Source organism: Notechis scutatus, chromosome 4, assembly GCF_049901735.1.
Source record: "Notechis scutatus isolate UNSWTSFEM ecotype Mainland chromosome 4, rNotScu1.2, whole genome shotgun sequence".
Classification (NCBI taxonomy): Eukaryota; Metazoa; Chordata; class Lepidosauria; order Squamata; family Elapidae; genus Notechis; species Notechis scutatus.
In genome coordinates this window covers 31692812-31816776 of record NC_142012.1, presented here as the reverse complement: position 1 = coordinate 31816776, position 123965 = coordinate 31692812, and the positions used below count along the sequence as shown (strand labels likewise).

Genomic DNA, 123965 nt, shown 5'->3' with positions numbered 1-123965 from the left:
TAAAGATGTTGGCTTTAATGGTGTCGTCGTTGCAGTCTTTACCATCAGGTCCTATCAAGGGAGGGATGGACCTTGAGTCTTTTAGTTTGTTGTTTACAAAATTGTAAAAAGCACGGGTGGAATTGGTGCTTAGAAGGTTTTCCTCTTGTTTAATGTGATAATTGGTGCATTCAGTCTTTATCTGGTGGCATAAATTTTTGTATCGGTTTTTGAAATTGGCAACGTGACCAGATTTGTTTTTCCGCCAGAGTGATCTCTTTTTGGATTGAAGTTTCCTTATTGATATGGGTAATCTGCTTTTTTTGTTTTGTTTTGGGAGTTGTTGTTGGAACATATAGTTTGATGACTCTTTTGACTTCAAGTAAAAATATGTTGTAATGGTCTTCAACAGTATTGCATCCAGTGAATAGAGATTGCCAATCAAGGGATGAGAGATCGTTGTCTATAAGATCATAGTTGCCTTTTTGAAGTTACACTTGGGGATTACATCATTGTGGTGATTTTTGTGTGGACGTATGTTGAGACAAAAGTCAATCATATTGTGGTCACTACTGGAAAAGGGTTCTTTAGTTTGTATTCCGTAAATTAAATTCAAACTGTTGCAGAAGATGAGATCGAGGCAGTTGTTTAGTCTAGTGTTGTTGGTAACTAGTTGTTCCAGTCCCAGATTTGTAGTAGCATTATAGAAGGTTGTGTGTATGATTTCAGTTGTACAGTCATTTAGGGTCCAGTCAATATGAGGTAGATTGAAATCACCAAGAAGGATAAAAGGGTATGGGCAGGATGCAGCCCATGTTAGTAATGTATTTAGCTTGTTTACATGTTCGATGTCATAATCAGGTGCTCTGTAACATAGTAAGAATCGAATTGTGATATTTAAGGATAGTTCACAGATGATGGTTTCAGGAAGGGCAAGCTCCTGGGTAACTTGGATATTTTTTAGATGTAAGGATTTTTTATAGAATATAGCAACACCACCTCCTCGACGATTTTCACGATCTGATTGGTAAACATGATAGTCTCTTGCTGTGGTAATGGAGTCAGGGAGAGATGCATTGAGCCATGTTTCACAGACAAATATAATGTCGAAGTTAGCCATATTTAGGAGGATGAGAAATTCAGGTATTTTATTCACGAGGCTTCTTGCATTGAGTAGTTTGCATTTAAGGCCGGCAGTAGTTGGAATTGAGGTAGTTGGGGGCGTGCGTGCCTAGTCTTGTGTGATGGTGGATCGGTTGAGGTAGGGTTGTGGTTGAGGGTAAAAGCTGAGTATTGGGTTGCGTGGCTTACTTTTGATACAGTCAGCATGGTAGTCAATGTACAGGTCCTTCTCTCCATTGTCTAGACGGTTTTTGAGTTCGATGCGGAGTACACGGGAGCGGGCACGTTGCTGTATGGTTAGGTCAGGGCGGCAACGGAGGTTCTTATGGTTGGTGTTGGTTTTGGCGAGTGAGTTTATAGTATAAATGAATTTACGTTTGCTTGATTCATTTTTGCAAATGACCCTGCACAAGCGTGGGGCCACAGAGCCGTCTCTATTTTTGAGCTCTCGGTCGATGCGGGTATAGTCCTTGATATCAAGCTCAACATGTGTCAGTGGTATCAGACAGATGCAAGAAAGACTAATGCACTTCTGGGCAGCTTCAGAAGAAGCATTGTGTCAAAGACATATGAAGTCATTATTCCTCTCACATGATAGGACTACACCTGAAGTACTGCATACAATTCAGGGTATCACACTTCCTGAAAGATGTTGTCATATTAAAGAGAATTCAAAGGGAGACAAGAAACATTATTGAGGATTTATTGAGGATTTTCCCTATGAACTTAGACTGAAGCACCTTGGGATGTTCAGTGTGGAAACAGAATGGATGGTTTAATTGGTTTTCTTGCACAATGTTGAAAATTACACAAGATATCCTCCTACATTCTTTTCAGCTGTACAGTTCTTCAATTATGAAGTATATTATGTGTCGATGATAGGTACTGATTTCCATTATTAAGAAATAATTATTGAATTCTTTTGTATATGTTCCATTCCTTTATATTTGAAAGGCGATTTAAAAAATCCAGCAATTCCATGCCATTAATCCTTTCCAACCTAGAATGTTAACAATTCTTACTGATGCAAATAACTATTTCCTAGTCTGATCTCACTGAGATTCTTTGCTTCTTTTTTCTTTTTATCGCCATTTAGCAGCATCTCCACACTATTCAGAGGTGCTACTTCAGTCTAACTTCTGCCCCTTCCCTCCTATCATTTATCCATTCTCATCGTGAATCTAAAAGACAATGAGATAGCATTACCTTAAATCAAGAACCATACAAAACTGGAACATGAACCATCATAACAGAACGCAAAGACAGATTAAACAGGAAAAAAAAGAGATTTCTGCACAATATATTTTCATTGGTGGCAAGAACTCTATCAAAACCCTTAAGAACCTTATTCAGGCATTCAGCAGCCAACTGAATTTAAACCATCCAAATTACTTTATTGGAGATATTTATTTTATTTATTTATTTATTTGATTTGCCAATTGTTTACAAGATAATAAGTATAAGTGTATACATAGTTGTGAATACATGAAATGGGTACATATAAGAAAAATAAAAGAATAAGAGAAACAATAGGACAGGGACGGTAGGCACGTTGGTGCGCTTATGCACGCCCCTTACAGACCTCTTAGGAAAGGGGTGAGGTCAATAGTAGACAGTCTAAGGTTAAAGTTTTTGGGGTTTGGGGAAGAGACTACAGAGTCGGGTAGAGTATTCCAGACATTGACCACTCTATTACTGAAGTCGTATTTCCTGCAATCAAGTTTGGTGCGGTTTACTTTGAGTTTGTATCTATTGTGTGCTCTTGTGTTGTTATGGTTGAAGTTGAAGTATTCATTGACAGGTAGGACATTGCAATGTATGATTTTATATACCATGCTTAAGTCAGACCGAAGACAGCGTAATTCAAGGTTTTCTAGTTCTAGAATTTCAAGTCTGGTGGCATAAGGTATTCTACAACTAGTAGAAGAGTGGAGAACTCTTCTTGTGAAATATTTCTGGACTTTCTCAATTGTGCTAATATCAGATACGTAATGAGGGTTCCAGACTGATGAACTGTATTCGAGTATTGGTCTAGCAAATGTTTTGTATGCTCTGGTTAGTAGTGTGATATTACCAGAGAAAAAGCTACGTAGGATTAGGTTAACAACTCTTAATGCCTTTTTGGCTATGTAGTTGCAGTGGGCTCTAGCACTTAGATCATTAGAGGTGAGTATTCCAAGGTCCTTTACAGAGCTTGGGTCATCAACAAGATCTTGACTATTCAGCTTGTATTTTATTTTCTGATTTTTTGTGCCAATATGTAAGACAGAGCATTTATTTGTTGAGATTTGAAGTTGCCATTTGTTTGACCATTCAGATACATAGTCAAGATCTTTTTGTAGGGTAGCAGTATTGTCTGTGGTATTGAACAGCTTTACATCATCAGCGAAGAGAACGCAATTGCTCTTAATATGATCACAGAGGTCGTTTATGTAGAGTATGAAGAGAGTTGGTCCTAGAACACTGCCCTGGGGGGACACCACTATTGACAGGTACTGGATTTGATAGGACGCTCCCGATTTTGACCATTTGTTGTCTGTGTGACAGGAATGCTTCTATCCAGTTATTCAGTTGTCCAGAGATACCATAGGATTTTATTTTTAGGAGTAGTTTGTCGTGTACCACTGAATCAAAGGCTTTACAGAAGTCTATGTAGATTGCGTCTATTGCTTTGCCCTGGTCGAGTTGTGTCGTCCATATGTTTTTGCAGTGTAAGAGTTGCAGATTACAGGATAGTTTTTTTCTGAAACCAAATTGTTTATTGGAGAGTAGGTTGTTTGTCTCTAAGTGGAGGATGATGGATTGGTTAATAATTGATTCCATGACTTTACAGGTGACGCAGCATAAGGAGATTGGCCTGTAATTTTCAACTAGGCTTGGGTCTCCCTTTTTGAAGATGGGGATGACTGTGGCTTGTCACCATAGGTTAGGCAAGGAGCTGGTCCTGAAAGATTTTTCAAAGATTATGCTTAGAGGTTTGGCTAGGGCAGTGGATAGCTTTTTTAAGAAGTAGGCACATATTTTAAGAAGTAGGCACATATTAAGATTGTGACCTTAACTCTTTCTCTCAATACCTAAACAAATCTGCTTAGAGGTTTGGCTATGGCAGTGGATAGCTTTCTTAAGAAGTAGGCACATATTCCATCCGGTCCAATAGATAGAGATGGTTTTAGATTGCGTAGTGATTTTTCAACATTGTCTTCTGTGAAATCGATATGTATTAGATCATTGTTGTTATCTGTGGTACGGCTAGGAAATACTGGGCATGATCCATTGCTGTTTACAAATACTGAGCCGAAGAATGTGTTAAAGATGTTGGCTTTAATGGTGTCGTCGTTGCAGTCTTTACCATCAGGTCCTATCAAGGGAGGGATGGACCTTGAGTCTTTTAGTTTGTTGTTTACAAAATTGTAAAAAGCACGGGTGGAATTGGTGCTTAGAAGGTTTTCCTCTTGTTTAATGTGAGAATTGGTGCATTCAGTCTTTATCTGGTGGCATAAATTTTTGTATCGGTTTTTGAAATTGGCAACGTGACCAGATTTGTTTTTCCGCCAGAGTGATCTCTTTTTGGATTGAAGTTTCCTTATTGATATGGGTAATCTGCTTTTTTGTTTTGTTTTGGGAGTTGTTGTTGGAACATATAGTTTGATGACTCTTTTGACTTCAAGTAAAAATATGTTGTAATGGTCTTCAACGGTATTGCATCCAGTGAATAGAGATTGCCAATCAAGGGATGAGAGATCGTTGTCTATAAGATCATATCAGTAGAACAGATGGAAAAATGCTGATTAGAAACAAGAGTCTTCTCAATTGTTCAATACATTTTTTTAAAATTATGTTTTATTTATAGAACATGTAAAAAATCAATTTCAAAATTGTTCAATACATATTTTAATTACTTTAAATGTTTCATTTTCATTTACATACAACATAAAAGAAAAATAACCTTATCATCATCACAGCTATATGTTATGGAAAAATAAATGACAGTTATTAACTTCCTGCTTTGGCAAAAAGATTTCATTTACAAAACATATTTGACAGCTCAAGTTTGTTTGCCATGCAGAACTATCCCCCCAAATCCCATATGTCCCTGTGAACCTCAATTACTTCTTTGATTTTGGTTCTTCCACAGAGGCCCTTTAAAAGGGAAGTGATGGATGAGTTCCTGTCAGGCTTCTGTCCCTCAGTGGCCTTGAATCCATCCCATTATCTGTTACACTGCCAACTGCGACAATGATGAACACAAGGCAGGCAGCTGACGACATTCCTATCCATTACTCAAAAAGTACAGAGAAAGGATTAAGCCTGCTAGCCTTCACCCAGATCTATAGAATTTTCAAGGTTTGCTGGAGGAAATGCCTGGTTGTATATATTTGAGGAAGAAACAGAAGAAATTCCTTAGACAATTTCAAAGGAGAAAAACTAACATTATGCAAATTTCTCAATTATGAGAATCAGAAGAAATAAATATAAAAATGACTGTTTTTATGTCTATGGAGATTGTCAGTCATCCAGATCATGGTTGCCCCAAAGGTGTTTTTTCAAGAGGCAACTGGACTCTCTTGATTTTCTTTGAAGACATTTTTCTTCTTATCGAAGAAGCTTCTACAGGTCTGAGAGAAAGAAAAACAAGAAAGTCCAGTTGCTTCTTGAAAAAGTACCTTTGGGATGACTAGTTTTATGTGGAACAGAATATCCTAAGTTTCCTCCTCCTCCTCCTCCTCCTCCTCTTGGAGGGTATTCATTCATCTATTCTCCATGATTAAACCCTCTAGCTTGTTTTCTGTGAAAAACAAAATCAAATTTTCCAGATTACCCCACTAGTGTGTGTCTCAAAACAGGGAAATTATTAATAAGAATATATTGTTTCTAGGAAAGTCAATAAGAGAGAACAATTCATCTATGGCAGGGGTTGGCAACCTTAAACACTCAAAGAGCCATTTGGACCAGTTTCCCACAGAAAAGAAAATACCGGGAGCCACAAAACCTGGGTGGGCATGGCCAACTCAATGTCACTCCCACACAGTCACATGACACACATCCTGCCAAGCCTACCCAGGTTTTGTGGCTCCTGGTGTTTTCTGTAGGAAATGGGTTTCCCTCTCTCTCCCTCTCTCCCACTCTTCCTCCCTCTCTCCCTCCCTCTCATTTCTGTTTTTTGTGTTTTTCGTTCTCAGGCCATGACTGGGAGGGGAGGGCAATGGGCGGGGCCAGCCAATGGTATGATCACCCAACAGGGAGCCACAGCAGAGGGCCCAAAGAGCTGCATGCAGCTCCAGAGCCGCAGGTTGCTGACACCTGATCTATGGAAACAGGATAACCCTGGCATAGGAAGGCTGGTTGATTTCTCCTGATCTCTTACTTTAAGTTTGCATAAAATATTTTAGCTCTGAGATCCTGAAAGGACAATATATCTATATACTTCATTGACAGATCCAGTAAGTTGTTTCCTTCCATTTCTTATTTGTTATTCATTGGATTCCATATAATACATGTGAGTTTCTATGTGTATGCATCATGAAATAAGTGTTACATAAATCTTGATATGTTTTGATTTATAAAGTTTTATGAATGATTCATCAGCGATCGCAGATTCATTTGATATTTTTTCTCTCTCCTCATTAAATGCCTATATTTCAAAAAGTTTTTTTATAGCTACAAATACCCCTTTTTTCAAGCAACTAATTGTTTGGATTCATTATATGCTAATAATATTTTGGTAGACGGTTTGAGCTAAAATATTCGATTCTGCAGCATAAACATAACACTGACCAAATTCTCAAACTACTTTTGTAGTTCTATAGTTTTCTCAGTAATATTTACATTTGTGAGGAGTAATCCATGAAAAAGATTACATTTTCAAATATAATGTAGAATTCAACTTCATTGTTTCAATGGCTTCTCCTCAGAATACTTTTAAGAGCAGATTACCCAAAGTAATTAGATGAAGTCACGTGTTCTACCCATTCATACTTCAATATACATATATAGGACTATAAGTCCCATCATCTTCAAGCATGCATAGGTAACTCTATTGTAATCCAATATAATTGAACAACACCAGGTTTAGATAGGCAGATGCAGTGCATATAGAAGAAATGTGATAATAAAAGACTGAAATAAGAATCATATCAACAGTTTATTAAAAGCAAGAGGAAACAACAAAAACTGTACAAATCTATTGGGAGTGTTCTGGACATCTTTTTGATTAAACTTTGAGAGTGATTTGTTATGGTGGAGGCAGCCTTTCCTGAAATGAAAAAAGAAAAAAAAAATAGGATTGCTTTGGAACAAGAACACACAAAGTCATTTTCTTTTTCCTTTTTCCCTTTCCTTTTTATTTATTGTTTTACATTTTTGTACATGCCGTCTATATCTATGGCTTTTAAATATTCATTTGACAAGAAATGTCATTTTCAATAAGTCCACATCTACCAACTTTGCCCACAGAGAGGCAGACAAGGAAGTTTTCAGTCCATCAAGATTATTTTTAATAAAAAGTGAAAGATCATACGGGCTCCTCTGGGTACATGATGGATACATGAGTTTACATAGATTAAGAACCTTATTATATTCATTTGTTAAATTAAACTTTCACTCTTCCTCTAAGGACTTGAAAATGGAATTCATAGTTCTCTGACACTCTAGGTAAAGCTGAGCAAGAATTTGAATGTAGGTTTGTCCCAAATGACACCTCTAGTTATTCAGCCTTTCCATACCTGATATTTCCAAAACCATATTAAAGTTTAACTAAAATTCAACCAAGTTATTCTGATTATTTGCAGAATGTTTTCACTAAAACACTACAAGGTTGGGCACATTTATAGTACTATATAGGGTAGTTAGTAAATGTAGAAACATGCAGAGAACAGTAAACCAATAAGCATTTGCCTTTTGTGACTAATAGCTGAACACAGAAACTCAGCTAATTAATGCTTAAGCAAACTATTACTTCCAAACTATTGATTCTGAATAGTTGTGCTTCTATGATAGCACACAAGGTTTGTTGAAAGTGAAGCTAAATGTAGTATTAGTTTCCAATTTATGGCTGGTATACAGTAACTTGAAATAACTTTTTGCCCTTCATTAAAAACTATTTATTAGAATTTATAGAATAGCAAGCTGAATCCAGATTTCCAGAGATCTTATCAACCAATCATCAGGAAGGTCATCTTGCAAAGGATTCAGAATGGCAGCTTCATCTAGAATTCTAGCTCTCAAGTTAGACATGACAAAATAGCCCTGTATGATAACATAAAAATGCTTGTTGTATATGAAAAGGAATATTTAGGGAAAGTAATACAAATATTTGCCGCCATGTGTCACTGCTGTAGCTTAATTTAAGCATTGTTCCAGATCAGATATATTGCAGGATCTGGCAAGGAGAGATTTGGAATGAACTAGAATTGGATCCTGCTCTTTCAAGTCTCCACCATATGCAGGTTTTCCAAACTTCAAACAGTAACATCATCAAGGCAGAAGCAGAAATACCAGCCTCCGTTAAGTTTTATGGGGGATTGTGGTGAGAGTTAAAACACAATGAATGAAGGCAAATATATGTGTCCCAGGATAATGTTGCAGGAGCTAATCTGGGTCGGTCACCGGGATCAGAGGTTTTGTCTTCTGAGCTTTTGGACTCGTGCTGGAGCCCATCCACAGGGAACTTCTCTCTCACTGAAGATGGGCTCCAGCATGAGCTCAAAAGACAAAATATTTGATCCCAGTGACTGGCCCAGATTGTATCCTTAAAACACCACGCTTACATGAATCACTGCAGAAAGGTAATGTTTCTATTACATCTTTTCTTTTATTTAAAAATAGGCTGAAAAAAGTCATGTTGCCAATGTATCTTGATGGTATAAACTTGAGTTTCTTGGAATGCAAGTTTGCCTTTTCTGCTTCAGATCAACATTGTTGGGCTTAGAAATCCAGAAAACTAAGCCATGTTTCTGCTTCATTTTCTCTTTCTCTCTGTTTTAAAGAACTGCCTAGTTTTTATTTAAAATAAAATATGAAGTGTATTTGTGTGTGTGTGTTACTGTATATCTGTGTGCTTTACAAAGGAGTTTTGTCTGTTTTGTTGTTCTTGTGTTGTTCTCTGCTAAGAAAAGGCCATGATCTGCTTATACATTGTATTCCAAACTGAAGGGTCATTTCCATTAACTCATGTGTGTCTAGTTTACATTTAGGGAGAGGATAGAAAGGCATCATGCTCTGATTAGTGATTTCAGGAGAAATTCTTTTTTTTTTTTCATTATAAGGATTCATCTGATATTTTATGATATCCCATTAATCCATCACAGAACACCTTTCTGAGAAAAGCCTGCAACCCAAATTCCTTTTTGTTCTTTCTGCATTCAAGTCATCAATGTATTCTAACAGAATATAAAAGAACCATTTGTTCAGTTTAAAATGAGAGCTTTCTTTTGCATATGTGATCATTTCAAAACACTGCAGATGAATAACCTTTCATACACAAACAACACATTTCCCATTGCATTTTGACAGTGCATTTGACAAAGAATAAAAACAAATGCTGTTTGGTTATGTATCTTAGCCGTCCAGAAAAAAAATTAGACCAATCCACTTGAAGTGTTTGTTTTCTCTTTTGTTTTGTAATGTTTGGGGAGCTCTGCATTTGCATCTATAAGGGACTGTACATATTTTTTTCCTTTTCAGGACCATAAAATCCCTTGCTTTGGAGTGGAGTTGGAGTGACTGAATGGAGCTGAGCGTTTACTCACCAGATGCCATTCCGGATGTCTATGCAGAGTTCACAGTAGATATTTTGTCTTTCCATCCTGATAGAGAAACAATTGTTGCTGCCTAAGATTGACATTCCACGTGGGAGGCGAGCATCTTCACTGCTGTGCTGGTCGACTATACATATTAGCATTATATAAAATATTTGAAATTTAAATTTTAAAAAAACCACTTGTGTTGTGATTTAAAAACAACAACATATTGTGGGTTTTCATATTTCTAAACTCATAGAGGTGAGAAACTATGAGCAGATTCTCAAGGTAATTATGCCCTGGGTAGATCAAAGTTGATGGAGAAGATAATCCAAGAGTTATCTCAAACCCAAGACTTGTAAAGTTGTAAAGATCAAAATCAGAACTTTGAACTAGACATGGAAACTAATAGAAAGTCAGCGCAGAATCTGAAGCACAGATGTACATTGGTGACCACTTTCCAAAATCTGGACCAATGCATTCTGATTATAGTTTCCGTGCATTTTTTTAGAACTTTCCCAATAACTTTATGTAGATGTTGAAAAGGACAGAAGACAGCACTGAAACCTGTGCCATGCCAGTGGAACTTCAGTTTGGCTGATCTCTCCTATTCTACAATCATAGTAGAAACTGCCCACTGAGAACAGAAACCACTGCAACACAAGTACCTTCAGTTTGCAGCATCTACATTTCATGTGAAGCTTTCAGAGTTCTACAAAAAATTATAACTTAGCCATTCTGATTAGCAATAAGATGAAGGCTGTTCATTAATACAATAATTCAATCAAGATTTATATAAACATTGCCAAGTTTGTCAATTCTCACCTTCCTTGCCCCCATCCCACCATTATTACAGATATTCCATATGCCTTTGAACAAATTATTCCCTCTTGCCATACAACTGTTTCCTAAAATTCTAAACCATTTTTAATATTTGAAATAAAAAACTATGTTGCACTGTTTTCAGTAAAATAAAAACCTTGTGTAGAAGCCAACAATATCTCTGACAAAGAATTAGAAACAGTGAAATACCTATAAAATAAAACTTGGATTACAAAGGACTAAAGCTATTGGCCAGCAATTTTGGAACAATACCATAATTAAAGCAGCTTTTTTTTAGGAAAACAGAGGAGTTTATAACTGTCAGATAATAATATGATGTAAGTCTGCATGTGTGTTTACTGGGGAAAGTAATCTTCATTCCACACAAATATAAGGATTTAGATTAACTGTCTTTAAAAGATTTGCTAAAATTGGAAGGAAATGAAGACAGGCAAAAAGATCATTGGACACCATGTATTCCGAACAAGAAAATTACAAGCATTTGGAGATATATACAAAATGAGAAAACTAGAAAGGAGATGCTTAAGGGAGAATATGATAGAACCCAATATATAAAATTGCTTTTGTCAGAAATCTGGCTAAGAGGCTTTGACCCAAATGGCCAGGAGACTGAGGTTGGCAGTTATATTAGAACAATGGGGTTCTGGCTGAGATAATCATATAGCCCTGAGCTGGGTTTCATTTCTGGTGATGTAGCAAAGGTGAAATGAAAAAAAGCAATGAACCAGAGTAAACAACAAACACAGCAACAAGCAAAACTAATCATGATCAGAAGTATTTAGAAATTTGTTGGGATGTCGTCAGCCTATAATTATCTTTCCTTCTAGTGACTATGCATGAATAAATCTATTCCATTTTCAGTAATGATAGCCTTCTTTTTTAGCTACATGTTTATTCTGCCTTGTCAGTACAGTTATTTTTAGTCCACAAAAGATTGTATTATATTTATTTAATACTCAAAAGCTATTTCATCTAATACACCTATATTTTCAAGCAAATCTCTTCAATGCACAATTTGTGAATACAGCTTTCAGTAATATCTTCATTTTATAGACACGTTTTGATTGAACAATTGCATCATAACATGCATATGATAATTGCATCCTAATAAACTAAAGTCACACATGGTTTATCCCTGGTTCATTAAGCCACAAATGACTAGGTTCATATATCAAAGCCAACAATAATAAAAATACGATTTCTTCATATAAACAATAACCATATTGCTCTAAATTCTGATATCCATAAAGATTCTTGTGGCTTATAAATGGTTCAATGCAAATAATACAACCTAAGAAATAAATAAATGGTGGCAGGTGAAAATTGTGGGCAGGGAGACTTTGCCCCTTTGCGAAGTTGCAGCATTACTTGGGATAGAAGGATGTGGCTACAATGGTTCATGTCCGCATTACCACCCAAATAGGCTACTGAAACACTCTCTACATGGGACTGCCAGTGAAGACCATTTGAAAGCTTTAGCTAAAATCAACTGCCATAGCCCACACTCTCATGGGGGTGGACCATTGAGCATGAATTCCGCCTGGTTTACAAGACCTGCATTGCCATTTTGTTCATTTCCAGGAGCAATGTAAAGGGCTAAGTTTGAGGGGTCCTTGGTGCTCTCTGACATTGGTTGTTTCCTTGCAAACATTTTATTACCTGAACTAGGTAAAATCTCACTCCCTATCAACACTGAGGATGTTACCTAAATTAGGCAATGAAACATTGCAAGAAAACAACCAAGGTCAGAGAGAACCAAGGACCCCTCATTTCAACTCTGAGTTACAAATATTCTCCTCAAAGAGCCAAATTTAACCTATAGTACAATTTAGGGATTGGGACTAGGTTATCTGCAAAACTACATCTTCTTACTGTAGTCAGTCCACAACTCAGTTCATTCCAGTAAAAGCATAAGGTTGTCTCCCAATCTGGGAAGTAAGAGGAGGGTGACTCCTGGAAGCATTGTTTTTCAAAGATAGGATCTGGAATGATCTGACCTTGAGAATTCATCTGTCTCTGCCTGTCTTCCAGGAAAATGCTGAAACAAAGCCTGCTTTGAGAGTTTTATTTGTTCCATATTTATGTTTCATACTTTACTGTATATTCTTACTTTGTGAGCCATTGAGTGCTATGATTTAATAATAATAATAATAATAATAATAATAATAATAGAACAAGCACTACATGCCATGAAAGCAAAGATACAAAAAAACCACCGACAATCCAAACTGCTAACTTTGCAATGAAACTGTTTCACATTTAATATGTGAGTGCAGCAAAATCGCTAGACACGATCGAGTTGCTAAATTAATCCACTGAGCATTATGTAAAAAATATGACTTACCTGTATCAGAAAAATCATGGGAACACAAAGTGGAAAAAGGTATTGAAAGTGATAAGGTGAAGATCTTGTGGGACTTTCGAATACAGAGAGATTATCATTTAGAACACAACAATGGTGGTATTCTACGAGCTCAGCCTGGTTCTGGCAAACCGGTAGTAAAAAAATGTTACCATTCAGCGGAACCGGTATTTCTTTTTTTCCTCTCCTGACGATCAGCTGTTCCAATGATCAGCTGTGCCAGGATCTTCCTGTTTCACCCAGGAGGCTTCCCTGAGGCCCAGGAGTCAAAAAAAAAAAAAAAACCACCAGAGTGCGGGGGGGAGGGTGCTGCAAAAAAAAAGAAGAAGAAAAAGAAGAAGAAGTCATGCCCACTCAGTCACATGGCCATGCCCACCTAGCTAGGCCCACAGAACTGGTAGTAAAAATATTTGCATCCCATCCCTGGAACACAACACACCAGATATCACAGTCATCAAAAACTGAAGTGTACAATTTATTGATATTGCTGTACCAGGAAATGCCAGAGTCAAAGAAAAAGAACTAGAAAAAATCATGACATTATCGTGACCTGGCTATCGAAATTACACGATTATGGATGAAACATGTAACAGTGATACCCATTATCATCGGGGGGCCCTGGTACCATGTCCAAGAATTTTACAGTACATCAAGAAATTGCAACTTCCTGCAATAATACCAGTGGAACTGCAAAAAACTGTGTTACTCGGAACAACATGCATTTTAAGAAGATACTTGGTTGATACCTAGGATGCTGGCAGCAATCAGTATCATTTATCAGAGCCAGTCACATATTTGTGATACATTTTTAAATGTTCAGTTGACTGAGTTTCATGTTTAATGAATAAAAGTTAACAACAACAACAACAATAATGTGTTCATTAAATGAGACTGATATGGTAGTCCTCAACTTACAACCACAATTGACCCCAAAATTTATGTTACCAAGTGAGAAATTTGTTAAGTGAGTTTTGCTGCATTTTATGACTTTTCTTGCCACATTTGTTAAGTGAATCATTGCAGTTGTTAAGTGAATCTGGCTTCTCCATTGACTTCGCTTGTCAGACAGCAAAAGCTGATCATATCACCCCAGGACACTTCAACTGTCATAAATATGAACCAGTTGCCAAGCATCCGAATGTAAATCACATTACCATGGGGATGCTGCAATGGCCATAAGTGTGAACAATTGTCATAAGTCACTTTTTTCAGTGCTGCTGTTATTTAAAATAGTCATTAAGTGAACTGTTGTAAGTGGAGGAACTACCTGTACCTGTGATGACCCAGGGTGGGATGCAAAATAAACACAGTCACAAAAAACAGGTGAAGCCCCTTTTATTCCTTCACTTCCAAGCTCCAAATATCCTTGAATGGAGACAAAAAAATTCCCACACAAGCTGTTACAAGAAGGAGGAAATGCCATTTAAATTATAAGAGTAAAAAACAACACAAACCAGGCAAGATAAGGGCTTGAAGATGTCCACAGATATCAGAACACACACTGCCAAACTCAAAGAGGAACAATAAACTAGAGATATTTCCATGCTTTGTTTGTCCTCCTGAGTAGACCACGTCTCTCCCTTATCCTCTCCTCCCTGCCCTAGGATGGATAGGGGATGGGCCTGGGTCCTCCTCTGACTGCCCAACTGGCCTCTGCCCTTCCCCAGCCTCCTCCACAACCTCCGGAGCCACACTGCCACTCTCTGTCAGCTGTTCCTCTCTCCCTCAGAGTCAGTCTCCACCAGGGGCATAACAGTACCTTTTCTGCAACATGGATTGCCAGATTGTCAAAGCAGTGCAACAATATGTAGGCACAGAGAACTAAATTCCAGATTCTAAGTGGTCAGAGTAAATTGCCTGAAACATGTGATTAAAACAGGGCAGAGAGGTCTGAAACTGCCAAACTAGGATCCATACAGTTCTAAGGATTCAACAAGAACTAAGAGGAATTGCTCCTAAAACTTTGTGACTGTGCCAGATGAAGGTTGTGCAGAATAGTGAAGAGTTGGCTGTATTTCATGTAATTGGTTTTATTAATTTATTATTTTTTTTACTTTTTATATACTTTTGGGATATTGCATATCTCAAAAGAAAAGTACAGTAAGCTCATTATGAGTACAGTAAGCTCATTAAATAATGAAACTGGATTTTTCCCATAATAATTTTCTGTTTTTATGAATTAAATTTATTTGCCAGAAATTTTTAAATCCTCAAAAACTCATTAAGATGTTCCAATATACTGTACATCCCAGACACTGTAGGTCTCTCAAAGTTAAATGTTTATTTTGACTAATTTTACAATGAAGAACTGCTAGTAAATAAGAAATGGTGTTTGCTGATCTTTTAACAAATACATGTATGGCATTTCACTTAAACAGTAATGTAATTACTTTATTTACACTGCACACAGTGGATTTTCTTGGGGTGATCTTTACTAGTAGAAAAGCTTTCATGGGAAAAGTTAAACTCAAGACTTGCCATTTGTTCCAAAATTCCAAAACCCTTGGGGATCACACACAGAGAGACAGCAATCCAAAATTCCACTATTACTAACAAACACTTTTTCTTCTTCTAAGCCCCAAGGAACGCAGTAGCTAGGGAAATGTTAAACCTTCCACCCTGTTCTCACACTGTTCCAAGCTGCAACCTCATTTGATTCTTCATATATATTAGAACCTCTGGTCATGATTATAATTCATTCGATAACTTTGGCTATTTCTTCATCTTCTAATGTTTCATCTTCAGGAATTTCTGGGTCAGGGATCATGTTTGATTGCCATCCGAGTATGTGTTTGTGACCAGATTCAAAAAAATTGTGAATTTTTGGGTCAGAACCCAATTTGGTTGTGGTCAGAAGCATTCATGACCAGAGGTTCTACTGTAATTCCCTTTGTACCTAAATATGTAACTCAGTTCCACATTTTTCCTTTTTTTAGTTTACAAATAAACATTTAAGTATTTCCATTATAGATGTATCACAACTGCTACAGGGCATATAAAATGACCCATATATTTCTGTAATATGATTTTAAACTCTGTTGCAAATCATCCATTTCTGCACAGTAAATTTGATTGGGTAAAATTGTTGTTGTCCTAGAATGGTGTTATGATCACTTCTGCATATACCTACTTGGATTAAGCGAATAATGCCTTATTTTAAATTCAGTTGTTCTGCTCTGTTTCCTTTCCCAGGAAAGCAAGCAAAGATCTCCATACCAACTTACTGGCAACCCATTTGTATCAATCATCACAACACTGAGATTAATGTGGTAAGAAGAACCGCTTCTTGAAATGTGTGAACAAACTAAATGTGAATTCCCACTACACAAGAAGTAGAATGGCCCAAGAATTAATTGGCTTGCTGGTAAGAAGGGGCCAAAAATGATCAAACCATTTTATATTTTGCCCCTGGCCAAAGCTAGGAGTCCATGATACACCTCATAGATGGCTGCTCTAAAGTCACTAGTATCTTCTGTAAACTCTTCTTACCTGAACTTCATATATCTAAAAAATACATATGGCAAAATCCATAGGCAAAATATGTTAACCAAAGGATTTTTCTCTTAAAGGTACAAATCTGTCATTTGCCATGAGGCAGATTCAAACAAAAAAACAAAGTTATTAAAACAGACAGGAGCCTTATTTCCTGCTTCTCATATCATTTAGGTGAAAGATGAAAACTGTTTTCAGCACATACAGGTTCACTCAACTTACAACCACAATTGTATTCAAAATTTATGTTGCTAGGCGAAACATTTGTTAAATGAGTTTTGCCCCATTTTACAGTTTCTACCACAGTGTTAAATGAATCATTGCAGTTGTTGAATTAGTAGCACAGTTGTTAAGTTAGCAACACTTAAGTGAATCTGGCTTCCCCATTGACTTTGCTTGTCATAAATTTGCAAAAGCTGATCATATGACTCCAGGACACTGCCACTCTCAGAAATATAAACCAATTGCCAAGCATTCAAATTTTGATCATGTGACCATGGGGATGCTACAACAGTTATAAGTGTGAAAAACGTTCATAAGTCAATTTTTCAGTTGTAACTTTGAACAGTCACTAACTGAACTGTTGTAAGTTGAGGAGTACATGTAATTGAATCCCTGTGTAGTCTATCGCATTTTTTGATACTCTAGCAGCAATATGGATCTTCACAAAAACCTGAGACTAAAACAGATTTTTTCAGTATCAAGCAGTAGAGCAAATTGTAATTAAAAAGTCATGCTGTATATTCTAGAATAAGACTAGAAAAAAATAAACATTTTCATTTGTAGTGGTTTTGATTTGTATTGATTAAACAAAGATATTTTGATCCAGTATATGTAAAAACAAAATTTTGTATTTTGCAAAAAAATTAAGATGATTGGAACTCTTCTTTCTGTCTTTTCTCTCTCACATACACACAGAGAGGGGGAGGGAGGAAGGGAGGGAGGGAGGAAGAGAGAACTTTTACCATATTAATGTAAATATGCTGTACTGTACTATGTTTTTCTTTGTAGCCTTAGCAAGACATCTATACAATATATTATTATTTTACTTGAGATGTGATCTGTGGCAAAGGCCTGCAACAAAAATACCACATGGTATGAAATTGATTCATTTTGGTACTGCAAATTGTGATGAGGTGGAGGCAGGAAATTCATCTTCTCTCATCATGACAATCTTGAGATTGAATCTTGGAGGGTTTTTTTTTCCCTTAGATGTGGAAATAGCGACATCCGTCATTCTTAGTCTAGCAGTGCCTCTCAGGCAACAGACAAAGCCAAAATGTGAGTTGGACTGCAAAGGAAGCATAAAAAGAAAAGGAGAATATTGATTGATAAGCTCAAAATATTGCTCACTTTCTCTAAGAAAACACTTCCAGATATTAATTTTAAAAACTATGCAAGATTAAGAAAGATCCAGTGCTAGTAGTGAGAAATCATTTTCTTACTGATTTATTCTATAATTATCACTATTTTTAATCTCCTCCAAGTGAGGGGAGTAGAGACTCATATAGGTTGATTTAGAAAGTTGTGTGTCCTTTGAACCAGGGTGTTGAATGGTTGTGTAACATTAATTGATCATAATGTATGTGACATGGTTATTTGGTCAAATATCTGTCAATTATTGCCCATAATGTTTGTTGTAATGGGCTGAGTGCCAACTCTAAAGCTGACCTGACAGAGGCCATTTTGAGACTTCAGTGTTGCCACACTGGAACTAGAGGATAGAGAGGGGGGAATAGAGATAGTTGGGATTTGTAGCCAAAACAAAATACTTTTTCCTGGGAACCAAGGACATTCCCACAGGGGACCGGAGAGAGGGGAAGCGATGTTACCAGGCAACCGGGCGGGACCTTGATTGGACCATGTGACTGATTGTTTGGGAAGGGGGAGAAACGTTTACTTTTAATTAGGTAAAAACTGAGGGAATATTCAGAGTTGGTTTTAACCAGCCTATGCCAATAACACTATTGTCCAATAAAACTATTCTTTGAGGAACTTACTTGCCTAGGAGTTCTGTTTGCTATGGGCGTATTACTTGGAACCCTGACACTGAGATGCCCCAGGCTATCCCTACACAAGGTTCCAAAAATTAGATTTCCAAAATTTAGCTACACTAATCTGTACGAAATTGTAGTGGCAAACAAAACAAACATTATCCCATTTAATAACGTTCTTATATGTTCAAAGCAAGATGTGAAGGAAATTGAATATTTGAAATGTGTTTATAATTCATATCACAGGACTGTGCAGTGTCTATCCAGTAATATTCCATAATAATTTAGGCATAATTCCTGGATTTAGGCCAGAGAAAGCACTTCACCATAAAGAATATATTGTGCACTTCAGTGTTATGAAAATATTTTTTTCTCTGCTCAGCATAAGTTCTGCCTCGTAGAGTGGCAGGGGAGCATGGAAATATTTGAATGCTCTTAGTTAAGTTCTGTACTTTCTGATTATACAGTGAGCACACTTTTATCATTGTGATTTCAATTGCCTAGAGCTAGGACAAAATCAAGAAAAAAACAGACGTTCTTTGCGTTGTTAATGTGAAGAAGAAGAAAAACAATCAACACTGTTAACATTAGTGATGACAGCATGCAATGTTGTTTTGTAGGACTCAAAAGGGCAGCCATTCATCTGAATTGAATTTCAGCTGGAGACTAAGAAGCCAAATTTAATCATCACCACCAAGCCCAAATTATCACACAAATCAATATACTCCAATTTCATTTGCGGCCAGAAGGAAATTCTCTGTGTTTTAGTCAAGCAGGTGGCCCTAAGGCTATTAACCAGCTGGCTGAAATCTAAATAACTTTGGCAAGACAAAAGCAAGTCCAATGATTGATTATCATCTTATTGTGCTTGAAGAGGCACTTCTTGGCCAATCAGCATTCATTGACCACATACAATTATTGCATAGTGAAATGATTTCTTTGGCTCAGACATTGTATTTGAGAGTTCTTTATGCTACAAGTTTAAAGAATCTTTCTGGCATGTTTTTTCAAGTTCTGTTATAGCATAATCATCTGCAATTATTCAAGTTTGGGTTGCAGTGCAACTTTTTTTTTTCTCCTTATCCACTATATATCACACAAATGAAAATTAACAGATTGAATTATTCTTGTAGGTAGGAGTGTGACTGAAAAGTAATTATCCCTCCTTAGTGATTGCAAAAACCATGCCTTCTTGTGAGATTTGATTCCACCCTCTGTGAAGCAGCCTTTTATTTGTTTTATTTGTGAAGATTTTGCAAAATGAATTCCTGAGCAATATATGGTGAACTGTAACAAATTTCTTTTTCTCTGTACTGTAACAATTCTTCTTGATTTCTTCTTCTTAAAAAGTATATCACTTGAAAGTAATGAACTTTGGGCTTCAAATTTATTTCTTTGGTATTTAAAGGAAAATAAAATGCAATAAAGAATAGCCCTGAATAACTCTTCCTTATAAAGGGACACTCTCAGTATCAGGTAAGATAAATCCCCATCAATCAGATGAAGACATAACCAGAAGCTTGCAATTGTGAGCAATTCTGATATATCCCTATGCCAGCAGTGTAATATCTGCGGAAGGGAAGGTGTTGTTTCAGAGCAATAAATTCTGCTTCGAAATCAGCAATCTCATTGTTTGTGCTTGGAGGGACAGTCTGTGTTGTCACTGAAAAGGATTTCGGGCTCACCTCTACCTTTCAGGTCCTATTATAGCAACATGCTGCAATAAGGTAAGAATCAAAATACAGAACTCTGCAATCTTGCATTAGGGATTTAGGAAAGCACAAACACGGTACATACCTGTACCAAGTTAAACACAGAAATCCAGGGAAATGCTACCAATTTTTTCTCCCAGCACCACCCTTCTTTCTTGAATGGGAAAGGATATTATTTTGTCACAGATTTGAGAGGGTGAAACAAACAAGCACTGATGGACTGGTGATTCTCTGTGTTGGCCAAAAAGACAAATGTTGACTAGCTATAGTTTTCAGGAAGCCCACTTAATTTCTGCCCCAAATAATTATTAGCATGTTCATGTCTAAATAGAGCTGACAGAAAGAAAAACAGCTTGGATCAGTCTCTGAATGTAGGAAACTTGAGAGATGGAAAGACAGTCCAGTGAAATCCATTCTATTTCATGTAAATGCAAAGCTTCAGGCTGTGAATATTGGTAAATGATGTGTACTATTCATTAGTGGAGGCAGTTTAGTTGCAGTAAAATGCAGCACGTCATGCAGCATTCCTGAACAAAAACAAAGGAAGGGCAAAGCAATGTTTTGTTTTTAGGTTTTGTGAATTCAAGATAGCAGATTCTGTGGGGTCCTTGGTGCTCTCGGAGCTTGGTTTTTTTTGGGGGGGGGGAAGGGCAGAGATTTCATTACCAAACTACATAACATTATTAGGATTAGAAAAGACCACAGAGTTCAACCCTGAGCTACAAATATTCTCTTCATCAATAGCAGATTGTATTTGCTAAAGGTACTCCCCAGGTTACGAGCATTCTCTTAGCGAATGTTTGAAGTTATGCGATAAACGCCCCTAGCATTTATAAACAAGTCCCAAAACTACTAATCTTGCAGCACCACCGGAGTTGTTCGCCCTTACGAACAACCACAGAGGTTCTGCAACATCTGCCAGCTGAAATGGAGCTCCTGAGGAGCAGATCTGCCCCTCAGAAGCTCTGTTTGGGCATCCAGAGGCCTCACCTGGCACATTGCCGGCTGAAATGGAGCTTCAGAACGGTGTATCCACCTGCAATGTTCCTGGCGAGGCCTCTGGATGCCCAAACAGAGCTTCTGAAAGGAGGATTTGTGACCGTCCCTCAGAAGCTCTACTTCATCTGGGTGAGACTTGCAGAACCCCAAATGGAGCATCAGAATGCATCTGAGAGACTGGAGAGGAGGCTGCTTGATAGATTTTCTCAAGGTAAGTGACCTGGCACAGCAGGTTGGGTGGAGGTGAAAGCAATTGTGGGCATTATGAGGTGTTTCAATGGGTCAGGGAGGTCTTGGGTGGTCTTAGGCAGGTTGTGGCTTCCATCACTAGGGCCGCCCCACATGGCCTTCCCTACCCTGAAATACATCATGTGCACTTAACGAGCCTCACATTTGTTAGCCAATGCATGGGTGAAAGGAGGGAGTTATCCCGTTCAAGGTACAAGATTCACTCCAGTGAATCCTCAGGTTACACATGCAATGAGCAGGCTCCATTCCATTCATAACTCGAAGACTATCTCTACAATGTAAAAAAATATCCAATATATATGCTATTACACTCCCTATTTTCAGATAAATGTTAGAAAAATAAAGTAATATTGTCATTATTTAACCAGTATTTATAAGAAAAATCTGATCACAGGAATAGATGTAGGTCAAAATATTCTAGAAAGAGATTAAAATCCAGAATACATTTTGGCTAATTTATACTTAAAATTCTATCACTGTTGGAGTCAAATGAATCTAGATAATAATGATAAAAGTTTAAATGCCTTATATTCTCCAAACTTAATAATGGTGTGAGTTGTAAGTGATATGTCAAATCACACATCATCAACCTAATAAAGTCTATAAATATATAATTCAATCACTCTAAGAATGAATAAGAAAATTGAAAATCTGCATAATGAGCTAAATCAACTTACCTAAAATATATAAAAGTGCCTTTTATATTTATTATGTAAATATTTCACTAGACTACAAAACTAACAGGGTTGTTATCATAGGTAATTCACAATACCTGATTGCCACTTATACTTAGCTTAAACTAATAGTTATGGCAGCATTTCTCAATCTTAACTTTAAGAAATGTGAACTTCAACTCCCAGAATTCTCCAGTCAGCATTGGAATTATGAGTTGAAGTCCACATTTCTTAAAGTTGTCAAGATTGAGAAACATTGGGTTAAAATACTGAACTTGGGGGAAAGTCAACTGGATTACTTTGGGCTTGTTAGTCTCTCAGTCATAAGAAGATAGAACTGGCAAGCCAGTTATGGAAAAGTTATCTAGAAAACAGCAAGTACTTGTCCAAGTAGTATATAGTCTGCTGTACTGTAATCCAAAGGATATTTGCTCTATTACTCAAGTTGTGTAGCATATTTGGAAGTTCAGCTATATCAATCAAGCTCTTATCAGTACTTTCAGGCAAGTTCTATAGTGCTAATTATCACATAATGAATAACTGTATAACAATAGATTAATTTAAAGAGGTTAAAAGAAGCTAATCTCACTATTGTTTATTTTTAAAAAGTTAAAAAATAATATTACTGTGATTCTGAAATCATTGGCAGAACTTAATTCAGTTCTGTGACATTTGTTAATCCAAACTTTGAAAAACAAGCAATTGCCTTCAGAGCACTCAAAAAGATATGCGTTCTACTGTTAAGACTCTATGATATCTATACTTTCTTCTGTGGATGCTTACAAGCAAATTATTATACAGTGGGAAAGTTGAGTAACCAGTCATGCAGAAAACTGAATTATTTAGTGGTTGAGCAACTAGTCATGCAGGAAACTGAGTTACTCAGTTTGTTCACGTATTTGCATTATTATTCTATGCATAAAATTCCCCATCTCGTGACGTACTTCCTGATTTCCCTTGGTTTTATTAAAAATAGGAAATAAACTGTAACACAGTAGTGCAAAATAGATTGAGACTTATGCAACTCCTGACTTTGAGAATGATAGTGTAAACAGAATGAAATAAATTCCATTAAGTTGCAGAGTTACCATCTGTATAAAATCATAACAAAAATGTATTTATTTATTAGCTGGTATTTCCTTTCTTTAGTTCCTAATGCTAGAGTAAAATAAGATCAGAATCTGCCATAAAAGTCAGCAGAAATTTAGATTCTTGCACTTCAAAACAAAATACCTATCATGCCCCTGTCGGAGTCTGAATCAGCGGAGGAAGATGAACAGCCACCAGGGAGCAGGAGAGTGGCTCCACTGGCAATGGAAGAAACTGGGGGAGGGCAAAGTCAGGCTGGGCAGAGCATGGAAGAGGTAGAACAAGGGAGACGGGGTTCAGAGGAAGACCAAGGCCCACCCCCTCTTCATCTTAGGGCACGCAGGGATCTAGGTCTACATGGAGGGAAGTAAGCAGTGGGGTGCCACAAGGTTCTGTCTTAGGCCCAGTACTCTTCAATATCTTCATTAATGACTTAGCTGAGGGAATAGAAGGGGAACTTACCAAATTTGCAGATGATACTAAGCTGGCAGGAATAGCTAACACCCAAGAAGATAGGGTCAAGATCCAGATGGATCTTGACAGACTAGAACACTGGGCCATATCTAACAAAATGAAATTCAATGTAGAGAAAAGTAAAGTCCTACACTCAGGCAAGAAAAACCAAAAGTACACATATAGACTGGGTGAAACCAGGCTCAATAGCAGTAACTGTGAGAGGGATCTTGGAGTCTTAGTGGACAACCAGCTAAATATGAGCCAGCAGTGTGCAACAGCAGCCAACAAAGCTAATGCAATCCTAAATTGTATTAACAGAGAGGTACTAATACCACTCTATAAAGCCTTAGTAAGACCACACCTAGAGTACTGCATCCACTTTTGGCCACCACATTATAAAAAAGATGTTGAGACTCTAGAAAAGAGCATCCAGGATGATTAGGGGACTAGAGAATAAAACATACGAAGAACCGCTACAGGAACTGGGCATGGCTAGTCTAGTAAAGAGAAGGACCAGGGGAGACATGATAGCAATCTTCCAATATTTGAGGGGCTGCCACAGAGAGGAAGGGGTCAAGCTATTTTTTAAACTGCCTGTAGGCCACACAAGGAATAATGGATGGAAACTGAACAAGGAGAACCAACTGGAAATTGGAATTAATCTGGAAATAAGGAGAAACTTTCTGACAGTGAGAACAATCAACCAATGGAACACCTTGCCCCCAGAAGTTGTGGGAGCACTATCACTTGAGACCTTCAAGAAGAGATTGGACTGCCATCTGTCAGAATTGGTGTACAGTCTCCCACTTGGGTGGGGGGTTGGACTAGATGACCTACAAGGTCCCTTCCAACTCTGATTATCTGTTATCTGTTAAGAACGGAGAAGAGAGCAACGTGGGTTGTGTGGCTTTTGAGGGAGGAAAGGGCCCTGATTCCCTTCACAAGGCACACCTAGGGAGGGAGTTTAAAGGAGAACCAGCTGGGAAGGGCATTTGTCAGGAAGAAATGTCGAGTTTATCTAATGTTGGCTGCTGTTATCTGAGTTCCTGGCATCCTCCCAAATGGTTTGATTTACTTCCGTATTAGTTCACTTCTGGAACTCCTTATCCTACCCTGCCAAACTTATTACCTTATCTTGCTTTGTTGGATTTATAGTTTAAAGTTTTCTGTTTACACAGTTTTGGATTGGAATATCTACAGCCAAAGGCTGTTGCAAGTTCCTGGAGAGTTTTTCTCCAGACCAGAAAATAACTGGAACACTGGGGACAAAGTGGGAGCTAATAAAGGGACCTCTACTTATTAACTGGCTGGGTTGCCTTTGTGCCATGCCCTGGGTCATCACAATACCTTGATTAATAAAAGTGAACATTTTAATTTTAAAAAATCTGCTTATGTTAAAAATTCAGTTCTAATGAGTTCAGTGGGATGTATGTCAAGACAAGTCAGGCAAACATTGAATCATTGACTACAAAAACATTATGAGGACTTATATAAATTATATATGATATGTTGGTCTGTTATTCTTTTGGAAGAACCCTGGCTTATCATGAATTGCAAACTGCCTGTTTATTTCCAATACATCCTCCTCTTTTCACAAGTAGCTAATTACCACTATAAAGAAAATGAAAGCTTACCATGATTCCAAATGCATAATACTTTTTGTGGTATCATGTCAAGATTAATAAGATAAAAATGAAGTATAAATGTAAAGACAAAAGAACTTGGATCCTGAGTTTTAACATCTTTTTTCTTGGTGACCTTAGAGTCAGTGAGCCAATTTGATGTAGCACCAGGCTAGAAATCAGGAAACCCTGAGTTTTTTTTTCTCACCTGGGGCATGAAGTCAGCCTTATGCCACTCAATTGCTCTCGGCCTTAGGAAGAAGACCAGGGCAAAGTACTTCTGGAAAGCCTTGTCAAGACAAGGACTAGTCCACGCAGTGGGCCAGGAGTGAAAAACTGACTTAAGGGCTCATACCGACTAAAGTTAGTACAAGTGAATTAAATATTCGTGTTAGCATTTCTGCTAATGGTAAATTAGATTCATCAGGCATAATATTTTCTGTAAATTCTGCCACAAAGTACATAAAGAAATATTTTGAACAAGCAGTTATTTACAGCATGAATTACCATGCCAAAAGTGGGGCTCCACAATTGTCATGGATTGTTGATTTTCGTGAATGTCAGCAAGTTGACAAATAAATTGCTCATTGTTCTGGGTCTTTTTGTTCTTTCCAGATTTTTTATAGTTTGTTGCCAATTGATCATTAGCTTGCAACCCCCTACTCTCTTTGCAGGTAACTTGGAATTATGGAATGATATGTCTATTGTGTGTCTTCCACAATTCAAAAGATACCGTCTCCTTTATATGTGATGAAGAATCAGTCTCAGGTAGCAGTGGTTACTACTTTGTGGAGATTTACAACTCAGAACATTGGCTTCCAAAATTCCATAGAACTCTGCTGTTTTCCAATCTTGGAATATCCACATAAAACTGTTTTTTTGCAAATGTTTGTAAAGTTCTATTAACTCTGTTAAAGTGGCTCTTGCCGAATTCATGTTCAGTTGCAAAGCAGCATTATATCAAAAGAATGCCTAATTTTATTATAGAAGATTCTACACTGTTGAATTTAAAACCCAAGTATTGATACAACAGCTTCAGAAAGTCTGATATATCTGCCTGTCAAGTACTGTATGGTTCTCTGTTCAATGCAAAAATTGCCTGATTACTCCACTTGATGATATACTTGATGACATTTTTGATGTATTTGATGAGCATATTTCCATATGGGGGTGACAATAGAAAACTTTCAATAGTTGTGCATTATAGAGTATCACCCATTATGGATTTATCACACTGTGCAAAAGACATAAAAAAATTTAGACTGATGTATTGATATGCTTCTAATTAGAAGAGATTGTGGGTTGCCATGGCGAATTGGCTATAGTGAATTGATTGTGGCAAATTGGCTGTGAGGAATTCTCCCATTCCAGAACCACAGCCAGGGCAAAGTTTGTACAACAGGCAGGTTAGTCCATAAGAAGGAATGCGGGCATAGCAAATATATTTCTGACAGTGAGAACAATCAACCAATGGAACACTTTGCCCTCGGAAGTTGTGGGAGCGCCATCACTTGAGACTTTCAAGAAGACATTGGACTGCCATCTGTCAGAAATGGTGTAGGGTCTCCCGCTTGAATGGGGGGTTGGACTAGATGACCTACAAGGTCCCTTCCAACTCTGATTATCTGTTATCTCAGAAAGGACCTTCCCTAAGTTTCTTGAGATGTAAAACAAAGGGAAGGGATAAATGTACTTTCAGACTTTCAAGAATCTGTTAATGTAATCTTACAATAAAGTGGAATTAGTCAATCTGGGTGTGCTTCCTGTCTGGATTACATTGCTGGGCTGACAGTTCTGGAAGCAAAATCAAATCTAGAATGGAGTTAGAAGTGATCAACTTAAATACTCAGTAATACCTGTCATTTGTTTAACACCAGAGGAGGGATTATGAAAATATAATTAAAATAAATTGACATATCAAACATGACCATATCTAGAAGACATTGAAAATTGCATTACTATCAATGAAATACAGACCTTATGAAAAAGACTGCAAGTACTGGGGCTATATTTCATTTTAAAATGTCCTACCTGTAAAGGAGTCTCATTCCAGAAAATGTGGTTGGATGGGGTAACTTTTTTGCTGTAGCAAATACTCAGCTGCAGAATTACCCAAAGGTGGTATTCAACAGATTCTGATTAGTTCTGGAGAACCAGTAGCGGAAATTTTGAGTAGTTTGGTGAACCAGCAAATACCACCTCTGACTGGCCCTGCCCCCATCTATTTTCTGCCTCCCAAGTCCTAGCTGATCAGCTGGGTCTTCTTTTGTTGCCCTGCACAGGAGAACAGAGCTGGAAAGCACATTAGTAGGATGGGAGGGAATGGGGATTTTACAGTGTCCTTCTCCTGCCATGCCCACCAAGCCAGCCCCACAGAACCAGTAGTAAAAAAAATTTGAATCCCACCACTAGAATTACCCCTTTTGAACTATTCCTCACATAACATGGAACATTTTGGAGAACATCACACTAATCTTGAATTTCAGTGATGCTCCTGTATAGATGATTGGGTGTGGGGAAGAGAGTCTATACTGTCGTCACTAAGATCAAGAGACAGGTCAAAGACAAAGGAACAGAAAGAAGCAGATTCATCGTTGTTGTGCTGTAGAAGAATCATTCTTTTATGAGCCCTTCCTGTTATGATGTAGACTTGAAATGCCAGAGATGAAAGTATCCCCACTCTAATAGTTTAGCTGTAAGATTGTTTTATACACTGCAGTTATTAGAAGGAAAATGGTGTTTATGTCCTCATTAAAGAACTCACAAAAGGAGACCAGTCTTTGACAAACATTTTCTCTGACCTTAATGTGAAATCACAATAGTTCCACATTTCTCTGTTGGGAAGAAAGCAGTGCCCTGTAAACATAACTCCAAGACTTCTGTTTGTGTATTTTTAATCCCTTGCAATTCAACTGTTTAACTTTATATAGATTTTTTTATATAGGCAGTATATTCAATACAAGTTAATTATCAAATGTCAGCTTTTCTTCTTGAAGGAGGTGAATGGGAGAACTGCAACATCCTTGTCTACAGGATGCATTATGAAATCATTTGGGCATGTGGGATTGATAATCAAGGTCTTTCTCTTCCTCGAAGGTCTTCAAGAAAGTAACATCTCCAGATTTAAGATCAGTTTGGAAGGATTTTTGCAAAAACCTTTTGTGCCATCTAGTGACAATTCTTCGCAACACTTCGAAAATAAGTTTATAAAGAATTACAGGTATTGTCTTTGATGTGACAGGATCATTGCTAGTCACACTCACTGCAAATATACCAGAGGGGAAATTTTACTAGTGTCTGCATGGTAATGATGGTTTGGGAATTGGGCAGTTTGCTTTTCTATGGAGGTTCAGAGGAGTTTCTGTTTACTGTTTTAAGGAAGAAAAATCCCAGCAGGTTCCTCTCTTTTTAGCCTTCAAGTGTGCAAAATCATAATTACACTGCCAGCAGGTAGAGTCGTGTGGCTGTTTACTACTTTTTAATATGCGTCTCCACATTTCAATGCATATTCCCACATAGATTTGATTCCAGTACAGCATAATGCACAGCCTGAGACTCACAGACAAAGCTTCGAATCCTGGTTTTTTTTCAAAGTTGTTGCTAAATTATATGTTTTCATGCCATGGGTCTTAAATACACAAGAAGTTTGTATTATCTGTGCTTAATAAATGTTAATTGAAATTACAGAAAATTGTTGTGACTATATCCTCCAAACTGCCAGCTCAGATATGTAGCACACATTTTCACAGGCTAAGACACATAGTAAACATTTCCACAAGCAGTGTAGCTCTTTATCACTAGACATTAAGGGATACTCCAGTTTGAGTCCTTGAAAAGATAAAAGCAAAACTCCCAGAGGGATCCAAGGAAGAATCTGAGAATTAAGGATGAAAGGCACAGGAACTGCATATCCCAGTAGTCTAAAATGAAAGTTTAGAAGAATCCAGAAAATGAAAAAGAAAATTAATTTGGTTCAGAACGCTTGATATTTTAGGGGGAAAGAAGTGGCAGTCATTCTAGCCATAAGTTATATAGGTCCTTAATTTATGTTTTAATTGTACTTGGGCTAAATCCGGTTTTATGATCTTATTTTGATGTAGAAAATTAGGTTTTACATCAACCTTGAATCACACTTATAAACACTGACTCCTGTTCCTATTTCTTTATAGAAAATGTTTTAATGTTGGCAAACCAACATTGTGGTCTGCTGGAAGCAATTTTTCCATGATCTATGACTCTTGATCAGGGCAATTCTGTATCTCCTTTTCTTCAGCACTCAATGTGTGTTAAAGTTAATTGGGATTTATCTCTCTTTTTAAAATATAGTTTTTATTGTATGTGGTGACATTGGTCATCCAAACAACAGAGGAAGGGATGAAATCTCTCTATGCTTGTTCCTAAATTATCACTGAGTGGTTTGCCTGATTGTAGAATAAATTTCTCTTCTTCTAAAATGGATAATAGCCTTCCATAATTCCTTCATGTATTATCATGTAATTAGAGTTCCATACATTAAAGCAACAGTGTAGCCACATTGTTAATCTCAGGCCCAAACCATGAATAATTTTTGAGCCTGACCCAATATCCAGACCCTAGGTGATGGGAAAGTAGATGATAGATAGATAGATAGATAGATAGATAGATAGATAGATAGATAGATTATATAGAATTTTTTATTGGCCAAGTGTGATTGGAAACACAAGGTGCAAATGCTCTCAGTGTACATAAAAGAAAAGATACATTCGTCAAGAGTCAAGAATCATAAGGTACAACACTTAATAATAGTCATAGGGTACCAATATGCTTGTAGATTAAACATGGTACCAAAGTATAAGGTAACATATGTAAATAGAAGCCTGTAATAGCCTATAACAGTTTTTTCTCATTTCAAATGACAAATTAGCTATATTAACCCCAAGGTCAGAGCTAAGGTCAGCACTGGGAGCAGTGGTGGGATTCAAAAATTTTTACTACCAGTTCTGTCTGCATGGCTTGGTGGGCATGATAGGGGAAGGATACTGAAAAATTCCCATTTCCTCCCCACCCCACTAACCTGCTTTCTATCTCCATTCTCCTGTGCAGGGCAACAAAAGACCCAGCCGATCAGCTGGGATTCGGGAGGCAGAGAATAGATGGGAGCGGGGCTGGTCAAAGGTGGTATTTGCCGGTTCTCTGAACTACTCAAAATTTCTGCTACTGGTTCTCCTGAACCTGTCAGAACCTGCTGAATACCACCTCTGTCTGGAAGGGATAATGACACATCCTCATAGTCCTTCTAGTATATCAGGGGTGTCAAACTGGCGGCCCATGGGCCAGATGCATCATGCATTGGCCATGCCCATCCCAGCTCCACAAAGCGGGGAAACATCGCAATACATCATGTGATGGCAACATGATGTCGCGAGTTTGACACCCGTGTAGTACATGAAGCCTCCCACATATGAGTCTATGGTATTTCCATATCTATATCCAGTTTCTCTTCAGAGGTCATCTAAATCTTTCCAATATGCCTTGTGCTGTGTATACATAGGGTAGATTGATAGTTTGTCATAAACATATGTCCATTGTTTATTTTTCCAAACTTGCCATTTGCCATTTTCCCAGAATTCTGCCTTGGGTTTTTCAATAATCAGAAACTTAAAGGATGGGGAGAGAAGGTAGGTAATACTATACCTGCTATTACTGAGGACTAAACAAATCAGACTGCAAATTCTGAACATAGAACTCCAGAATAAGACAAATTGTTTTTTATTTTTATTGTTTTTTGCTTCAGGCCCAGCTTGTTCCAGATTGCTTTTCCCCATATATTCCCCATATGGGTTTCAACACACATGATGGCAGTGACAGCACTTACTATTGCACTTGCTGTGCCTATGAGAAGAGAAAGGCAGGGTTTTCTGAATCACACTTTGAGTTCCAGCATCAACTTATCTACTCTTTTCTAGCTGTGCCTGTGCTGTACAGCATTCACAAACCCTATTTCAAGTTTTATAGTTAGATAAATTCACCAAATCAAATGTAGCTGTCCTTTTCCCATAAACTTGTTTTCACACGGAAGCTTTCAAAGTGGTACTGTGCAAAGAAAAAGAAATAAATAGAAAAGCATCTTCAAGCTGTAACATGAAATCTGATACCATTTTCTTTAATTTTGCAGTGCACATAAGAACATGAGTCCTTTCCTGATCACCTAGAATAGGAGTATCAAACTCAATTTCATTGAGGGCCGCATCAGGGTTGTGTTTGACCTTGGGGAGGCATGGCCAAGTTGGGCATGGCCAGCATGATGTCACTCATGTTGGGGGTTGCCTATGGCAGCCCGAGCACTCTGCCAGAGAAAATGGGCTCCTGAGCTCCATTTTCGGCTGCAATGGCCTCCTGCAACCCTCTGCCAGCAAAAATGGCACTTGGGGAGGGCATGCATGCCCCTTCCCTGAGCTCTGTTTTTGCTGAAAAAGGCGCCATGGACCAATCCTTTGCTGTTTCCAGGATGGTCCTGCGGGCCAAATCTAAGCATTCTGTGGGCCAGATCAGGCCCCCGGGCCTTGAGTTTCACACCCCTGAGCTAGAACAACCCTTATTCTACTTACTTTCTCATAGTTGTATAAATAAGGTAAGACCCATTCTGGGTTTTTTCCCCAGTACTATCTTAATCTATATATAAATCCCACTATGTTCAATCAGAACTACTCTATCCTTGACAAAGGTCCATAGCTTAGCTAAGTGCCAGCATCTATTTTAACTTTATGTTATAAAACTCAATAAAATATCTAATAAAATAAAATAAAAAATAGTTAATTTGCAGATGAGGCTGTTTGGAAATCCCAGGAAATCACAGGAGGTAATTTATAATTGTCAAGAAAACTATCTGGGTATCTCCACACAGTCAGCAGGTTGTACAGGATCACAGTTCTTAAGCCTTTTGAATCCAGTTCAACATAAGAATAAACGTTGGTGTTTGCATTTGCTTTTTCTGTTCTCCTAGTTTGCATTTTTCTTCGTGCTAAACATTACTTGCTTCTTAAAACCATATTTCCACAATGGATTTCAAATGCTGCACAGTCTTTCTCCTGCCCTCATTCATGTGTGTATCCCCAATGAAACTACAGATTGAATTGCTTCTCTTTCAACATACACCACCTTTCATATAGAACATTGCTGCTTAGTTAGTCTTTCCTTCAAGATGTGCCAGCTTCTTTTGTCTTGGAATTGTGATTCTTTTCCATGAGGGATACAGAGAATTAATTAGAAATTATCTACTGAAGACTCTTTCTACTTTCATTATTTAATTACATAGTCAATTCTAAACATTAGCTTCTATCTTTTTGGAAAACAACATCTTTCTTTCTGTCTCTCCCACTCATTCTCACTCTGACTGTCTCTCTCACACACTCTCTTTCTCTCCTCCAATGTAGCATTTGCATCCAAAGACTATTATTATATTGGATTTGGTTCTTTTTTTAAATTTTAAAATATGTGCATACAGCTCAAACGTAAAGCAAAGAGAAATTTCGCTCTTGAAAAGTGCAGAAAGCAGCATTTAGAAAAAACAAAATCCTGTCAGCTGGCAATGTGTATACAGGATATTGTGAGAAGTAAATTGAACCCTCATGCAATTCAGGTCTTCCCCTTATTGTTTTTCTTCATTTTTTAAAATTCTTTGTTGGCAATGGGCTATTACTACACGGTAAACAGCGGCTTGCAGATCCTGACAAATCAAGCTGCTGAAATGATTATTTATCCCTCTTTAAGACTGCTTTGTGAGTGGCTGGATTAGATGGCCTGCAATTTGTGATATGGTCCATGACGTTTTCTTCAAGTACTTCACAATGGACCTTGACACTCGGGGGTGGGGGAATAGTGGCAAACCTGAGTGACATTTTAATAGTAGACTATTTGCATTTTTCCTTCTTTCTTTTTCCTTGTTAGCAGTCTGTCTTCTTTACTCATGTCCCCTCCATACATTTCCAGGTTTTGCCTTTGTCAATCTAGAGAGGTAGAAATCCTTGCTATTGTTATTATATGGTGTCCATTTCATGATGTTCCCTGATCATCTACAAATATGAAGGTCATACTGATAACTTTTAATTTATTACTTTTTGAGGGATGCTAACCCCACACTCACATATCAGGTAGCCAAATATCTTCACCGAGTCATACAACTGTGCAAAACTTTTAATTAGAAATGTTGTTTATTTTCCTAATTTTTCACCTTCCCAATAATGAGTTATATCAAATTGTTTGTCTTTTTTATCATAAAGGCTGATCAAATAAAGCTATGTATTTATAATTTCCATGAAGCCTGCCAACATGCTCCAGGTGATATAGTCTGACTAAGCTGGGTGAAGGAATTTATGGCCTCCAGATGTTCCTGGACTCCTAGCACCTTGTATGGGACAGGGCTTCAGCAACATCTGGTGATCCAAACTTTTCCCATTTCTAAATTAGTTTTCCAAAATGTAACCGTCCTTTTGAATACAGAATGAGAAAAGGAAAAGCCCTACTTATAAAGCTAAATAGTGGTAGAATGACAAACCTTATATGTTGATTTCATATCAAACCACTCATGGTATAACTGAAAAGCTATGATGACTCAGTGTCTTCTTTTCTGTGTTTTGTCATTGTTATTGTTTCTTCTTCCTTTTAGGAGAATAGAAAAAATAGAAAAAGAACAACAAAGTAATTATGATAAATTATGATAGAAATATATTCAACACAAAAACAACAGGCATTTAAAGTCTGAAGGATTCTATTTATACCAGCAATATGCTGTTCTGAAAGTTATTTAAAGCTGACAAATCACTCCTACTCCAAGGATGTACATCCCAGAGTTATTTCCCTTTGGAAAAGCTGTTTTCAGAAGCCCCAATTAACCTTGATTGAATTCTGCCTTAGTAATATCAGGAATTTTAATTGACTGGGAAGGTGATAATAAATCTCTGCTCAAAATACAGCTTGGCCATTAACAAATCCTCTCTTGGCAAAGCGAAGTGTCACAAAGAAGAACTTAGCTATTTTTCTTTTAATTTTCATAGAAACAGCCATTTTTATACAAATAATTAGATATTTGTACCAAGTTGTTTTTACTTACAGCAGGTTTGATATAGCATTAGATTAGAAATTAGAAAGCTCTAGCCCACCTTAAAAATGAAATCAACTGGATGACCTTGGGCCAGTCATTCACTTTCGGCCCCAGGAAGCACCCAATGGCAAATCACTTTGGAAATCTTGCCAAGGAAACTATAGGAACCTGTCCAGGTAGTCAGTAGAAGTCAAGACTGACTTGAAGCTCCCCTCCCCCAAAAAGTGTTAGTTAACCATTCAGCTAGTGGCCATGACTAGTGGTCATTTCAAAAATAAACTCCACTACTGCAGTATGAATACATGTTTGTGTGCTGGGTGTTTATCACTTTCAAAATACAGAATAGATATATCCCTTCCCAGTCAACATTTGTGTGCGTTTTCAAAAATCCATTTAGTTCCAGGACTTAGCAAACATCCTTAAGTCTTCAGAGAACTCGTCTTAGAATTAGCTTCAGGTTACAGTTTTCATGCAGTTCCTAATTAAATAGCATCCATAAAACTTACTTTGCTTTTCTACTAGGCTGAGCTTATATTATTATAGTTAATTTACTTAATTATATCATTCACAACATCCAGAAGTTAAAACAGTTCAATAATTATGCAGTTCCAGCCTGATTTGTATAGGATTTGTTTCATAATTCCTTGGGAACTGAAATTCCAAGCTTTAATAGTTTCTTGTAATACTGTTGCTTTAAATTCTACAGAGGTTATAGTCTACAAATCAACAAAGTTTCTCTTTTGACTACATAAATGTATTTCTGCATCACAATCATTTTGAAAGCATCGTTTTCCATTATTGCTTTTGCATTCAGAAAAATTTATGCTTTTGAAACTAGATTTAGTCCTAGATTTTGTTGAATTTAGAACAATCAAGTTTCAAACTTCCAATCTATTAAAAGTTGAGCTCCTTAGAAAGAACTAGTCCTTTGTTTTGGTAGGTACCTTGAAGATTATATTCACATGTCATATCTGTGCCTACCCTACATCCTGGAAGAAGAAATTTCTCACTGTGAATTTTGCTTGAGTGCAGCTCCTATTAAACAGCCAATGGTAAGCAATGCTGGAAATGATATTTGGAGAGTTAAAGGAACATAGAATCAAGCTCCAAATGAGAACATTCTAACTATCACTGACCTTGTCATTCTCTCATCATTTCTTGGTGGCTTGTTTCATCTTATTCCCTTTTCTATTCTTCTCAGAGAAGAGTGGATACACTGGGAAGAAAGGAAAGACCATGTCAAAAATTTCTGAACAAATTTCAAGAAAGGTTAGAGCCAATATTTCCTCTTATAATTCTTATTTGGAATGATATTAAAGCTAACGAATTATATCTTTTCTAGCTGCAAAGATCCATAGCAAAGGGAATGTTTCTGCCTCAAATTTTAAACATCTTCCTATGGAGAAGCATTTTTAGAATACATCTCTTGCTCATTTTGATACGCAGCAATGGAAGTGAATGTTGTACTATAAGCTATTTGTCTGCTGTTATCTGTCTTATAATTTATATTTTATAATTGTTCATTTGAGTCTTTCCTGAAGGTCAGATACAATTTTTTAAGAGAGATTATACATCCCAATTTGCAAGAATCATAGCTAATTAATCTACATGGAACAATCTCACAGATAAAACTTAGGCTAAACCTGTTAATGTTTTATCTTAGTTTTAAAGCATCTGGCTTATTCACATGAATGTGAAACATTCCCCAGATTGCACTATATATACAAACTTTTAAACATTTGTTATGATGTCTGCAGACTTTGCAATGATTATATTTCTATAGCTTTTGTAAGCAATTGTTTTTTTTAACTATGGTTGATAGAATAAGCAACTGTTTATCATATTTATATGGCTTCCCTTCTGAAAGATCATGACTCTGCATGATGTACAATTTAAAAAATCATTAAAAACTAACAGTTAAAAATTCAGCAATTAAATCACCAAGGGCAATAAGGTTCACACATAATGTTAGATAAACCACAGTTGACCATGTTTAATAGTTAAATTCACAAATGATGAAATAAATATGGAAACCACCATTCTGTTCTGTTTGCATAATGCATTGCATTATTCTCAACTTTGACTTATGTATACGTGCTAGGCAGTAGTGGGATTCAATTTTTTTTACTACTGCTTCTGTGGGCATGGCTTGGTGGGCGTGGCAGGGGAAGGATACTGTAAAATCTCCAGCCAGAGGTGGTATTTGCCGGTTCTCCAAACTACTCAAAATTTTGGCTACGGGTTCTCCAGAACTGGTCAGAACCTGCTGAATACCACTTCTAGTGCTAGTGCTTCAGATGTGTTGATTGAGGTAGAATTACCATTTACGGAAGCCATTTTAAATGAAGAATAAGATCTATTATGAAAACTCCACCAGTGTATGTTTATCTAAAAGAGGTAAGAATAATAAAACCATTGCCAAACGTAGCTTTCTCCTAAACAACGATTTCAAAATTTGCACTAGAATAAAAGCAAGAGAAATTATATGCTCACTAAGATTTATTTTCTCGTGTACCAAGATGAGTTGTAACCTTTGTTTGGTACCAGAATTGTGCCTTTCAAAAATGCAAAGATAATATACAGATAGTCTTCCATTTACAACCACAACTGAGACTCAAATTTCTGTTGCTAAGCAAGACAGTTGTTAACTGAGTTTTGGCTCATTTTACTACCTTTCTCACCAAGGCTGTTAAGTGAATCTGACTTCCTTATTGACTTTGCTTGTCACAAAAGGTGATCACTTGACCCCAAGACATTGCAACTGTGTTAAATATATGCTAGTTGCCAAGCATCTAAATGTTGATCATGTGATTATCATGATCATGCAATGGTCATGTGAAATATGGTCATACAGTAAGTCAGTAAGGTCATACAGTAAGGTCATACATATATGGTCATACAGTAAGACAGTAAGTTGCTTTTCTCAATATCACTGTAACTTTGAATGGTCACTAAGCAAATGATTATAAGTCGAGGATTAACTGTATATTATGGCCCTAAAAATGTAGGTAATATATAAAACAGCATCTTGTGCATAGCAGTGATATGAAAGAGATTTGTGCAATGCCTTGGATTTCATTTCCAGAAAGTGCTTTGGAGGGAATGGGAATAAAACATAGCATCTTTCTACAAACCCTCCAAGCAGCTGTGTTTTTCCCTGAGAAACAGTCCAAGTGTTTTAAGGCATTGCAGAGAGGTATTGTGTTGGTGGTTTTACTAGATGGCTGGTGAAGAAGATTTGGATAACGTTGTGCACCTTTTTCCCCTTAGGTGCACGGTACATATGCCTGTATATTCTAACATAATGTTTGAATATGTAACACAAAATTAAGCAAGCTTTCATTTTAGTTATAAAACTGAATGTTCAATAGGGTATACTTTGGCTTGCCCTTTGTGGATATATGGGTAGAGCAGGTTGTTCTTTCATATTGTCAATCCAAAAACCTTTGGAGACAGCCGAGTGAGCACTGATGAAATGCACTCCTGTGAATCTCCACATTGTGCATATGTACAGCAAAGTTAGAAAAGAGTGGTGCAAATAAAGCACTATTTGTGGCTTATGCTCACATTATAAACAGATGACACAGCAAACATAACCTTTCAAAGTTAGCTACTTTGCCAAACATTTCATCTCAAGTCTTCTAAACATGACATTTCATTGTGTTACAAACATAACAGGCTACTCAGCTATATTAAATACCATATGCACTTTGAGTAACAGTGTTAGGAAAGAAATATTGACACTGAAGTCCCTCAATAATAAAACAGGTTCCAGTGTAGGTCCTGCTTTGCCTGTAAACGTATAAGACTTTACAAAACGAATCCTTGCAAGTGGATCAGCTGCATGAATCTTGCCATCTGAAATTCCCAGATAATATGATTTTTGTTTTTTTGTTTTTGTTTGACATGTTATATTAACTCAACCATGGTTTACAGCTTGACTATCAACTTCAAACCAAACCTGGAAGCAGCCATTTTTCTGTTCCTCAGTTGCCACATTTTAGAGTGGGAAGGGAGGAAGGAGGTTGGAATGCCTTACTAGACCCAACAGAGAGTTTTCTCGTGAGAACCAAGATCATCTCTACTGACAATGGATAAGGTCAGAGAAGGATGGCCTGCAGAGCCCACCAATTAACCCAATTGGCCAACATGACCTGTGACACTTGGGGATGGGGTTATTTCCTATTTTAATTATATTGAAACCGCAGGAAAGATTTAGAGTTGGTTTTCCTTTAGACCTGTGCCAATTTGATGTACTCAGTAAAGAAGATCTTTGAGGAGGATTCTAGTCTCAGAGTTCTGATTTGCTTGAGTTCATTAGTCAGAACCTTGACATAGACATTATGTGTGCAGCAAGCTGCAATGCTTGTTCAACAAACTATGTGTAAAACAAGATATGGCTTAATGCATTGTATGAAGGCACCAATTACCATCATTGACCTAAAATAGCCCTCCTGGATTTTAAGTGGATTTCTTTTCCAGCCCTTTCAGGAAATGCTAGAAATTGAATGTAAAATGTTTGCATGCAAGCATATTATTCTATAGCTACTTTAAATTATTCCAGTTTTATTTCACTTGGTTAGATTTATTACTACAATCATGTTTTTATCTTGAAACTGATAACCCTTTCTTTAAAAAAAAAACTGATCAGGTGTCTCCAAGGCAGCAATTGAGAAGCAAGCATTTTACACAGAATACTGAGGTTTTTTATATCCAAGCTGTATTTCATGTGGCTTAATATACTATAGTTGGAAGTGAAGGTTTAACAGCTTACATCAGAAGAGGCTATATAAAACAGGTCATTAGAGTGAAAAGTTTCATGTGTTTTGGAAAATGATCAGATGAATTACATTCCCTGCCATGCACTCATTCCACACTGACAATTTGAAAAGTGCCTTTAGGTAGAACAGAAAGTGATGTTCATGATGGGCAGTTTGCTTTGCTACTGAGAACAAGGGCCCCAGGCCCTTGCAATTTTGTTTTATATTGATTTTTATTCTTTCTCCATCCTGCCTGACTATTCCCCATCCATATATTGCAAGGAAATCTGATTTGCAAGAGTATTCCAATTAAATCAGTAGGTCATCCAATTCGTAGCTTAGAGAAATTTAGCTCCAATATAAATATTCCATTTTAACAGGCCGTAGACATGATTTGTCAATATATTCATTATCCTGAAACTTCATTAATGATACACAAAGAAATGCATTAAATATAATAGTTTTAGCATATGGAGGGGGGACTTAATCAAAACTATCACAAACGGTAGAATGGCATTAATTTGAACTGTCTCTGCCAATTGTTTCACAAAGTGTCTTTTTCCCTTTATGGGTTTTTGAAAAAGAGATGGGTGGGAAATCCAACATGAAATCGTCAGATTAGAAACCAGGAGACTATAAATTCTAGTTCTGCTTTAGGGATCTAAGTCAGCTGGGCAACTTTGAGCCAGTCATTCTCTCTCAGCTCAATTCACCTCACAGGGTTGTTGGTATGAAAATAAGATGAGGCAGCAGCATGTTCCCTTCTTTGAATTATTTATAAAAATAATTAAGGCAGGAATTTGAAAAAGGGGAAAAAAACCAACTGCATGTTACGTACTTAATATATAATTTAGCCCTTCAATATAAAAAAAATCAAATAATCTCATTTTCATTTGTTTCAGTGATTCGTGTAACCAGCATCTATCTCTATGTATATATGTGTAATATTTTCCCCCATAGTATGTACAATTGATTTTAAGAAACACTGATGCCCTGTTTTTTTCATTAGCCCCAGAAACACCTCCATAATACATTTTATTATTGAGTTATCTTACAAACTCGGAAAATCCATTCACAGAATTATATTAATAGTGTATTTGTTGTTGTTTCATTATATCTCTGGGGTGAAGCACAGAAAATTATCTACCCATATCATAGTTTCTCTACAAATAAAATTATTTAGAAGAAATAGGAATGCCAAGTAGTCCACATTTAATATTAAGTGCAGAGAAATGAATACTTCGCAGAAAGTAAAAAAATAAAACTTGAGCATTTGTTGTTTATAGCTGTCAACTTATAACACAATTGGATAAATTTAGTTGGGTAGGTGGGAATATATTTTACAGTAACAGTTCCTAAATAACTAAAATGATGGACCATAGTTTACTATACCATTACTCTTACATCAGTTGTCTTACAAGACTTGCCAGCAGTTGGAACAAACAAGTCTCTCATTTTAAATCTTGGCAGAATAGGGAGGGGAGAATGGGCACAGGAATAAGAGAAGAAGGAATCTTCAAGAGGAAGTAAACAATTTCTCTGCTAGTTTATCCCACAGTTCACATTATCTTTTATTTCAGATTCTTTTATTAAAAGAAAAAGAACAATTAATGGAGAAACTGTCAGGTTGCAAAACAAAGCACCATCTTGCCAGCATCATCTTTATGTACAAGAATGACTGTAGGCACTACAAATGCCCCTTAGGCAATCTTGGCAAATAAAAACAGTAGGTGGCTGCAGCACAATTTGGAATTGTGCCCATCTGTAAAAAAAAAAAAAACCAAAAGGGCAAAGTTAAGCTTATAAAATAAATAACACTAAGTGGACCAAGAAGTTCAACACTTCAGTTTGTCTATTGGTAAACAGGATTTTTTTTTTTTTTTTTTGGAGTGGTCATATACCACACAACAGTTACTTTGTTAATAAGCAATATGACCATGATGCCAATACCTTACCTATCCAAGCATTATAGTTAAATCATCCTTTTCCAAACCTGGTCTTTTCCAAATGTGTGGGGATTATAGTTTCTACAGTTCTTATTTGACATACCAGATAAGATGGTCTAGGAGTTATTTTCCCTATGTATTTAGATGGCACAAGAATTACATCCTTTTGCCGCTAGAGAACTTTGTAAGAGACATACATCTTTAAGCTGAAATTTAATTCTCCCAGAAAGCCTGTTTTGTATCTTCCTTCCTCATTTTCAATATAATGTGTAAGCAAATACAGGTAGTCCTCAACTTATGACCATTGGTTTAACAACAGTCCAAAGTTACGATGATACTGGGAAAAGTGACTTACAACCCATCCTTGAAGTTATGACCATTGCACCACCTGTGCAGTCAGCCTCATGATCATGATTTGGGCACTTGCCAGTAAGTTCATATTTACTATGGCTGTTGCATCTTGTGCTGCATCCTGCAAATCCAGCTTCCAAAAATAAAGATCACTGGTTGAAGTCAGATTTACTTAAAAAGTCACATGATTCATTTTATAACTACATGCTTTAATGACCACAGGGATTCACTTACTGACTGCAGTAAAATTGATTGTAAAATCAGATCTGATCGTGTGACTCATTTAAAGATTTCATCACTTAGCACCTGACATTCTGGTCCCAATGGTTGTCATAAGTCGAGGATGTGTACTACCTCATGTTTCCCCAAAAATAAGACCGTCTTATTTTTTTTGCCACCAAAAAAGTCACCAGGTCTTATTTTCAGAGGGGTGTGTGGTAAACTGACTCACCTCACTTGCGTGCGTTGCCCCTGGTCTTCTTTTCACTGTCAGAGGCCTTCAGGAACTTCTTTTGTGGCCAGCAAGGCCAGCAAGGCTTTCCTGAAGGCCTCTGTAGCCAATAACAGAGCTCCAGATCTGGACCTCTGTTATCAGCTACAGAGGCCTTCAGGAAAGCCTTGCCGGCTGCAGAAGAAATGGGCTGGCAAGGCAGGTGTCAGAGTGTGCGAGGCCTGGCTGAAACTGTTTGAAGGTAAGTAGTAGGGCAGCTCCACCCCACCATCCCCAGCCTAGCTTAATTTTTACCCATGCACCTTGTAGTGGCGGGGTAAAACCTTTTTAATGTGGCGCTGTGAATTCTGTGCATTCACAACCAAGAGTCATTTAAAACTAATTGTACCAGATAAGAACAAGCCATTTCAAGGTTGCAAAAGGCTGCCAAGAACAAAAGACTAATTGCAGATAAATATCCAAAGCCAGAAGTTTCCAAAAACAAACCAGAGTAAGCAGGGCTTCGTCGAGGACTCTGAGTAGAAAGAACTTCTTTGCTTCCTGCAAAGAAGCCAACCCTGAAGGCTGGCTTTTATCCCTTATGGAAGGGGCCTTCACCTTCCAGCCTTACTCCTGAGTCTTTCCTTTGAGCAGCCCTGCACGCGCACACACTGAGCACAGGCTTTCCAGGGTCCTCTTTGTCACTGCTGCCAGACTCCACAACCTCAGAAGGCAGCACCCCACTCTCTGATAGTCCTGGCCCCATCCCTGTATCATATGCAGGCCCCTCATCCAAGTGCTCGCTCTCAGAGACCGCTGCCGTCCGCACCAGCTGCCGGCAAACCACAACACTGGGTCTTAATTAGGGTTTATTTGGGGGGTAGGGCTTATATTGGGTGCATGTGTAAAAATCAAGCTAGACTTACTTTCGGAGTAGGTCATATTTTTGGGAAAACATGGTATATATAAAGGAGCTTCAATGATGATATGCCAGTGGCCAGGTAAAGAAAGCAAAATAAAAGTATTCAGGTATTTGTATTATAGGTCCCACTATTGTTATTCGTAGAAGGGAATTTAAAATGCTCTGAAGCTATGGAACAAATGTTTATTGCTTACCCTGCAGCAAGAAGAAGAAGAAGAAAAAAAACCCAGCTGAGTTTCCATTAAAAATATTCTATTTATAGGATTCATGCTTCACTACTAAGAAGGCTAGGCAGCTTTTGTATTTGCATTGTATAGCTATATTCTAAATTAAATAATCCCTACAAAATCATTTCGATGAGAGTGTGAGAAGATCAAAATCAGAAAATAAACATTGTATCACTCCTTTTTCATACAAGTACGCAGCTTTGTTTTGGTCTCTGCCCTTAGAGAAAAAAGATTAAAATACAATCAGTCCCACCACCTGCACACTGCAGACAGAAAAAAAGAATAACCAGCAATGATGTTTTGAAATCCAGCAGAATACACCTGTTTAATTCAAAATTGCCAAGAGGCTGGGACAAAAGGAAGCTTGCAGTCTTTGTTATCCCTCTCCCCAATGGTCTTCAAAATATTTCAATTTACCAAAGCAAAAACTAGCATCCCTCCCAAATGAGGGGGTGAGAGAAGAGAGAGAGGCTTCTTCTATGGAAAATGAAGAAAAAGGACCTGGGGGGAGGAACATGCAACCATTTCCAGGCGTTCATCAGCATGTTTTCCACGCTCAGGCAGTGACATCTAGTGATGAAAACCAAAATGTTCAGATACAAAAAAGAATTCAGAAAATAAAACAGAGTAGATTGATCTAAATTAGTGAAATAGGATGCGATTAGTTTTTAATCAATATTCTATATTCAGGGAATGCGGGGAATCCCACGAAACACACCAATAACATTGGTAAGTTCAATGGAATTGTTTTACTTTTGTATTCCTTAAGCAGTAAGTCCTCATTCAGTATCATCTATAAATTTGCATAAAGCTACTGAGGTTCATTTTTTTGCTTTTAAAACAGTCAATTTTTAAAGATCGGGTTTTATTGGTACTGTTCAAGGTTTTTCTCCTTTATCTTTTACTTATCTATGAGGTAGAATTTGCTATACAGTTACCTCTACCTGCAATTTCCCTGTTTTCCCTCATATCATTAAATATTATGAAAATACTTATCATGAAGCTTTTCTCTCCCACAAAAAGGACTCAAATTAGTGGAACTCTCAAAATAAAAAAAATTAAAATGTGTCATTTTACCAAATCCCATGACATCATATCTGCCTCAGAAATCATACTGAAGATAACAGATAACAGATAATCAAAGTTGGAAGGGACCTTGTAGGTCATCTAGTCCAACCCCCCGCCCAAGCGGGAGACCCTACACCATTTCTGACAAATGGCAGTCCAATCTCTTCTTGAAAGTCTCAAGTGTTGGTGCTCCCACAACTTCCAAGGGCAAGCTGTTCCATTGGTTGATTGTTCTCACTGTCAGAAAGTTTCTCCTTATTTCCAGGTTAAAGAGGAGAATGCTTCTGATAGAACAGGTGAAGGCATACTTACCCTTTGCAGGGGACAGGGCAGCCAAAAAGCAACTGGATGCCAGATGAAGCCTCCAGATTAAAAAGAGCTCTTGAGATAACCCTCATGTATTCCAGACAGCTGGAACAGACAGCAGAAACAGATGTTTTTGCAGCCATTTGTGATCAGATGGGAATCATGGATTTATCATCCTCTGAGCTGTTAATATAGATTTTTTAAAGACTCAAAGTTTGACTTAGCCTCATCTTCTTAATCACTTTGGAATTTAGTTTTCTTATTACTTCTTCAAGATTAAAAAGGCTTCAAAACTGTAAGGTAACTAAAAATATCTTCTTCTGCAGGAAAGAATTTCTGAATTTATATTTTTATATATACTTATCTTTACTGATAAGAATGCTTTGAAGGTTAACCACTAGAAAGCACCAGATAGCTACCTAAAAGAAAATGCATGATTTATGGATTAAGAACTGTGTGTAGTATTTAACCCTATATTGCAACAGTAAGCGTTGAAGAAAATAAAATTCCTTTTAATAACATTGAAAGAACAATATAGAGGACCATAAAACTATAACCTACAAGAAAGGGATGGAAATATTAGATTTACAAATGGAGCTGGAGGACTATTTTAAAAACTCAGAGATACACAAAAAGACACAAAAAGCAAGATGTTTATTTATTTGAACTGAAATATAAAAGATTTACTGAATAGGCTACATTGGAATTACAAATGAATTTTGATAAAGATGATAGAGACTTTGAGAGAAGAAACAAATATATAAAAAGAAAGCAGATGAACATGTATGGAATTGAATAATTGCTAGAAGAAAAAAGAAAAATACAAAATTGGTTTGATTATAGTTAGATAATGGGGTGCTGCTTTTAGTATTGTTGAATAGTTCATTTGATTGGGTGGGGTCAATGTTTAGTCTGCCAAGTCTGTGTCATTACTTTGGATATCTATAATATAAAATAATGGGCTGAAAATTTTTGTTACGTTTAACAGTTATTTGGACTGGATAGATTTCATTTTGGAAACATATAATTGGGTATAATAAGTTGGTTTATATTATCTACAATAGTACTTTCAATGTATAAATAAGAGATCTTTTTTTTTCTGGTAATGTTTAACAGTTTTTAATTTTGTAATGTTTAATTGTTAATTGAGATTAGATTTTAATTATTAAAGAGAGGCATTAGTGTGATTAAGTTTTAAATAGAAAGGGAACTATGTATTTATGTTGCTAGGTATTTTGTTAACTTTTATTGGATTTTGGTGACTAAAAAGAGACTGGAGGATTTAGTGATGATTTATGGAAAATGGTGCAAGATATGGAATGAAGATGTACTTGGCTATTTCTTAAGAGACAGTAGTAAGTTGTCGATTTTGAATATACTTGCTGGGGATGAAGGGGAAGTTATTTCTTTTTTCTTTTAGGAGCTCTGCACTTCTTTAAACTTCTTTAAACTTTTCAATGTATTTCTGTATAAGGTTTTTGTATCTGTTTAACATAATCCTTAACAAAATTATTCTGAGGGAAGCTTTGTTCTTGATTAATCAAAACTGCATCTTAATTTTTAAAATATGTTACTTTCTGTTGTTTTGCAGTAAATGATATTTGCATTCATTCAATTTACTATTCTAGATAAGGTCATCTTAAAGAAATGAACAAACCAATAGGTTTAGATAATACAATAAAAACAGCACACAGTTTCCTGAATATGAGTCCAAAAGCTCGGAAAACAAAATCTCTGGTCCTGATGATGAACTCAGATTGGATCTTGCACAATAAAAACCTACTGAAATCAAGGGCAAGCATTACTGACTCTTTGTATAGGAAGCAGTGAAACGTGGCCATTCAAGAAAGAAGGAAATGATCCAGGGAAAAGGGAGCTGTTTTGGCTGACGTTAATGAATTGGAGGGCATGCAGATAAGAAATAAAGTCCTTACAATACACTAGATTTTGATAGGTAACAGCAGCCATTACTGGTTCAGCCAGTAAAGACTTGATTAGAAATGATCATCGTTATTAACTAAGATCAAGATAGTTATATGTCAGGAATATAAAGTTGCTTTATTTGATCAAGATGAAAAGAGATAACCCTTAATGGATTTTGTGGATCAGGACTTAGCAACTAGGCTTTAAGGATTTGTTTATAGATAAGATATGAGATATTGGAAGACAGGCCATTTGTTGTATTTAGTAAGAGAAATTACTAAAATTCTTTATACTTGTTGTAATGAAGGAGGAAATTGCTTCTTTATATATTCCTTTTCTTTTTCTCTAATATAGTCTTGTTTTTTCTTTTCTTTTTGTCTATTTTTTTCTTTTCTGAACTTTCTATTTTTTCTTTTTATTCCTTTTTTAGTTTGTATTAAACTTGTTAATTGTAACTTTTAATAAAATTACTATTTAAAAAAGTGATCCTGGTTATTAATGATCAACAAGCCAGCAATACAGCCTGAGGAAAATGTACTATTAATTGTCAAAGTAAACCAACTAGAAAACATTGGTATTTATTTTACTGTAATTATTACCTTTACTGAAAGCAATGCTGAACTTCTTTTCAGCAAATAAGTAAAACATTAAGACAATGAAACAGCAGTACTCAAGGCTTTTCCAAGAACATTGGAACTCATTTCCAGGAACACATTTCTTAGTTCTTGCAGCATAATCATTTTAAGTTCACTAGCATTTGATCAGGTATGCTATAACACAGGGGTGTTAAACCCGTGGCGTCACGTTGTCACGTGACGTAACATGACTTTTTTCTCCTTCACTAGAATGGGGGCAGGCGTGGCCAGCACATGATGCATCCAGCCTGTGGGCCGCTTTGACACCCCTGCTATAATGCAACCAATGGACAGAATTCAGTTCCTATGATAAGAAGGAAGGTTGCTGCTCTTCTAACATTTGGGGAGATGCTACATCTGTATGTAACGCTTGAGAATAAATGGAATAATTTTTTTCATTAAAGGGCTAGGCAGCACGAATTCAGTCTTCAAAATATGTTTCATGATTGAGTGTAAGCACCTTTCTGTAATACCTTAAAACAACTGTGAATTTCACAAAGCCATACAATCCCAGGAAAAGACACAAATGTTTTAAGATCTTGCAAATAATTGCTATGTTTGCACTCTAAAACATTATTATTATTATTTTGGAGATCAAATCTGAATCTCTACAAAACCTTAACTCAATGGGTATAATTTCTGTCAAGACATAGCACAAACCTGAAAGAAAATTGAGTAACTGAGCATCAGGTTTCTACTCTACTACAGTTATGGGAGCATAATAATTGTATTTAATCATTGCTCTTGAATTTCTGCAAGAGCATATGCAAGAGTTCATGTCTATACAGAAGTCATATACATCAAAGTCCAATGGATGCAACATTGACTTTTACCTTTCCCCTGCCTTATGCTCCTCCTGCCTTATGGTGGAACTCAATTGGCTGCAGCTTCCCACACCCTAATAAACATCATTTTGACTCTGCAGAATGTTGTTCTGTAATCATTCAATGGTTTCAAGTGGCTAGCTCTGAACTAAAGAAAGAACATCATGCACCTAGTCTGTATTTTCCTCCTAAACAAACTTTCAATAATGGGGTGGGGGGGTCAAAATGCTTGAAATATTGTATGTCCATTGGAGATGTCAAAGGGTTATAAAAGGAAATTCTGCATTTGGACTCACATACACTAACAAGGTGACTTTTCAAGTGCCTATTGATTAGTTCTAAACAAACAAAGAATTTGGTACAATTTTATTATTTATTGATTTAAATGTATTGAGTGTCCAACTCTAATGTACAGCAAGTTCCAATTTGAGCTCCATCACTCCCTTTATTTGGAAATTTTAATGTTTAATGATCAGATCTTGAAGCTGAAAAAGGAAAGGGGATTGTCTTGTTTCTGCTGCATGATGCTTTTACCTGGACTCATCCAAGATACTTTAATTTACTAAGAACTGTTAGTATTAAATACTAGCATGTAGCCTAAGGGTTCTCTCTTCCTGAAAGCTAAATCAGTCAAGAAGCTGCATTTTAAAAGGTCACCCAATTATGTGTGCCTCCAGTATGAAGACTAAACAGAAATATGTGGACTTATATTTATCCAGTGATTTGCAACAGTAGCTTCTGCCTCCATTTCATAAGTGGCCCCATCCTAGATCTTTTTAGTAGCTGTATCATGCAAATCAACTTCTAAGTATTGTTTCCAGTCAGAATACACCAGGGAAGAAAGGCATAGTTCTTAATCTATTTTTCCGTTTCCCCCATTTTCTTCAAACTGAGAGTATTGATCATCAGTTTCAAATATTGCCCATAGAAAATAAACTAATTTTACTCCATTGTTTGGTAGGAAGGTGATCAACATCAAACATATCACATACATGTGTGCCCAGAAGTTTACATTTATTAGGCCTACTCTGAATGCTTTAATTTGATTTATTAGACTAACTGTAAAATTCTGAATTGTGTTCAATTCTGATATAGACAGCCTTAGGGTAATATTTCAGTAAATATTTTAAAAAATCTTACTATAAAGGAAAAGCAAACGAATTTCAGAAATTACTTTAAAAATCCAAAGGTTAGTAATAAGTTGAGTTTTTAAAAATTGAGCCTTATTGCAGCCTCTATCAAGATGCTTTTTATGTTCATAGAATTATTAAATTCCAAGGGACCACAAAGATCATTTGGCACCAGTCCCCACAGTGTACAGGAAAACCAACTGAGCCATCCTCTTTTTTAATAACCTCCAGAGATGAAGAACCCACAACGTATGTAGACAGATACTGTTGCACAGATCTTACCAAGAGCAAGTTTTTCCTTATGTCTAAATAAAATCTAGGTTACACCCATTATTCTAGCCTTTCTCTATGTGGAAATGGAAGATACTTCATGACATCTTCCCTAGGACACCCTTTTATATACGTGAACTATGATATGTCCCTCCTTGGCTTCCCCCCACACACACACCGGGCGTCACAAATTCCTTCATCTGTTCCTTAAAGAGCATGTCCTCAATTCTTAGAATCATATTTCCTCCCTCACTTGGTGGTGGCAATTCCTTTAGTACACAGCTGATTTAGTAGTTGCTGGAACCCGAAAAGCAATTCTAGACACATCAAGAGATGTGAGGGGATTATTTAATGTCCGTTAAACTGTCAGAAAAAAAGCTGCATTAAAACAAAACAGACTCATGTAAAGATTAATTCACTAGAACATTGAGATTATAATGCCCAACTGCAGAGATAAGCTGTTTTACCAATAACAATTTATTGTGTTTATTCTTGTTCCCCATCTACCGGGTACATAAGTTTGCCAGCTTCAGTTGAGAGTGTTTAGACAGCCTTTTTCCTTTATAGTATCTAGTTCCTTTCCTTTCGGCATTTCATCTTGAGGAACTGGCTCAGTCTCAGTGGGTGATGGTTCAAAGCCAAGCTGCATTGGACATTGGGGAAGTTGTTACTGATTTGATTAGAAAAGTCCTGTTGGTTTTTTTTTCCTTTTAGCTTTACCATCAGCTTAAATCCACCATCACCTCTTCCACCCTTTCTCCCTCATCACTGCAACCTTTAAGCTCACCAGGCACTGAGTCAGAAAATGTTTATCTCCTGCCTAACAGAAGGAGCTTGCTGTTTTTCCTTCATCACTCTCTGAAGCTTTTTTTAACTTGTTAGTGTGCTTGAAAATTTGGTAGCCAAAATTATACACATAATGTCCAAGTGTGACCTCACCAGTGCAGAATAGAGGAGAATAGGACCTTCAGGCAATTTTGAAACAAGGCTGTTTCTAATGCAGTCCAGACTTGTTTTTACCTTCTCTAGTGTCATACTGCTGGCTCATTTCAGCTTGTTGTCAATGACCACGCTCAAATCTTCTGATGTACCACTTCCAAGTTATGAAAACCCTATCCGGTATATATGCTTTACACTTTTCCTCCATAATTGTAACACTTTACATTTCCCACCCCACCCCCACCCCCATTGAAGGACATTTTGCTTGTCTCACTCGATATTTAACCCATCCAGTTTATATTGCGATCTTGCTTTTGGTGTTGGAAAAAACTCTAAATTTTGTGTCCTCCAACAATTTATAAATTCTAGTATCAGGTCATAAGAAAAATATTGAACAATACTAGCCCCAAGACAGATCCCTTTGGAATCTCATTAATTACTGTTCTACAATTCAGTTAGAGCCATTCATCTGATTCTTTGAATGCCACTATTAAGATATGTCTTATGGGATGAAGAGTTTGTTAGCTAAGAAGAGGTAAAGAGGTAAAGAGATTATGAACTTGTTTATTCTTGTGAGGAGGATGGGAAGTTGCTTTCTTGGAAGGGATACTTTACCTTTTTTTGCTTTCTTGTACATTTTTGTTTTTTAAACTGTATTATATTTTATTGTTATACTAAATCTTTTAATAAAATTATTACAAAGAAAAGTTTTTTAGGATTACTTAAACTACAGTAATAGACAAAATGGTTTTATCGCTCAGAGAGTTACTATGAAGTCTGCAAAGTTATCTGCATAATTAACACACAGGATCAAGGAAGTTATTTCTACATGAAAGTCTCCATTTAAGGCAGACTGCCATCTCATGAAGAAACAAAAATCTATACATTTGAACAAACAATTCTCTTAATGCCAAAGATTTTTTCAAAGTCCACCTGGGTGAATATTTGCTTATTCTCATGGCATTTGCTTATCCTCATGGATAGTTATTAAAAGTCAAAGGTAAAAAGGTGTTTCATGCAGGGGTGCGCTTCAAAGATCTTAGCAAAGATTTCTCTGCCCAGTTGCTGGGTAGGCGCGGCCATGGTGGCCTAATCGGCCTCCTGCACCACGGGGGGGGGGATTTTTGCCCTCCATGGCTCCAGAGGCTTTCCTTGAGCCTCTGAGAGGGCGAAAACGGCTTCTCCAGGCTCCAGAGGCCCTCTGGAGGCCAGAAATGGGCCTGTTTCTGGCCTTCCCAAACTTCCAGTAGGCCTGTTTTTCGCCCTCCCCGAGCCTCTGCGCACCCTCTACTTACCTGCATCCAAAACAGGCTGCATGGGGACTCCTGGGAGGGGTGGGATGGGGTGGGTGGGACCAGCTAGGAGTGGGATTTGCGGGTTCTACAAACTGCACAGAATCTCAGCTAGAGGTTCTCCTGAACCCGTGCAAACTCCCAGCAGCCCACCCCTGGTTTCATGTGGTGCAAAATGCTCACATACATTTATATGCAACTTACTAAATTCTGCTACATCATTTCCTGAGTTTATAACAGAGGTCCCCAAACTTGGCAACTTTAAGATTTGTGGACTTCAACACCCAGAATTCCTCAGCCAGCTTTGCTGGGAGTTGAAGTCCACAAGTCTTAAAGTTGCCAAGTTTCGAGACCTCTGGTTTATAAGATCTTCTGGAGATGCAGCACGATTCTGGAATGAAGATACCTTTGGTTTAAAGAGCTCCAGACAAGAGCTATGTGTGTGCCCAGGGCACTTGAAAGCCTGTTTTTGCCTTCAAATCCAAAACATACACTGGTCCATTAGAAAGTACACTGAGAGAGCTAGAACCAGTAGATTACAAAACAGGAAGGAACAAACAAAACATCACAAAATAAATGCAAAACTGCCACTTGGTAATGAGGCAATGTACTTTACTGAAGAATGTACTCTGTTGTTACAAAGCTTGGGAACAAGAGCAATGATGTTTTTATATGATAAAAAATTACCAGTAAGTACATGTAGATTATCTAGCAGTTACAACATCAAGGTAGTTATAAGCTACTCAACATTTTTTTAAAAAAGTACTATGGAGGTTGAAGCAAACCTCATTTGAATATTTCTTCACATCAAATATATAATCTCTTCAAAGCATTCACATAATTGCTTCCGTTACCTTAGCTCAACTACTGTAACATATGGAACAATTTAGGACCTTTCTGACATAACTCTCTTAACACATCGATTTCCAAATAAATACTGTATAAGACTGTAATCTTAATATTCAAAAGAAAAATTGTATTGACATATTACTTTACAATTAATCCTTGATTTATGACCAGTTACTTAAGAACCAAAGTTACAACAGACCTCAAAAAACTATAGATAGTCCTTGACTTACAACCACAATTGGGACTGGTACTTCCATCACTCAGCAGGGCAGTTATTAAGTAAGTTGTATGCAATTTTACAATCTTTTTTTTTTTTTTTTGCTGCTGTCACGAGGAGAATCACAATGGCTGCTAAGTGAATCACACAGTTAAGTGAATCTGGCTTCCCCCATTGACTTTGCTTCTCAGAAGCCAGCAAAGAAATCTTTAAATCATGTGATCCCGAACATTGCAATGGTCCTATAAATACATTCCAGTTATCAAGCACACAAATATTGATCATTTGACTGTAGGGATGCTGCAACCTAAGTGTGAGGATCAGGTGTAAGTCACTTTTTTCAGTGTCATCTTAACCAATGAAGGGTTGTAAGCTGAGGATTATATGTAGCTACAACCCAACCTAAAAGCTGTAAGTGCTACACAATCCCCAGGGTCAAATGATCACATTTTAGGCCCTTGGCAATCACTGCACATTTATAACCTGTTGCAATGTCCCACCTTTCATATAACCACCTTTTACATCATTTCTTTGATATTTTCCAGACAAAAATGACAAAAAATGACCACTGCATATACTGGTCTCACTTAAAGACCATAAAGTTAACTTAAGGACTCTGTGAATTGCTTAATAACCATGGTGACATGTTTTATGATCATCATAAAATTAAGTCTGGTCAAATTATGCCTCAACTTAATGACTGCAACAACTTATAACCACAATTTCAGGCACCATCATGGAGGCTGGAGCCATATACAAGGACTACCGTATATAATTTTGAACATGACTACATAATTACTGGTAATAAATCTTATTTAATTAAACTTAATTGATTTATTTTTTTTCTAAAAGAACAGCATTATTAATGCAGGCAGAAAGGTTGCAAGGTTTTGCTGCTTATCAGGTGCACATGATACATTATATAGATCACTAGTTTGTTCTAAATTTCAATTACGCTTTCCAATATAGCTCCATGGAAAAATATATATATATATTAACTTTTCCTTTAAGGATGTAGTCCTAATGAAAAGCATTTGAAAGAAATTCAAGTGAAATCACATAAAGAACAAACAGGACCAAACATAAAAAGAGCCTAAGACAATCCATTTGAATTGTTAACATTTTAATTCACATTTTTCTCCACATTTCCTCGGGTTTGTTTTTTTTCTGATTCTTCATATATTTTGTGATATCCCTCTTGTTAGGTCTTACAGAAGTTCAACCAAACCCTTCCAATGCATTGTCTTCTTAGACTTTAGAAGCACAGCCTTCTGGGTCTCTGAATCAACCATAATGAGTTGGGTTTAACAGCCTAGAAAAATAATTTTGGTTTCACCTACCGTACAGCTGGATCCGGAATTAAATGAAGGAGCAGTATATCCAGGTTTTAACCAACTCAATTTTGGGAGAACAATGGTGCAGGTAATCAAGGAGCATCTTGGGCAAACACTTTGCCAAGCAGTTACTAACATGGTTTCTAATGTTCATACTTTTCTAACTATTGGTGAATTCAGCTAACACAGAATTTCACAGACCAGGATCTGTGCATAAGCTGCAAATAAAAGTGATTCTGTTCCTTCAACCCACCTCCATTTCAATCCGGAAACCTTCTGTTTATTTCCAATCACTTCTTTAAATTTCTTCCCATTTCATTTCTCTGCTACTCTCTAAACTTTTTGAATTCAACATACAACTCTCTGGACTCCAAGCCTTTTTTCCAGATTTTTCTATATTCCATGGCAATGATTTTCCTCCGGCAAACTTAAATATTTTTCTGAACTTCCAACCTTTGTCTCTGAAACAAATATGAGACGGCACTCTCTGAAACTGCCTGTCTCACACTGAACTGAACAGTGCCATAAATTCTCATGGTTTATTTTACTGTTTCTTATTGCACTACTTACATATATACTTTGTATGGCAGTTTTAAATATTAGCTCTTGTCTATTTCTCATAAATTGTCAACTGTTTATTATTTCATTTCCTTTGTATGACTAGTCTCCCATTTATTATAAATTGATAGGTGATTAATAATAGTTTCATTCTGAGTCCTTGAATCTATGAGGCTGTTCAATAAATAGTGCAAGGATTCAAACAGAACTGGTCTTGCAGCAGACCCTCGTTTAAATAAACAAGGTTTCTTTTCTGTAGAATCAGATTGGGAAGCCAAACAAATCCTGTAATAGAAAGCGAAAGATAAAGTGGAATTAGTCATTTCCTTTTTAAAACTGGGGTGAGGGGGAGACAGAGACCTTTCCCACTTCTGACTGGTTGGTCCGAATTTGAGTTTTCTATGCTTTGCTGGTCTCAGCCACTGCTGTATCTAAATTGACCAGTTTGGGTTGGATGGATTAACTGTTTTGTACCTGAACCTCTGGGAATTTTTCCATCTCCTCTATTACATATCCTGAGAGATTAATTTCCAGAATGAATTTTGCTTGTGCAACCTTTGTCTTCGGGGTTGTCGGCACACTTTCAAGCAAAGAATCTGACAAAATATTTATATTATATATTTATATATTATCTAAGAATACCTACTGGTATTTCAAATTTATTTTCTAAGAATTCCTAAGGACCTCTTGCACAAGAAATGAAGATGGTACTGAAGGCTGGTTTCTCTAATAGCTCATCTTATCTAATTAAAACTAACTGTAATGATGTGTAAATAATTTTACACGCTATAATTAATAATGTGTATATTGCTTCCCAGTGGTTTGCACATATTACCAGAGAGCAAATGATATAGAGGTTAGGGTGCCACATTAGAGCAGATAAAATCCTAGTTCAAAATTCCACTCAACATCAATTCTCAATTCTGAATGTTAATGAGTTTTCAGCTGAATGGGAAAAAGAGATATGAATCGAATAAAATATGAATAAATGTTACTTGATGATTTTGGGCAAATCACTGTCCCAACACTTCATGTAAACAGTGATGATAAAAGAGGATACTGAACTAAATACATATCAGAGATTATGGAAAGCAGGGAACAAAGTGTTTAGTTTACCTGAGAACATGCAAGTGAGAAAAAATTCCACTTTTATTAATTCTGTAACTGATATTGGAAATTTATTCAAGATTTTGAAGATTCTCTACTTACCTAGATTAGCATGTGCCAACTATATCTTCGCGTTTCACAGGATACTGAGAAATGTGAGACTGAGAAAGAAAAGTTCACATAAATTTCTTGATTTACAATGTGTTGCATGAATATGGAATTGGTGGTTGGTTGTTGGAAGGGATAAGATAATATATAATGGAAATAAAGCTTCTGTGACAATGTACAAGTAATTTTGTAGTGATGTTACAGGTGTGATGGCTGGGGATATACTGTATACATAAGTACTTTTTTACACAAACATTGTATTATTGGCTGGGAACTTGAATGGTTTGCAGAATTGGGTATGTCAAGTAAGTTATATGTTCTGGGAAATGGGTACTTAAGAAATATGTGTTTGAAGAAGAATTAAGTCAAGAATGAATGCGGACTGCATACAAAAATGAATGGCCTACTTTGGGACCTATTATTTCTTCTTTTCTATGCTTTGTGTAAGGTTGCTTACCTTACTGAGAAATGGCATGATAGAATTAATAGCTGTGTGTATACCCATGTAAATAGATTACGCAGATACACTCCGTTGTAGCACCCTAACTATAACAAATAGAACCATACTGTGAAATAAACCAATGTTTGAGAGTGAAGGTTCATTCTCCGAATGTTTCATTACCAGGCTAGGTAACATCTTCAGTGCTATTTAGGGGAAGTCAGTGTTGGTATTCTTCTGTTTATAAGGGCTTCAGGTGTGGGTGTGTCAAGTGAGGGTCTTGTGAGTCAGCAGTGAATCTTGTGATGGGTATTGTGATAAGGAGATTACATCAGGACAGGGTCATTGGGAGGTGAACTGCTGGTGTGGGGAGGATGGTTGGTTACCCTTAATCTATACCCACACTGACAAGAGCAACATAAAAATCATCGGCCATGCTACCAACCGCCACACTCAGAGTTCATCGAAGCTTGGCACTCCACAAGCAATTCCATCAACAGACAACCAGCCTATGAACCCCTCAGAATCCAAATCAACTTCACAGCCAACCAGACATAGCACCAACCCTCAACGAACCCATGCAATCCCCCACACACACCAGCAGTTCACCTCCCAATGATCTTTTCCTGATGTAGTCTTATCACAATACCCATCACAAGACTCACTGATGACTTACACCTGATCCATCACAAGACTCTCACTTGACACACCCACACCTGAAGCCCTAATAAACAGAAGAACACTGACATCTCCTAAACTCCAGTGAAGGTACTACCTAGTCTGGTAATGAAATGTTTGACAACCAACCCCCAAGATCGGAAAATGAACTTTCACCCTCATCCTACCCACGAGCTATAGATAAGTGCCACTATTTTTTACATTATTGTTTACATATTTGGATTCCATATTTTAATACATATAATATGTAAGATCTATGGATCAATTTACTTTACAATTAAAAATAAATAAATTAGCAATGTAGAAATCACAGTATTAAAAAGTAATAAATTGAAATCAGATCAACCAATGCAGCAAGAACAGGGACAGCATTTGAAACAAAGGTTTAATCAAGCCAATTAATCACCCTGATGAATAAAAATGAAAAACCTGACCATTAATTATCAAGAGTCATTTAACCTCCATAACACAAATGAATCCCTGAAAAAGATTTTTTTTCCCAGTCCAACCTTCTGAGGGAGGGTCTCATATGCAGTAGCCTAAATCTACTGTTAATATGTAGAGAGACTCTCTCTGACTAGCATAATGTTCCTAACAATGGAAAATATTTTCTGAGAATATACCACAATATAATTAAAATTACACTGGAAATTTCTGAAATCACTAAAAATAAGAACTGTGATCTCATCCTCCCAGTTTTGGTTCCTGTGTGTGATTCATTTTCTCAACTAGGGAGTAACATAATCCTGAATAGCAAGGCTTGGAAACGGACATGTCTGCATTTTTCCTTTACGGGAACTAAACTATTGCTCAAGAAATGAATCATTTGGAGACAAAGGAGTCTCTAATAACAACTGCTTAATAATACAACTCAATTTACAATGAGCTTCTCTATGGGATTTGTGACCTAAGAAGTCCTTGTGTTCCTTGGGTTGCACTACAAATTAAAATATCATTCAAGAAAACCAGTTGTTTAAATTGATGGTTCAGACTGGCACTACCTGAAAATCTTGGACATGCCTCAGAAACCCTTTCAGAGTAAATAGGATATTTTTAATATAATCAAAAGAGAAGATTAATACATCGATATTATTATAATGTGGTATTATTCTACTGTATCTTATTTAAAATTAAATTTAGGTTCTTTGGCCATGGGCCCATCCCAGTTTTTCAACTGTGATCCCAGTATAACCTTTAGCCACCAAAATAATAACAAAAATTTGAAAAGCTCTTTTTAACAGAGGTAACCTATCATTCAGATGGTTCAACTGGATGCTATCTGTGTAGACAATATAAACATTTGGGTGAGTATTTTCTTGTGATTAAATACATCCAAAATACTCTCTAATTTACATTTAGGTTAGAAGAAGTTTAACCAAATAATAATTCTGATCACATAGAGCAGTATCCAAAAAATAAAAAATAAAAGCAGATTAATTGAGCAATTCAAGCAACCAGCATTCAAATTAGAGTGAATACAGTTTAAATAAAAGGGACATAGTGGCTCAGTGGCTAAGACACTGAGCTTGTCGATCAGAAAGGTCGGCAGTTTGGCAGTTCGAATCCCTAGCACCATGTAACGGACTGAACTCCTGTTATTTGTCCCAGTTTCTGCCAACCTAGCAGTTCAAAAGCATGTAAAAGTGCAAGTAGAAAAAGAGAGACCACTTTGGTGGGAAGGTAACAACGTTCCGTGCACTTTTGGCATTTAGTTATGCTGGCCACATGACCACAGAGACGTCTTCGGACAGCGCTGGCTCTTCAGCTTTGAATTGGAGATGACCACTGTCCCCCTAGATCCAGAGACAACTAGCACATATGTGTGAGGGGAACTTTTATCTTTACCTTACAGTTTAAATCCAAAATATTATAGCTTGTCTTCATGTCTTAAGCTAAGGATTTCAATGTACAAAATCTATCTTCATTGCACTGCATTTAACAATTGTGCACTATTAGAGTGGGGACCAGTATTAAGATATCTTTATCTCTGTTTAAGAATTCTAGAAGATCCCAATTGCAACAGACCCTTTTAGTCCAACATTGTGACTTAGCAATAGCAAATAGCTATTATCATAGTTCAGTGATGGCAAACCTTTTTGTTGTGGTGTGCCGAAAGCGTGCATGTGCCAGCACCCACAATGCAATGCGCCCCACCCCCCTGCGCATGCATGCGCAACACCCCTCCCATGTTACCTGCACTGCGCATGTGTGCACTTCCCAGCTGATTTTTGGCCCGTTTGAGGCCATTTTCGCCCTCCCGGAGACTTGAGGGAAGCCTCCGCAGCCTTGGGAGGTCGAAAAACGGGCCTTCTGAAAATATCAGAAGTACCCGTTTTCAGCCTCCAGGGGGCCTCTGGAACCTGGGGGAGGCCATTTTCGCTTCCCAGAGGCTTGACGGAAGCCTTGGGAGCTTCGAGAGGCTGAAAATGGGTCTGTTTTGGCACTTCCAGTATTTCTGGAAGGCCCATTTTTCGGCCTCCTGAAGCTGCAGAGCCTTCCCTCAAGTCTCCGGGAGGGCGAAAATGGCCTCAAACAGGCCAAAAATCAGCTGGGAGGCGTGCACATGCGCAGTGCAGATAGGTTTGACTGGGGCTTGCATGCCCGCATAAATGGCTCTATGTGCTACCTGTGGCACGCGTGGTTCGCCATCACGGTTATAGTACCTTAAGCAACTGATATTCAGAGATCTAATAACTCTAATCCAGGATATAGTTATATAGCCAGAATGACTTGCATGATTTGTAGACAACTATACCATGATTACACTAATCCCCTTTTAAAGATGTTAAAATTGGTGTTACCATTTTGGTATCAGCAGATTCTGTATAGAGCAGTATATTGATCAAGTAGTATGTGAAGCAGCACTTTAGCAGAGATTTTTCACTAATCAGGTTCATTAGAATGCTCCAATTTTAAAATTCATTTAGTTTTTTATGAAATTTACCTGTTACTCTAACTCAGATTGATTCTAGGCAATGTAAATCAAAATCTCTTCCCCAGAGATTAGTAACTCCATTTAAACCACTTGTCACTTTCATCTACCTAAAAACGGCCGGATGGAAAAGTCCTCTAGAAGTCAATCATAACAACCTAACCTCTCCCTGGAATAGTTTGCCCTCAACATCCTGCTATAATTTTCACTGCCAATATTCTCCTCCCCATTTTTACCCCCCTCTGCAATCAAATCTCCTTACTCTCTCAGAAAAGTAATGTTAACATAGTCAGCTCAATAATTAATTGGCTTCATAAATCTTTGCCCCATCCCAAACACAAAATGTACACTAACAGGGGAAGTGGACACCCCATTCGTCTTATTCATTTAAACAATCCAACCAAATGAACCAAACACTGGTTCTCACCCAGGGTTAGCAACATCCAGCTCTTTGAACTCTCATTCCAGGAAGGCGGAATTTCCCTAGTTCTCCACTTGGCAGCAATTCAATTTCATCCTCCTTCAACCAGTTTCCCCTTTCCCCTGAGAAGCAGATCTTCAAGCAGTTCATGGGTTTACACATTAAACTCTAAACTATGGTACAAACCACAATCGCTTGATGAATTGGAAAAGTCATATTGTAGTATGAAATAAATTATGGTTTTAAAAAACAGAGTTACCAGTTACATTCCATTCAAAAAGTATTTCATTAGTAACATTAATAGCATTAGTAACTTAGAAAACAATGTTCTTCCAAAACATCACACCCCATTTTTCAGTGTGTTTCCTGATTAGTAAGGAGTAAAAAGACCTTAATCCAACCTTACTCAATCTGTCCCTCCCAATATATTTCCTAATATATACATGAAGTTGCTTCTGTACCTGAGATTTCAGGCATGATGTTTGTTTTGTTGTATGAGACAATGTTTTTAGAGCTGGCTGTTTATTTTTTTTTAATAAAATAGTCATCCCCAATTGCTGACCTCCTAATGTGTCTGGACTGCATCCTTAAATACCAAAGGGTTGGAGATTCTTTTTTTCCCCCCTTATTTATTTGTTTATTTTTATTTGTCAATTGCTTACAAGATAATAGGTATAAGTAAAAACATAGTTATGAATACCATGGATACATATAAGAAAAATATATATAAAAGAAACAATAGGATAGGGACGGTAGGCACGTTTATTTATTTATTTATTTATTTATTTATTTATTTATTTATTTATTTATTTATTTATTTGATTTGCCAATTGTTTACAAGATAATAAGTATAAGTGTATACATAGTTGTGAATACATGAAATGGGTACATATAAGAAAAATAAAAGAAGAATAAGAGAAACAATAGGACAGGGACGGTAGGCACGTTGGTGCGCTTATGCACGCCCCTACAGACCTCTTAGGAAAGGGGAGGTCAATAGTAGACAGTCTAGGGTTAAAGTTTTTGGGGTTATGCACGTCCCCGATTTATCTTGAGACCCTCCGGATTTTAAAATAAAAAGGTACAAAGAAATCCATTGTTTCTTTCTACAGTAGCGGCACGATTATTATTATTTTTTTTATAAAAAGTTGGACATGTTAGTAAGATGTGCAGGACTTCAGGTCTCATTCCAAGCGCTCTTCTCAACCCTGCGAATCGGAGGAAATGGAAAGCTTTAAGTCAGCTTGTTCCACCCAGACCCGCTTTCCTCCACAAAATGAGGGTAGAATAAATGAATGGGATGAAAGGGCAAAGCCAAACGCCGCGTGACCTCGATCAGCCGGGAGACGACAACGCCCCCTTCCCTTCCCTTCCCTTCCCACGAGCGCGAAAATAGGGGGAGGCTCCAGCCAACACCCCCGCTCCCGCCCCCACCCGGCGAGTCAACGTTCCGTGTGACGTCACCAACAGCGCTTACGGGGGACTTCGGTGATTAGAACATACCATTTTTCGACCAGAGGGGAGGACGAAACACGCAGGATGGCCATTTAACCCGGGGTTTTCTTCTCTATCTGTCCCCTCGCGTAGAAATTGCCATTTTAATCTGGCGCTGCCTTTTCCGTTCCCAGGAGCGCCAAATGCCTTCCAACCCGTCGAGTTGAGGAAGCCGGGGGAAATAAATGCTTTGGTTCCTTCTCTCTCCCCCCCTCCCGCCCTGGTCTTATAGTCTTGGAAACAGCGCTTGCGTCAATACCGGCAAGAGGGTGGGGTGGCAGGGAGTTTGACTGTACTTCTGCCGCTCGTGTTCCCGTTCTCGGCTATTCGCGGCGCTTTCGGTGGGCTTCTCTCTGCCAGCTCAGCAGGCAGCCGAAGCTCTTTTCCCAATCCGCGGCCTCTGAGAGGCGAGAAGAAGCCGGCATTTGGCCCAGAGAGCAGGTTAGCTTTAGAACCGCTCCCGGTGCGGAGCTTTTGTCATTTGATTTGATTCTGTTTCTCGCGTGCCGTAGCGTTACTATGTATCCAGGCTCTCTGAGGTCCTTCTGTTCAGCCCTGTCTAACCTCTGCTGCACTCCTTCTTCCGCCTCTACCTCGACGATGCTGCTCCGCTCGCCGGCTCCAGTGAGGAGAGCCCTCTCGCCGCCTGCCCTCCTCGCCTCTTCCTCGGCTACCGCCGGCGTTCCGCGCTGCTGCAGTTGCCCTGCCCCGGGCGCTTCGGGAGCTGCAAATCCCCAGGCTGGTGAGTGGCTTTAGAACCTTCGGGGCGGAAGGTTCCATGGATGGAACGTTGGGGTTCGAGGGTTTTAATTCTGTGCCCCCGACCCGATGCCCCCCCGCCTCACCCCGAGAAGCCAAGGAGGAAGTCGCAAGGGTTGGGCGAGAAAGATGATGATGTCCTGTTTTATGGGTGGCATTGGAGGCTGAGATAGAAAGGGTTTGCAGGCAGTCCTCGATGTACGACAGTTCGTTTAGTGGCCATTCAAAGGTACAGGGGCCCTGAAAAAAGTGGACTCATGACCGTTTTTCACAATTACGACCGTTGCAGCATCCTAACGGCCACGTGATCAAAATTGAGGCGCTTGGCCACTGACTCATGTTTATGACGGTTTGCAGGGTCATCCCTGGGTCATGTGATCACCTTCTGCAACCTTCTGACGAGCAAAGTCAATGGGAAAACCAGACTCACTTAACAACTGTGGCAAGAAAAGTCGTAAAATGGGGCAAAACTCACTTAACAAATGTCTCACTTAGCAACATACATTTTGGGCACAATTGTGGTTGTAAGTTGAGAATTACCTGTAATCCTAAATTGTGATGGGAAGCCGGGTTTCCAAGATCTTGCCATTACACCAAAATTTGGGATTATTGCTTTTGGTTGATCTGGAAAATACCTTCTTTGCTTCTGGGCTACCAGATGACACTGTGCTGGATCCAAAGTGGCTAGTTGAAAATGAATGTATAAGTAGTCCTCAACTTACAACAGTTCATTTAGTGACCATTCGAAATTATATCATTGAAAAAAGTCACTTATGACCAGTTTTGCACTTACAACCACTGCAGCATCTCCATGGTCATGTAATCAAAATTCAGGTTCTTGGCAACTGACTCATATTTATGACAGTTGCAGTGTCCTGGGGCCACGTGATTGCATTTTGTAACCTGACAAGCAAAGCCAGAGGGGAAATCAGGTTCACTTAACAACTGTTTTAGTAACTTAACAATTGCAGTGGATCATTTAACAACTGGGCAAGAAAGGTCATAAAATGGAGCAAAATTCACTTAACAAATATTTCACTTAGCAACAGAAATTTTGAGCTCAATAGTGGTCATAAGTCAAGGACCAGCTGTATAAATGAGCCATCTGGACCCAATAAAAATGGAGAGCCATGAGATATATAGTTTGGTTGCTAGTGTAATTAAAAGCTGCTTTGCCCAGCTAGGAAAGACAAATAAAAAAAGTCAATGAATGACGTGCATTAGGTATCCAGTATCATTTGTTCTTTCAAGCGTCACTGTTTTCTTTCAAATAAAAGATTTGACTTTCTAAATTATTTCTATGAACAGTTCCTGGGATTTAAAATTATATATGTAAGAGCCTTGTCTTCTAATTATGCTAAAGTTTCTTTTAACTGCCTAATAGGTATTATATGAGGGATAAATGGGCAAGGCCATAGCATAGCATGTATTAGTGTTCTATGTGTTTTTTTGTATGAAAATGCTTATTAGTGAAGTTATTCATTATATTTCATTTTCACATTATGCAGATATGTGATGCATGTCTGACCTGAGGGAGGTAGTACAGACTACCTTGTGTACCCCCAACTAAGCAAGGATTTAGATAAAACTGTTTTGTCTATATATAATACACTGATAAATTATGTTTCCCTGTTTATTGTAGTTTGTCAGCTGAGAAATTATAGCCTTCTTATAAAAATGATGATTCCTGTTTTTGAGTCTAGCAATTTGACTTACCTTGAAAGTCACCAAATCACAAAAGATGGGTTCACGGATTGTGCATAGACATAATGTGGTTTATTTAGCTTTTATGTAAGATACCATATTAATCCAACTATTATAAACCATGATTTATGGCTCAGTGTAATATGTTTATCAAACCAATTATAATATGCTTAGCAAACAATGATTAGGGCTTGCACTTACTTTAGTACAATACATAAAATAGCAATTATATGACCTTTTCTTTAAAAATGATATGACTATGTTCTGTGGTTACTCTATTAAGTCCAGTGGAAATCCTTTTAGACCTTATCTGCATTTCTTGCTCATTCTTGTAGTTCAATTGCGATCTGTATAAAAGATTAGGCAGCATTAGTTTATCTAGCTCACTAGTTTTTTCTGCTTCAAGAACTTAACGTAAACATGATAACAGAGTTGAAATGGCACATACAGAATTCACTGCCAGCTGTTATCAGCTTCTGACTTGTTTGTCCAGCTCAGTCTTGCCCAGCCTAGCATCTTCCAGATTTATTGGGCTATTTTCTGCCCAGGAATTGCTGCGTTCTAGGATAACTCAAGGGTATAGGTTATGAGAAGCAAGGCTATTTACTAATTTCTGTACTTCCTTGACTTAAAGCAGAGGGCATATGCCTTATTCCTGGTTGAGGGCCAAACCCAACTTTTGGGTGCTGTGAGTCACCCTCCAAATAGTAGTTGGGACAAGGATAAAAACTAGTTTTGATTTCATATTACAATTATAATTAATATTATAACTCTCCAATCACTTATTTAATATTTAGCTATCCATCTAACCATTAAAGTAGTTGTTTCAGGTTTGGAACAGTTGTTTCACATTCAAAAGGGACTGTTTTGATACTTTAAAAGTATTTGGATGTTCAAACCACATTTGAATCTATTTTGAAACATTGTATACCTAAAAATATTACAAACAACCTCACAAATCATGTGGGGGGGGGGGAACAACTTATGTTTAATACTTACAGGGTAATGTCTACTCAGAAGTAATGTCACTATTTCAGCTCTTTCAGGATTGTTGCTATGTGAACACTATATATATATATATATATATATATATATATATATATATATATATATATATATATATATATATATATATATATATATATATATATATATATATATATATATATATATATACACACACACACACACACACACACACACACACACACACACATACATACATATTTGTTTTCTTAAGTTTTGTGGTACTTACATGTATGGCATTCAGCTTTGTTCGGATATTTTCCCACGTCATAGTAGTTGTGCTTTTAAAGTTGTAGCGATGTTTCAGCAGAATCTCATCTGCCATCATCAGGCTTCTGTACAGATGAACACTATACAGAAGCCTGATGATGGCAGATGAGATTCTGCTGAAACGTCGCTACAACTTTAAAAGCACAACTACTATGACGTGGGAAAATACCCGAACAAAGCTGAATGCCATACATACATACATACATACATACATACATGCATACATACATACATATATATATATATATCTTTATTGCCCAATTCAGTAAAATCTTATTTAAACAGACAGATCTTTAGTTCTTTTTAACCTGATTGAGGTTAAACTTTGGCAATTATCTGCATATAATGTATCTTTATAAACTTTGGTCAAGTGGTCAATTTAGACAAAATATTACCTTGTATAGGGTATTCTCTTTCTTTCCAGCCTTTCCAGTAACACGTGAAACCATGAAAGGTCAGGGTCAAGCAACTTTTGGTGATGGGAAAATTAAAAGAAAGTGACAGTAAGCAAGATGAGGAAACAAACTCTCTAAGATCTTTCTCTGCCAAAAAGAAATCCTTGAGGCCACAGGACCCTGGTTTAACATAATGTGCATAATCTTTGGTCACTGTCTTGCCATCCATGCTCAAATGGCAAGATAATAAATTATTTTCAAGAATTTGTCTTATCCATAAAACGGTATAAAAGGGAAGAAACCTTGCTGCAGCCCTGACACTTTTATCCACAGGACCATCCTATCTACATTTCTTGGAATCATTCTCAAATATGTGATTACAGAATGCTTCAAAACATTTTTTATCTCCTAATTTGATTTGACTGAGTTAATCACAATGTATCCTTATGTTGTCAAAGGTCTTGTCCAGAATAACAAAATCCATGCTTAACAGAAAATATCCCAATCTTTGGCATCTCTAGTTTAGCAAAGATCAAATACAGAGTACTTGATTCTCTGTCTGAATCCTGGAAATTAACTTCAAACAATACTGGACTAGATGGATAAATATCCTCAGCTTTTAGCAGCTTTTTAAATATGGTTACTCAGGATATCATCTAGAAAATTTCTAATTTAATATTTTGAGATGAGTTTTCCATTGTTCAATACTGTAGGGCAGACAAAATAAGCCAACACGTGAACATTATGCAGAAAGAAGGTATCCTGTTAGATACCTAGCACATGAAGTTTACATATAAAATGGTAAATTTCCTGTATCTTTAGGTATATCTTTGTTTACTTGAAACCAGAGATATTAAAGAGCTTACATCTGTTACATCAGCATGTTACAATCACCACAATCGCCCAATTATTGATTGGTGACATTCTAATCCAAAGCAAGGTTCATTGAGCTTATGTTCTGAATACAAATTGCTAGAATTGCCCTGTGTAGAGGGGCCTAGTGATTGCTGGCAGGGTCTGGCTGGATATTAATTTTTATGCGTTTAACAATCCAGTACCATTGCATAAGCACTGTTGAGTAACTTGCTGTAACTTAGATAGGCACAATTAAGCAACCTTCTTATTCTGCTGGAAGCAGCAATATTCCACTGCATCAAGGTTAGACAGAAGCAGCTGGTTGGACTTTCATACCATTATTTCCTAAGCTCTGCATATTTTAAACTTTTGTTGAAGGTTTACAGCTCAATATAAAAAATGAAGTGCAAACTACTATCAAATTACATCTGAAAGTATAGGCTGTTAAGTTACAACAGTAAAAATATTTAATAAGGGAATGAAGCATCATATTTAAGAGAAAATGTTTTTTAACTAAGATATCTAGAATTTCAAGAATATACCTTTGTTAGATGTTTGCTGCTGTCTGGTCCATCAGAGAATGTGCATATTTTTAGAGTAAGAGCTGAGTTCCATGTTAAGATTTTGCTGCTGCATACTGTTGCAATGCAGCTGTAGGAGTTTAAGAATTGATATCATTCTGCTGAGGACTAAATTGGTTCAGATTGTTCACAAAGGAATGGGAGAAGAACAGCTTAACAATAGGTTAAAATAGCTATGAAGCATGAACCATCTTTTCTAGCTAAGATTTGTCTTTGAAATAACTGCAAGCATATGTTGAATAAGGCTTTTAAGGTGTACCCGACACTCTAAATAATATTAAATATGCAGGTAAACTTGGAAAGTTTTCTGTTATATATATCATATGCAACTATCAATTACATGGGGAAGGAGAAAGTTCTTGCTCATATTTATGAAAAATACATGTTAAATGACTTAACCATTCTTTGAAGGTTCTGTGCAATAAAGTACAATGGTAAAATTGTTTCAGGACCAGAAAACTTCACAAAGATTTTGCACCACTATGAATTTTGATCAACAAAGCTGTTGTAGCTTTTGAAATAATTGACAATAGATTGAACTTTCCCTGGGAAAACAGTAAAAATTTTAATAAGTAAAGTATAAATGTACAATGTATACTCCTTGAGTTGCATGTTCACTGGCATTTCTCTACTGCTCTACTAAAAATGGCTCTGAGCAGCGCTTACATTTATAGATGTATGTTAATCCAAAAAAGTGTATTTAGTTTAACTTGGAAAGTATAATTGTGATGAACCAAAGTGCACAAATAAACTGAAATCCAATTCAAATTTGTGATTTAATTCAGAATCAATTTGATTCAAATGTATGACTTGATTTAAAAGGTAATTTGAGTTGAATTGGTGATTCATCACTGCTAAAATAAAATCACCACAAGTCCATTGAATCCAGCAAATTGATTTCAACACTGTATGTTTATTTCACAATTAGAATGAAGATACAATTTGAAGGGTGGTTTTGATTTTAATGCCTTTCAACAAAATCGAAGCTGCATACAGCTACAATCATGACTTGGAGGAATCTTAAATCTAGGAAACTTATTAGAACATTTCAATTTTTTTCAGAATAAAACCAATCAATTTTGTAGGTCACCTGTCCTTCAATGTGAGATTTATAATCTAAAACTGGGTTGCTCAAGAGGTATCATTATTGTTTTTAATTTAACTTGTCATGACAGGATTTTAAGCTCTTTGAAAGAGGTGGAAAGAAATAACATTTTTAAGCATTCCCTTTGTTCCTAGTCCAATTAAAACCATTTCATATTTTTTTAAATGGATGTAGTTACCTCAGGACATGCTTCAAAGCACACATTCCTCTTCTGGGTGTGTTGCTGTTCATGACTCACTTTCAATGTTATATATCATCTCAGCCAAGTCATGAAGAATATCTGAGAATTGAGAGAACACTGGTTTAAAAAAAAAAGAATCATTGCTTATTCACTGAACCAAATGTGAAACAGCATGATGGATACTGATTATATAAATGGACTCATTAAGGAATTTGCCTGAAAATTACACAAATCAAGAATATTTTGCTGCTTTTAGACAAAAAACAAGCTAACTGATGGATTTTTCTGAAGAAAGGTTAATGCAAAGTCTAGCCAGTTAAGATTCAGTTCACACATTGTGCTATTACGATTTATTTTTGTCCAGTCCTTGTGATTTTGAAAACATGAACTTTGTAAATCAACTGTGTTTTATCCAGTAAGCATGATAATGAAAATCATGCCTTGGTGTGATGTGTGATGAGATTTATATCTTCCATTAAAAAAGAAAAAGAGTGACACAGCATTAAAAAAGGAGTGAGCAATTTACTTCACCTAGTCCATTTATGAAGCTGAAATATCAAGGTGAAGGAGAACACTGAGAATCACTTTAGTGCAAATGCTGGCTGGAGAATTCTGGGAATTGAAGCCCACTTATCTTAAAAGTTGCCAAGGCTAAAAAAAAACCACTGCTTAGGTGAACATGAACCCTATTCTCAGCTTAAGAGAAACAGCTGGTTCCAAGCAGTTCAGTCAGGTTGCAATAAAAGAGCAACAAATGATGAGGCATCACAAAAAGCAGGCATAAATTTAGTTTTTATTTGAGCTAATAGTGAGAGTGGATTTTATTAAAAAAAAAAAAAAAAACCCAACCCTGTTTCAATAGAAAAAGTTATACAAGAAACCACTAGGTGTCTCTTGTGTAACAGTAGCATAGGAAAAGCTCACATGACTTTGGAGGCTGGCAATTCAGTGTGCAATTCTCCATTAGAGTTGTTTACCACTTGTGTTGATGTTTCCATCCAATTTATCAGGTAATTATTGTTTAATGTAACTAGCAACTTTCTAAAATATTGCCTTTTTGTTATTAGAAAGCCCACTTTTCAACAAAATGCAACTTGGATAACTATAGGTCTTAACTTTTCCTGCTTTGGGAATTATAAACTGTTGTTGGACTAAAATAGAATTACAAAGAGCAGTCCAAGGAAACAGGAAGATAATTAACTGTTAAAATCTTAATTCCCTATTTTAAAGGTAGTGGTAATCGTTATTTTGCAGCATTGAAAAGATTAATATAGGCTTTGCTATTATTAGGTATAAGCATATGGGGGGGTTATCTTTTGACACTGGAAATAATACAGATAGTTTCTTTTTAAAGTGCAAGGTAGCTTTTTGCTCACCTGCAGTGTCTAAGATGATGGTATTCAGATTAGCAGGGATAGGAAGGCGATTATATATTATAAAGAAAATTTAAATTACTATCTTACTAGTAGCTATTGAAAAGCCAGAGAACTGTGCACAATTTTATATTGCATTTTTTTCTGTTTTAAATTTGAGAAGTTTCTTTTAGCTTGCTCCCTAACTTAAAATTTATGAAACTCAGATCTCCTGGATTTTTGTTTTGTTTGGGGAGAGGGTGTTTGTTTGTTTTTGCAGAATATTGCCGATGTCGTGGGGGGGGGGTGCTTTGTAAACCCAAGAATTTATTTACAGAACATTATAGGAACATCTTTTTGATCCTTAATTGATGAAAGTAAGAAATAAAAGTGAATGAACTTTAGATTGATTTGTGATTATAACATGTATTTGCTGATTAATAAAACAGAATGTTTATGATTTGGCTTTCTTGTGACAAAGTGATTTGGCTTTCTTGTGAGATTGGGAAGAAATAATGTTCTGTGTTCCACGAAGTGGCATGTCAGAAATCTTGTAGGCTGGTTTGTTTAGCAAGAAGCAGTCTTACTAATTACTGTCTCAGGTATAATAGCGGCTACCATTGGCATAACTAGCTGTGCTATACAACTTGGTACAAAATATTTGGAATGTGATAAGTCACCTTCAAATATCATAATACAGGTTGATTCTAAGGGCTTGAAACTTTGTTTATAGAGATCATAAAAATGACTAAGTGAAATACCTTAAGAGGACAGTATAAAAAGAGGAACTTAGATTGCAAAATTTAAGAGGGGAATGCATATTGCATTAACTTCATATTGAAAAATATGCTGTCAGAAGTGCTTGCTTATATTATATAGCATAACTCTTCACATTGGCTGCAAATTTTGAAAACTGAGGTTCATTATAGCTGGAGGCTACCAGCACTGTAAGACTATCACATAGTATGTGAACTGTAATGATGAATGCATTTGTTTTCATCTGAGATAAGTTAACAGATTAGAAATTGGAATTGATGTACTGAAGTTCTTTTCTCTTTCTTTTTCAGGGTATTCCATGGGCAACAGTACAAGTAGGCTGTATAGTGCACTGGCTAAGACTTTGAGTAGCAGTGTCATTACTAAGCACCAGGACTACTTGGAACAAACTGATTCTGAATTTCTGGATCCTATAGATCCCAAAGATCTACTTGAAGAATGCCAGATTGTTCTTCAGAACCGTCCAGCCCGGCTCCAAAGGGATTTTGTGGACTTGAGGACCAGCTTTGTCAGAAATCATCAGCCCATTAGAGTTATGCAATGGAATATACTTGCACAAGGTACAATCTTAACTGAGAAACTGTGTCTGAGCCTTGTAAAATGAAAAGTCTAGCAGGCTTTGTGTGTGCTTTCATTCAGTTGACAGATCTTTTTATCCATTCCTTAAGATAGCAGATTTGGTGAAACAATTTTTTAATCAAGATACCTCAAATCTACTAACAAAAAAAATTCAGAACCCATTATACATGTGCAACTGGAATTTCTATGAAATTCAAGCCAATTTTATTTTCAAAGTTCTGGTCATTGCAGCAAACCCATGATCATGTAATACAGCAAACCCATGATCATGTAATACACTGTTGATATTTTTCTGAGGTGATAATGATACCTTATTTGTCATTGGAGATGAATATATATATATATATATATATATATATATATATATATATATATATATATATATATATATATATATATATCTTTGGTTATTTGGTTTTCTCCAGCGTAGATTCAAAGTATCTAGGCAACGTTTGATGAAGTCTCATTCATCATCTTCAGGCTTGCTTCTTCGGCTCTGTGCTTCTCAGAGTGATGTCTGCTCATCACTCTGAGAAGCACAGAGCAAGAAGCAAGCCTGAAGATGATGAATGAGACTTCATCAAACGCTGCCTAGATACTTTGAATCTTACGCGGAGAAAACCCAAATAACCAAAGATCCACATACAAATACCATGCGAACCTCAGAAAATATATATATAATTATATATATAATTATATATATAATTATAATTATATATATAATTATAATTATAATTATAATTATATATATATATATATATATATATATATATATATATATATATATATATATATATATATATATATATATATATGTATGTATGTTGTTTTCTTAAGTTTTCGCGGGTACTTACATGTATGGTGTTCGGCTTGGTTCGGGTATTTTCCCATGTCATTGTAGTTCTTTTAAAGTTGTAGCAACGTTTCAGCAGAATCTTCCTAACTAATGATAGCCGTCCATTTACCCGAAGCCAAGCTGCACTAAAGACCTCCATTAAAGTAACACAATGCTGCCAGCCAATCAAGATACAAAAAGAGCCAAAAAACAGACAGAAGATATCAGAAACACCCATCAAGCAGAACACAGCAAACTCCGAGACCAATAAACACAGACCAAGACTCCCAACCAATCAGGATGAAGAAAAAACCATTCTGGCACAGCAATAGGCTGCCCCAAATTTAAATCTGAAACCACTGTAAAAGTCTGACCCACAGACGGACACAATACAAAAGCCTGATGATGGCAGATGAGATTCTGCTGAAACGTTGCTACAACTTTAAAAGAACTACAATGACGTGGGAAAATACCCGAACCAAGCCGAACACCATACATACATACATACATACATATATATATATATATATATATATATATATATATATATATATATATATATATATATATATATATATTGTCAGCCTAATTATGCCCCATGTCAAGAGGTGTGAGGGGGCATCAGCACTGCATTTCTCTTAGGATGGCCCAATGAGTCACAGATAGTTTAGTTAGCCTATAATTGTCAGAATTTTCAATTAGTATGACCAATCAAAAACATATAGCAATGGATGAGATATAATTAAGTTTGCTACCTAAGAGCCCCTTTCCTTATTCTCAGAGTACAAATTTGTCTTGAATGTCAACTTTTCAATATTTATTTTTTTAAATCGGACAAAGTAATAATTTTATTATTATTTATTTTATCATATCACCAACAAAATGGTAGGATCATCACTCAGAGCAAAGATTTAAAGTATTGATAACTCACAAAAATAATAAACCTGGAATATATAAAGATTATCCAAATATGAAATATATTGCCAACTTAAGAAAGTATCTTAAAAATATTATTCTAAAAAGCAGAATGTAAAAAGTGGACAGACACCCTGATTTTAAAATAGCCAATAATATATAGTATATGAGGTGCTAGGAACCAGAAAGACACCATGAGCTGTTCATAGTAGTTGTTATTTGCCTATTTACAAGAATCTCACCAGACTTCACTCTCTTGAAAACAACCAGATAAAGGCTCCAGGGATTTTAAGTGAGAGATCAAGTCTCCTTCACTCCTTCCTCTGCAGGGATTCCAAGCTAGCCAGTCTCTTAACTCCACCCCCACCCACTCTTCTTGTAGATTCCACCACATATTCTGACTCATGTATATTTTCACCTTAGATTATTCCTTATGTATAAACTAAATTGCTGTTTGTTAAACTTTTTGTTGATATGAAATCCAGTGGAGTTGTCACCTTGAATTTTTTCTTGGATAATGTGAAATGTACCATCAAAAAGCATATCTTTTTAATTATGTTTGAAGGTATAAATCAAATAACATTTATTCCCAAAATGAACATTGCAATGTAGTAATTTTACTCTGGGTCAGCATACAAATTTCAATCCCAAGGTTTAGAAATATACAAATATAGTTTAAGATATTAAAATAAAAAGGGCGCATAAATAGGGAAGAATTATCATTAGGTTCTATTTTGAATTTACTATTCACATTGGAATTGCAAGAATGCTGTCTAGCTAGATTCTGAATAAAACTATTAGTCGAAGTATGTCACTCATGAATAGATTTGAGCAAGGAAGATTCATTTTGTCATGTAGCTCTCTTGTACTAGATGACTGAAAATATACCAATTGTTTCAGTTTTCTACAAAGTTCCACTTAAGAGTATGGATTGGACTATTTGTGTTTACATATTTTATGGGAAGGAAAATATTTCCTAGAGGAAGTTTTCTTAACTGATATATTTTCTTCATTCCAGCTCTTGGGGAAGGCAAGGACAACTTTATCCAATGCCCCATGGAAGCCTTGAGATGGGAAGAAAGGAAGTGCCTCATTCTAGAAGAGATCCTTGCTTACCAGCCAGATATCCTCTGTCTACAGGAAGTGGATCACTATTTTGATACTTTTCAGCCATTACTCAGTCGGCTAGGCTACCAATGTGCTTTTCTTTCTAAGCCATGTTCTCCATGTTTAGATGTGGAATGTAACAATGGCCCAGATGGCTGTGCCTTGTTCTTCCTTAAGGACAGGTTTACGCTAATTAATAACACCAACATCAGGTTGACAGCAATGAAGTTCAAGACCAATCAGGTGGCTATAGTTCAGACCCTGAAATGTAACGAGACTGGGAAATTGTTCTGTGTTGCTGTCACCCACTTGAAAGCTCGCAATGGCTGGGAGACGTTTCGATCTGCTCAAGGTGCTGATCTTCTTGAAAATCTAAAACAGATCACCCAGGATGCAGAGATCCCTCTTATAGTCTGTGGTGATTTCAATGCTGAGCCTACAGAAGAAGTGTACAAGCAATTCTCTGAATCTAGTCTGAACCTAAACAGTGCTTATAAACTTCTGAGTACAAATGGGCTAACAGAGCCTCCATACACCACATGGAAGATCCGTCCTTCTGGAGAATGCAGGCATACCCTTGATTACATCTGGTATTCACAACAGACTTTAAAAGTAGATGGTGCCCTCAGCCTTCTAACTGAGGAGCAAATTGGACCCAATAGGCTACCATCTTTCAATTACCCTTCAGACCATCTATCTCTAGTATGTGACTTCACCTTTAATGAAAATCCAGAGAAGTTTTTAAGATTAAGTGAAATATAAAGTGGTGGAGATAGGTTATGTTTTCACGTACTGTGTTTGTGCAGGCACAGACTTTTACCACGGACTTCTAAAGACTTCTGGGGATGGGATGGGAAAAATATTTATGAATGGAGAATTAATAATCTACTACTAGAGCCTTGACTTGTTTTTCTTATTAACTCTGTGCTATGATAAAAAACACAAAAATATGCCTGGCTAACTGCTTGTGCTGTTTTTCTTTTCTGAAGAAAAGTACTGCTGTTATTCAGCTCCAATTGTAACAAGGTTCTTTTCCTCCCATATTTAAGATCTTGTGTTGTAAAGTGAAACAATTGCACTGCATGTAACAGCATTGTCCTGTCTGTCAAGAATCGGTCAGATGAATGCCCAGGATTCGTCCCTCCAATATTGGACGATATGACCAAATTTTGTTCAGCATAAAGTTTAATATGAGCCTCAGTTAATTTTTTTCTGAGGTTGTCTTGAATTGTGCCTTCTACTTGAATAAATTTAGTGTTAATCTCGAACCTGCATATTGCTTTTGATGATATTTCAAAGAGTATTAGAATTTCTATAGTCATTCACCCACATGGAAAGTAATACAGGTAGTCCTCGACTTACGACCACAATTGAGCCCTTAATTTCTGTTGCTAAGTGAGACATTTGTTAAGTGAGATTTCTGCCATGTTACAACCTTACTTGCTACAGTTGTTAAGTGAATCACTGCAGATGTTAAGTTAGTAACAGGATTGTTAAGTGAATTCAGCTTCCCCATTGATTTTATCAGGTCACAAAAGGTGATCACATGACTCCCCCCCAAGGAAGGTCCCCCACTGCAGCCATCATAAATATGAGTCAATTGCCAAGCATCTGAATTTTGATCACATGACCACGAGGGTGCTAAATTGATCGTGAAAAATAGTCATACGTCTTTTTTTTTTTCAGGGCTGTTGTAACTTTCACTAAACAAATGTTGTAACTCAAGGACTACCTGTAGTGTTATGCCAAGAAGCATTTCTTCATTCTTCTACCTAGCTATAGAATGAGTACTTTGGTGGTCTTGCTATCTAAAGAAGCTGAGATTTTACTTCCTAGTCTCGCAGGATGTTTTAAGACATCTTCTTGTATCTGTATTCTTCCTTCATTGGGGCTGTAGGCAAAGCCTTCTCTACTGCCTCTCCAAACAGCTACTTCCCGGAAAAGCTATTGTGATATTGCGACTGATGGACCATCTTCAAATGTGTGACTCACAGGTCATGTATATGCAGACAACAGGTTGTCCCTACGATGTCTGACCAAGGTTTCCTGCTACAGTTAGTTTATGAATTTGTTCTCTTAGGTACCTGACTTCTACAGAGATTTGTCCACACAGCCAAGTTTTGGTAAGGATAAGGAGCCCCAATTCCCAGTGTAGATGTCATGGAATCTCTTTAGTATCCTGTCCCGTCCTGCATCACTTCTCCTTCAAGAACTATTTAAAAAGACTGTTTACAAATTTATGAAGATGCTTGACATATCTACCCAATCCATGATTCCTTTAGGTAGGAGATACAAGTACTGCTACTAGATTTCTTTAGGTTTAATCTCACCCATTTCCCTTTTAACTATTTCAGCCAAGAGCTCCTGGAAATGGGACTCTGCATCTCAGGGCTCTGTAAAGATACTGGCTGCTAAATTATGACCAAACACTAAATAGGGTGATAATTTGAAGCTTTCATCCACTTTTTGTCTTCAACTCTATACTCAATACTTCAACTCTAGCCCACCGCATAGTTGGCTGGAGAATTATGAGAGTTGAAAGTCCACAAGAATAAACCTGCCAAGTTTGGAGACCCCTGGTCTAGCCTATCAAGATAAGAGACAAAAAGGTTCTAACTGGCATTCAAGCCTTCTATATTGGGCTCAAAGCTGGTACCACTCCTTATTTCCATGTTCCATCAACTCTGGAGTCCTGATTGACCCATCTCCTAAGCTGTTTTTGCAGGCCAAATAAGCCTGTTGCTTACAGCTTCCTATTGGTTTGCTGTGCTGGAATGCTTTTTCACATTGCCAGGATAGCACTGATCTTTAGTTCCCAAAATGGAGCTCATAGAAAGTGGAAGTTTTGTCTACAAGACAGAGCATAAAGACTGGAGCAAATCCTCCATGGGATAAGAGAGAATATGTAATCATTGTCTTGCTGCCTGAAAAGATGGAACCAACCCTTTCTGGTTGACTCTGTCTACAGTAACTAAGAGTGCTTACATAATTTGTAGAACTCTTATCCGTGACACTAGCACAATTTAAGTGATGTCATCCTTATTTGGATATAGGCCATATTTTCCCTTCAAGGAGTATTTTTATAAGACATAATTCCAATTACAACAGCAAGTTCTTCCAAGGAATATATAACAATCCCAGAAAAAGGCCTTGCAATATGACAGATATCTGCTATTAAAAAAAAAGAAAATGGAGACCACTAGAAGTGAAGACATTTTTACAAAATTGTCATATGTAAAGAACTGCAAATGGCCAGAATAGCAATAGCACTTAGATTTATATACCACTTTAGTGCTTTACAACCCTCTCTAAACGGTTTACAGAGTCAGCATATTGCCCCCAATAATTTGGGTCCTCATTTTACCCACCTCGGAAGGATGGGAGGCTGTGTCAACCTTGAGCCTGGTGGAATTTGAACTGCCAAATTGTAGGCAGCTGGCTGCAGAAGTAGCTTGCAATAATAGAATGCAACAACTGAGATAACATATTGTCCAATATTCTTCCAAATATTTAATATAAGTTAAAGTACTCATACTGCAAATAATTCCAGCATCATCATATACAGTATGGTCGGGGATTAAGCTGTAAGTTCTAGCTTTGTTAACTTTCCCAATTAAGCATTACCTCAATTTCAACTATCTCTAACTCTGTAAAATCTGGAGATATTTCCCCCCCATACTTCAAGAAAAGAGAACTGTTGATGACCTGCCCTTTAAAATACAGAAGTTTGGGAAAGCAAATTTCCACAAAAGTTCTCACAAAAGAAAGCCAAAATGTAGAAATCATATGTGGAAAACTAAGCAGCCTTATGATTGAATAGCTCCTAAAACCACTTTTAGCAGCAATAACTTTTAAATAATTGTTTTCTGTATGACTTTCAGTCTCCCATCATTATGTTTTATTTTGTTCTCTTGGTTACCTGATCATTATGGATCTCTGAGTCCTAGTGTACAACCATTTAAATATGAGCCAGAAGTGTGCAGCAGCTGCCAAAAAAGCCAACACAGTTCTAGGCTGCATAAACAGAGGGATAGAATCAAGATCACATGAAGTGTTAATACCACTTTATAACGCCTTGGTAAAGCCACACTTGGAATACTGCATTCAGTTTTGGTCGCCAGTGTATAAAATATGTTGAGACTCTAGAAAGAGTGCAGAGAAGAGCAACAAAGATATTAGGGGACTGGAGGCTAAAACATGGTTGCAGGAATTGGGTATATCTAGTCTAATGAAAAGAAGGTCAGTGGAGACATGAAAGCAGTGTTCCAATATCTCAGGGGCTGCCACAAAAATGGGAGTCAAGGCTATTCTCCAAAGCACCTATGGGCAGGACAAGAAGCAATGGGTGGAAACTAATGAAGGAAAGAAGCAACTTAGAACTAAGGAGAAATTTCTTGACAGAACAATCAATCAGTGGAACAACTTGCCTCCAGAATTGTGAATGCTCCAACATTGGAAGTTTTTAAAAAGATCTTGGATATCCATTTGTCCGAAGTGGTGTAGGGTTTCCTGCCTAGGGAGGAGGTTGGGTTAGAAGACCTCCAAAGTCCCTTCCAACCCTGTTATTCTATTCTATTTTGGCCCATTCTTCTTTACAACATTGCTTCAATTCATTGAGGTTTGCGGGGATTTGTTTGTGCACAGCTCTCGAGGTCCCACCACAGCATTTCAATCGAGTTGAGATCTGGATTTTGACTGTGCCATTGCAACACTTTTTTTTTCAACTGTTGTAGATTTGCTGGTGTGCTCAGGATCATTGTTCTGTTGCAGGATCCAATAGCAATAGCACTTAGATTTATATACTACTTCACAGTGCTTTACACCTCTCACTAAACAGTTTATAGAGATAGCATACCTCTACCAACAATCTGGGTCCTCATTTTACCAACCTCGGAAGGATGCAAGGCTGAGTCAACCTTGAGTTGCTCAGAATTGGAACTCCTTGAGTGAGCAGTGAGTTAGCCTGCAGTACTACATTCTAACCACTGTGCCGCCACAGCTCTTGGTGTCGCCTAACTTTAACTGTCGGACATCTGACCTCACATTTAACTCTAGAATACTTGGTAGGCAGAGGGTTCATGGTCAACTCAATGACTGCAAAGTGTCCAATGTCAACTCGTAAAGCATTCCTATGCTCATTTTCGAGTTGCCATAAGCAGGAGGGGGAGGGAATTTGGATTCTTTTGAAGCTTGGCTCGAGGCTCATTTAATTAGGGCAATCGCTGGAATGTTGACATCCAGGTCCGGTGACTGCAAAACAAGCCCAAATCAAATCCCCTCCACCATGCTTGATGATTGATATATTTGTGCTGATATGCTGTTTGGTTTTTGCCGAACGTGGCACTGTGCATTATGGCCAAAAATCTCCACTTTGGTCTCATCTGTCAAAGGTTAGTGTTCCAGAAATCTTGTGATTTGCTCAGATGTAATTTTTCAAACTTAAGTCGAGCTGCCATATTCTTTTTAGAGAAAAGGCTTTCATCAGGCAACCCTTCCAAACAAACCATGCTTGTTCGGTCTTTTTCTAATTGCACTGTCATGAACTTAACATTTAACATGCTAACTGAGGCTTGTAAAGTCTGAGGTCTAACTCTTGGTTTTTTTTGAAATTTCTCTTGAGCATTGCAGGGCCTGACCTTGGGGTGAATTTGCTGAGAATCCACTCCTGGGAAGATTGGCAACACTCTTGAATGTTTTTTACTGCTGAATAATCTTCCTCACTGTAGAATGGTGGACTTTGGAAATGGTCTTATAACCCTTCCCAGATTGATGGGCTGCAACAATTGCTTCTCTAAGCTCATTGCTTATGTCTTTACTCATTGGCATTGTGTTAAATGCACAGCTGGAGTCCTGATTTCTTATGCTTGACACTTGGATGCCTCTTCCCCCTCCTTTTCAAGGAATCCCATTCACCTCCTATGAAGCTGGCTATTACAACGCTTAATTCATTTTGAAACTGTAAGACAGTATAACACAAGTGTAAAGACAGTTCCAGTCACCCAATTAGCACTGTTGATGGTTTAAATTATATTATACAAGTTCTTTTCACTGTGTTATCACTAGATATTGCTCCTATTTTCAGTAGAAGAACTGAGATAATTAACTTAATTCTTTGGTGTGTTTCCAATTCTGTGCTATTTATGAAACTACGTTTTGAGAACTGAAGTAGAAACTGTGTAGCAGTGTTGATCTGGATGAACACCAGGGGGACATTAAGGCTTGGAAAAGAGAGACCACCAATTTAAATTTCATTATCTGTATTTCAGTAAAACCTACTTGAATACACTTTGAAACAAGAGTACAACAAAATAGAATATACTTTAAATGTTGAATATACAAACTATTATAGTTCATTCTGAACACTGGTACTTTCCTCTAACCAACTAAAAATATACAGGCTTTTAATCTACCTGACAAAAGTTCATGCCAAGCGTGACCTTTCAAGTGACCGAGTAAAAGCTGAAATTGAAATGTGTGCAGATGTCCAGGCGAAGTGGGTGATCCAAGCAGCAAGAGGCTGAACCTCTGGCCACTTTGACCCCAATTAAGAAACCAACAGACTTGACTACCATACAAAATATGTTACATGTAATTCTATAACAATACTGTGCTAGGTATAAGATTTTTTTAAAAAAATTGTTTTAATAAAAAATGCTTTACACAAAGAAGCCTTTAGCTTATTTCAACAAAGGTAACTGAAAATCAGTCTAAGGCTTTTGTTTTAAAATCTGCTTAAGCTGCATGGGACAAAAAAAAATCTCTAAGTTCTTCAACTTCTTGAAAGAAGTTCTTTAATTCTTTCCTTGTTCACATTCAAGAATACCTAGTAGCAGAGTTTTTCACATAGCACCAGTTGAACACTGTGAGTACACAGTAGTAATTGCTGGTATGCATATTCAAATGCATCAAATGTGTTCTGTGTAACAATGAGCCTCTTCTAGATAGCCCCTCCATCTACATAAGCCAAGACCCTCACAGAACCAGTTTAGTGTTCCATGTCTTAGTGTAACTGGTAATGCAGTGAGCCTCCTAAGTGCTCACCCGCTATTCCCTTCAGCTCCAGGAATTTTCTTTCTTCATCAGCTTAACCCTGATATAAAAGAGGCAATTGTGTCAGTGTGTAGATCTAGTTCAATTCCCACTGAAACATGGGACATTATTTTGCTTCCAGTAAATTTCTAATATATCCATAACTATTAACAATTTTTTTAAAAAACCAGTTCTTTCAACGTCTTGTGTCCAATTCCCTGGCTTCCTATGTATGTCAGTTTGCTTAATTCCACAATGGTCTCTGTAATTAATGTTCACAGTTGCTTTTTTTTTTTTTTTTTCATTTTTCGCATGTTACTATTCCTTCTGTTTTCACTTGTACAGGTAGGGCAATAGTGGAGGGTGTACTAACAACGACGACGTGAGTGACTGTTTTGGTTCCATCTGCTGGTTTCTCTTCTTGTACTAGTTGCAGGGTCTTGATCTCCCGTTCCTGCTTTAAAGCCACTGCTTCAGATTTGACCTCTGGACTTTTTATAACTGCACTAATTACCCTGGGTGGAGTATGGCTGCTTGCCTGCTGGGAGGGCATTGATAATCTCATCACTGGTGTCCCGTGGGCTAAAGATACTGGAGTAAGTGCTCTCACAGCCAGAGGTGTTCCAACTATGTTAATACTCCCTGTCCCTGGCAAACCAGTTTTTGTTTGCAACTGGCATTGTGCAAGTTGTGTAGCAGGGATGGTGATTATTTTTGTAGGCTGCATTGTGATTTTCTCTCCATTTTCAGCAGATGATGGCATCATTGTAGGGATTGTTTGGATAACTACCTTTGGGGTTGTTGCTGTTGTTGGACTTGTGCTGGTAATCAATGGTGACCCTGCATTTACTGACTGCACTGCAACAGTTGATATTTTCTGTCCCAGAGATGTCATTACAACAGGCACTTGCATAGCCACTCGAACAGTTCTGTTAAATAGATGAAGATAAATACTACATTAAGACCAACATTTGTGACACAGATACGTGCTTTAACTAAACTAGACCTTTTTAATCAAAAAGAAACAATTATTATATTTTACAAATTTGAAGTAAAGGCAATGGTTTCTTCCGCTACCCCAATTCCAAACTGAATTCTTTGAAGTTTCAGAACTTAATTTATCACTCCTTATTGCTACTAAAATAAGTTGATAATTCTAAGTAACAGAACAAAGCAAAGCAAAACACTTTCATTTTAGATTAGCCCAGCAGTTGTTTATCTTAAGTTGACAAATCCTTAGTATTATAAATTTGTAAAAGAAGAAAGAAAGAAAGAAAGAAAGAAAGAAAGAAAGAAAGAAAGAAAGAAAGAAAGAAAGAAAGAAAGAAAGAAAGAAAAGAAAGAAAGAGTTAAATATTTAGAAGGAAAAAAGATTTACAAACAAGAGATTTACAAACAGACTTTCTTTTTAAAACAACTTTGCCTGAGACCCGGGACTGCACATAGCTCTTCAAAGCTATAGGTTATGGGCCTAGACTCCTCCAAAAATTGCTTCAAATAATCCTCGACGTATACCAGTCCATGTAACAATTGTTCAAAGTTACAATAGCCTTGGAAAAAATGCTTCATGGCTTGTAAAGCACTTAGGCCTCCATCCAGAGCTCTGATGCACCATGCGCTCTTTACCCTATTGCTACCTCTCCACTATAACACTGAAAATCCTCACTGCAGAACAGAGACAAAGGGTCACTTCAGGAAGGTGAATGGGTGTAAAAGTGTACACACATGTAGGGGAGAGAAAAGGCAGAAAGTGGGAGAAGAGTGCATGCATGGGGGGTGGGGTGAGAGAGGGAACGGATGAGTTTGGGAATAAGCAACAATAACTAAAGAAAGGGGAAGAAGAGGGTGGGGAGGAGAAAGGCTAACTGGAGGGCAAAGAGAAAAAGGACAGGAAAAGGAAGGGAAGGGAGTATCACTCTTTGTCACTCTTGGGCTTTCTCCAGCTCTGCCTTCCCTTTCCTGCCATCCAGGGCAAAGGCATACATGCCTTTTTTTGTTTTTGGGTGGGGGGTTGTTGGTACTTCACAACAGCAGCAGCTGAATTCAACTGTAGCAACAGTGTCAACTGTTTCTCTGCTGGGAAATGGGGATTCCTTCCAAACTCATTCTAGAAAAATCCTGTCACTCCTCAACAGCTTTCATGTGTGGAGGAGGTTTAACATGCTTGCATTTCAGAAGGGAGGCTTTTCAGCACCAGAGCAAAGAGACAGCAGTACGGTAAGGAGGCTCAGCACAGGAAGCATGCTGTGAGTTGGCAGGGAAGATTTTCAGCCCTTGAGCAGATAAGAGACTCAAACATGGCCTGCATCAGGCCTCCCATGAGCTCTGCCAATCCAAAGCACCCAACACATCTTGCCTGAGACTCCACTTAACAGACTATGAGATTGCTTAACAACCTTAACCGGGAATGCTGGAATTGCACTTGTTGGGTGAAGGGGTCATGTGATGTCTCACTTAACTGCTTTGCTCAACAACCAAGGTTCTGGTCCCAATTGTGGTTGCTAAGCTGATGACTACCTGCATAATATCAATACCACAAAAGCAAAACAATAAAAATATCCCTGGAAAAAAGTATGTAGCATATTTGGGGTTTTTTTTTAATTACACAAATGACTAATTTAATTTTTGCCCCAATTTAGCATAACATATGGCCCTTGACCTAGAGCAGTGTTTCTCAACCATAACTTAAAATGCATGGACTTCAACTGACTGGGGAATTCTGAGAGTTGAAGTCCACTTATTTTAAAGTTGCTGAGGTTGGGGAACACTGACCTAGACTACTCAGTATGTAAATCATATAGCACTCACCTGGGAGCAGTTGTTGCTGAAACGGTAGTTGTGGTGGGTGAACAAGATGACATCTCATGCCCAGGTGAGGAGATACTCACTCTGGCAACAGGTTTCTCTGATCTTGTGCAGGTCAACTGAGAAGTGCTTTTTCCTGTGCGAGCAGAACTCGCTGTTTTTATCAGGTTTTCTGCAGATAGTGATACACGTTCCAATGATTTCTCATCAGTAGACATGGATAAATCTTCATTGCCGCACTCACTTTTGTCATCAATAACAACAATATTTTTGGGCATTTCCTTGAATTGATACACTAGCCTTTGTCCTTCAACTTTTGCTAGAATTCCTCTTTGATAATAGTATCTGAAAGAAATACAGATGTGTAAAACATTAATTTAAATAAACTATTTCCATTCAGTTTCTAACCTTTAAGTTACTTTGTTCATGAAAGTGGTATCTCAATTTTTTGTACCTAAAGTACTTAATTTTAGAAGGCAAATGAAGTAAATAATATTTTCCTTAGGACTGTAAAAGTTGGCATGGTAGTTTAAGAGCATTAAAAAGGTTGTAGAGAAAGCATGATACCTGCATTGCTTTAAAAAAACAATTTCAATATTTTTATCTCTTTTTTTTTTCTTCATTTTTTTTGTTCTTTACCTCAAGGCTCTTCCCATTGTCTCATAGTTCATATCAGGCTTGTTCTTGTGTTTTCCCCACAACTTGGAAACTGCTTTTGAGTCCACAAGTTTAAAAATGCCTTTTTCTCGCTGAGTCCATTTGATATATCGAGGGCAGGTATTTTTATCTTGAAGTAAATCCAGAAGGAATTCCCACAAATAGGTAGTATTTCCTATTTGCAAAACATATATTTCAGGAAATCAAAAAGCTAATTACCTCCAAACAAACAAAATTATGCAATTAATTAAGCTAGCATATTGGAATAACATTTAATTGATATGTTACATAGTATTTTTATGAAAGCTAAGCATATATTAAATATATTTTCAAAATGGGCAGAAATCAATTTTTTTGAAGGAGATAGTTAAAACTACAGTGGATATTTTTGCCATATAGTAGTTATTTACTTATTTAAAATGATATGGCAAAAATATCCACTGAGAGCTTTCTAGAGTAGGAATTCACTGTGTAATTGTTAGTATTTGTCAAATCATCTTGCAAATGCATTTGTATTTTCCTAAATGAACATCCCGTATTTTTTACTTTTGGAATGAAAGAATTATTAACGTCATTTAAAAATACTTTTATACATAAATAATCAAATAAACGTGTTGAAATTTATCTCCTTGCCAAAATAGCAAACTAGTTAGCATCAATTTTATTAAAAGCTTTATCAGAAATATGAATCAAAAGAATACATTGTTTAAAAATGTATTTCCCAAGAGCATCTAATATTAATAACTTCAAGATTAAGTAGTTAAATTTTCTTCAAAACAACATATAATCTACTATTCTTATATCAGCCAAAAAAAGGAAAAGAAAACAAGCACTCCTGTTCATTTTTAGCAAGATTTGTAAGCAGCAAGCCAAAAATGAAGGTCATTCTCAGATATTTTTTTTAACAGGCTCCCATTCTGAATATATATGGCTATATTAAGAAATAGCCAAATATGTATATCTTAATACTACTTTGAATTTCAGGGTAGGGGCAGCAATGATATAGGTTTTTCTCTAAAGAACTAATGTATATTAGACAACATAAAGGTCTAAGAATATAATGCAATACATGTAATGTAAAATGTAATACCGTATTTATCGGCGTATAACATGCACAGGCGTATAACACGCATCTTCATTTTAAGAGGGAAATTTCAGGAAAAAAATTAAATTTCTAAATAAAAACTTTGAAGCAAAATAAGGGTAGCTCAGAACTTTTTTTATTAATATTATTACCACTTATAAGGTAAATCAGTGGTCCCCAACCTTTTTGTACCAGGGACCGGTTTCAAGCAGAAAATTTTGCAAGGACCGGGGAGAAGAGAAGGAGGCTTCGCTCTCTCGCTGCTCCACCATCCAAGGAAGAAACTGCTTCAAAGAAGCGGAGGGGGCTTTTCCTGTCGCCGCAGCTATTCCGAGCGCCCGTTTCACCCCCACTCCCACACCCGCGCGCGCTTCAATCCACAGTGTCCCATTCTGCCTGCCTGCCTGCCTGCCTTAGTTTCTGGTTGTTTGGGAGCAGCTTCGGCTGAAAATAATAACTATTCGCCTCTTTTACTCAGCCGAAGCTGTTCCGATTCAACCATTAACGAAGGCAGGCAGGCAGGCAGAACGGAGCACTGCGGGCGGGCGGGCGGGGACGGACGGGGTGGGGGGGAGAAACGGGCGCTTCAGGAAGCTGCAGCGACAGGAAAAGCCCCCGCTTCTTTGAAGCAGTTTCTTCCTGTGCTGGTGGAGGAGCGAGATAGCGACTGAGAGAGCTGACCCAGAGAGAAGGACAGGCTTCGGTTGCTTCCTCCCTCCCTTCTTTCATTTGTGTCCTTGATCCCCGTCCCAGCAGCATTCACCGAAGGCTTCTAACATTATATCGGCGTATAACACGCATACATCATTTGCCCCCTATTTTCAGGGGGAAAAAGTGCGTGTTATACGCCATACGGTATATGATATACAAAATGTAATATAACACCACATATCTATATAAAGACCCCTTAGCAAAATATCAGAATTTGCAAATTCTAACCAGGGGAAATTAGAATAAACTTTTGTTTGTTTTCCCACCTATTTAATTGAATGTATCACCTCAACCATCAAAAAACAAATATTACAACCTTAAATAACTTTATTAGAGACAGATACATGATGATATGAAGTAAATACCTATGAGCAACTGAATAAGGCATGCAACCTGTAAACAGTATGCAACAACAAAAAGCCAATCCGTAGATTCCCATAGGTGCTCAAAATGATCTCACCAGTAATCTCTCTGCAACTATTAAGCAAAAGTAAGGTCTTATTACAGACAGACTGGTGAATCCATGAATAGATGCCTATCATTTTTGTGTCAAAATGCAAAACAAGTCTGCTTTCTGTCGTTGTTTTTAACTTCTCATTCTGGTTTTATAGTTCTCATATTTCTTGGAGGCCTCCCACTGAAACACTAAATAGATCCAGTCCTACTTAGCTTTAAACAAGATTGCCTGGATGCTGTGACTCTCCGGGAGATACAAGTAACAGCAGTACCCTCCACTCAACTGTCCTTGAAGGCCAATACAGGAACATTCCCTACCTGGAGAGATAATGCCCTTGTGACTCTGGAAACACAGAAACAACAGAGCATGTGCTTCTCTATATTACAATGCCTGTATTACAGAGACATTCATACTAGCTTTGTCTCACCATTATTGCATAAATACATACCCAGATGCACATGACAATTTTAAACCTCCCTGCTGCTTTCAGATACTAATCCTGCTGCAGCATACAATGCTGTCAGGTTCTGCGCAGCAGCGCTGAAAATCTATCAGACCTGTGTCATAAAACAATCTTAATGAATACCTAGTTCATCATACCAGAGTGCTCTACACTGTGATAGATTAGTCTGCCACATATTTACACCAATCTATTGCTCCTATCTTCATTTAGATTTCTTTCAGAATTTGATTTTTAAATGTACCATTTTATATTTTTAGCTTTTTAATAATAATTATTATGTAGACTCTGATATATTTTCTATGCTTTTTAATTGATTATACCCCACCCTTCATATACTGGTCTGACTGTAACAAAGATTTGGCAGAACTAATAGCAATAAGGAAATAATTTTATCAACTATATGAAAATCAGGAAACAAGGGGGAAAGAGCTTTAACACCTGTAATTTGCAATCTCATTCTCAACTTAGCCTTTCCATTTCGGAGATCTTGAAACAACCTAATTCTGCTGGAATGAAAAGGGACCTAGAGGAAACTTTGTGGAGAACTAGTGAGATGTGGTAGTTAAAATTTTGGACTCTAGTTCAAATCCACCTTCAACCATCAAAGGCCCCTAAGTGACTTTGAGCAAGTCATTTTCTCTCAGCATTTTCTCTCAGCTAAAAATCAGACACTAATCAACAGTAATAAATACTCTTTTAATATGCTAAGTGCTACTGTAAATCTTCAGCAGAAGTATCTATTTTCAACTGGGAAAAAAATCACATTGCCCAAGCCATGTAGACAGAAATATACCAGAAATCAAAACTCTAGCAGTACCTTAGTTGTTGTTGTTTTTTTTTTTTTTTTTTTTTTGCGGGGCTTGAAAACTCTGAAAGACTAGCTCCAATTGACCTTTATTGTTAGGCATTAATGCTATGGGGAATATTATATTTACTACATATCTCACAATATTTAAAATAAAACATAATTAACATATTACCTTTGCCCTCTCTTGGCTTCTTTTTTATACCCAAGTCTGGAGATGAATTGGAAATGGTTGATGGCACTTGAGATTTTGGCTTACGGCCAGCTGTAGAGAACAATTTATTAGCGTGAAACAATCATAGAAATAGTATTTCTCACCTTTAGTTCTCTCAGAGTTTAGTTTAACAAAAATAAATCATCAAGGTTGATCTGATGTAGTTTTAGAAATACTGGTGCAGAAGGCTAATGTTTCCTACTTACAATCTAGAACACTACTCCATCAGAGTAGGAAAACAATACAGTGCAAGTGCAACCATAATTATCATCAGCCTTACCTTGAAAGTATTTATTTTAATTAAGCATTTACAATTGTTTACTGACAACTCAATCTTTAACATGTTCCAACCAAATATTAACCAGTGGAACAACTACTAAAATAAAAATATCAGTCTGAATAGCCTTTCTAAGCAAATGATCATATAGATAATATGCCAGGCTCACTGAAATGTTCTGTACTTTTAGTCATCATACCAACATACACGAAGTACCTTTCTTTTTTTTAATGGGCTCATGGATTTCTGGAGAAGTTTGTGAAGGAGATGCATCCATTGGTTCAGATTCTTCAGTGGATACTTCCACAACAGTTTCTGTAATTACGTCTGGTCTCATTGCAGCATGGATGAACTCTGGAGTTGACACACAAGGCGGAACAAAAACTTCCACTAAAGAAAGCAAATAAATAAATAAGGTAAATATTTTTTAAATTCAGATTTTTCAACTTACAAATAAATCTATTTCAAATTTTAGAACCATTTCCAAAAGGTACAAAATAAAAAATAAAGTTTTCTCATCATTCATTTGCATTCAGTTGCTAGAATACCCACAAATACTGTGGTGCTGCCTGTATTATATGACACACTATGGGCTAATCTGCATTTTTTAAAATTAAATTAAATAGTAATTGTTTTCAGTACTGGAAAGTTTGTGCACTAAATTAGAGTCTGGAAAAACTGTGTTCTGTGTGACATTCATTCATTCATAAATTGAGAAAAGTAGGATTTATTGAAATGAACTAAATTGTTCACTAAATATTCATTTCAGCTAATTCTTCGATGTTATAGTCTAGTTTGTTCCTCATTAGCATATCACTTCCTCCCATTTTATAAACTATGTCACTATCACTAGATACAAACCACAAATTGCATGTAAAGGTAATAATTAAATTTGCAATGAATGTTGCTAAATTTAACCTGATGACACAAACAGAAAGAAAATTAAAACCAAGATGCAAGAAAACTATGTTTTCTGTTGGCTTCAGTTAAGAAAACCTGAGATGGGTTTATTAATTGATGTACAGATCAATCTAAAGAGATACTTATTACATGGAATTTTCTGGAAACAGAAAATGTGCAGTAATGTTACAAACAGTTTTATAATTCATACAGTAATTATGAATTACACCAACATTATTTTCATGCAGTAATGCAATATTGCACCGGGTAACACTACATATTGCACACAGTACATAATTTGTAGACCAGTTTTAGGAACAAAATTATTTATGCCCTATGAGCAGAAAGGTATAATTAAATACTAACTGATTAATATTCCTCCCTCTCACCTAAATTAAGATAACTTGAAGGTCTTAAAACGTTTAGACTGAATATTACTCAGGGGATAGTTATCTGGTAAAAAATATAAGATATTTAACTGATGTGGTTCATATACCTGGACTTCTAGCATCTCTTAAGCAGGTTGGAGATTCCATATGAAGCAAGGCTTCTGCTGCTTCAATTGTCTTATCTGAACAGTGCACATTGCTGCCATGAACAGATGCTTCCACTGTAAAAAAATAAACAAAACATTTATTTGACAGATATTGTGAGCCAGAAGTTTCATGCACCATATGTTATTTATACACATGGTTTTAGACAATATATATTAGACATATATTCTCATTTTTTGAGATGAGAGTGTATTACTTTCTTTTACAAACCTCAAAATCTAAAATCCAGTGGTTAAGTTATCATATTAAGCCAAAACCAAACCAAGCACATGATAGCTTAGAGAAATAGAAACCTACTTTACTTACTTCAAGAAAATTAAGACAAAAATGTACATTCTGCATAAAGTTCATCATTCAAGAACAGCCTACTTCATTCGGTCTCCTCCAGAATAAACTAACAAATTACCATATTTTTGCACTATAAGATGCACTCCCCCCCCCCAAAAAAAAATTGGGTGGAAATGCCTGTGCGTCTTATGGAGTGAATATTGCCTATAGCCGCCACCTATTGGCAGTTGGATTGGCCTCCCGGAATACCGCCAATCAGCTGTTCCAGGCAGCAGGGATTGCCGTCATCGCCCATTGCTGCCGCTACCGTTCGGCGGTGGCACAAAGGAGGCACCAACACTGTTTTTGGCTGGCCAGCCCACTGATTGGTAGGGCTACGGGAGGCCGGGATCCAGTTGTCACTCAGCTGATCGGTGGTGGGTGTAACAGAGCAGAATCCTGATGAGCCACGTGCTGGGGGCTGGGAGACAGAGGCAGATTTTTTTTGTTTTCTTGTTTTCCTCCCCAAAAGCTAGATGCGTCTTATGGTCTGGAGCATCTTATAGTGCAAAAATATGAGTAGTTAGCATATTAGAATAGCATATGAAAAGGCTGGACCATTCCTGGTCAAATATGTATGCTTTAAAGAATCCCTAAAAAGGAAAGGCTGACATAACTTATGCATGTTACAAACATATATCTTAACTGGGGTGTCTAGGCTTTTGCAGTCAACTATTATGTCCAACATTCAAACCACAAGAATACATATTTATAGAAGTAGTCCACAAAGATGTGCCAGTAGTGTTTGTGGAGTACTAAATCATAAGATTAGTGATGTCAATTTTTTTTAAAAAATAAGACGGTTCAATCAATCCCCTAAGAGGCACACATATTTGCATTTAAAAGGTAATCTATAAATATTTTTTGAATTCTAATTGCCTATTTACATTATTATGTTTAATCATTATTTCAAAAGAACCAAATTAAGAACATCCCTGATCCTTATCTTCTTTACTGTTCACACTCCTAAGCAAATGAATCAGACAAAGATTAAGCTAAGTGCCTAATATCAAGTACATCAATTGTAATAATCTGATTAAAATTTAGATTATGAGAAGTAACCCATTCCGTATTAAAGCTTTTTCTATATTAATTCACTAACCAGTTTAATATCTGTTTATAAAAATATGAGCACTAATCTAATTTCAAGGGCATCAAAAGCAAAGATGTTGACTTTAACTTATCTGCACAAATGTAGAAATGGCTATAATGCATTTTTTTCTTTTATTGGGGGAGGAGTCTACCATCCTCTTTCATCTTCTATTTCCCCACATACACACTAGATTTATTCAACTGAGTCTTTTTATTCTACACCATTTCTTAAATTCCAAATCCAAACTGGAATTTTCTTCATTTAAATGTAAAGTTGTCCCCTAACTTTCATTTGGAAACTTGTAACATGGCAACTTCTGGAGAAATCAATGCAGAGCCGACAACTGCAGTGAAAGGAGGAATCAGTGAATGGATTGGCTCATTGGAATTACTCTCTAGATCAGGGTGTCCAACCTTGGCAATTTTAAGACTTGTGGACTTCAACTCCCAGAATTCCTCAGCCAGCTTTGCTGGCTGAGGAATTCTGGGAGTTGAAGTCCACAAGTCTTAAAGTTGCCAAGGTTGGACACCCCTGCTCTAGATCAAGGAGAGAATAGGGATCAACTACCAGTTTGCTCCATACAAAATGTCCCTGCAAAGAGAAGATAAAATAAATATTTCCAGCAGGTTTGATAGCTCTGGGAGTTGACCATCTTGCCTAAGGCATGGTTCAGCAGCTCTTAACTACTTTAGGAAGCTGCTTATTATTTCCTTGTGAAGAACCTTCTGAAGGGCAAGTGAAAGACACGTTTCATTAGAAAAGGAGTCTCTCCTACCTTGGAAGAAAGAAGTTCTATGTAAGTTTAGGGATTAAAAGGGAGGGGGGAATTAACTTTTGGAAAACAGCAAAAGGGAGCCAGAATGTTGATTTTGAAAAGTTAAAGGGATAGATTGGTTTGAAAGTGTATTTCTTGTGAGGTGTTCACATTTTTATAAAGGAATATATGAAGATTTTGAAATTAATTATCAGAAATTGTTGCCTGGAAAAGTTTTGTTGACTGGAAAATGAACAATTGGTAAGAGATGACTTGAAAGTTGAGTACAGGGAACCAGAAAGAACTAACAATTACAATCAAAGAAACAGCAGGCCATTAATACAATAAATCAAGGCTGTCAAATTCCTGGCCCGATACATCACGCACTGGCCATACCCATGCCTGGTTTAGCAAGGGGGGGGAATCCTAATACATCATGTGACACCGCCATGACGATGTGAGTTTGACACGCCTGCAATAGATCAATACTGTTTGACTAGAAGAATTCATGGTTGTTTGAAGTCAGAAATTACAAGATTGTGTGGTACTAACACAGAGGATACAGAAGAACAACACATTTTACTGGATAAACTGGTGCCCATTTGAATGTGGATATTTTTTTTTTAAATGCCAATTACAAAAGTGATATGGAAAATATCAGAATATAAGAGTGACACAGAAAAAGATGCCACAATGTATTTACAAATAAAACCACTTTATGTCTTAATAATTAAAGGGGACCTACAAACAATAAATCAGAAAAGTGATCTGAAAACCTTCTGTTGGATTTACAAAAAGAGACATATTAAACTAATGAAGTTGTTCCTGAAAGGAGACAAAGTAAGAAACCAGCTTGTGAAACTTATTTGATGGGTTTAAAGATTAAGAAAAATTAAACAAAAAGAATTTAAAGTGGACTTGTTTGATCAGAGGTAATATATTGTGATTTCTGATAGGTATTAATGGAATTCATTTTTAATAAGCACTATATGACAAGATTTTAAAAACTATAAATAGGAGAGATGTTTTTTGTTTCTTAGAGAAAAGTGATAAATTGGAATACAAAATGGACTTAAAAGATTAAGGTTAAAATGTAGCATGTTACAATTTCTGGTAGATCTTAGAAGACTTTTGCCATTTATAATTGAATGATGAGTTTTTATTACAGGTAGTTCTCGACCTACGACTACAATTGAGCCCAAAATTTATGTTGCTAAGTGAAACATTTGTTAATTCTGTCCAGTTTTTTCTTCCCACAGTTAAGCAAATCATTGCAGTTGTTAGTACCACGGTTCTTAAATGAATCTAGTTTCTCCATTGATTTTGCTTGTCAGAAGTTTGCAAAAGGTGATCACATGACCCCAGGACATAGGAACTGTCATAAATATGAACCAGTTTCCAAGCACCTGAATTTTGATCATGTGACCATGCTGCAATGGTTGTAAGTGTGAAAAACGGTCATGTCACTTTTTTTAGTGCTCTTGTAACTTTGAACAGTCACTAAATGCATTGTTGTAAGTCAAGGACTACCTACATATTATTAATAAAAGATAAGATAGGGTAAGATATTTATTGAAATATTAGAGGTGTTAAGTTACTGAAATTGTATATTCTTATCTAGAGAGAAGGGAAAGTTATCTTTTAAAAATCTTTGTTTCTTACACTTTATTTTCTTTTTCAATCTTTTTGTATTTCTTTTTTTTTACTTTATATATTCACTTAGTTTGTGTTAGTCTTGTATCTATATATACTTAAAATTATTTCAAGGAAAATGTGTAACTTGTACCTTTCAATTATTACTTTAAAACCAATTTTTCACTAAAGCAAGACCTTTTTTCCACTAAATTAACATTTGACTCAGTATATTGTTTACACTATAATATTTTGTTTGCTTACTTAAAAAGGGAAAATAGTTAATGGCTAATGTTTAAGGTCCTGTATCACTAAAAACACCTTACAGATATTGTGATATTGACCAACCAATACATAAAAAGCACACATAGAAAATTTTGGTCTTCTATCAGTGGAAACTGTTAAAATCAGCAGCAAATAGTACCACCTGCTGCATATTATCTATACACACGAAGGTGTACACAAACACATTCACATTCTCTTTCTCTCTCCACTTGCTCTTTCCATTTATGGAAATCTATTCAAAGCTAAATCCTTCCAGCTGAGCTGTCAGCATCTAAAGATATCTTTAGAATAAGCTGGATCACTTATCAGCAGTGCCAGGGAAACTAATGAAGAGTCAACTGGTGCTTCGTTGTTAGAACTGTTAACTATTCTGTTAACTTCGAACTTCGTTGTTAGAACTGTTAACTATTCTGTTAACTTCGAAATTCGAAATGGAATATTAAACAAGAAAAAAATATTTTACTCATTGTCTTTTCAGATCCAAATCATGTAAGAAAGCTGCCTCAGAAAGAATCATGGAAGAATATTTCAATAAACAATCCCAGTTTTTCTAAAACAGCTTATGGTATCAGTCATTATCATTACCAAAGAGCAAGATTTCAAAACCAGCTTCCCATCCATACCAGCAAAAAATGAAGGCAAATAACCATTATGAAAAATGGAAAAGGACAGACCTATATACATGCAAAGCTGCCATTCTTTTCAAATATTTAGAATAAGATGGTTTTCAGCATGCATTATTATTATTACTATGATTATTACCTCAGACACTATTTCAAGAGGTTTCTTGCTAAGTAGCAGCTAGAAATAATTCAATAATCATACAATCCACATGCTCCTGTTAAAATTAAGCTTTGTGATTTTCAGTGGAGCTTTCTGTTACGTAACTATAAATACTACTCATCAATATAAAAGAGTCTATAGGGAAATGAATAGCCATCATCCTTATCCAAAAGGAGAATCAATAAATTCTATAATTAGTTACCAGAAAAAAGAGTAATACTTTCAAGAAAAAGTTCTCAATATACAGGTTTGCATTTGGAAAGGTCTTTATTATTCTAGACAGTTTTACCAATATTTATAAATAACTTTTTGAAAATGTTACACCCTTAAGCTAAGACTACTCTGCTTATTCCAAATTCTAATAATGTGCCAATGCAACTAAATTTTACATAAAGAAATCTGTACAAACTTGTTGACCAAATCTCATATGATTGAACGGCAAAATTTATGGAAAAAAAACTGGTAAGAATTAGGAAGTCAATCAAAAAAAAACCCAAAGCACAAATATATTATCATTTTACAACAGAAATATTTACTTTGATGCCTAACAAGCAGAACAATGAAGAGTATTTTATTCCTCACAATGAGACCTAAATGATTGGCATGAATTAATCACACATGTTCAAATCTTCCTTATTCACTCACCACAGAGAACCAGAATTGGGAAAGATGGAGAATGGGTTGATCATTGATCTGTTAGGATCATTTTAACCATGTTTATTAAATAAAACTATAGTGACTGTATTTACAATGCATTCTAAGCCACAATAAAATATACTAATTAGCATTTATCACAATCCATATTTGACTTATTTGGAAGCTTTTGATTTCAATGTAACAAGCAACTATAATTAACTGAATCTTCCTACTTTTACAGATGGTCCTAAACTTACAATGGTCACTAACTGAGACTAACTCAAAGTTACAAGGGACCATCTCAGAGGTACTTACGATCTGTTCTGAAATTCCAATGGCCAGGATCCCCCATGATTACATATAAGGGCTTTTGGCAACCAGCCAACATTTACACCTATTGGCAGCATCTCAGAGTCATGTGATTGCATTTTATAACATGTTCGCTAAAAACTGACATTTACTCAAGAAGAGTCTCTACTGTCAGTGCATCCACTCTCTGGAACTGATTAATCCATATTAAATTGTGTCCTCTCACCTCCAGTCTTACAAGGAAGATGAGCAGTTTCTAAATAAGATATATAAATTAATTAACCATACTGTGATCACACAAAAGATTAAGGTGAACACTTGAGTTATGGAAGAATCATTACATTCAATTTGAAGTAAATTAAATTATTTGATTTAGAACCAGTGTGTGTGTGCTCTCTTCTAATGTACGCTTGAACAAAATGAACAGACTAATTGCCTCTAAACAGCAGGTATTTTCAACCTCAATTTTTGTCAAATGATACTGTATTTTTACCAATAACAAGGCATACTAATAATATTAAATATCAAATAACTGTAATAATGATATACATTAAATATGCAATAATGCAGCTTAGCATTATATATAAATTTCAATAATTTAATCAAGACTTGTAGAGTCAACCACTGTTATCCCTCAATTTACCACTAGGGACCAAGGCTGAAAGATAACTTGCTTTAGGCTACAAATTTAAGACAGATGGTATCTGAAAAATAAACAACTAAAGCAGGGGTGGTCAACCTTTTTATACCTACCGCCCACTTTTGTATCCCTGTTAGTAGTAAAATTCTCTCTAACCGCCCACCGGTTCCACAGTAATGGTGATTTATAAAGTAGGGGACAAAACCCCTACTGCCCACCATGAAAGCTGAAATGCCCACTAGTGGGCGGCAAGGACCAGGTTGACTACCACTGAACTAAAGTGTAGGTCAGCTTTTAGCTACTATTTTAGATGTTAATCTCAGATTAATATTGATATTTCACCAACAATGTTAATTATAATAATCTATTAATTACAATATAATTAGTAACAAGGGTATTGTAGCTACAGTTTACAAACAAGAAAAAGTTTAAAGAATGCATTTTCCAATATATTTAAACATTGATATCAATATAATTTGTATAATGTATGAATTTTTCAGGAGATATTATTCTATTACCACAATAATTAAATTCAAAGATACAGGCCAAGTTTTATAAAACTTTTAATGATATATTTAAATTAGTGTCCATATGCATCCTATGAATTATACCATATTGTATGTTTTAAACACTGCATACTACCGTGAGGCCTACCTGTATATTTGAATAAGGAGAACAAGAAAGCACAAATAAAATCTGTTTGATTAATTACACGCAAGCCACTAAAAATGTTTTTAACATTTGTTACTGCTGATATAATACAACACTCATGTAATTAAACATGAATCCAGAAATAACCAATTTAATGTTTTCCCAATATTCCTATTTTCATAATTCTTTTGTTGCTGTACTGTTTATTTGAAACCAGAGGAACTAATTAAGAGTAAACAAGTATTGTGGATTAAAAATCTAAACTTTGTCCTCTTAACAATAGAATCATGGAATCTAAGCAAGTTGCAAAGCTGTCATTAAGAAAGTTTGTTGAAAGAAACATTTAATAACAAAGCAAAAAGTTTGACCAAAATTGAAAATCTTATACCACATAATACTGAACATTTGTTAGCACAATTTAATATTAAATTTACCTCAAATATTATATTCAGAAGAAACTGGTATGTTTTATCAGTGACATAACACTTCGGTCTTGATTGGTAAAATAAGTACTTTTTCCAAAAAAAATGGCAGAAATACAGATTTGATCCTTTCTCCATATATGACAGCAATATTATAAAGTTTAAAAATATTGTAAATAATACACCACAGAGTGGAACTAATTTTAGAAATTTTAATCCTGAATAATTTACCAGTACAGTGTAACCTCAGGTCACGACCATAATCCATTCCAGGACTTCAGTTGCAACCCGATTTGGTCATGACCGGAAACAAGACTGACTGTGCATGTGTTGACAAAAAAAAAAAAAAAAAATGGCACAGAAGGTGAAATCACCGTGGCAGGGAAAATCGCCGTAGCTGTATTTGATCCCCACCCAAGGATCTATTCACGACCAGATGCAACAATTTTCAGAAATTTTTGGTCGTCACCAGATTTGGTCATGAACAGAAGTGTTTGTGACCCAAGGTTCCACTGTATATTAAATTTCACCAATACGTACATTCAAAATATGTTGAACTGGCAGGAATTTGCTTCAATCGCTAAAGTAACTCTGATGTATTCAAATCTATCTGGAAAACCTGTCTAGACTAAAATACATGGAATTGTACTATATCCAAAATTAGGGCTTTAGAGTTTATGTTTTGACATATAATCTATGTACAATTCACATTAAACACAATCCTTGTTTAGTGACCAAATTGTGACTGGCAACTTGGTCATTAAGCAAAATAGTGAAACATGATTTTACTTTGATTTTTCTTTGCTTTACAGACCTAGGAAGGTTGTAAATCTGAAGACTGATTGTAAAGTTAATGCTGCCATGACTGCAAACAATTGCTTAATGAGGCAATCACTAAATGAGGCATACCTATATTGTCTTAATGTATTGTTTTTCACTCATAGTCTCTCACTTTTTCCTTCTTTTAATGTCTTGATTATGTTATCCAGCTATCTTTAAAATGTGATATGTTTTGCTAGAAAATGGATATGAACTACCTTACAGCAGCGATCCCAACCTTTTTGGCTCCAGGGACAGCAACAGTAGCGGCAGGGAGGAGATGCTTTTGTACTTGCAACCTGATCCCACACAAGCGCAAGTAAAGTTTTGGGCTCTCGCCTGCAGCTTGAATGGATCTGTTTCCAATGGGCCAGTAGCTGGGGTGGGGGGTGGGGGGGAACTCTGCCTTACAGTATTATAAACTTTTAATTAAGGCAACATTTGTAACTTATGTGTGTCCTAAATGGTATTTTTACAAGGCTCAGAAAAGAGGGATTTTACAGAGGAAAGAAGACAAAAGTTCCTGAAAACATAAACAGGGGGAGGGGGCAGAAACTCATACTTAAGGTAATGGACTAAGGGGGGCAGGCTCTCTGACACAAACACCTGTATTTTGCAAATTCTTTCCTCTGGAGATTTAATCATTGCCTTATTTCAGGAATTATATAAAATTGTTAAAATAACACAGTTCTACTGTGTTTTAAGAATTTCAAGGATATCTATTATTAATATATTCTGTTTTTATTCTTAATTTTTATTCTTTTGTACATCACTCCAGGTCTGTGAATTGGGTAAGGTTAAAAACATTAAATAAATGTATCAATACAAAAAAACTGAAGTACTAGGATCAGGAGTAGGTACTAGGATTAGTAGGTACTAATCCTATTAAGTGCTAGGATTTGTACTGAAAAAGGCAATAGAAGTTCAAACTGAGTCCTAAAATATATTAAATGTCAGAGTAGTACAAGACCCTCTCCTAAGCATATTGACTGTATCTTCCCCACCACAAGTTTTTTAAAGACCAGTAGCATAGAGTTATGTCTAATTCACTAGCTGTTTTGCATAGTTGGAACTGGATGTTTACATACACTGCTCCATTTGCAACATATAGGAAAAGCAATTATGAAAATTAAACAAAAATCAAAACAGAGATCAATGTAACATTACTTGCTTGGAAGCACAGAAATTCATTTCAGTGCACATGTCCATTTTAAGTGGGAAAGAACTCTTTTAAAATAATTATAACCACAGCTTTAAAATCCTAAGAATAATTAACAAGAAAATATGAATTCAATTAAACTAGCATTTTAATCTGTGTTTTCTTGCTCATGATTAATAAATTAAAGACGTTAAAAATGGAGCATTATGTACACTGAAATAATTATAAACATTCAAATGAATAGCATTTGAAATCAGTGTTAAAATTCAGTTTTATAAAACAGTTTTACCTGTTTTGGACAACATCATTTTGTAGCCAGTCTATGCCTCTCCCAAACCATTCAGTTTTCCTGGCTTTTTTATGCTTTATTTCACCTGAGCTCTCTTCCTTCTCCTGTTGTTATTACTCTTTTTTGTTCCTTTTTCCACCTACTTCTTATATCCTTTCTATGAAAAACCAGTCTTTTTACTACCAACTTGGTTTTGGATAAGTTTCTATCATTTTCTTTTTAACAGCACATGGACAACACTTATATTGCGGGCAACCATTTCTGCAAAGCTTCTCTTCTAAGATTTATATATTGCCTTTTATCCAGAACTTGAGATAGGCAAAGCAGGAATCTCCCTTCATTTTATCCACTAAAAATAACTCCAAACTGAGAGAAATGAGTAAACCCAAGTCAACCAACAAATTTCCATGGCTTAGGATGGACGAGCTTAGTTTAATACCTTAACTACTGTACTACACTGCCTCTCTTTGCCCTCTGGCTCTTAACTGTATGTTTCAATATATACTTTCCCTCTAGCAATTCGAGTATTTATAAAGTTTTAATAATATCACCATAAATCAGCCAATGAATTAAATCATCCTTAGGAACTCAGTCAATGTGAAATAACAGGTATTTAATACCAATCTCTATTGTAGTAGGTGGTTTTGCTGTGCAATTTTTTTTTATGCTGTGTGGATTGGCATTATACACTATTTCTAAAATTCATGCAACTCTGTTTTGTTCTAAGCTAGGGTATCAGGCAGGAGGCAGTCATGTAAAGGCAGCCTTAGGTAAAACCTACTTACAATATTCCTTTTCCGCTGATCTTTTAAAAGCAATACAAATATTTTGGGGCTGGAGAGGACTCATCAGAAGTATTTTGCCCTGTATAAGCTCACAAACAACCAACCCACCCACACAAACACAGAAACAAGCAAGAATGCTTAATTAATATCAACTGTTAATTCGTATGCACGGTGATACAATCAGAAAACCTAACGTCAAAAATTTAAAAGGAGTCAGAAAGGAATGGAATAACAACCATTAAAGTTTATTCTCTACTGAACGAAAACAAAATGTTTTTTTAAAAAATGATCCACACTTTACGGAGCTACATCGTTTTCATCTGCATACAGAATAATTACGTTAGAAAGCCACTTCAATTCTCCGCCTCTACCCCGCTTCACTCACACGAGCCCCGCCCTCACTTCCGTATTTACAATCCTTCCTCTTCCCTCCAATTCCGTGCTTGCATTGTCAGCGCACAGAGAGCCGCCACTCAATTCTTTCTCCATGCCTATTGGCCTGAAGGAGAACAGCCCCGCCCAACAAAGACTTTAAGCATTCAGATTTCGAACATCCTTGACAGACGATTGGCCGACGAGGCCGTCTCTCCCGCCCCTCACCCAGCGTACACGGGCTCCTGTGGGAGCTCCGCGCTTCCGCTATTGGGGGGGGGGGGGAGAAGGGGGGAAATGGATTCGGTATCTTCAATAAAAGATAATCGCACACCGTTCGCACCGCCGAGAGCTGGATTCCCGGCCCCGCCACCTGTGCCCCTGACACCCCGGGGCCTCAGGCGGTTCCCACACCCTCCCCGTGAGAAACAAAAGTTTAGCAGGCGGTCAGGACCAGCGAAAGGAAGACTTGGAAGTCTCCGAAGCCCGCTCGCAGCGCCTCTTAATCATACACGGGGGTGGGGGTGGGGGGGGAGAGAGGAGGCTTCCGCCCAAGAGACGCTGCAAGGAAGGCGCCTTTCCATTCCTGAGCAGCCTGGCACGGATGGCGGGCGTGGAATTGCAAGCGCCGCTCTTCCTGGTTTAACCTCGAAAGCCATCAGCAGAAGCAGCGGCAACCGATACACGCTCTCTTCCTTGGCCCCGACAGCGGCGGCTCCCGCCCCAAACGCGCACGGACGCAAAGCCCCACATTGCGGGCGCAGCGCGGCCAGGTTGCTAACGCGGACAGCGCGCCAAGGTGATCACTTCCTGGATTCGTCCTCCCTCCATTACTCCGGCGCTAGTGCCGCCCTCGAGAAGAGCCCGCGAGCAGCGTGCGCAACCTCCTTCTCGCCTGGCCCACCCTTCGCCGCTTCTTTCTTTTAGGCCGCCCTCCCCGCCGGAGCCCCGCCGGATCACGTCGCCGCTTACCGGCGCGGATGAGCAGGTCGAGCTGATTCGCGGGCCCCTCATGCAGGGAAGTCGCCATGTTTATGCCGCTGGAGCGAGCGGCGGCGGCGGCTTCGCATTGACCCGCAGGGGCTTCCTGGCGCTCGGGCGGGCGCGCGCGCTCAGGCGCGCAGCCCCGCTTAAACGACGGGCGCGCGCTTCCGCCGCCACACCAGAGTCACCGGGGGCTTCGCTCGGCCGGAGCCTCCTCTGCACGCTCGCTCCCGGCCAGCCACGCCGAAGCCAGCGCTCGGCTCGCTTCTCGCCCTCCCGCGTGGAGCGGCAAGCAAGGGCCCGCGGAAAAGCGCTTCCTCTCAGGCCGGGCGCACGCGATCCTTCCGCCGCCAGCCTCGCAGACAGGAAGTGTCGGGCGGGCGCTCAGCTCGCGCCCTCCCCTCCGGAGCCAGAAGCGGGGAACGAGCGCAGCGGGTCAGGCTGGCGGGAGAGAGGAGAGGACAGGACCCGCCAGCCTTTCGGCCTCCTCCGCTCACCGCCGCGGGAAGGGATCCACCTGCTCCCGAGGCTGCCCGGCTGAGCTTTCCATTTCAGGAGGTCCGGCGGAGCGCAACGCTTGGAGCTGCTCGCTTCTCCCTCGCTTTTCGCATCTTCACGGATGGAGAAAGACAGGAGACGTGGCCACAGACGGAGAGCCAACTTTTCATTCTGTCTTCGGCGTGGAGGCAGCTTCTTTGGCACGGTTGCCTCCCGCTTCTTCCCGTCCCTTTGCGAGGCGGCACTCGGCTCGCATCGTCGGCGGTTGTTCAAGCTTGCTCCCCGCAGTGTCCGGAGTTCTGGAATCCTGAAACAGTCCCAATTCTGTTAAAGCGCTGCAGGCTGTGAATTAAGAGTTACATTACCATGAAAGTGCCGTGCACTACTTTGTCTTAGTGAGTCCCACGGTTGTGCAAGCTTACCACGAAGCAGAATTTTTTTTTTCTGCAAGATCTGATATTTCTTAGACCCATGATATGAGGAATGGTAGTGTACCCGTGAGGAGGAGCAATAGTTACAATATAGTATTACAAACTGTCAAGTACAACGAGCAATTTCCAAAGGTGATTACGTTATTCCACTTACTTTTTAAACACACTTCACCCACTTCGGGTTTATTTCCCTTCACTGTTGATAACAGTTTGTAAGTCATTGCTGCCGAGTTTTTGTCTACATCAGCAGACAATCTACATGTCATGAAAATTGTTTGCATATTTTCTTACATGTAGCTTTTATCTATGACACAAAACTGATAGATGAAGTGAAATATTAATGGAATTACATTCAAGAATGACTGTGGACCTGTCATTCAGCCATTAGTACAGCCCATAACATGACATTGTAAACAGTATAGTGTACACAGGTTGCAAACATATCAGCCACATGTCTTCCTACTCTTGACTCAATTTCTGCTTTAACATGAATTCCCCCCAAGTTATATTTGCTTTAATGCATTTTCCCTTAAAATTACTAATGCCATAAGTCTTACAAGAATTAACAAAACTCTTACATCAAAATTTTCCTTTATAGAATTTTACTACCTTTTTTTACTATTCAATTATATACTTTAAAAGGCTACTGTCTGAAAAAGAAGCATAGGCAGAGAAGGAAAAATATAACTCAATATACTCAATTTATACTCAAAAAATATACTCAATTTGAATCCTTTGGAGCCAGTGAGTCACTAAAACGTGTCCACACTTCTGTATTTTTGTACATAGCCCACTGACTATCGTGAGACTTAAAAACATTTGTGAACATATATGTTATTCCACTCAACTGACCTAGAAAAAAATTTAGATGTTCACAGAATGTTCCATGAAAATCTACTCCAATGGGATTTACACTCTCAATTACACAAGTACTGAATTGCGGCTTTAATTTATAAAGATAATTTAGCTGCTTTTCAAAGCAATTTTATTCCAACAATTTCACTTCCGGACAAAGTACAAATACCTACTAAATGCTTAAATCAAAAGATTGGTTTCCTGGACTTGCCACAGCTACACCATAACTTTGCATGTAACTTTTAAAACACAGTACTTAGGCCCATGTAAAGCAATGAACTTGAGTATTTTCTCCATTGCACTCTTGTGCAAAAGGAAGGATAGATGTCTGCAAAGAGGCAAAAGTAGCAAAAGACCACATTTGTGTGATACCACAATCTGCCTACTTTGTTAGATGTTTGACACACCTTATTTGTAGCATCGGTGTGATGGCCTCATTTATTGCAGATATTGCTGAAAGGAGTAAACTAGGATTTGGGGAGGAAGGTTGGCCATTTCTTTTTCAGTAATATAAATGGTTTTACATTCTCGTGTATTAAATAACAACCAAACAATTCCAGAATTCATGCTGACTCATCTTATTTACTAGTTTTATTTTAAACAAACTTCCTATTAAGTTATAACAACAAAGCAAGAATCAGAAAGTGCAGTCAGCCTTGACGTTTTTTCTCTTGCTGAATGCATAGGAAAAAAAGGAGAGGCATACTCAAGCACAATGCTTTGCAAAAACCTTTTGAATGGGTCTCTTTCAAATCAAGCATACATAGTGACTACATGGGCATGTCCATATGGGTTTTTGTAGCAAAAATAAAAAAGTGGGTTGTCACTGGTTTCTAATGAAATAGTTTTTTCACTCCCCAGTCTGTTACAACCCTAATATTCACCAAAGGTTCTCCATCCAAGGCTACTCAAATAATAACCTGCTTGGCTTCTGAGTTCAGACAAGGAAAGCAGCATTGCTAAAACACTTTTTCATTGGTCACTGAATAAGAATCCCTTGTAAAAGCTACCTGTCAGATCTAACTCAAAAATTAAAACTCAGATTAAATTATACTTTTAGAGAGATTAATCATTTCCCTGTTAAGAAATTTTAAAGTATACTCAGTTTTATATAATTAGGAAAAAAAATTGAATATTGTCATTAAACATCACTGATAAAACATTGTAATCTTACCACATTGCTATTTTATAAAATATCTTTTGCGATTTGGAATCAAATTTAATATTCAGAAAAATAATTTACATAAAGTACAAATATAATTAATTTTAACAAATTGAAAAATCCAGAGGAAGAATGCTAAATTTATATTTAGGTCATTCATAAGAAAATGCAAATTTGGAGTCATTACAGGATTTGTTTTCCATAATCGTTTTAAGCAGTCTGGGGGAAAAAGAAACTTGTTTTAGAATATACCTGAGAATTTCTTATTAATGGGAATAGTTTTACTAAATATGTAGGGTTATAGACAACTAGGAAAAATATACATACCAATGCTTTTCCAGAGCAGTTTTTCCCCTCCCATAAGGTAAATCAAGGAGGATCTTTTTAACTATCCATGTTTTCATCAAGGTCTTCTACCTCCCTGTGGCAACAATATTTTAAAGTTAAAAGAAAACTTTATTTGTGCCACAGGGAGGATTTCTGATGCAATGTAAAGAACACAGAAAAGGAGACAAATGTTTAATACTACCATCAGATTAAAGAACACTTGTCTCTGGTGTCCTGAAAATAACAAATTCTGTAAGAATTAGTGAAAACTTTAACAACTGCATTTTATATGAAGTTCTTCAAACATCAAACCATATTTTTCTTATTTAAACTGGGCTTAAAAATAACACGTGTCAGTTTCAGTCCTGAATTTACATAGAAATTAAAATAAATATTTCAAATGTATATTTCTTAGAACACGCTGTTCATGGTACAGTATAGTAGGTTGGCTCTGTCTTGTCCCTATTTTGAAGAGATGGCATCTTGCTTGGATGAAGGAACAATGGAAATAGCCCATTGGAGCAAAGTAGGACACAATTTTTGGTCATTCAACTTTATCCAGGGGTCTATACCACCTTCCCTATACTATTGCCTTTATAGTTTTAGGAGATCTCTCTCTTCTACAGAATAATAAGAAGGAGAAATCAATAAAAAGAATTATCTTATGAAGGAATTCTGGATCCAACTCACTAAAAAGACTTCTATGTTATTTTCATACAATAAATTAAAATACTAAAGTACTTTATTTAGCCAAAGTACTAAAACGGGAAGTACTTCTAATTACAGTACTTTTATATAATTTACTTATTTAGTGTTATTCATTTGAGATTATATAAAATCTAAGGGATCATGTAAAATAAACTTTGACAATTCCTATACTAAAGCATATTTATAAAGCTTTATAAATCAATAGCATTAATCTCTATACTTATATTTACAAAAAATTTGTTCAAAGAATCTCAAGATGAAATTCTAAGTTCTTATCTTATTTTTTTATATATCTACCTATGGTAATTTTTAGCTAACTAAATGATACTGTAATTAAGATAAATTGTTGCTTCTATCTAAAACCTAAACTTAATCTTAAAAATCAACATTAGTTCTAATAGCAACAAATCTTTGGGGATGTGCTGCTAAATAAACATTGCTTACGGATTGCTTCATGCAGTGACTATTTGAAGGTACAAAGGTGCTGAAAAAATAATTTTGCAACCAAGAGTTGTGTTCACAACCTTTGCAGCATCTCAGTCACATGTTCACCATTACAAACAGTTAGTATGCATTGTCCTGTGTCTGATACATTTTTCTTGTTTTATTCACACACAGAATGCCAAAATTGCTTAAACAATCACTTACTGAGTTGCTTTTTTGGTGAACAAAACTCAGCCCCCAAAGGTGCTAATACCAAGTTAATGAGCTCAGATACATGCCTTTAATTAGCTGGCTGGTAACTGCTTCCTACAACAGACAAGACTTTAATCACTTTCACACTTTGTGCTTTCGTTTGCCTCCTAAATAGCTTGTTGCTGGGAGCATACCTTCTGAGGTGTATTCCACTTTGTGTGCCTGCTTATTCTTGTAATCCCTTCCTCTACAGTGAATGTAAATTCAAACATTAATTCCCTTCTTGTTAATTATCCCAATGCTCGGTTGAGTAAAGCCAGAGGAATGGGAGAAAAGAAAAGCTGAAGTAAAATCATAAGCACAGTTGTGGTCACATGATTTTCCACTTAATGATTACATCATCTAGAAACTAAGTTGCCAGTATCAAATGTGTCGCTAAATGAGTTCTACCCATAACTCATAACACTAAACTACAGTTACTAAACTTCAGTTTCATACTGAAGTGTTATTTTTTTAAAAAGCCTATTTTAGAAAAATAAACTTCCATACTTACCCCAGCACTAAATTTACATGGACGTAGATCACAGATTTAGTGAGATAAATAGCTTTTTTTAAAAACATTAGTAATATATAGGCCAACTGCCCCCATCACTACCCCCATGTCCCATAGGATTGTTGATACTTCTCTTCAAGTAATTTTTGTATATAAATACTGATTACTATATGTCCTAAGCAGTTTGCAATGTGACACAGAGCAGTGATATTTGAGAAGCCCTAAAGATAACTTGAATATCTAATTTATAAGATTACTCATACAAAATCTTACACTAAGGATTTTTTTAAAAGGTTAAACGTTTCCTCTGTCCACAACTCTAGGGGCAGTGCTCATCTCCATTTTTTAACCAAAGGAGCAGCATTATCTGAAGACACTTCTATAGTCATGAGGCCAGCCTGACTATACAACAAGGCACACAGAATGTTATCTTGCCACCAAACGAATACCTATTTATCTACTTGTATTTGAATGCTTTCTGGGGGGCAGGAGCTGCAACAAGCAATGGAAGTTCACCCTATCAAGCAATGCTTGGATCTCAAAGCCAGGCTCTCAGCTTTCCAGTTGACAAAGTCAATGTCTTTAATTCCTAAGCCATCACTTATTTTACCTCAGTATCTTAAAATCAAAGTTTTTTGTGAACTTTAAGCTCTAATTACATAATTACGAGTCTCCTTAAAATAGAAGAAGTACACTTTTGGAGCTTTGGAATATAAATATACTATACGTATAAAAAGCAATATTGAACTTGTGTGATCGTTCACAAAGAATCTTGTATATTACCCACTTAATTGAAATAGTCTGTTCCTAGTTGCCAAGCCTTAAAAGAAGCTTTTTAAAATATATATTGCATTAACACAGATCCAAATCCTATGAATATTCATATATAATCTCACTGTATTAAATCATAATATTTGCTTTACAAGCCAGACAAATCTCTTGATATATCTTAACTAAAATCACAAAAAATAAATTTCCATAAACTGCATTATAGCTTTGTTCTGAATAAAATTCAGTACAGCCTCAATTTAACATGCAATTAGGGGGCATGGGTGTAGTTACAGGTAATCCTTGATTTAAAGCCATTTGTTTAGTGACTGCTTGAACTTACACTTGCATTGAAAAAAGTGACTTATGACAGTTTTTCACACTTAACCATTGCACCATCCCCATGAATATGTGAGCAAAATTTGGATGTTTGGCAACTGGCATGTATTTATGATACAATTGCAGTGATGTAGGATCTTGTGATCACTTTTTGCCATCTTCTGATAAGCAAAGTCAATGGAAAACCAGATTAACAATCATGTTAGAAACTTTACAACTGCAGTGATTAATAACTGTAGCAATAAGAGCATAAAATGTGGCAAAACTCACTTAACAATCGTTTTGCTTAGCAGTGACAATTTGGAGCTCAATTGTGGTCATAAGTCAAGGGCTACCTATACTCTAAATCTAAACTTCTGTTAAATCTGAATTTACATAAATTTGTAGGACATTTGCATAGCTATAAAATTGATCTATCTAATGTAAAATTATTGTAAATTGCATTGTTTGCAATAAAACTTTACATTATTCTGTAATCCTTGACTTACAACAGTTTGTTTAGTGATCATTCAAAGTTACAATGGCACTGAAAAATGTGACTTATGACTGTTTTTCAAAGTTACCACTTTTGCAGCATCCCTAGGATCATGTGATCAAAATTCGGACACTTGGCAACTAGTTCGTATTTATGACCATTGTTATGTCCCAAAGTTATGTGATCTCCTGTGACCTTCTAACAAGCAAAGTCAATGGGGAAGCCAAGTTCACTTAACAACCAGATTACTAACATAACAACTGCAGTGATTCACTTAACAACTGGCAAGAAAGGTCATAAAATGGGGCAAAACTCACTTAATAAATATTTCACTTAACAAATTTTGGCTCAATTGTGGTCGTAAGTCAAGGACTGCCTGTAAAGTATATTTAATGTTTACTTAACTGTTTACAGTTCATTTAATGGATTGTTTTATGCTCTCACCAGCTATTAATGTTAAAGTTAACAAATGCATGTACACATCTCAGTGAGTGTACTGTAAAGCCTCAATTTATTAGACCTCAGTTTAATGGACCTCAGAAAAATAAAACTTTTTGTTCAAACTTCTCCTTTTACAAGACTATTGTCCATTAAATTGAGGGTTTGTCCATTATATCAGGATTATAAATGGATGCCAGAAATGCTAATGATATAATTGGGTAAATGATGTAAATTGGCATATTTTCAGATAGAAAAGATACCTTCTGCCATGTTAAATTGAGGTTTTGTTGTCATATATGATTGATTTTGACTACTGTAGTACGTTATACAATTTAGTGTGCAATGTGAACCTAATTACTAGTCATCTATAAACTATAATTTATTACTTCCTGCAAGATGTACCCTCAGTTAATCATAACTTTTTTGAACCATGTAGTAATTATATTTTTAAAGCAATACATTAATTGACTAATATCTTCCTTCAAGGCTTGCTTACACAGAGCAAAAACTAAATAAAGGGGTCTAACAAATTACAGCTTTTCTTTATGAAAATGCAGTCTACGACTTGAAAGTAGTCCTGAACTATTCGTTTAGCAACTATTCAAAGTTATAACAGCACTGAAAAAAGTAACTTATGGTCCTTGCACTTATGACTATCACAGCATCCCCAGTCATATGATCAAAATTTAGGCAGCCGGCATTATGACAGCTGCAGCATCCCCAGGTCATATGATTACCATCTGCAAACTTCTCAGCTGGTTTCTGACAAGCAAAGTCAATGGGGAATCTGGATTTGTTAACAACCACTTAATTTACTTGACAACTGCAATGACAAAAAAGTTCGTGAAACTGGGTGAAAAATTCTGGTCCCAAATGTGTGGTCAACCTACAACCACAATTGAGTGCAAAATGTATGTTGTTAAGTGAAAAATTTGTTAAGTGAATTTGTCCCAATTTACGACTTTTCTTGCCACATTTGTTAAATGAATCATTGCAGCTGTTAAATTAGTAAAATGTTAAATAAATCTGGCTTCTCCATTGACTTTGCTTGTCAGAATGTCACAAAATGACTCCTGAACACTGCAACCATCATAAATATGAGTCAATTGCTAAGCATTTGAATATAAATTACATGCCCACTGGAATCCTGCAATGGTCATAAGTGTGAAAAATGGTCATAAGTCACTATTTTCAATGCTGTTGTAATTTCAAACAGTCACTAAATGAACTGTTGTAAATCGAGGACTATGTGTATTATTTTAAAAAGGTAATATTTAATATTTCCTATACTACCTAGGAATACAAAGTAATTAGCATATTAAAACACCAAAATAATTTTACATCCAAATAAATTAGGATTGACTATATATTTAGTTTTTGCAAAATGCTATTAGTGAAACAAAAAACAGTAAGCATCTCAGCAGAAGCTATCCATATTTTGGAATACAAACTGAAAAATTACACAGGAAATAACTGAACTGGTATGTGGTGCATCATATATAACTGCACTTATTAAGTTCTAGATTTCATAGGGTTTTGTTTGCTTTTCCTTATTGCTCCTATTAAATAGAACAGGGCAAATTTTAATCTCGAATTAAAATGTTAAACAGACCAAATAAGTCTTTCATTTGTGGCAAAGTATTTAAAGGTCTACCTGTTTTCACAGTTTCAGTCTCGATTTCTTGTTCTTCTGCAACATCTTGTAGCAGGTAAGTTTCATCATCATAAACAAAAATCTGTGCAGCATATCCTTGTTCTACTCTGGCACATGGTACCGGCTCTACAATCACTGCTGGATATTCAGAAACTGGTTCATTCTCCTGTGGAACACAGTGAGAAAGATGTGTATAATATCACCATCTTAATCCAAGCAACATTTTCTGTTTGTAAAGCCTATGTCTTCAATATTGTTTTACAAATCAATCTGGATATAAGACATGAATTTGAGAAAATACATCAGTGTAAAAAACATGCAAACATTATTCTCACCAGATACGTACCAAGTTTTGGAAAAACATAATTTGAAATGTATTAGCATTTTATTTTCATAACTTGGAAGTGACTAGGTACATTAGTAAAAGAATAATTAGAATAGAAAAAATAACATGGTTCAAATTTATACTATTATTTTTATATTATTTTAAAACACATTTTGATCAACTCCTGTTGGTGAACATACTCCTGTCCCTTGTTTTCCCCACAACAACCTTGTAAAGTGGGTTGGGCCAAGAGAGAGTTCTTTAATTTCAGTGAAATAATTAAATGTATTCAAGATTTTTGGTTTTTCATTAAATTATTTTTTTTTCTCCATAGAAGGAAGCCTGTAAGATTAGCTGGACTAAGTGGTAGTAATAGTCCCATGACTGAGGGTAGACTGCCCAACAGTTCTAGCCCAATATTTTAACTACTTCTATCCATACATTTGATTTTTTTATCTTCTTTCCAAAATATAGTTTGAATTCACATGAAGAACATACAGCTTCTCCTATTTTCTGACCTTGCCTTCAATCTGTACTCCATTGCTGTCAAATTCCAGGCTTGAACTTCCATTGTGAACTACTGCTGATGTCATTGTACATTCCTTGGATGTATTGAAAGGCTAACAGCAAAATAAGTCGATGTTTTCAAGAACCGCAATGCTGACAGTGTGAAGTACAAGAGGTCCACAAACAAGGGGAATATTTCCAAAATTCAATTTCTTGGTACTGGAATAAGAGATCCTGAGAGAAAACATAACCATTAGTTATTTAGTGTTTTATATGCTAATGCTTCTAAAAGGTATACAATGTTACGTTAAAATTAAGCAATACTAAATGATGTAATTTGCATTACAAGTAGTCCTTGTTAAGTGAATCTAACTGAAACTAGCAACTTGGTTAAGAAAAGTGATGCCTAAGTGAAGCCACAACTGTGCTTATATAATCTTACTTCAACTTTCCTTCACTTTACACATCTGTGAAAGTTATAGTGAGGGTTGGTCACAAAGTTACATTTTCATCACCATTCTCTGAAGGGTCACTAAACAAGGCAATAGCACTTACAATACACTTATATATCGCTTCGTAGTGCTTTACAGTCCTCTCTAATCTGTTTATAGTGTCAGCATATTGCCCCAACAATCATTTACGGAGAGGATCAAACTGCTGACAGTCAGCAGAATTAGCCTGCAATACTGCATTCTAACCACTGAGTCACCAAGGCAATAGTTACATAAAGACTATCTGAATTTGAAAAATTATTGATTTGCCATCTCATCTGTTTGTTAAAGTTTGCACATCATCCACAAAGTGTACATACCATATTTAATTTTTCAGCCACTTTAAAATCTTTTTAATATTACTTGCAGAAATTATATTACTATTCAAAAGTAATTAACTATATAAACTAAGATTAATTCAAAATAACCTAGAGATATTTAAATAAATGTATAAATATTACTATTCATTGCTTATGAACTCAAGCATTTGCTGCAGATATATATTTATATAAAATGCTAAAGGCTGGATTCATAATTTCTGCACAATAATTCTCTAATGCCAACTGTAATATTAAATAATTGATTTTATTAATGAAGTACAAGAAATAAAGGAAATAATAAAATACTCAATCATTAACCCCATCATATTCTGACCGCATCAATAGAAACTATAATTTTGGGGGAACGGTGGTCAAACATACAATTCATATACATATGCATATAACGAAAACATTTCAAACTTTTCCTGGGAAATAGAGTAAAAATCCACTTTGCTATAGTGGTTAAAAGGCCCAGACTAGAAACAAAGAGATGGTGAATTCTTGTCCAATCCATCACAATGCCAGTGGCCAGTTACACTGCCTCTGCCTTAGGAAGAAGACAATGGGAAACTATTTCTGAAAATATTGCCAAGAAAATAAATGGATTTGCCCAGTCGTTAGGAGTCAAGACTTCAAAGCACACACAGAAAAACACAAATACAAACAACATATACATGCACACATATAGTAATATTAAAATTATGCTCTGTTCAAACTGTAATAAGGATGGTTGTTTTCTGTTGTTAATGCCAGTAAAAACACCACTTTCCTTTTGCCGTGTTCATGACTGGTAAAATGCTATTGGTCAACAGGATCATAAGGATGTTAGCAGCATTCTGACAGAATGCTACAACCAGGGGTGGGATTCCACCGGTTCTGTCCGGTTCTATAGAACCAGTTGTTATAATTCTGCGCAGTTCGGAGAACCGACAAATCGCACCACTGGCTGGCCCTGCCCCTCTCTGCCAGCCCCTCCCCACCCAGTCAGTCCTTGTCGCGCATACACGGCATCACCTGCAGCCTGCTTTTGCCCACCCACCAGGCCAGCTATTACAGCCTGCCTTCCACTGTGGCCCTGCCTGATCTCCCTAGGTGAGTGAGGCTCTGCAAGCTCTGGGGCCCAGTCGCCTACCTACCACTGCCAGTCGCCTTCCCCTCCCTCCCTTGCCTTTTGCCGCCCACCGCCCTAACCTGGGCGACCACTTTGCCACCTGGATGGCCCCTTTGCCTCCTACCCCTTCCCTCTCCCACCCGCAGCTCATTTATTGGACCCGGAACAATCGCCCCTGGTTGGCCACACCACGCCTGCCCGGTCGCACCTATATCGGCAACAGGCGTCATTTTGAAGTTGAGGGAGAAGTTGGGAAGAAAGTGGAGGGTCCTGCAGTGGCTGGCACAAGAGAACTGCTGAGAAGCGGGGAAGTGGCTTTCTAGTGGTCCAACCCAGCATTTAGGCCAGTGGGCCATGGGAATTCAGAGCACCAAGGGAAAGGGGGATTGCCAGAGGGAGACGCCCTCTCCGTGCTGAATTGGGACCATTCGGGGTAGTCCTAGGAATTGGGTGAGCCGAGCCACAGCTCCTTGCCTTCTTAGCTCAGTGAACGGCTGTTTTCTGCAGGAGGACGACTGTGGAGGGGAGAGGTCTACCTGACCGACTCCTCTGGTGTCTTCACCAGATTATTTGGACAGTTACAAGCGAGCGCAGCTAAAGGCACTGCTCTCGCACGTCAGCCCAGGCCTCATCCCATGGCTCCGTAAAGCCAACACCAAAGAAGTGGGCATTCAGGTGAACCCACGGTGCAATGCTCGCTTGGATCTTGGCTGCTCCAGGCTGTCCGATCTCAAAGCCCCTTTGGCCAGCTGAGCTGGGAGCCACCGTTTCCAGGTTTCTACTCATCCGTGCTTGGTCGCCGCCTCTTCACCTTGCCTGAAGTGGCTGGTCCTGCCCCTCACCCTCCCTTCCCTTGCCTGGCCTGAGAAGGTAAGGGTGACGGCAGGGAATAGCGAAGTAGCCAAGTCCCTATCTTTCCTTTCCTGTCTCCCACTTTCTATGTCTGTCTGTCTGTCTGTCTCTCTCTCTCTCTCTCTCTCAATGCTGCGGCTGGGCCAAGCCAGCAAGCTCCTTGGCGCTCTTCACTTCTTCTTTCATTTCTTCTTTTTGGAATCCAAACTGGCTGAACAACGATTGCCAGCCACGGTGGAAGTGTCCCTTTGGGCAACCCTTCTCCTCCTCCCCCTCCTCCTCCTCTTGCGACCGGTGGCTCTAGTGGGGCCAGGAGGGTCCACATGCGCAGGGAGATGCTCCTCAAGCGAGTGCCAAAGCACAGCAAAACCGGGCGTGGGGCGGGCAGCTGCTTGCTTGAGGGTCTCCCCGCGCATGTGTACCCTCCCGGCCCCACCACAGCCATTGGTTGTGAGAGGAGGGGGAAAGGAGGAGGAGGGTTGCCTGAAGGGACTCTTCCACCGCGGCTGGCGATTGTTATTCAGCTAGTCTGGATTCCAAAAAGAAAAAATGAAAGAGAGAGAGAGAGAGAGAGACAGAGACAGAGAGACACACAGAGAGAGGGGGAGAGAGAGGGGAAGATAGGGAGAGGGGCAGAGAGAGAAACACAAAGAGAGAGATACAGAGAGGGGGAAGCCATAGACACAGAGACGGGGGGGGAGAGAGAGAAGGAAAGAGATAAAAAGAGAGGGAAAGAGAGAAAAAGAGAGAATGAGAGAGGGAAAGAGAGAGAATGAGAGAGAGAGAGACAAGAAAAAAAAAGAAAGAGAAAAGAGAAAAAAGAGAAGAAGCGAAAGGAAGAAAAGGGATAGACAAAGAAAGGGAGAGATGGAAGGAAGGGACAAAGAAAGAAAAAGAGAGGGTGGGAGGGGGAAGTGAATGAGATATAAGGATGGATACATGGAGGGAGGGAGAGAGAATAAAAGGAGAGTAAGGAAGGACACAAACCCTGGCTTCAGAAGACTCTGAAACAGTACAGCAATCTAGGGCTGGAAGGGATCTCGGAGGTCATCTTCTCGTCCAATTCTGTAAGGAGATCCTTACAGAATCATAGAATAGCAGGATTAGAAGGAGTGTGTGTGTGTGTGTGTGTATGCGCGCATGGCTGTCAAAACTCCAAAAACAGGTCAAGTAGCTCTGGGGAGGTCATTCATAAACACTTGCTAAGCAACCCGCCATTAAGCGAGGACCACTTGTATTTGATTTGCTAATCACATGGCCACCTGGCCATGTCCAGCCAGTCATGTGATCACCAAGCCATGCCCACCCAGTCACATGACCACCAAGCCACACCCACAAATTAGGCCATGCCCACAGAACCAGTTGTTAAGAAATTTGGATCCCACCACTGGCTACAACAATTCAGAATATTTCCTATGATATGTGAAAACTATACTTCTATCTTTCAAATTTCTGGATGATCATGTCTAAGAACATATAGTGATATTAGCAGAATCATTTTGATAAAAATAAACTTGGGAAGGAATCCATAGTGGATAAAAATGCCAAATCCAGTCTGAACATTTGTTTGTGCAACAAGCCATAATAATAATAATAGGCAATAAAATAATCACAATATAAAATCACAGATTAGGAAGGGATCATTTTGGCCACTGAGTCCAATCCTCTGCATCACAAAAAATCAAAGTATTTTAAGATATAGTTTTTATAAAACAATTACTTCAACAATCAGAAAAATAATAATCAGAAAAAGGTTTTCAGTTTTTCTGTTTGTAAGTTCTCTGGATATACCAAAAATCTACATGTGAAGGGACTATTTCTGGGGAGAAAAGTCTCTGCATGTGGCAATAATTTTCATAAAATATTTTATATATAAAACGATAAAAGCATAAATCAGAAAAATTACAATTCTTCAGATATTCTAATTTGAAGAAGGTCTAAATAGGGATGTCTACCATTCCCTCTTGTGTTTAATTCAATTTCAGAAATTGAAATGTAGGGGGCGTGCATAAGCGCACCAACGTGCCTACCGTCCCTGTCCTATTGTTTCTCTTATTCTTTTATTTTTCTTATATGTACCTATTTCATATATTCACAACCATGTATACACTTGTACTTATTATCTTGTAAACAATTGACAAATCAAATAAATAAATAAATAAATAAATAAATGTGGATGAATAGCCACATCCTAACAGTGAGTATAGACCACGGGTGTCAAACTGGATTTCTTCGAGGGCTAGATCAGCATTGTACTTCTCTGCGGGCTGTCTGGAAGAGGGGGAGGGAATGGGACAGTGTGGCCCGTTTTTGGCCTGGATGGTCTCCTGCAACACCCTACCAGCCAACTAAAGAAATAGGTTTTATAAAAAGCAGAGGGACATAAAATCAGATGGCTATCATAAAATAGATAATAAAAAGCAAGAAAACAGAAGAAGCTTCACCTTTGCTTCATTGATTACAAGGTCTTTGTGTAGATTACACCAGAATGCACTGAAGAACATTCAGTGTTAATAGTAATGATTATGCCATAATGCCTGATTATTCTTGAGGAAGTTATATTATCAACAAACTACAGAAAAAAATTAGTTTGGAGAAATAGAATATTTCAGAATAGTGAAGCAAGTAAAATGAAGATTTATGCTTCGTTTGATTTATATATCAAGCAAGACATATTACAGTATTTTTAATGTGAAAACTATTAAATTATGTTGAATAATGTCCTTAAGATTGTGAATAAATTTAGTGTTACTTAATCCTTCTCATAAGAATCAGGTTCTTCTCTGATTCAAAATTCCCAAATAAGTTATTTCCAATCAATCAGATATCCTTCCCTAAAAAGAGCTATCCTGCACATACAGGAAAAGTTATATGATAAGCAAGAGAAGTGACAGGATGGTTCAATATGAAATTATATTGACTCCTTTTACTTTAAAGTCAAATTAATGAAGTAATGTTAAAAAATAAAACACTGACACTAAAAATGAGAAGAAAAGAAAATGTGGCCTACGTATGGAGAACTAGAGAAACGTGGTAGAACCTGGAGACAGTAGAAGTAGAAGTGGAAGTACTTTGAAAAAAGAAAGATAAGATAGTACTAAAATTAGGCACCTTAGTTGTAATTCCCAACATGTGGAGCATCACTCAAATGCATTTTATTTTGTGATGATAACTTTAATACCAACAAACAATATCTGCCTATCCTAGGTCTTTGGGAAGGATTTGATAGGTGGATAAAAATGCCAAATCCAGTTTAAAAACTGCTGACTATTGGACAAAACATAATAATAATAGACACTGAACAAGCTAAAGTGCTCTGGAACTTTATAATTCAAACAGACAAGCACCTGCTGCCTAACACCCCAGATTTAACAACTGTCGATATTCTGAAAGACAGAAAAGTCTAGAAAGCGGACATGGTAGTACCCAGAGACAACAGAATAAAAAATAGAAAACTGGAGAAGATAACAAATTACAAAGACCTGCAAAAAGAAATAGAATGACTGTGGCAAAATAAAGCAAAGATGGTACCAAATACTAATAGGTGCCTTAGATACAATCCCAAAATATATGAAGCCCCATTTGAACACCATCAGCATCAACAAAATTACCATCAGCAAACTGCAGAAGGCAGTTTTACTTGAAACCTGACACTCACTTTTCAAATGTTTTTCCATGAAAATAACTCTGTCAAGTAGGTTGAATAGAAATAAAAATTAACCTTAAAACCACAGAACCTTTCTATACTTCTTGAGTTTCCCTCATCATAGTCCATTACCGTAATCATTATAGCATACTGATTTTGTAGCAATCTTAAAATTAAGTGTACTTTCTCTCAAAATATATATTCTGATACAAATATACAAGTAATTAACCTTTATATTATACATTATAACTAATATTTTGAGAACAAAGCATACATGGCTTTTTGCTTATGTACCCATTCATTCACAATTGGCTTCATTGGTACAATATATTTCAAATGCACAGGTTATGCAAACGAAAGAATGGCCAGTATAGTCAAATGTTTTAAATTTTCAACTAGAATTGGAGAGACCCTGGTTGAAATCCTTTCAGCCTAAGATATGAAACTTACAGGCTGACTTCCTCCTCTCAGCCCAAACTACCTTAACAAGGTTGTTGTTGAAGGAAGATTTTCATACAACAGCTTCTATAAAGAAGGTAGGCTATCAAACTAACAATGCAAAAATAAATGTAAAAGGCAAACCCCCTTTTCAGAAACGAACAACTGATTCGGTTTTTTTTAACCAGTGCTTTTAGAAGGGACACCCCATTCAGTTTTCCCATATTCCAAACAATCCGCAACATGCTTAAAAACAACACAATAGCACGGAGCCAGCAGTAAAGAGAAAATTGGTCGGGATGCAGCTACAACTTTCTTGTATAACCAGTCTTGTCAGACGTCGCAGATGTTACTAGGCCAAGCATATTCAATGGTTCCGATGTTGTTGTTTTGCAATTTAACGGGAGGGAAGGGGGAGCCCCGTCACAACCACCAAGACCGTCTAAGCAAGGCTTTCCCAAGTAAGTGCGTATGCAATGCTCATCCGGGAAATAATACGAGAAACCGAAAGTAAAGGTTTGGAGGAGGAGAGGGAGGGGGGGGGGAGGAGAGCTAGGAGGCAAGTAATGTCTTCCCTATTGACAAGGAGACCGGCCGAAGCGGCTTCATTTCCCGGCAACGAGGGCCTCGCTTACCCACGTACACATCCCCTTCCAAGATGATCAACAAAGCCAAGGCTGCACCGGGGTGGGGTGCAGGGGCGGGGGGGAAAGGGGAACCGAAGATATTTTCAAAGATTCCCCTTTGCGACTGGAGGACAATCCCTTCAAGCTCTTCTGTTTTCCCTCTTCATTCTTTGCAAATGTGGTCAATATTCCGACGAAGAGGCTGGGGGCCGGAGAGCGCAGAGGCTTCCCTTCCACCCCAAACAAAAAACCTGACAGGCAAAAAGCTTCGCTGGGGGAAAAACCCACAGCCAGCTCAATCAGATTTTCCTGCCCGTCCCCGTCCTTCCTTCACGACACACACCACATTCTTGTGTACAAGTTGCACAATCGTTGAACTGAGAAGGAAAATTACAGTTCGGCGGACCGGGGGGAGGGGGACTTTTTCCAGGGCGGTTGATGTCACTCTCCCTTAATCGCTCCCATAACGAACATACACACTAGCACTCGTGTAAACCGATTAATACAAGGAAAGCTGGACCCCCCACCCCCACCCCGCTGTCTAAGATTAACCCACCCCCCACAAGCCCTGTGGGACCGCCTAGTCTGAGACCAACCTCTCCCGGCCGCTCCGGTTGTCCAGATCACACGCTCGCCAACGGACAGAGAGGGAATCGGGGCGGGGGTTCACACAGAGATCGGCTCTTCTTCCCCGCGGCGATTCCCGTTAACGGAATCTTCCCCCCGATTCTCATTCACGGGCCGGCGGAAAGGGGGACCAAACTAAGCGAGGGGGGCTCGCCTTTCTTTGCCGCCGCTGCCAAGGCCGGCTTCAGCCCCCGAGAGCCGCTGCCATTTCTCTCTGGGCCGAAAGGCTCCGGGTGTCGCCTCCGACGGCGCGGACCGGGGCGCCGCGAGGGAGCCCCTCCCCTGCTCCGCCTGCCCTCCCCCTTACCTTGTTTATGTGTCAAAGGGAAACGTCGTCCTCTCGCAGCAGGCCGAGCGGCGGCGGGAGGCAAACAGCCGGTAGCAACCGCCGGGAGAGAAGCAGCTCCGGGCGGGGGTGAGAAAGACGAGGGAGGGCTCCTCGCGAACAGCAGCGGCGAGAGTAGCAGCCGCCCAACGCGGGGGAGGAGACACTTGGGGAGGGAGCAGGGCCCGTGCGACACAGCAGGCGGGCGGGCTGGCCTTTTTGCTTGCCTCATTCACCCGCCGCGCTGCCGAGAGAATTACGCGACTCCGGGCCTCGGTCCCTGTTTCTGCACATGCTCACGCACCTGAAGCGCTTTCGCTGAGCGGGCACGGATGCTCTCCGTTGCATAAAGAAGCGCCGCCGTTGCTGCTGGAGTAGGGCCCCTAATATTAATATTATTGTGCTACGGGTTGAGGGAATTGAACGTGAAAGAACCGTCAATTTCTCTTCGCCGATTGCTATAGAAGAAAGACGTGAGGAGGAAGAGGAGGTCGGTTCAGTTTACTAGTGGTAGAGAATCGGTACTTTTCTTTTTCGTCTCTTTTCTTATGTTTCTATGCTCTCTTTCTCTAAGGTTGTGCCAAAATCTGGACCACCACTGGAGGACTGCAGAGGATTTTTTCCCCCTGCATCTTTGCTACATCGGGATTTTAGCAGCCTAGAGATGTGCCTAAGTTCATCTTTCATGTACTGCATTCTCACATTTCAGTGAGGTATATGGATAGTTCTCGGCTTATGACCACAATTGAGCCCAGGATTTCTGTTGTAAAGTGAGTTTTGCCCCATTTTACAATCTTTCTAGCTACAGTTAAGTGAATCCCTGACAGTTATTAAATTAGTAACCCAGTTGTTAATTGAATCTGGCTTCCCCATTGACTTTGCTTGTCAAGGTTGCAAAAGGTGATCACATGATCATGGGGATGCTGCAAAGATTGTAACTGTGAAAAATGATCTAGCCACTTTTTTCAGTTCCATTGTAACTGACCAGTCACTAAATGAACTGTTATAAATTAAGAACTACCTGTATTGGGTTAACTGGCTATGTGCATATTACGGACTCACTGTGGGCTGCTCCCCACAGAGTTTAATGTTCCTTAACCTTTTCAATTGTCAAATAATGTAGTGACATAATTTGCACTGCCCTGACACATGTCTTTAATCTGCCTTGCAAGGGATTTTGTTCTTGGACAAATTAAGGACAGATTTGGCAATGTGTTGCTTTCCCCACTCCCAATGTTAAGGGAATGGATCAAGATACAGCAGACTGAGCTTTATCTTGTGCAATGAATTGAGGGAATATTCCCCTACTTCATCCTAGCCTATCTTCCACCCAGTAAACTGACAGTTTGTTCAGCTTTCTGTCACTTATGCTAGAATAGGAAATTGACAACACCCTCAATTTCTCCTCCAACTTTTAAATATTTAAAATTGCTAAGAACTGCAAGTCAAGACAGGGCAGGTAGTAAATGGTCACCATCAGCAATACTTGGAAGCATCCTATGGGATATGTGCAATACTGTTATATAGTAAGCAAAGTGGCAATGTCTCCCATACAAGTAATAACAGTAGAAACCATATCATGGAAAAGTCTCTTTTGGCAGGAGCAGCAGGAAATCTTTAATGAATTTATCTGTGTGATAGGATCATCAACATGCCACATTGTCAGTTAAACTGAACTAGCAACACTTTAAAATACAGGTCTGCAGGTTTTTTGAAAGAATGCTCAGCATGTGTCAATACTATTAGCATTATCTTCCAGATGAGTGATATTCCAGTATACATAAGAAATCCCATAACATTTGAATGGCACTTGCAAGCATAGGAATTACATTCTCCTTACATAAAAGGATCTTAACAGAAACCAAATGTCCAGTTTCTCCTGCAACATAAGCCAAAATAATTATAGAAGGTAATGATGAGGGGAGGCAACCTATGTACAGCAGTTTCAGCCAGTCAATAGGAATTCATGTGTGTTTGTCCATGGCTGCATCATCACCAAGATGATATGACTGAGGCATTATAGATTATATTTGTGTCTTATGCCACGACTTGTGTCAGAAGAAGACTGAAAACACTATTTTAAAACTGGAACTGCTAAGGTCAGAATGAAAGTGAATGAGAAAAATGCAACCAATCTCTCATAAATTTCAAAGACACTTTTCATCTAGTTTTCTTTTTTTTTCCTCTTTGGAATCTGATGTGAAGTTAATATGCTATTTAGTAGGGATGAATACTCCTAATAAATGTTTGGGAATGCTGTGGAAAAATCACAATAATTACCGTATTAAAATATAGCCACATCAGAACTCCCACATTTTATGCACCATGTCAAGGGAAAGAGCAGTTTGCTTGATGTGCCTTAGCATGTTATGTAAATATATACCAACTCAATCTTGGATTAACCAGTAGCAAAATAAAGGGAAGAAAGTTTTCCCCCTGGCTATCATGCCCTTAACTTTCACTGTCATACTTAACTTTAATCTTTTCTTTTTGTAATTGTCCTTATTTTCCATGTTAAACAATCTGCATTGTTTTAAAAAATATTTTCTTTGGCCTGGTGAATGATTAACATTTAAGTTCCATTTGGAAATGTTGGCAAGGTATCATATTTGCTTGCATCTCATGGGGTGAGAGTTTTGGCTTCCATCAAAAAGCACCATAGTTGGGCTCTGATTTAGAGCATCAGTTGACCTTAATTCAACCCTGGACTAACTGATTTATTCAACAATAAAACGTAAAGAGGTTTAATTTCTGATGACTACATACACACATCAACAATTTTCCTAGCAATGTTATAAATATTGGATTTTCATCCTGCTTTTAATATACAACTAGTCCTCAACTTACAACAGTTCATTCAGTGACCGTTCAAAGTAACAGTGGCACTTAAAAAGTGACTTATGACTGATTTTTAACACCACCATTGCAGCATCCTTTTGGTCATGTGATAAAAATTTGGATGCTTGCAAAGTATTCATATTTATGACAGTTGCAGTGTCCCAGAGTCATGTGATCCTCTTTCCCTACCTTCCGACAAACTAAGTCAATGGGGAAGCCATTCACTTAACAATAGTGTTACTATCTTAACAATTGCAATGATTCACTTAACTGGCAAGAAAGGTCATAAAACAGGTTAAAATTCACTTAGCAAATGTCTTACTTAGCAACATAAATATGGAGGTTAATTGTGTTTGTAAGTCAAAGACTACCTGTATAACTCAAGGCAGTGAACATATTAATACTGAACTCCTGCCTCCTATTTTCTTCACAACTACTATCTTGGGCTGCACTAAGAGAATGACTGGCCCAAAGTTACCCCAGATTTTCATGCCTAGGGCACATCTAGAATTCAGTCTTCTAATTTCTAGGCCATCACCTTAGCCACTACACACCAAACTTTCTATATTTGTACACATTAACATCCCAAACTAGTTTATAACCCTGGAATTGGCTGGTAATTTATTCAAGAACCAGTCAATCCAATACAACTTAGCTACTAAACCCAGAGTTAGCCAGATGCTGCCATCTGGTGAGATATTAACAGGGATTGATCTACTTATCTTTAGCAGAGAGGCAGCAAGTCATATGGCTTATTACTGCTTGCTTTGTCCTAACTATATTCTGATTCATTTATAAAATATCCAATTGTTTAAAAAAGCCTATAGGCAATAGATACAAAATGAAACTTCAAATGCACTGTATTTATTACAATATATATGTTTTGTACTTCCAATGAAAATAAAGTCATTTTCATTCTACCCTCCAAAAATAAACTTGGGCAAAGTGTTGGGATAGGCATTAATCTTTAAAATTTAGTAAATTATGAAATGGAAATATTTTATGTCCCATTTTTAAATATATTATAAGACAAGATATTCAACTTGTCAAAAGTTTTAATTGCTATTTTTATGTGGTAAGAACAGCAAAACTGTCATCTCTCTTC

General features: G+C 37.3%; 2 protein-coding genes and 1 long non-coding RNA gene across 7 annotated transcripts; 1 reads left to right on the top strand and 2 right to left on the bottom strand.

Moving 5' to 3' along the window:
* Positions 1–33927: 33927 nt before the first annotated feature.
* Positions 33928–61622, bottom strand: LOC148130693 (uncharacterized). Its single transcript, XR_015749226.1, has 3 exons — positions 61580–61622; positions 35547–35626; positions 33928–33968 (listed from the first exon to the last, which is right to left on the bottom strand). It is a non-coding gene; the product is annotated as an uncharacterized LOC148130693 (long non-coding RNA).
* Positions 61593–75279, top strand: NOCT (nocturnin). 3 transcript variants are annotated; one of them, XM_026668844.2, is made up of 3 exons: positions 61593–62312; positions 70866–71135; positions 73923–75279. In XM_026668844.2, exons 1-3 carry the CDS (start codon positions 62090–62092, stop codon positions 74771–74773), a joined length of 1344 nt encoding a protein of 447 aa, XP_026524629.1. In that variant the 5' UTR covers positions 61593–62089; the 3' UTR covers positions 74774–75279. The 3 variants fall into 3 exon arrangements, with proteins under 3 accessions (XP_026524629.1, XP_026524633.1, XP_026524630.1); XM_026668848.2 differs by having other exon boundaries at positions 61873–62011; XM_026668845.2 differs by lacking the exon at positions 61593–62312 and adding an exon at positions 69347–69456.
* Positions 75280–80251: 4972 nt separating this feature from the next.
* Positions 80252–120370, bottom strand: ELF2 (E74 like ETS transcription factor 2). Of its 3 annotated transcripts, none has more exons than XM_026668834.2 (9): positions 120005–120370; positions 111598–111820; positions 110755–110920; positions 89910–90023; positions 88730–88903; positions 88198–88287; positions 84485–84677; positions 83849–84190; positions 80252–81969 (listed from the first exon to the last, which is right to left on the bottom strand). In XM_026668834.2, the coding sequence occupies exons 2-9, from the start codon at positions 111670–111672 to the stop codon at positions 81342–81344; spliced, it is 1782 nt and encodes a 593-aa protein (XP_026524619.1). In that variant the 5' UTR covers positions 111673–111820; positions 120005–120370; the 3' UTR covers positions 80252–81341. The 3 variants fall into 3 exon arrangements, with proteins under 3 accessions (XP_026524619.1, XP_026524620.1, XP_026524622.1); XM_026668835.2 differs by having other exon boundaries at positions 119667–120005; XM_026668837.2 differs by lacking the exons at positions 110755–110920; positions 111598–111820; positions 120005–120370 and adding an exon at positions 101896–102619.
* Positions 120371–123965: the final 3595 nt, after the last annotated feature.

Coding starts and splice junctions, on each gene's coding strand:
- NOCT (XM_026668844.2), top strand. CDS start 62,090: ATGTATCCAGGCTCTCTGAGGTCCTTCTGTTCAGCCCTGTCTAACCTC. Junction 62,313..70,865: donor AGCTGCAAATCCCCAGGCTG/GTGAGTGGCTTT, acceptor TTTCTTTTTCAG/GGTATTCCATGGGCAACAGT. Junction 71,136..73,922: donor ATGGAATATACTTGCACAAG/GTACAATCTTAA, acceptor TCTTCATTCCAG/CTCTTGGGGAAGGCAAGGAC.
- ELF2 (XM_026668834.2), bottom strand. CDS start 111,672: ATGACATCAGCAGTAGTTCACAATGGAAGTTCAAGCCTGGAATTTGAC. Junction 88,288..88,729: donor GCCCATTAAAAAAAAGAAAG/GTACTTCGTGTA, acceptor TGTTCTCTACAG/CTGGCCGTAAGCCAAAATCT. Junction 81,970..83,848: donor TCAGCAACAACTGCTCCCAG/GTGAGTGCTATA, acceptor TCTATTTAACAG/AACTGTTCGAGTGGCTATGC.